The sequence below is a fragment of the Lepidochelys kempii genome, chromosome 8 (genome assembly GCF_965140285.1).
Source record: "Lepidochelys kempii isolate rLepKem1 chromosome 8, rLepKem1.hap1, whole genome shotgun sequence".
Taxonomy (NCBI): domain Eukaryota; kingdom Metazoa; phylum Chordata; order Testudines; family Cheloniidae; genus Lepidochelys; species Lepidochelys kempii.
In genome coordinates this window covers 12,165,381-12,287,276 of record NC_136387.1, presented here as the reverse complement: position 1 = coordinate 12,287,276, position 121,896 = coordinate 12,165,381, and the positions used below count along the sequence as shown (strand labels likewise).

General features: G+C 41.2%; 4 protein-coding genes across 11 annotated transcripts; all 4 read left to right on the top strand.

The window, feature by feature from the left end:
- The first annotated feature begins 210 nt into the window (after positions 1-210).
- C8H5orf24 (chromosome 8 C5orf24 homolog) lies at positions 211-19,492 on the top strand. Of its 3 annotated transcripts, XM_073355533.2 has the most exons (4): positions 214-384; positions 9,524-9,614; positions 14,675-15,105; positions 17,034-19,492. In XM_073355533.2, exons 3-4 carry the CDS (start codon positions 14,679-14,681, stop codon positions 17,072-17,074), a joined length of 468 nt encoding a protein of 155 aa, XP_073211634.1. In that variant the 5' UTR covers positions 214-384; positions 9,524-9,614; positions 14,675-14,678; the 3' UTR covers positions 17,075-19,492. The 3 variants fall into 3 exon arrangements, with proteins under 3 accessions (XP_073211630.1, XP_073211631.1, XP_073211634.1); XM_073355529.1 differs by having other exon boundaries at positions 211-384; positions 14,675-19,492; XM_073355530.2 differs by lacking the exon at positions 9,524-9,614 and having other exon boundaries at positions 212-384; positions 14,675-19,492.
- Positions 19,493-28,427: 8,935 nt separating this feature from the next.
- TXNDC15 (thioredoxin domain containing 15) lies at positions 28,428-33,968 on the top strand. Of its 2 annotated transcripts, none has more exons than XM_073355522.2 (5): positions 28,428-28,740; positions 29,327-29,802; positions 31,454-31,617; positions 32,298-32,428; positions 33,450-33,968. In XM_073355522.2, exons 1-5 carry the CDS (start codon positions 28,662-28,664, stop codon positions 33,644-33,646), a joined length of 1,047 nt encoding a protein of 348 aa, XP_073211623.1. In that variant the 5' UTR covers positions 28,428-28,661; the 3' UTR covers positions 33,647-33,968. The 2 variants fall into 2 exon arrangements, with proteins under 2 accessions (XP_073211623.1, XP_073211624.1); XM_073355523.1 differs by having other exon boundaries at positions 28,698-28,782.
- Positions 33,969-36,862: 2,894 nt separating this feature from the next.
- On the top strand, positions 36,863-71,668 carry PCBD2 (pterin-4 alpha-carbinolamine dehydratase 2). 5 transcript variants are annotated; one of them, XM_073355528.1, is made up of 5 exons: positions 36,863-37,008; positions 42,201-42,332; positions 43,687-43,764; positions 67,887-67,967; positions 69,757-71,668. In XM_073355528.1, the coding sequence occupies exons 1-5, from the start codon at positions 36,895-36,897 to the stop codon at positions 69,850-69,852; spliced, it is 501 nt and encodes a 166-aa protein (XP_073211629.1). In that variant the 5' UTR covers positions 36,863-36,894; the 3' UTR covers positions 69,853-71,668. The 5 variants fall into 5 exon arrangements, with proteins under 5 accessions (XP_073211629.1, XP_073211625.1, XP_073211628.1 ...); XM_073355524.1 differs by lacking the exon at positions 43,687-43,764; XM_073355526.1 differs by lacking the exons at positions 36,863-37,008; positions 42,201-42,332; positions 43,687-43,764 and adding exons at positions 45,504-45,591; positions 56,167-56,345.
- A 4,847-nt stretch (positions 71,669-76,515) lies between these two features.
- On the top strand, positions 76,516-99,597 carry CATSPER3 (cation channel sperm associated 3). The gene is made up of 8 exons (XM_073358084.1): positions 76,516-76,628; positions 77,317-77,470; positions 81,917-82,156; positions 93,095-93,277; positions 93,700-93,840; positions 94,645-94,764; positions 97,894-98,051; positions 99,495-99,597. The coding sequence occupies exons 1-8, from the start codon at positions 76,516-76,518 to the stop codon at positions 99,595-99,597; spliced, it is 1,212 nt and encodes a 403-aa protein (XP_073214185.1).
- Positions 99,598-121,896: the final 22,299 nt, after the last annotated feature.

Here is a 121,896-nt window from a genome sequence, read left to right as displayed (position 1 = left end):
GCCCTTTCCCTTCTGGGACCTCCCCCATCCCCACACTACTTCGCCCTCCATCTACTACCCCACTGTGTCTCTCTGCCCCGGCCCCAGGCTCTCCCCACGGCGCTTGTTCCCCTTCCCCCAGCCCGCTGCCTTCCGTTAACCGCCCCCTCGCGCGCCCACTTCCCCACTCCGCCGCCAGGCTCGCTCGCCCCCTCCCCTGTCGGGAGCGCGTCCCGCTCCCCGCACGCCCGCGCACGCCGCAGCGCCGCTCCCCGCTTGCAGCCGCGCGGCCGGGCCCGGTCGCTGTGTGCTGGGGGGAGGGGGCCGCACGGACTCGTCCCATCCGGGCTTCTCCGACACCGGGAGCCGAGGAGGGGAGGCGCCGCGATCTGGGCAGCCCCGCGGGTAGGTCCGGGCCGAGCCCCGGGAGGAAGTGGCGAGCGGGCGGGCAAGATGGAGCCTCAGTCAGCAGGCACCCACCCACCCGGGAGGGATGGGAGCCCCTTCCCCGGGCCCGGCGGGGGCCGCAGGCAGCTCCTCCCTGAGCGCCGGGGGGCAGGCGGAGCAGGGCCCCCCCCATGTCCTCCCTGAGCGCCGGGGGGGGGGCAGGCGGAGCAGGGTCGCCCCCCCATGTCCTCCCTGAGCGCCGGGGGGGGGGCAGGCGGAGCAGGGTCGCCCCCCCATGTCCTCCCTGAGCGCCGGGGGGGGCAGGCGGAGCAGGGTCGCCCCCCCATGTCCTCCCTGAGCGCCGGGGGGGGGCAGGCGGAGCAGGGTCGCCCCCCCATGTCCTCCCTGAGCGCCGGGGGGGGGCAGGCGGAGCAGGGTCGCCCCCCCATGTCCTCCCTGAGCGCCGGGGGGGGGGCAGGCGGAGCAGGGTCGCCCCCCCATGTCCTCCCTGAGCGCCGGGGGGGGGCAGGCGGAGCAGGGTCGCCCCCCCATGTCCTCCCTGAGCGCCGGGGGGGGGCAGGCGGAGCAGGGTCGCCCCCCCATGTCCTCCCTGAGCGCCGGGGGGGGGCAGGCGGAGCAGGGTCGCCCCCCCATGTCCTCCCTGAGCGCCGGGGGGGGGGGCAGGCGGAGCAGGGTCGCCCCCCCATGTCCTCCCTGAGCGCCGGGGGGGGGGGCAGGCGGAGCAGGGTCGCCCCCCCATGTCCTCCCTGAGCGCCGGGGGGGGGGGGCAGGCGGAGCAGGGTCGCCCCCCCATGTCCTCCCTGAGCGCCGGGGGGGGGGGGCAGGCGGAGCAGGGTCGCCCCCCCATGTCCTCCCTGAGCGCCGGGGGGGGGGGGGCAGGCGGAGCAGGGTCGCCCCCCCATGTCCTCCCTGAGCGCCGGGGGGGGGGGCAGGCGGAGCAGGGTCGCCCCCCCATGTCCTCCCTGAGCGCCGGGGGGGGCAGGCGGAGCAGGGTCGCCCCCCCATGTCCTCCCTGAGCGCCGGGGGGGGGCAGGCGGAGCAGGGTCGCCCCCCCATGTCCTCCCTGAGCGCCGGGGGGGGGCAGGCGGAGCAGGGCCTGGGGGAGGGAGCCGGCCTCCCCCCATCTCTTCCCTCAGTGATCGGGGGGGGGGAAGGGGGACAGGCGGAGCCGAGCCCCCCCATCTCTTCCCTCAGTGATCGGGGGGGGGAAGGGGGACAGGCGGAGCCGAGCCCCCCCATCTCTTCCCTCAGTGATCGGGGGGGGGAAGGGGGACAGGCGGAGCCGAGCCCCCCCAATTTCCTCCCTCAGTGCCGGGGGGCGGAGACAGGCGGAGCAGAGCCCCCCCTAATTTCCTCCCTCAGTGCTGCGGGGGCACGGACAGGTGGTGCAGGGTCCCCCCAATCTCCTCCCTCAGTGCCGGGGGGGTGGGGACAGGCAGAACAGGACCCCCCATCTCCCTTATTGCCCTGGGGCAACATGGTTAACACCACTCTCCCAGGTCTCCTTTCTCTGTGGGGTGTGGGGAAGTGACAGACTTGAGTAAAGTTGCCCCTCCTCTACTTCCTTAATTCTCCAGGGACAAGGTGATAGAGCTGGGAACTCCTCTAAACACATATCTATCTCCGTGCCCATGAGGGGGAGGTGATAGAGCTGGGCCACTCCCCATCTCCTTCTATCAGTGCCCCATAGAGGTGGCAGCTGGGCACCCCTCAGCTCCCCTGGAGGTTGGGGTAGCAGTTGGACAACCTCCCCTGCAAATACTGCAAGGAGGAACACCCCAACTCAGATGCCCACAGGGTGGGGGCAGCTGTGCAACCTGTTCCCCCTCTTGTTTGTTGCCCACTTCTCTGGCCTCTAAGCAGCAAGGAGAGCTGAACATCATGTTGTCTTAGTACAGAGTCTTTGTAGTGCCTTGAAATCATCTGTTTGTTCTCTTTAGTTCATATTCTTTTTAATTCACATTTTTTGAACTTTCCATTTAGTGCATAGTTCAATTAGTGCATGGAATTTTAATGCATATAAACAGTGCATATTTATTAGGGCATATTGTTTAATGTACATGAATAGTGCATATTTTCATTATCACATCATTTGAGTGCATCTGCATTGTCTCTGATCATTTTCTTTTGTGCATGTTTATTAGTATATACTGTACTATTGTAATGCATGTAAATAATGCACGTTTCCATTAGTGCATATAAATAGTACCTATTTATTTCCTTTAGTGTGTACTTAATAGTATATAACACTTTCAGTGCAGTTAGCTAGTGGATATTTGTCTTGATTGTTTATTTTATTGTTTATCACTGGGCATATATGTAAAGGGGAATAATACTATGATTTTGTTCTCTCTAACTCTCCACAAAATACAGAAGTAGCAAGAAGTTGCTTTTGGAGTGTGACCCTAGATTAGTTTAAGATGATTAGAAAAATAAATGAATATGTTACAACTGGTTCCTCAGTATACAAGGGTCAAAGGGTCTCTTACTCCAGTTTATTATTTTTTATTGTTCTTCAGATAGATGTGTATGTTTGTGTTTCTGTGTAAGGATCCAAGTGGCAATTGTTAAATATGCCTAGCAAGTGGACTTTAAACCTAACACATGCTATCCTAGGTAAATTATGACTTGGCTTGGTAATGCAGGGCCGCTGCAACCTCTAATCCTAATGCATGGTGCTTGAGCAAGTAGCTCCATTGAAGTCAGTGAGGCTACTTGTGTAAGTGCCATTCACTATGAGGAAGGGTTGCAGTAGCTGGCTCTGTGTCATCAAGCCAAGGATCACAATTCTAATTTATCTGTGGTACCTTGTTTTGGTTCAGGAACCTCTGAACAATTTCATAGAGCACTTCTTAGTGCAAAGAGAGTTAAATAGACTGCTTTATTCCAAGTCAGGCATCCACACTAACTCTCCTGTCATTCACAGTGTCTTGACATCCTTGTGGCATCTATAACAATTGTCTATATAGAAGGGAAATACTAGGAATTATTTAATATTTGTTTAGATTTTAAAAATATAATTTAGCAAGTGCAAAATGAAAAGTCATACTATGTGACCAGTCTACTTTCTATGGGTCACCAGGAAATGCTTCATGGCTGCAGTTTGGGAAACTCTTATCTAGCTTCAGAAGTAGACTGTACTTGGCATGTCTGTTTAGGTGTCTTGGTGGTGTTGTAGAAATGCTGATAGGACTTCGAAAAACTACATGCAAAGTTTGCTGGTGTTGGAGATTAGGATTTACAGGTAGCTTGTGCATATTTAATTTATTTAGGAAGTTTCAACAAATATACAAATCCTTGTTATGTAAATGTCAGAAACAAAAAAAAAACAGAGAATTGTTACAACAGTTAGCTTTTGTGTAAAGAGACATTATATGGTAATATAGTCATCAGAACACCTATAATATGTTGCTTTAATAAAATCTCAGAGTGAAAGCTCTCTCTACCCATTTAACAGACTAGGCGTGTTTCTCAAATTTAATATTAAAAAACTGGACAATTGTGCTGGGTTTTTTTGTTTTTTTTTGTTTTTTTTTGCAGGTGAATGTACTTTAATGGAGTATTGAATAAAAGATAGATACATAGATATTTGGTTATTTATGCTCTGTCTATTTTGCTGGGTACATAATTGAGATAAACCTATTTAATTCACTGGAACATTCAAGATAGGTGAACGTTTCTTTTTATAAACTTTATTTTTAAAGCTTTATTTACATGTTGCAAAAGTAAGCACTTAGTGTTTTAAAAAACAAACAAGGTCTTAATTTCACAAGAGTTGATAAATATTAACTTTTTTTAGGTATTTGTACTGTTCCTTTTATTTGTGGATATAGTTCATTTTATAGATGTTGTACTGCCCGTGTATCTCTCATTGTCTGTATCCTTGGGTGAAGCAGTAAAAACAATATAGTATGTGTGTTGCTTCTTTTGGCAGTTCAAAGGTAAAATGTGCTCCTCCAGTAGTAATTTGGGGCACATTTGGGAACCTGCACTCCATAACATTGTAGCTTCACACTTCGCACCATCCCAGTACTGTCCATGGTATGGCCTTGTATACACTAGACTTTACAAACATTCTACCTTGCTCTTCCACTGTTGCAGCTTCACCAGTCGTAGCGACAGCTGGGAATACTAGTGCAGATAGAACACTGGTGACTTCTGGCATTTTTATTATCACATCGTGCAGACTTGTTCTAATCAAGCTTAGATGACGAGATGATATAATGCTGGTGCCAAGTCTGCACTAGCTCTATCACAGTGATAGCCACCAATGGAGCTGGTAATTCAGTAGCAGGAGATTTCAGAAAATACGATTAGTTATGTTTAAACATTATTTCTAGCACAATTATAGCAAGGATACTAGGACCATTTTTTAAAATGTCTCATTTTTCTCAACACAACTTCAACCCTAATGGTGCTCAGAGTGTTGAGAGCCATAGTGTAGATGCGCTACCAGTTATTGTCATAATTTTTAACTCTGCGTCAGGTAAACCTCTTCAGAATGGGTCTTATCAATAGTGTTAAAAACACCATCTGTGAGTCAACACTACAACTTCCTTTTTATATTGTTACCACTGGTGGAGCTGAACTGGTGTTAACATTAGGGGGAAATCTCCCTACTGTGGACAGGACTCCACTTTCTGTGTTGGAAATAGTTGTCCCATTAATGTAGATAAGTTGAGCCACGTTCAATACACATTGAAAGAAATTATGATCAACTGATTATTAGTGGTTATTCATGCTTTCCACCTCTGGTGTTGAACATCTTTTGGCCCTGTCCACAAAAGCAGCCTAACCCATGGTTAAGGAGGGAGTAGAGGGCATGGTGTTTGACAACTGTCATCAAACACAGCACGAGTGCAGACATAACCTAAGTGGTTTGTCTGTAACATGGCTTGGCTAGCATTATTCTTTAAAAATACCCTCTCTGTCTCTTTGAACTGAGAAGCTGATCTAAACATAGGGTTAGCACAGTTTCCATCATCTTGTCGGGTGGACCATAGGGGTGAAAGAGAGGTCCCAGTTGCTCTAAGCTTAAAGCATAAGGTTATATTAACACAAACAAAAACTGTGATAGTTCAGGTTTCATCAGAATGTACCCTGTCCATCCACCTCTGGGCATCTACTTAGTGTCTCTAGCCCCTGTTCCACTGGACACTCTCAGTATACCCCAGCTTACCAGTTATTCCTCAGGTCACCACTCCGCTTAACACACAGTACTTAGGTACATTTATTGTGAAAACAAGTAACATAGAGATTTAAGTAATAGAAAGTGGAACTATTGAAAATGGTTACATATAAATGAAATCATAATATGCCTTCTATGACCTAGACTGACTTAACTAGATACTTTCATGTCTTATAGAGCAGTGCTCAAGTCCTTCCAACATTTTATAGCCAGACTTGGCTGCCTGTCACCCTCCATTCATAAGACAGACACTATTAGCTTGCCTCCTCAGTGAAGGATCCACCTCTAAATATACCCCAACAATCCATTGTCTTTATTTGTAAACAAGATCCCCTCTTGCTGTTTTTCTCCCTGTAAATTTCGTCTCTTGAAAATTATGCAATCTCTTGATTAACATTTGGCTCAATATGCAAACAAGCATCCATTGAGAGATGTATAATGCCTAACACACAGCCAGACACACAGATAAGTGTCTGTTACCATCTGCTTAAAAGGAACCTGTCTGAGACGTGTCACTTCTGAGTTACCTGCCTTCAAAACATAATTTTCAGTACTGACACAACTCTTTAAATGTTATGCATACATATGTTTTGCAGTGATTAGTATGTTCAGTGGGCTACTGGCTCTCAGGGACCTCACATGCCATGCTTTTATGAATTATTATGCATAAACCTGCCCTCAGAGATCCCTGTAAAACACTCTGCATCCCCTGTGCCTGTCAGTACTAAGAGATTCCTGGGTCACAGTTGGTAACACTCCATAAGGCTTTCACTTCCTTCTCCAGGAGATCCCAAAAAGCAATATGTACCCAACTTTATCAAACTTGCATTCTAATGCAAAACCTTAGTGGCAACCTCAAATTATTAAACCATCAATTTGTAAGCACGTGGAGGATGATAGGGTGATAAGGAATAGCCAGCATTGATTTGTCAAGAACAAATCATGCCAAGTCAATCTAATTTCCTTTGTTGACAGGGTTGCTGGTCTAGTGGATAAGGGGAAGCAGAAGATGTGATATATCTTGATTTTAATAAGGCTTTTGACACAGTCCCACATGATGTTCACATGTCCATAGAAAACTAGGAAAATATGGTGTAGATGAAATTATTAAATGGTGGGTGCCTGACTGATTGAAAGACCATACTCAAAGAGTAGTTATCAGTGGTTTGCTGTCATGCGTGGAGGGTGTATCTAGTGGGTTCCCTCAAGGGTTGGTCCTGGGTGTGGACCATTTTCATTAATGACTTGGATAATGGAGCTGAGAGTATGCTTATAAAAATTTGCAGAAGACAACGAGTTGGAAGGGGTTGCAAGTACTTTGGAGGACAGGATTAGAATTCAAAATGACCTTGACAAATTGAATTGGTCTGAATTCAACAAGATGAAATTCAATAAAGATTAATAAAAGTGCTTCATTTAAGAAGGAAAAACCAAATGCACAACTACAAAATGGGGAATAATTGACTAAGTGGCAGTACTGCTGACAAGGATGTGGGGTTATAGTGGATTACAAATTGATTATTAGTCAACAATCTGATGCAGTTGCAAAAAATTAATATTCTGGGATGTATTAACAGGAGTGTTGTATGTAAGATACTAGAGGTAATTGTCCCCCTCTGCTTGGCATTGGTGACGCATCAGCTGGAGTACTGTGTCCAATTCTAGGAAAGATGTGGATAAATGGGAGAGAGTCCAGAGGAGAGCAACAAAAATGATACAAAATTTAGAAAACCTGACCTATTAAAAAAGGTTAAAATAATTGAACATGTGTAGTCTTGAGAAAAGAAGAATGAGAGGAGAGATGATAGTATTCAAATATGTTAATGGCTGTTATAAAGAGAAGAGTGATCAATTGTTCTCCATGTCCTCTGAAGGTAGGATAAGAAGTATGGAAGAGTTAGGTTAGCTATTAGGAAAAATCTTTCCAACTATAAGGATATTTAAGCTTGGGAATAGACTTCCGAGGGAGGTTGTGGAATCCCCATCACTGGAAGTTTTTAAAAACAGGTTGGACAAACATCTGTTAGGGATGGTCTTGGAGTTTTTGTTGGTCCTGCCTCAGTGCAGGTGGCTGGACGGGATCACTTTTTGAGAGCCCTTCCAGCCCTACATTTCTATGATTTTATGCTTTGTAATAACAGATCAGCACATTTTACTGTTAAACATTCAGAGTATTTGGGAAGTTAATCTGCTTTAACATTATTGAGGTTGCCATTAAGGGTTTATCTTGTCCTGCTTGGACCTGCTACTGTCCCCAAGATTCATAGGCATCCCCATCAGAAATGCCTTGCAAGTTCCAGGGAAGACGATCTTATTCCTTGACTCCTATGTTGCACTTAGAGCTCCCATGCTCTGCTATAGGGGAGTTCCCTAGGCCACCCATTCCTCTTTTTCCAAATCCTTTGGCCTGTTGTTCTCTTCCTTCTGCCGCAGCAACACCTATTAAAAAAAAGAAATTACCATAAAACCCCATTTGTTTACAACCAGTTATAATTTTTAACACCCCCTCGCCACTGACTAAAATCAAGAAAACCTTTCTGGTCTCATGACATAGCCCTCCTTATGGAAGATAAGGATGTTCGCAGAAGATGGTCTAAAGCCTGGGTGGCTGCTGATGTACCAAACAAAAATCTAATCGATGACCCAGCTGTGCAAGTGCCAAGCTTCTCTTCCCCACATGCATATGGACAGCTCTAAACCGTATCCGCATCTAACATGGAAGATACACATACTCCATAGATTGAAAGCAAGGGAATTACCAAACTGTGACTGTGGTGAGATGCAAACTGTCAGACACATCATGGACTATTGCCCAATCCATGCTCTTCTTGGAAGTGTCTCAGCCATTTACATGGCTACCCCCTCTTCTTTAGACTGGATAAAAGACTTCTTAAGATCCAGCTGTAGTCATGCCGTTGCTTTCATTGTTTGACTATCACCGTATGAAAGAAGAAGTTTTTTAAGTGACACCAACACAAACCTCTAAAAGCAGGGAAATGAGTAGCTAAAGTAATATTTTTCACTACCATAATACCCATCTCTCATATTAACTGTTCTTGTGGCTTGTTTATACACAGAAGCTGCACTGGTTTAAGTTAGATTGGTTTAAAAGCCAATTTAATTGAATTGGTTCAAACTTTTGTGAGGATGCACTTATATTGGTTTACAACTGTTTATATTGGTTTACCTTGCTCATCTAAGTTTACAGGTGTAAGATAAACCAATAGCAGCCAGGTTTACATTGATTTAAGACAGGTTTCAGAGTAGCAGCCGTGTTAGTCCGTATTCGCAAAAAGAAAAGGAGTACTTGTGGCACCTTAAAGACCAACAAATTTATTTGAGCATAAGCTTTCGTGAGCTACAGCTCACTTCATCGGATGCATTCAGTGGATGCATCCGATGAAGTGAGCTGTAGCTCACGAAAGCTTGTGCTCAAATAAATTTTAGTCTCTAAGGTGCCACAAGTACTCCTTTTCTTATTGATTTAAGAGTGTCGACACACACAATTCCATGGGTTTAACTGAATGGGTTTTAAATCACACCTTTTGCTAAACCAGTACAAATTTGTGTATAGACCAGTACTCGCTCATACTCTACATCCTTCTGCCAACAAAGTCACGTCCACTCTGTGGACAGACATGCAACACACAGAAAACATTCTTGTAATTCCCACTGTAAGGTGAACTTCTGACTCAGACCTCAGTAGAGTTATGCTAGGGATGGTCGTGACAACATAATTAAGATTTCATTAAAGCTTTCAGCTGAACATTTTTATTTTGTAAAAATCTCATTGAAAATGGTACAAATAAAAACAAGGAATGTAAACTTAACTATTACTTGAATTTTTCATAGCATGATGAAAAAATTGATCGATACAGAGAGAATAATAAGCATTCCAAAAACATCCCTGTCGTCTGTTTTTAACTGGATTGTCTCACCTTTTTTCAGACTCCCCCCTTTTGCAAGAACTCTGAAACATTCTCTGTGATCTGCGCTTTGCTCCTCATGTGTCAATTCTGACATCATCAAGTATAGACAGGTAACATCTCTCTCTAGAGAATTTTATCACTTGTCAGAAGTAAGTGCAAGTATGTACACAAAGATGAAGTTGCAGCATTTTACATGTTAGTGGTATATATTTGGGGGTGAGAACTCCCTGCTGTAGTGTTGGAGTGGCTGGGGAGGTGGATGTTGGAAGCCATGGCAAGACTCCTTGTTGTTCCCTGTGTGGAGAGGGGATGCAGCTGGCAGGGGATGGTAGACCCTGAATAGGAGGAAAATGGTGCTAGTAATTTGGGGTGGTGGTTATTTGCCTGGCAGTGCTCTCTCTGACTGCCTCCCTTGTGCATCGTTGTGTCTGTTCTGTCATTCTGTCCGATTCCTTGTGTGACATTGCTCTTGCTCAGCTGAAGCCAATTTTCTCTGTGACTGGGCCTCTAATGCAGACTGGAGAGCCATGAGCTCCTCCTGAAAGCTAGAGTCTGTGTGCCAATGTTTAAATGAGACATTGAAGGAAAAATGTTGATTATTACTCTGATAATGTTCTCAGCTATTATATCAACATTTACAAATCTAGCATCGTATGCATGTTGTGCTTGCTTGCTATTTGTTATATCTTTCCATTACACTAATACAACTTGGTGACACAAAAGGAGAATTTGCAGAACCCTCATGCATGCATTAAATGTCATGAGAAGTCTCAGGAAATTCTGTAATGTAAACTATAATGAAGAGTCGAAAGAGAGGTGAGACTGTGTTAAAATCAGAAGATTTTTGACTGCTTTTTACAGACACTTAACTACTTACCTGTTATTACCACACCAAAAATTCGTGCCCTTCCCAAATTGTATCTTACATTTTTTGTCCTTTTCTAAACAACACAGGATTACTAGGTATTCTTACTTTGAAAGTGAAATTGTAATGCAACCTTAACTATGGTTTCATGACTGCTCCACCATATGTTGCTCAACAAATCTGTATTATAGTGCACAGAGAATCTGTGTTATAACAACCATTTAAAACATGGATGTGCTGAACTACATTATTACTGCATCTATATTTAAGTATTGCACATGTAAAATCATGTTCACATATTTACACATGCACTGTGATAAGGTTTATATACCCATGCACCTTAGAAGTTAGAAAGGGGTTAATGCAAGCATTAGGAAGCAGGAAATGCCCAACTGGAGCTGATTACAACTGCTATGAATGCTATGCCCTCTGAAGGAGAGAGGTGGCTGGGGAGAGATGTCAGACCTGAGAAAAGAGACTCAACTTTTGTATTGTTGTGAACTCTTTCTGCCAGTAAATAGACCCTGCAAGCAATTGTGTGATACTATTTAAGTTTGGCTACACTAAGCCATTTGTTATATTTCTTTTTTCCCTATATTTAACATAAAGGCCTATTGACCTAGTGTACACTGGAGAAATTTGCCATGCTGAAAACTGTGGTCTCCTTGTCATGCTTGTAAGGAAGGCACTTCATGACCATGTACATGTACTCCAAATAATTTGTGTATTCCAGATAGTGTTTGGATTAGATTTGCTTCCAGCACGGTTACATACTGTCTTAGTCTGAATGGTTTCAGCCTGTATAAATTTAGCTTCCGTGTAGACAGTGCTAAAATGGTTCAAATTGTCCTTCCACTGCTGTCCAAGAGTGCACTGGTGGCCTTTTCAAATCTCCCAGGATCCATTGCTCTTGAGATTTGTGCTGGGATCTGCATGATAGGAATCTAGAAGACATTACAACAGAAAAGGGGTAAAATGGTGCTAGTGTGGAAGTGAGGCAAAACTACAGTGATTCAAAATATAAATAAGCTTGGCTAATATGAATATACTGAACAGTTCGTGCTTAACTCAATTAGAAATAGATCAATTCTCAGTTGTAGACATGGCCTTAAAGGGGTGCTACCAGCTGGGCAACAGACAACCCATTTTGGAACATCGTAGACAGGTGCTTACCTTTTTGTACCTGAATTAGGATTAGAGTGCACTGAAGTGATGTGCAGACAAAGAGTGCTGATACGGTTTTTGGTGATTTTTACCCTATGAAGCTATTCTGAAGATCTGGCTGTGATATTACTTTCTTCTGCTGGTTTGATTTAAAAAAAAATCTAAAGCAAATCTCTGGAACATAAGGGTCACTCCTTTTAATGTGTGAATTCTTAACGTGATATGTAAGAAGTTGTTACAGTACATCATAAAGGTACAGGATGCTATAAACCCTTAATTTGCAGATTATTGACATAACAGGCCACAATTGCTTTGCAGTATTGATGGGGATTTGTGCAAATATGTATGAATCTGTAAGACATATTTTTCTTTGGTTTCCTTGTACCTTTAAAAGCCAGTAAAATAAATTGTTAAAAATGATCAATTGTCACTCTTTGGCTGAGGCCTTGCATTCCATATTTCTGCTTGGATCAAATGTTTATGGCTGTTTTATAAACTGCTGAAAAATGGGTTTTATAATGGAAAAAAGATTCATTTATTTAACACATACTTTTTTTCAGCTGGCTACATAGCTGATTAGAGACTACTCAGAATTTTTATTAATATGGGTATTGGGCATGTGTTTAGTAGTGTTGGGGAGATAACCTGTGTCTGTAATCCGTTCCAGTCACAGGTTAAGTCTGAGTTGGGGCACAGTGCATTCATTTTGGGATATCAAGTTTTAATAAAAGATGAGTTAAACTGAAGAAAGGTCAGAGGAAAGAAGCACACATAATAAAAGCTTTGGAAAAATAAGACTGAAGCATGTTCAGTTTAGAGAAAGAGACCTGCTTGCTGCCTACATATAACTAAAGGGATGTACTAAAAATGATAGGAATCAATTATTTTCCATCGCCAAGGACAGAACAAGAAGTGATGGGCTACACCAGAGAATATTTTAGGAAAAATTGGCATCACTAGATGCACTCTTCAGAAATGGGAGAAGCTGCCAAAGAAGGTTATGGAATTGGCAGTACTGGAGATGGTGAGAGCTAGATTTGGCATTCATCTAAAGATATCACTAGCTACTCATCTAAAACCTTGTTTATATGAGGGAAATAAATAAAAAAATTCCCACCGTTGAAGACCTTGCTACTCTGCAATATTACAGGGGTCTGTGCTGATGGAGTCCTATGCAGGATCTGTACTTCTGCTAGTACTATAATTTCAAAGTGACCCACTGGGATCTCATAAACAAAAGATTCTGTGCCAGATGATCAGCTATGGCTTAGGAACTACACAGCATAGGCTGTGTGCTAATGTGACCATTGCACTCCCTCTATCCTGTGACTGCTATGTGCTGGTCTGGTTCCCAGGCCTAAGTTAAACCAGCTTAAAGGGTACATTGGCTGCCAACAGCCCCAAGCTGAAGCTGCAACTGATTATCAGTGAAGTCTAAGGGTGTCCTAGCCATGCCCCTTATGTCAGCAGCTAGGGCACAGAAGGATAATGGTGTAGGAGCTGTTACTTCTGTAGTGACTTGATCCTCTCGTGACTGATTATGGCAGCTCTATCCCATCAGATTTTGCTAGTGGTTTGATGCAAAGCAGATCTGGTCCTATGTCTTTTGGTAAGAAAATGTTATTTCACATGAATGTTATAAAGCATTTGGAAAGATGGCAGGTAAAATAAGGTATATTTGCAGACTTGATCAACTAGAATATTCAAGAGTTTTCCATGAGCCATGAACAGCTCTTTAATGGTTATGGGGAATATTTTCCCTTTGCAGCACACAAGGAACTCTCATTAATGTCAGTGCAAGTTCCATGCACCTTACAATAATGTATCTGAGGTATAGTAACAAAATTACTAATTTTAAAATTCAAGTCACTGTTTAAAGATGTTAAAATGAATGTATCTATCTATACATTACTCTTTCGGAAAGACGTGGTTGGCTGGGTGACTTCTGTATAACAGTTCTCTCTGGAAGTTTTGTGAACCTTACATATTGTGTGCTTTATTTGTTTCAATTCTTAATTTGTGTGAGTGAATTTGATGCTTTTAGATGTAATAGCTATGCCAAGTATAGTGAGGAATTGTGCTGTGCAAGTTTTATTTCTCAAGTGCCAATATTTTTCTTGATGCTGTGAAAGGTAGCTTAAAGTGTACTTGGATGGAATAGTTCGTGGCAGGTTTTGGCCTGATTTTCAGAGGTGCTGAGCACCTACTGCTTACAGTTACTTCTGGTTGTGAAAAAAAAAACTTTGAAGTGTCATCCAACTCTGTTTGAAAGGGAACCAATTTAAACCATGACTCAGAGAGATGTGAGCTGACCACATTCATTTTAGTAGGGTGTTAGCTCAAGCTAGTAGGTGTTGGATAAATTTAAGCTCCAACATCCTTCAAGCCCCCTGAATGAATTGAGAGAGTGATCTTTTTCTCTGTTGGTTTCCCCTTGCTGTTCCAGAGTCTGCTGCCTGCTTTGATAGTGGTAATGGAGTGGCAGAAGGGAGAGAGTGTCTCTGCTAATCTACTTGCTGACATCGTTTGTTTTAGGGTAGTTCTTGCCTGTGACTAGTTTAAGTACTTACCTCAGCTGATGTTTGTAGCTTTCTTAGCTTGCAGCAGAATTAAATTGACTGGATTCTTATCAATTTTTTGTTTTTCACAAAGTTCTGGATAGCAGTAGTGAAATTGATTGTTAATTTCACACTGCAGCAGTTATGGAAAACTTAGCAGCAGCAGCAGAAGCACTGGGAGCCATCTGCTGAATCAGGAAGATGACACTATATTGCTTTTCATTTGATAGGTTATTGATGCAACTAAGTGGCTAGAATTGTTTTCCCCAAATGAAAGCTTAGATTCACCCTGGAAAGCTTCCACTGTGGGTGAGAGGCTATTTCAAGCCCAGATCATTTAAATTTTATTGTTGATGCACTTCTTACATCATTTTATGTGTTCGAAAGTTGTTTTTTTTTAAATGTCATGCTACCTTTGATTTTTTGAATCTGTTGATAGACATCTTGTTTGCCTAAGTGGTTTGCATTCCAGCCAGTTCAGGGTAATTTTAGGGAACCTTCATAGCTGTTGGAAAAGAGAATGTTTTTGGTTAAATGATGTCATGTTATATATTTATACATATTTGTCTTTTATTTTTGGTAGAAAAATGATGCATCCTGTTGCCAGCAGTAATACAGCTTTCTGTGGGACTGGCAAGAGTTCTTGCCTTAACGAAGACAATGTGAGATCCACTGATCAGTTTGACTTATATTCTACACAGCAAAGCAAATACAGCCACACAGTCAGCCACAAACCAATTGCATGCCAGAGACAAGACACGTTAAATGAAACACACTTGCAGGCCACCAGTGTCAGGAATATAGAGACAAAAGATGAACTAAAGAAAAAGAAAAACCTCAACCGTTCTGGTAAACGTGGAAGGCCATCGGGGACCACAAAATCAGCGGGGTACCGAACCAGCACAGGTCGACCTCTTGGGACCACCAAAGCAGCTGGATTTAAAACAAGTCCAGGCAGACCCTTGGGTACAACTAAAGCTGCAGGATACAAAGTCAGCCCAGGCAGACCTCCAGGTAGCATTAAAGCTCTATCACGGCTTGCAAATCTAAGTTATACTTGTGGCAGTGCAGCTTTTCCCTATCCTATGGTGCATAACAGAGGAGTACATGCTGCTGGTGAAACTAGTAGCAAAGTCAAACAATCCAATGAGTGAAATAAAGGAATTAGATAGTTTAAAAAGGATTAATGAGGAAATGCTGAGTCTTGGCATGTTTCTCACATTTTTATGTAATATTTCTATAACTTTGGCTTTCCAAATTTTATTTTTTGTTCATATGTCCAACGTGCAATCCACTAATTTTTAATGTAACATGAAAGGGCATAGGTATGGCTCTGTTTTTGTTTTTTACATAGGTTTATAAGTAAACTCTTAAATTATGCCCTTCTGTGTTTCCTTAAAGTAATACTCATATCCTGAGCTTCACAGTTACTTCTGGAAAATTTAATTGTGTGATTATGCACCAAGAAATTGAAATAAGCAGGAAAACATTATTTGGCTGTTGGCTATGAAGTGAGCCTAAGCCATAATAAAGATCTTGTCCAGAAGAATTTATAATTGATGAAACAAAACAAACAATTCTGGACTATTTTACAAGTAAGAATTCTGTTACAGTTTTGAAATGCCTGTGGGTTTTTTGTATAGGTGGGAATAGAGAGCAAACTAAATTTTCCGCTTTTGCTAGAGCTGAAACAGACCTCAATTGTTCATAAATATTTTGAAACTTTAAAAACTATTTTTTTTAAAGTGCTAATTTCAGGCAGTTTTTATTTGCTCTACTGTAGCATTGTCAGGTCTCACTGATGTTCCAAAAATATTTTTTTGAAAATGTGTAATAATAATAATAAACATTTATGCAGCGCTTTACATCTTCAAAAGCGCCTTACAAACATGAGCTAATTTGCCTTTAGGTGGTGGCAGATCTTGTAGTTCTGCTACTTACAGGATTCTGCTGTATAATTTTAAAAATGCCTGAGAGTACATATACCAAACTGCAAATAATTAATTAAAAATCTGATATATTTTATAAATAACTACAAAATAAGTACTGTTAATTCTAGTAACAAACTGAATAGACAGTAATATTAAACAGAATGTTCTTAAATTTGTAAATAGCTATATAAGCTGTTTTTTGCCTTCACAGTATGTGCTTTGATGGCAGCAGTTAATAAGTTTTAAAGTACTAGTTTAGTGTGTTTATAGATTAAACGTTTTTACACTGTTGCCAGTTTTTCAGATTTAGTTTTTCCAGGAATAAAGTTATCCCATTGTTTAACATTTATACTATATTTAAGTTATGGAAGTTTATATATCTACCAAAGGATAACATTTTCATGATTCATAATAGCAAACTGTATAGCTGGTTCAAACAGGATACAGTTTACCAAATTGCTAGACCCCAGATAGAAAGCATTTCATAGGAATTAATCTATGCATGCAAGTTGAAAAACTATGTTGGTTAACTATAAATATCTTTTTCTGACTCAAACTGAGTCCTTTCCTGCATCTAACCAGTTCCATTTTCAACTGTGTGTGTTTGGTTTAAAAAAGTGCGCGTGTGCATATGTGTGTAATATGCACACACCCACCTATACTTAGAAAATAACATTCCTCAATATTGCATATTGTTATATTTATTCTAAATATCTCTTGCTTGAGTTAAAGCTTTTAATTCTGGAAGAAAGTTTACATAAAAATTGTTTAAAATATAGTTTAAAATTATACTGAATTTGTAGCTTCAAATACCAGTGGGAGTTGTATAATGTTTGCAGATTTTTGGGAACAGAAATCTTTCAGGTTAATTATAGCTTTTGCTGAAAATGAACAGTACCAATACTTTTTGTTGTAAGATAAAGTCTGGCTTGCTGTAATTTTGATGAGAACTCTGATTTCAATAATGACAACTTAAGAAACAGATGTCATGTTTCATACCTTTTTTATCAGGAAAAAAGCAGCAAGCCTTCAGGTGTTCCAGTGATGCCTAACACATAATGAGCTGGACTTTATGCTGTACTTTACAATAGGTGTGTTGAATTGTGATTGGGGGACTATGTATGCACTGGCAACTAAGACAATGAACCTCAACAATACTGGATGGCTCCTTAGTCAATGTGTAAACTAATGGCAGCTAAACTGCTACTAAAATATAGTTTCTCCATGCTGAAGCTATAAAGTCAAGTTACACTTTCTGTTCCTCAACAAACTGAAAAATATGACACTCTTAGTAATTTTTCTGAATGGTGTAACTTCTGATACACACAAAAAGCTAACATGAGCTAATTCACCCTCAGGATATGTGTTATATTGGCTGTTTTATCAGATGATTTTTCAACAAAAGGCTGCTTTAAGCCCTTTCCTGAACTCTTCCTGGAAAGCAGTCTTCTTCAGCTGAATGTAATAACTACAGGAGTTTCACACCTCGCTGGCAAGGAACACGTTGCATGTCACCAATGTACCTTTGCATAACGCCACTTCTTACCTCCTTCTGTTTATCCTGTTCACCCGTTTCATTGCTCACTTGTGCATCTACTCAATGGTGCTGTGCCGTGTGTCAGGAGATAATGCAGATGTATTACTGTTCTGCTAGAATAATGAATTTTGTATTCAAGTATGTGGATGAAATAATGAAATCATCTAAACAATTTATATTCATTATAGTGTTTATTAATATCAGATTAAATATAATCCCAGTAAAAAGAATGAACACTGTCAATTGTGAAAGGATGAACTAAAGTAGAAAAATGTGTTCATGGCATCTGTAAAGGGCCACTTGGCACCTTGGATTTGGCAATGAGACCAGAAAGTGCAATGCTGGGCACTTCCTCATTCTGGTTTATTTTATCCATAACTGCAGTTTACTGGTGTCATGCTGTAAGAGAAAGAGAGAGAAGTCAAGAAGTCAAAGTGAAATACGAATGGAATCTTCAAATGTTTTTGCTTTTTCTATTATATATAACCTACAAAATATATTGTGCTTTTTTTGTAACACTGTCTGTTGTCATGACAAACACTGAAACAGCATGTTGATGCCTATACTTTGATATTATCAGTGGGAAAACTGGCCTTTTCCACTATAGTATGAAAACATTATTTGTAAGGTAAATCGCTAATTTTATATTATGTACAACAATTCTGCTCTTCATAAGATAGGGTTACTGTTATGTATTAACACTGTTGAGAAAAATGATCTATATGTCAAGTTTGTGTTTTTAATGCTTTTTTTTTAAATATCACATTTCTAATGTCTTATTTATACATAAGTGAAACCTAAGTAATAGGGAGACAACTCAAAGGCCACTGTTTAAAATACATCCCGTAACTGCTATTCAATTTCTAATTAAAATTACATAAACTTTAGAATTCAATAATTTTGCTACTATTTTTGAAGTTTTGCACTGTACATTTTCAGAATGCTAGCAGCACATATTGGCAGGAAAAAGATCTATCAGAAGGTGGCTAACTTTTAATACTAAAGTGGAATTTTTAAATATCAACTGTTAGCTCTGTCATTAAAACACATTCTTTATACATCGTATTTGCTTTTAATTAATCACACACAACTTCATATATCAAGAACCATTAAATATCTTTGTTCTGAAATAATACAGTTTCATTTTGTCTGGAAGTTTTCTTTGGATTCAGTCAGGACAAAACCAAACCTAGTCAATGGAGTCATATGTTTGGGGAAAGAATTACCTTTATCTGCAACATATTAAGTAATTGATATCAGAACTTCACTTTTTTTTTTTTTTCCATTTTGAAGAGCTTTAAAAGGCAGAGCAATTCAAGGTTATTTGTCTGAAGGTTACATTAGCTGTGATTCTGCTGTTCTTTGTATTACATGTACAATAAAGTTTAATGCTATTCCAACAGAAAATTAAAAATACAAAGCAGTTGATCATAAGCATAAAAACTTGGAACTGCAAACTTCATTTCTGATCACAAAAGTTTGTTCCCTTTATTATTATAATACATATATTTTAAAATTGCTTAAATGTGTTTTTGAACTCTAGTAGACACACTAGAGCCTTTTTCTAGCAATTATTTTCCCCATGTAGGTAAATCTATGTTTTAAAATTTTTGCAAAGTATAATGATATGTTAAATTGTTAGGAAGTTTTTGCGTATCATGTAGTAATTTGGACCACTTTGATTCCTTAATCTTTCACAGTTTGCTTTTCCCACAGGTTATTTTGGAGGAGTCAATTACCCAATAAATAACTAATATCCGCACCCTGTTCTCTGCTGTAAAAAGCCTGTTTAGATGCTGTTTGTTTTTATGTCCATGAACTTGAGCTACTCATGTGCAATTATGTGTATGGGAATGGAGTAATCTTCATGATCTGTATTTACATCACCATATGGATGTATATTTATTAATAAAGTCAATACATTAAAACCAAATATTTTATTCTTGTTTTACACCATTCTGAAACTTGGTTGTTCTCTTTCTAAAGAAGATGGAGTGGCAGTATTGTGAGCTACTTTTCAATAAGGCCTTAGATTAACTCATCTCTTGTGAATGTAGGGATGCTGCTTTTCCTTCTACTTTACTTCATTCATGTTTTCAAGTGACCTAAATTTGATACTGCAAATGTTATGCCATTTATTATATGGATTATATTTTAAATCCATTCTTATTTTCCTTTTGCCCCCTACATTATATATTTTCAGCTCTTTTTAAAGAGAGAGAGAGAAAGGGGAAAGACCTCTAACTACATCAGATTTCTCCCTCCACCTCCTCACCCCCGCAGGGATGTCACCATATGACTTAATTTTTTTCTTCGGTACAGGATTTGCTAAACTGATGCTTGTATTTGTTAGTGATAAATGGCCAAGTGTTCTTTATAAGCAAGGGCCAGCAGATTTGTAGCCTAACAAAAAATCCCACTTTTATTGCGAGTTATCAGAAAATAGAGAAGCGGCAACTCTTTTATTATTGAATGGAAAATGTAGCCAAGGTAGTTTTCATAACTTTGAAATTATCCTTATGTTGATGCTTAAATATGACAGTCATGAGGAGGGGTGTCATATAAGTACATAAATAGATTAAAAGCTTTGTTTATACTATTGTTTATAACAACACTATGCAAACTTCCGTTGTACTTCCTTTTTGATTTTCCCTTCACTGCATGTGAATGACAATTTGTTATTTTAGAGTTGCTCATGAGTTGTGCTGCATGTACCAGTTTATTTTTGTGTAGTTTTGGGCTTCTGAGATTAGATTTAAAACTCTCACAAAAAACCAAAACCATAGCACTGAAATATTTGCCTGTTTTAAACAAACAATACATTATGTGGTCTTTACAGATACAAAGGAAGGGGAAGGAATAGTAAGTGGTGGGTATACCAACGTTCATAGTCTGTATATTACACTGAAAAAGTCATTTGAAAGTCAAATGTAAAGAAGAAGACTATTAAATATTTGTAGGCAGGTGAAATCTGTTAGTCTCATGAATGGTTATAAAGTTAGAGAAGCAAAGCCATCCTCTTTGAGTGTAAGATGGAGTATTCCAACCTTCTGTCCCAGTCATTAAATATGGTAGTTTTTGTAGGAGTGGTGTGTTCATTCCTGTGTCCTGGCTATATTCCAGTGTGGGTAATTACATTGTTAGGGAAACCCTTTAGAAAAATACCAAAAACCTGTGTTGCTCCTATGGTGTCAGTAATAATGGAGTAAGAGGGACTATACTTATCCAAGCAGCTGCACTTTGGGGACAGAGTGGATGTAGACAGTCTAAATACTTTACTCTGTCATAAGTACTCTAAGAACACTAAATGTGGATAGGGATGGATCATTTTAGAAACTATAGCTTGTGACTATGCAAAGGAGTATAGTGGCTCTTACTCAGAAAAGCTATCCAATGCCAGTTTTGATTGACTTAAACTGGTCTGGTTGTTCTAAGTGACCTGGCTTTCAAGGCGATTGGATATATTTAGAACAGAGTGAGTCAGACTCCAGGCAGTCTACCACATCTTACTGTATAGATCAGTTCTCAGATGCAATTCTTAGGGGAAAATGAGTGTAACTGTTAATTTTCCATAAGACCGTAAGTATACAATACAAAGTCATTCATAAATTATATCACACAACAATACTGACTTTTTAGCTGTGCTGGGAGCTACTTTACCACTCACATGGCTATTGTGTTCTCTCTGCCACATAATGAATTGAATTGCAAAGCAATCTGCTCCCTCAATATGCAGGCAGTGTATAATGCCAGGTGCAGAGTCGCTGACGACAGAACCGCATTATGATTTATTCATGCTGAGAGACTCCAGGATTATCAGTTTTTTGACACTGCTCAAAGCAATGTTTGGATGGCTGTTAAACAAGTAGGGCATCTTGGGAGAGTTTTCTAAGTGGTGACTGTCCTTTTGTTTTAAGAAAGACATTATTTACTTGGTGAGATACCAAGCTTTTCTGTGAGGCAGGGCTGTTTTTTATGCTTTTGTGCAGTATGAAGCCTAATGGAGCCCTGATGCCTGACCTGGGCCACTAGGTAGTACTGCAATACAAATAATTTCAAGTGAGTTTATGGAAATAATAAATGTTAAACATGGTGAGATGGTGGCTAGGCAGAGCCGCCTTTCACATTGAGACCAAAATTAAGAATGTTCCAAAAGCTAGCATTAAAGCTATATTGTGAGAAATAAAGGCTAGGCTTGGCTGGCTTGCTTCGTTGCTTTGCTTGTTGTTTTTACTAGGATCTCTGCCTATGGTTGAATATTGTTTTATATTTGAGAGACTGGCATAGTCTAAGCACATAGGACTGGCAGCCAGGAAGCTCCTAAATTCTAAATGTGGCTTTGGCCCAGATTCTCTCTCTGGCCTTGGAATAAGTCCGCCTCATTTACCCATCTATAAACGTGAAGTAAAATTACTTACCTACCTTGCAGGGGTGCTGGAGGGACTAATTAATTATTTTAAAGCACTTTGACGATGAAAAGCCTTGTAGAACTGCTAAGTGTTATGTCAAAACAGTTAAAAAGATTTGACTCAGATCCTTATGGTATATTATATTTACCTTGCATACCACGAAAGCCTGTTCTAATTATTGAATAAAACTTTCTGTAATGGTGAAAATGAGTTTTATTATTTAGTCCTTTGTGATGTGCATAGTAAACAATGTATAGGTTGGTGCTCTCTGTTTCAAGTATTTTCTATATTAATATTATGTTTAGATAATTAAACACACAACTACATTAAAAGAACAGTATTATAATTGTAAAATCAAGCACTCAAAAATTAGGAAGTTGCCTTTGTAATTAGACTGTCATAATGCATAAGCACAAGGGGGCTGAATTTAAAGTTGCACAAGCAATCTTAAGTGTGGCATTTCCTTACTTTTGAGTGCTTGACTTTGCAACCTTAATACAGTATTGTTCTTTTAATGTAGGTTTGTATGTGTGTAATTTTCTAAGTTTTTAAAAGAGCAAACAGAAAAAAATCAACAAATTCCATTAGGTGGTATCATATTGACATGGGTCATTAGCAGGATTGGAACTAGAGTTGTCGAAAAAACGAAATTTCCTTCCCATAGAAATAGAGATTTCTAAATTTTGTTTCATTCTGATTCAGGACTAAAAATTGAAATCTGAAAGTAGATTTTTTTTCCAAATTAAATATTCTGAAATATTTAATTTTGACCTTATTGTTTTAACTATTACATTACAATAAATTAAGTTATAATAAATCCAATCCCAGTTCTTCCCCTACACCTCATTTCTTTATCAGATCTGTCTCCTTGCCCCCCTCTGCCCAACTTAATCTCTGTCCCAGTCTCCCCCATTCCTGCTTCTCATCCAATCTCTCCTCCCTCCCTGCTCTCAGTTTCCATGTCCAGGCCCCCCACATTTCCTCCCCAATCCCAGCCCCATTTCTCTCCTCTCCCCCCCCCCCCCGCACCAACCTGCAGTCCCAGTCTTTCTACCATTTTTTGTCCCAATCTAGTCTTCTCCCCACTCCTCCTCCCATGGCTTTGTTCTCTCTGCATTCAAATCAGTCAGCTTCCTCTTTGCTGCTGCCCAGGCCCAGCAAAGATGGTGGTGGAGGGTGTCCTTGAGAGAATAGAAGAGAGTGTCTCCCTACTCAGGTGCCCAGACCTGGCATAACCCACAGCAGCCCAGAACTGCAATTGCAGGGAAAGCAGCCCCTACATAAGAATGGCTATACTGGGTCAGACCAAAGATCCATCTAGCCCAGTATCCTGTCTTCCAACAGTCACCAATGCCAGGTGCTTCGGAGGGAATGAACAGAACAGGTAATCATCAAGTGATCCATTTCCAGCTTCTGGAGATGCCCCGTATGGAATCTTTGGAGAATTTGGCTCTAAAATCAAAGTCTCTATAGAGCATATATAACGGGTGGGCAAACTATGGCCCGTGGGCTGGATCTGGCCCGTGAGCCGTTTTAAGTTGGTCCACGAACTCTCGCTGGGGAACAGGGTCTGGGACTTGCCCTGCTCTGGCGCTGCAGCTGGGGAGCAGGGTCGGGGGCTGCACCTCCCTGCTCCGTCTCCTGCGCACTCTAATGGCCCCCTCCGGCACTCCAGTGGGAGCTGCTGGGGCGGTGCCTGCGGATGGGGCAGTGTGCAGAGCCCCCTGGCTGCGCCTCTGTGTAGGAGCTGGAGAGGGGACATGCACTGCTTCCGGGAGCCACTTGAGGTAAGAGCCACTGGGAGCCTGAGCCCCTCCTGTGCCCCAACCCCCTGCCCCATCCCTGATCCCCCTCCTGCCCTCCAAACCCCTTGATTTCAGCCCAGAGCACCCTCCTGCACCCCAAATCTCTTATCCCCAGCCCCACCCCAGAGCCCCCACCCCCATCTGGCACCTGCACCCCTTCCCACACTCCTGCCATAGCCCTGATCCTCCTCCCTCCCTTCCTCCGAACCTCTTGGTGCCAGCCCAGAGCACCTGCCTACACCCCAAACTCCTCATCTCCAGCCCCACCCCAGAGCCCCCGACCCCTGCCCCAGAGCCCCCTCCCGCACCCTAAACTCCTCATTTCTGGCCCTATCCTGGATCCCGCACCCCCAACCAGAGCCCTCACTCCCTCCTGCACCTCAATCCCAATTTTGTGAGCATTCATGGCCCGCCATGCAATTTCTATTCCCAGATGTGGCCCTTGGGCCAAAAAGTTTGCCCACCCATGGTATATAAACTGATTTGTTAAAGCTTGTAACTTGGATGGATTTCAGCAGATTTTCACAGGGAATGACAAAAAGCTTATCCTTGACACTAAGGCTACCCCGTTGACGAATTTCAAGTCCCTGCTCCAAGGCGTGAGGGTGCCAAAGTTTTTCAAAGAAAAGGTTGCCAGAATTCTTTAATGTGAGCAAACCAATGTAATTTTTCCTAGCCTCATTCAGGGAAATGGCTGGACTAGTTTGGCTGAAATTTAATACTAGTAATCAGCTTGAGGCTGACACCCTGCATGCAAACTTTCAGCTCAAATGGTTTAAGCTTGGCAAAGTTATAAGCAATTGAAAACAGGGTCTTATAATTGGAATTGTTAGGCAACTTTAATAATAGCCTTGCCAAAAACATATGCATAGACTGGGGCAATATATTTATCCTGACTTGTGTAGGATATGTGCTGAGTACCAACTCCTCTCAGGGGAATATTTTGTTTGGTTCACAATACAGATTACTATCCCATTCTCTTGTTTAATGTGTGTGTAAATTCACATATACACACAGCTCCTGTCCCTTCTGTTGTGAAGGAAGAGAATTCCACTGGGATGAAATTCATACCATTTCAGCAACACATCTAAATTGTTACTTTGAGGGGTTGCAATATAAATAACTGGGGACAGACCTGATGCCAAGCAGAGCAGCAGTTATTTGAAGAAGCTGGTATCTGATGGGTGAGAGGTCAGGGCTGGAACCCACATTCAACCAGATCTGGGAAAGAAATAGCTGTCAGGCTGGAAATCACACTTTCCTTATCCAAAATTCACCAAGGTGATGATAAGGAAGAAATATGGTTTCCTGGATAATCTACTCCAGGCTGGATTCTTTACATGCTTCTCTCTTTCAGGAAGGATTACAGGATGGGAAGTGGAAAAATTCCCAAACTCAGACTGCCTACGTGAAACAAAATTAGGTAAGAGATGGTTGGTAAAATGTCTGAAAGCTATAGGAGTTGATAAAGACAAGGTCTCTTTCTATTTAATACGTTTTTTGACATCTGCATTCATTTATATGCGCACACAATCTTTTGCCTGCTTTGATATGGTGGACATAGTTCATTATTGTAATCCATATTCCTTGTCCTTATTTGTGCCTGTATTCTTGTTAACATTAATAAACAAGTTTCTTTTTTCCCACCTTGTGTATGCTGCTGATAATTTTAAGGAACAATGGAAATAGGAGTGAAGGAAAGTGTCCAAATGCTACTCTGTCACTGAAGGACTCAGGTAGCAGCTAATCCTTAGATTTCATCTTTACACTCAACCCAAATGGGGGTGACTCTCTGGCAAGAATACCACCCCTTTTCCCCCTCTCTTCCACCCCCCCTAAAAAGGAAAATTACCGAATTTCTCTTTACTGCTGGTTTGATGCTCTGCTAAAAGAGGAGTGACATGCTCAATTTGCAGCATGTGCTTGTCTGTTCCTCCTTTATAGAATTTTAAAAAGCAGGTTGTAGCTGGTGGCTCACTGTCCTTATAAACCTACCTTTGGCTGGCTTCGTGTGCTTGAATCATCCACCGTGTCTGATGAGGATGGCAAATAAATTTGTGCTAGTGCTCCACTGAAGCCAGCATTTCAGCTTTGGAAGGCCAAAGGCAACTAGGGCTTGAGTTCCCATAGCTCAAGGGGGAGGCCTGATATCTACCATGCTGGGAAGTTTGTAAACAATATTCCCTGCTACTTTCACTCATCACCGCTGGAGTCTAGCACTGTGATATTGTGCTACAATGAAGCACACTTTTGAAATAAACTGCATGTTATGTGCTCATGTACTGTATAAGCTTCCATACAATCAAAACATCTTGTCATAGCCACAGGGCCACCTCTCTCTCATTGCAGAAATTTGGACCTGATCCAATTTAAGTCCATAGTAAAATGCTTGTTGATCTCTATGGCAGCATCAGCTGACACACTCTTGGCAAGTTTTTAAGCCTCCTCATTAGCATAGCATTTGCTCTGAAACACACTAATAAACAACAGTTGAATTTTCCCTAATTATGTGTAAAAAGACTGCACAAATAAACTAATGGAACTTCCCTATTTGCATGCTAACATAGAAGTTAGAGGAGAACTTCTAGCATGGATCAAAAAGTATGCAACAGATAAGGTTTGAGTAAGAAATTGATTTAACAGTTATTTTTTGTCCATGTTGCTATGAGGATTGAATGGTCTAGTGCAGTGTTATTCAACCTTTTTGATATCCGGGACCAGCTTGCTGCCTTCATAAACTGTGTCAGGGAGATCTCGTGGACCGGCTGTCGAGAAACAGTGTTCTAGTGCTCAGAACAGATGTAGGAACTGAATTTTAGTTCTTTTTTGCCACTGCTGTAGCCTTGGGCAAATTGTTTACTCTCTAGTAGCTTTCCTATCTATAAAATGGGGATGAGAAGATTATCTACTTTAGGGATTTAGTGAGGAGTAGTTTAATGTTTGAAGAATAAAATTGTTATGGATGATAACTCATAACTCTGTTCAGAGTGGTAGCCATATTAGTCTGTGTCAGCAAAAACAAGGAGTACTTGTGGCACCTTAGAGACTAACACATTTATTTGGGCATAAGCTTTCGTGGGCTAAAACCCATTTCATCAGATGCATGGAGTGGAAAATATGGTATATATACACAGTACATGAAAAGATGGGAGTTGCCTTACCAAGTGGGGGGTCAGTGCTAATGAGACAATTAAGTTAAAGTGGAACTGGGCTATTCTCAACAGTAGAACTTTAATTGAATTTTCTCCTTAGCACTGACCCCCCACTTGGTAAGGCAACTCCCATCTTTTTATGTACTGTGTATATATATACCTGCCTACTGTATTTTCCACTCCATGCATCTGATGAAGTGGGTTTTAGCCCACGAAAGCTTATGCCCAAATAAATGTGTTAGTCTCTAAGGTGCCACAAGTACTCCTCGTTGTCCTAACTCTTGTGTTAATCAGGTTGTCTCATCTGTAAGACAGTACTGCCTCCTTTTGCTTCTGCTGTGAAGGCATAGTCCTGTATTTATATTACCAGCCTCTTGCAATGGAAATGCATTTTACAAAAAGTATGTATGTGTAGTCAATGTCTTTTTAAAAATGCAGATAGCTGTGCTTATATGCAAATAAAAGGAATTAGGCCCTCTTTAGACAACAATTACCAAAAAGCCAACACTGAATTATTTACTGAAGTTATGAAATAGACTAAACCATCCCTGAGAGGATCCCCCCACCACCACCCCTGCAAACCTAGGTTGGGTGAAAAAAGTTCACACTAAACACTAACGTTTGTTTTTTAAACTAACTGGTCACCTAATCCGGCTCATAAGATAAGAGAAGGATGCTTAAACTAATGCAAAATTAATGGACCTAAGTAGCAGACTTCCTGAGTTCTGTACCCTGACAATGCCTCTTGCTCTGGGTTTGAGCAAATCATCTAACCCAGTAGCTCTCAACCTGTCCAGACTACTGTACCTTTTTCAGGCGTCTGATCTGTATTGTGTACCCCCAAGTTTTACCTCACTTCAAAATTACTTGCTTACAAAAAATACACACCCAGCGCTCACTGTTACAGAAAAATTATCATTCTCATTTTTACCCTATAATTATAAAATAAATTGGAATATAAATATTGTACAGTCATGTCAGTGTATAGTCTATAGAGCCCTATAAACGAGTCATTGTATGAAATTTTAGTTTGCACTGACTTTGCTAGTGCTTTTTATGTAGCCGGTTGTAAAAGGAGGCCAAGGGCTGGGTGAGTTGATGTAGCGGTCTTCTAGGCTAGGGGATACATGTTCCCCCTGGTTGAGAACCACTGATCCAGCCGTTCTGCCTCCCTTTCTCCATCTGCAATATCGGAGTAACCCGCCCGCTTTACTGGTCGGGCGGTGAGGATGCGTCAAGCCACGTTTGCAAAGTGGGGGTGATGAAAAGCTGAACGGTCAACGCAACCACTACAGCCCGGCCTAGCGCCAGCCCACCTCCCCCCCCGGCCTCTGCTGGAGCACTCGGGCCGGGAGTGGCTGGCAATGGCGGGGACAGTCTGCCACCTGCTGGCGGGGATCCTGCTGAGGTCAGAGGCGCTGGGGGGGGCTGCAGGCAGGGGGGCCTGTGCGGTGGGAGACGCTGGGGCCAGAGTACCGCGGGCGCGCTGGGGAGGGATGCGGCAGGGCCCCGGGAGCGCACGCCCAGCGGCCGTTGACGGGGCCTGACTGCCTCGGATCCTTTGCCCGAACCCAAGATGGCGGCCGAGGCCACGCCGCCCAGGCCCAAGATGGCGGTTTCAGATCCGGGGCTACCGCTTTTACCCTGGTAGCGGAAGCGATTGAGGAGCCCAGCGGAAGCGGCGGTTGTCAGTGGAGACGCGGGCCGGCAGGGCTCGTTCTTTCTCCCGCCTGAGGATGCGGGCTCTCCCCTCTCCCGGCTGGAGACTCCGGCAGCTGCTCTGGGTGACCTGGCTGAGCGGGAGCCTCCTGGCAGGTGAGGGCACCGGGGAGAGGCCACCTAGCGGGCCGGCCTGAGGTAACCAGGGTGATCCGCCAGCCCGGCTCGCTCTTGCTCCCCTTCGCCACCGCCCGGGGTGTGTGTCCGAGTCCGTGCCCACCATTCCTGGGGTTGACCCAGGTTTTCGGGCCACGGTGCTGGTACCAGCTCTCTCCCGCCGCTCTGTGCCGGGGAGGAGGGTCGCACAGCGCTTCTGCCGGCCCCAGGCTGGCTCCCTTCTTGCCTGCTCCTGTACGCTGCACCGTGGCCCCCTGGGGTAAAGGGGCAGGAGGAGGGGACGGGACACGTTCGTTTTCCAGTTGCCCTCTGCTTGGATGTAGGAGCTCGTCTGTGTGGGGCTCTTCCCTGATGTCAGGTAGGGCTCCCTAAGTGTCAAAAGCGATAGACCTCTAAGAGCAGGACATATTGGCCGTGGTGGTTATCGCTCTGTTCTCCTTCCTCTGACCCTCACTTCCATGAAAACTGCTGATCCCTTCTAAAAAACAAAACAAAACAAAAACATAGCCTGAAAGAAACCAAAGCTACAGCTGAACGCAAGTGCTAAATATTGTTACTTTTATAGGAGCAGTAGCAGAGGAAAATGCTGACCCACTGTCTGAAACTGCCCTACCTCTTAGCACAGAAGGTGGTTCTGCCATTACTGGAGAGCCCCAGGAGCCAGTGCAGTACAAGACGGCAGAAATTGCTGATGCCATGCTGGGTAGTGGGATTCCTGCTGATCGGTCTGTGGTGCTGTCAGTTATTCCAGGAGAAGCAAGGGACAGACGCATGTCTGAATTTGGTATTGGCACCTGCGATGCAGGGGCAGAAGATGCTGAATGTAGTGTGGGGACTAGTCTTGCTTCTCACTTATCACAGCCTGGTTCACATGTTCACGAACAAACAGGGGACTCTAATGTAGTGCTAGAGGCTGTACCTACTTCACCAGCTGAGGAATCTAATAGCACAGACAACGTAAAAACTCCCAAAGTGAACTGTGAGGAAAGGAATATTACCGGGATCAGAAACTTCACGCTACAAATCCTGAATGTTTCGCAAGTAAGTAGGAAATCATTCTGTTTGCTACGTTCTATGTTTATTTTGATAGCTGGGTAGGTGTTACACAAATAGAGTTTTTACGCAAATGCTACATATATAATCCTTCCTGTACTTGCCCTTGTGAGTTTTGTGGCACAAAAAGGATAACTTAAAACAAATGGTCCTCTCAAGGATTGAACTCACAATCCTGGGTTTAACAGGCCAGTGCTCAAACCACTGTTTAGTGTGCTGGTCGGGGGGAGCTAGCATATAGGACAGTGCACTTTCCATATTGTTTTGAAATACAGAAATAGCAGGATATTCAATTCCACTATGTACCATGCCTATGTTCCCCAAGTCTAAAGGGCTACCTGTACCCATCGTGACTTGTGCCAGCTTCCCTGCAGCTCTTTTTTCTTTAAACCAATTTCCTTCCCTTAGGAATGCTTTGTAGCACTTGTTTCCACTAAATTCTAATTTAGGTGGCTTTACTTAAAAACAGGTTTCTTAAAGAGAGGTTAGAAAATAAAACAAAAACAGATTTCAGAGAAATACTACTATGAATTACAGCTGGTAGGAAAATGGAAACTTTTCACAAATTTTGGTTGAAATTTCATTTTTGACATTTCTGACCAGCTCTACTAAGTATGGAAAATAACGGAGACACCTTTAAAAGTCCTTCAACTGACCCATAGTGTAAAAAGCAACTTGTCTTGTTAGAATCTCATCAAGGCATTCTTGTTCCCAGGAGGCTACAGCAAGTCTCTTTCCCCTTGTTAGCTCCCAGCTTTGTCTTAAAGACTGGTTTAAGTATTTGAGATATTACATCACTCCAGACCAAACTATAGGGTAGCAGAACCAGTTTGAGTCTGGTTCATACAACAGAAGTTTCTCTCTGTTCCCCCAAATGCTGGGGAGATAAAGGGAATCAGAAGGGAGAATGGGCCTGGGCACAGTTTATTTGAATAAGTTTAGTTTACCAGGTCCTTGCTTGTTTCCTTCCTACCCTTCCACAAGCCATCCTTGTCTGTGATTCCCCAGCCTGATCAGCTCTCTGTCCTGTGATCAAATAATTTCCTTTTATACCCTTGTTCATCTCCCACTTTCTCTTCTGGCCCTTCACTTGTCTTGTTTCAGGAACAGCTCCACTACCTTTTTATCCCACAAATTGGCTTCTTGGCCTTGTTAAGGCTTGGAATTCCCCTATTAGAGAAGAAATGAAGTGGTGGATCTCCTAACTTTCCCTTCAGAGCTGTCAGTCCCACTTCCTGACAAACAGGATTCAGCTCGTACATCACACATCTGCAGCCAGGGAGTAGGGCCTCTTAGGTAAGAGAGGAAAGAAAGTAAAAAGGACATTTTTTCATAGTAATTATGTACTATACTACCAAAGTATTATTTGTCTACCAAGGAGATTTTTACATTTGAAAAATGTAGTTAGGATTAAAATCAGTCTGACTACATTTTGTTCGTTGAATGTTCATGTACTGTTGAAATACTGCTAAAAACAGACTTCTGGCTGAAATGCCAACTCAAATTTGCTTATGATGGGTACTACAGTGTTCTCCTGAAATTAATCTGTTACCAGAGTATTATGCAATGATATGTAATAGAACCCTTTAAAATATTTAATTGGTTTCTCCTTTTTAAATCAGCATGTTTTCTTTCACAGGACCTGATGGAGTTTTTAAACCCAAACAGCAGTGATTGTACATTAGTCTTGTTTTATACACCCTGGTGTCGCTTCTCTGCCAATCTGGCCCCTCATTTTAATTCTTTGCCCCGAGCATTTCCAACTCTAAACTTCCTGGCATTGGATGCATCTCAGCATAGCAGGTAACTTGCAATAAATACATTTCACCTTATAAAGCTTCACATGCTACAGTGTTAGCACTTTGTTTTTGATTCTGACAAACCTTATGCTTTTAAAATGTATTGATGAAGTAATACGTACTCCCTGAGTAAATTAGAGTTCTCTGCCCCTCTGAGTCTGCCTTTACTTCCTTTTGCTTTTCTTCAGTCAATTTTCTCCCTCACTCATCTTTTAACAATGAAGTTAATATTTTCTTAAATGTTCAAATGAACATCTTTCTCTTCAAGATGAGGGATTAATAGCACTGGCTAAAATTTGACCTAGTGTAGATTGATGCCGGGCTCTGCTAATTCACCTACATTTTGACATGCAAATTCACTTCTGGGTTTCTTTTGAGCAGAGACTGTAAAATATGCTACATCCTTTTCTCTGACCACCTCACAGTGCATCCTCAAAGGACAAGAATAAGACCCTTGTGCCCTAAAACAGGATTGAAACATGGGCCTCCAGAATGAGAGTTAATGCACTAACCTGCTGCAGAATTTTGTATTGCCTAAATTCACTAGTGAAACATTCCCTAATGCCATAAGAAAATAGTTGTGCCCTTGTTCTTGTTATTGAGTTAAATTTAATGTTAACTTAGTAAAGCAGACTTTTCCTTCTTCTATTGCGACCTCATTTCTTACCTACTTATTTCCTTCAGTTTATCAACCAGATTTGGAACTGTGGCTGTTCCTAATATCCTTCTTTTCCAAGGAGCCAAACCCATGGCCAGATTTAACCATACAGACCGAACCCTGGAAATGCTGAAAGCATTCATTTTTAATCAGACAGGTATGTAGGCTAAACTTGATGCAGAGCTATGAAGGTCAGGTATAGCCTCAAGTTGACTTCTCCCCTTTTTTTTAAGAGGCTATATTAGGGCCCCCTAGAGCCTTCCTGCTGCCAGGAACAGAGCCTTAGGAAGTTACTATTCAGTCACCATTGCACTGAGTGGAATTTCAACACAAGGTAGACGCAAACAGCCCAGCTATCTAGAGCTGGTTTGGTGGGGGGAGACTTGGAGGTCAGGTAGAGAGTGTAAGTAGGAAGATCCAGCACTTCCCCACTCCTGAAGTCCTGGATTAATTTGGAATATTGCTGGACAGTTATTAGCACTACCCTTATCCCCACATTCCAGGATGGGAAGGGATCAGACTCCTATGTCCCATTGCTGTAGGGCAGGCAACAGGTAGGGGACATGGCAGCCTCAGCTCTTATGTTGGTGGGGAGATAGGAGCACAGAGAGCCCTGAATAGTTTTCCTGTTGCTGGGAATCAGCTGTCCAGGCTCTGAACTCCATGGGCTGAGTTTACCCAGCTCCCTTCTCTTGTCCCACAGTATAATTAGCCTTCTGAGAGTAGAAGAAAGAACATGCACTAGTATTGTGACAGATTAATGGAAGGGACTGTTACATCGTTATTAACGCAGGATTATCTTTACTGTTGTTGTAGATTCCCTGACTGGTACTTTTACCAAAGATTACATTGGGAATGGGGAGAATAAAACTCTCCTAATGACACAGTACTAAGGAAATACGTATTAGGATACTTTGACAGTTTGAAAATGGAAAACTGACTTTTAGCATAGGTCACTGAAAACAGGTCTGTGCTGCTCTAATGTCTAAAACTCATGAGCAGATGCCCCGAGATATATAGTAAAATCCATGGGACTATATGAACCAGAGTTATATTAAGTCCTGTAGCACAAGCTGCTTAATTTGGAGATGAGAATACAGTTCCTACAATGAACTAATCACCATAGATTTAAAAAATGGCTATTGCTAGCAGCTTTTATCACTGGTTTCTTCTTTCAGGAATAGAAGCTAAGAATGATGTGGTGGTGACTGAGGAAGACCGAGCAGGCCCTCTACCTAGTGTCCTGACAAAAGGAATAGATTGGTTACTTTTATTCTCTTTATTGTTTCTGGTTAGTTTTATTATGTATGCTACCATTCGGACTGAGAGCATTCGCTGGCTAATACCGGGACAAGAGCAGGAGCATCAGGAATAAGTCGAGATAATGACATGAGAACATACTTCATGCCTACAGATAAAGCAGGAATTTATATGAACTGAAATTGCATAAACTTGTACAGTGAATTAGATGGCTGTAATTTATGATCTTATTAGTTAAAAATCTGTTTTGTTCATTAACTACTGTATGTGTAAAGTCAAACTGCTGGTAATTAAGTAAACCAATACAGAAAGGTTCAGCAGAAGAGTTTTTATTTATTTAGGAAGTAGTAACAGGTTTACAAATCCTTGCTATGTAAATATCAGAAAACTAATTATTATGAAGATTGTTTTTTAATAAACTGGTGTGAATCACTTTTTTTAGGAATAATGTTAATTTGTTGCAAAATTTTACTTTGAACTTGTAGTAATCAGTAGAATCATACAGTGGTACCCTGAAATATTGCAGATGATCTTTAGAGGGAAAGTAAGAGTTCTACAGCCAGCAGTACTGCTTTGGCAGCAGTAATATACAACCACTTTCATTATTTTGGAATTGAGAGATCTCAGCCCTTTTTAATGTGTTTTTCCTTTTCAAGACTTATGGCTGTGCAAATTAAAACTACACATACATAGATAGATGCTGTGTATTGTAGAAAACTACAGAAATTACTAGTAATAGGTGTAGACCTACATGGAAGATGTCCATGTTTTGGCTTCTCCCTTCCTGCAATAATAAATAATAAGGTTAAAGGATATATGTCCTTAAGTAAAGGCATCCAGCATTTTAAACAAAGGTCACTAAACCAATTGAAGTTGGTATTTTTCACTAAGACAAGACACAGTAACACAAAGGGAAAAGATTACAGTAGAGCCTCAGCGTTACGAACACCAGAGTTACGAACTGACCAGTCAACCACACGCTTCAATTGGAACCAGAAGTACGCAATCAGGCAGCCCAGACCAAAAAAAAAAAGAGGCAAAATAAAAAGGCAAATACTGTATAGTCCTGTGTTAAATGTAAACGACTAAAAAAAAAAAAAAATAAAGGGAAAGTTAAAAAAAAAATTAGACAAGGTAAGGAAACTGTTTCTGTGCTTTTCATTTAAATTAAAATAGTTAAAAGCAGCATTTTTCTTCTGTAAAGTTTCAAAGCTGTATTATGTCAACGTTCATTTGTAAAATTTTGAAAGAACAACCATAATGTTTTGTTCAGAGTTATGAACTTCCTTTCCTGAGGTGTTTATAACTCTGAGGTTCTGCTGTATTTTTAATAGGGTTTTTAAATTGTTTAGTAATATATTTCACTAATATATTAAGAGTAGTTATTTCTCCCATCTGATATTTTAATGGTTCCTACTAGAGGAAAGACCACTTCCAAAGGAATTTAGTACTGATGTTTGGGGTTTGAGAGAAGTGTGTTTTGCACTTGCTGGTTAAGTTTAGCAACAATAAAAATCTTGTTTTGCAGCTCTAGAGAGGGTGACCATCAATGTTCCTTCTAATTTCTGACAGGCCGTGTGCACAAAAAATTTCTTCTGTACAAATTGTTGTGCGCATGGTGTTTCGCCATGTGCGCGGGGTTTAGGATCTGTGTGTGCGTGCACACGTGCACAGCTTAGAGGGAATAGTGGTGACCATGTATTACATTTGGACCTGAGGCTGGATGGTGTTTGATATCCTTTACTGTGCACTGTGTGGGATCTGCCTTTCCTTTCTAAGGATTATGTAGAAAACGCATTTTATTGTGTATTAATTCTTCCTTGCTGCCCTATGCAGTTAAACTTCACTTACTACTTGTTTTTCTACAGCAGGATTTTAATGTAAGTTTTGAGGTCAGAACTGACTTCCTTTCGTCTAGATACTGATTTCTCGCAGGACTAAAAATAGCCATTCAGAATTCCATGCAACTTCAAGTACTGATCTCCCATCTAAATAAGCAGGACCAGTCAACTCATGAGGCTTGTTTGTATTTACATAAATCTTTGTTAATTGTTAGTTTGAAAGCCTCAGCTGCTGAGTGTGTAAATAATTGATAAGCTTACCCTAATTATGACTTTTAGTACTAATAATCTGATTTTATTAATGTTGAGGCTCTAGAATAAGATACAGTTTAGCTTTAGACATACAGGGCCAGATTCTCAGCTGGTGTAAACATGTGTACCTCCATTGCCTTCAATAGAGCAATGCTGATTTACATCAGCTGAGAATCTGACTCACTTTTCATTTCCCTTTTGGCTTGCTTTATTCCTTGCATGGTTAATAGAGATCTGTAGAATACTCTTGAAATTGTTCCATTTCTGCAAAAGACTAAAGATAGATTTTCCTTAAGAACCTACACAATTTTATACTACATTGGGCTGTATTTACCCTCCTGGATGTTGGCACATGGCTTTGTATTTAAAACAGCCTATGAAGTTTTGTTTACGAATATGCACTTAGCTGAAAAATATAAAAGTTCAGAATGTGGACTTGACATTGTAGCTACCCTTCCCTTTTCCCTAAGCAACGTTTCCACCCAGAAAAGTGATTTGTAAAAAAGACAGGTCCATATTTTGTTTCAATCATTCCACAGCAAAGGCAATCAAATTTTTTTTTTGCATTGTCATTGTTTTAGAATAGAACCATATTTTCCAAGGCCCCAATTTATACCAAAATTAAAACTTTTATAATCAATCCTTTACAATTTTTTATGGGGCTTATGTTCTGTAAAGTCCTTCTTTTTTTATTTTTTTTTTAAACCATCCCTTGCTCAGTTGGAAAGGCTGCCTTTGCAGCTCTAAGGACCTGAACCTGAAACCAACTTCACTGGCCAAACCGAACTGAATGGAAATAGAAACAACCCGCGTGAAGGCTGAAGAATAAACTCCTGGCACTCCCTTGTTTTGATGATCGAAGCCACTAGCAGCCGGTGAGGAGTTCTGCCTGCAGCCCCACGCTGCAGCGGGTGGGTCCCTGCTCCTTCTAGTGCAGCTGCCTTGCAACTGACAAAGGTGAAGGGTCGGGGTCCCGGGGGGGGGCTGGGGTTTTGCAGCAGAGGTGCATGGACCACAGCTGGGGGGCGGGGGGTGGTAAGTACCATTCGCCCAGCGCAGGGGAGCTCCGTGCAGATGAGGGGGTAAGTCCCATTCTTGTCGGGGTTTGGGGGAACCCCCTGACGGGGGCGCCGGGCGCGGACGAGCCCGCGTCCCTCCCTGGGCTGCGTGAAGGGAGGGGCCGCGCTGGGACGGCCGCAGGCACTTGCGTCGGTCCCTGCACTGGGCCCTTCGCGCCGTGAGGGGGCGGGGCCGCGGCCGCGCTGAGGCGATGGGAGGCGGCGGGGTCGGGCTGCGGCTGGCGCGGGTCGGAGCGCGCCTGGCAGCGACGGCGGGCGCGAGGCAGGGCGGCTCGGGACCCGGCAGCAGGAGCCTCTCCGCCATGGTGAGAGGCCAGGCAGGGCCCGCCCCGGGGGTGCGGGAGGGCAGCGGACCTGGGGAGCTCCCCAGAGATCCTGGGGCAAGCGAGCAGCCATCCAGGCGCGGGGCAGGCGGCATGGGCAGAGGGAGCTCTCCAGGGCTGGGCAGGCGGGAGTCCCCCGGGTGGCAGGGGCTGAGGACAGAGGAAAGCCCCCTGGGAGCGGGAGTCCCGGTCTTCTCTCCTCAGCTCAGCCCTAAGCCAAGTTCCGCACTCTGGGGACCCCACTCCAGATGTTACTTGTGCTGGATGCGTCATAATAGGATCGTCCCTCATTTTCCCTCTGCGCTGTGAAAGAGCTAACTGCCTGGACTCTTGCATCACCATCATTAGGGTTCAGAGCCAACTGTCTGCTGAGGTAAAGATGGCACTTCACATCTGCCTGAGCTTTTGTTTCATGCTGTCTGCAGAGTTGGGTGCATACCTCTACGTTTGTGATTTCCTTTGCTATGATAAGGATTTGATGCTTAATTTGTTTTTGTGTTTTTTAAATGAAGATTTTAATTGTGGAACACAAAATGCAGCTATCATGAAAAAATACTTTCCACTCACAGCATTGCAAATTGGCTCGATTTGTTTCCTGATAAGGGGCCAGGTTAGGTGGGTAAGGAGGAGACTTTCTGGGGATCAGGTGGGTATGAGCCCCTGAGGGCAGGCAAGAATGACTTCCCCAGAGAAATGGGGTGATGGGTGAACAACAGCCTTGCAAAATGTTGCGTAATCCGTTTTGAGCAGTTCTAATATTTACTGTTTGTCTGTCACCAATAATGTGCCAGGTGCGATTCACACTGAAACAAATAACAATTGGTTTAAAAAGTTCTCCCAACTCTTGGCGCTTAGTTTAACTAAATATTCAGGGGAAAGTGGTGGGAGGTGAGGGACTCAAATGCACTTTTAAACCCCCCCCCCCCCCAAACTAGGGACACTAAGAAATTATTATTCTAATCCTTACGTGCTTGATTACCCATCAAAAAACTTTTCCTGCTCGACTGACCTGGATGTTCCATTTACCAGCTGAAAGCTCATGATCTGTCGATGTGAGAAGCAGCTTTGGTTCTTCATATCTGTCAACATGTGAATGGGTGGGTTATGTGGATATGATACTGGGAAGCACAGGATTCATAATCAGGAGACGGGTTTTATCTCTAGCTCTGACACAAATTCACAATTTGACCTTGAGCAAGTCACTTGACTTGTCTGAACTTCAGGTTACCCATCTTTAAAGTGGGAGTAATAATACCTAACTCCTAGGGTTGCACAGAAGTGTAATTCACTCATATTTGCAGCACTGCACTGAAAGGCTCTAAAGAAGTGAAAATTATCTTGTGCAGGTTGTCTGAATGTGATTTTCCCTGGGCAAACCAGCTGATGGAGCTTTCAGGCTGTGCCCAGTTCATCCATCCTTGATTGCCCCAGATGCTCTTCACAACCAGCCCTGCCATCTCATCTCCTAATTCCTCTGAACGCAGTGTCCTTTAAAAGCCACTGCGTGAAAAAAATGTATTAAGTATGTATTAGGCAGAGTAGTAAATCTGCTGAGCCAAAGGAATACCAAAGTTGGGTTGCTGCATGGGCTTGGGAGCCAGGATCCTGACCAGGAGTATGGTAATTCTTTGGGAATTATCCTGGGGGTAGTTGAATTTGTTCTTTATCTAGTATTGCTAATAACTAAACTGTATCTTTAAATCAGGGCTAGGGAACCTATGGCACGCGTGCCAAAGGCAGCAGGTGAGCTGATTTTCGGTGGCACTCACACTGCCCGGGTCCTGGCCACCAGTCCAGGGGGCTCTGCATTTTAATTTAATTTTAAATGAAGCTTCTTAAACATTTAAAAAATCTTATTTACTTTACATACAACCATAGTTTAGTTATATATTACAGACTTATAGAAAGGGACCTTCTAAAAACGTTAAAATGTATTACTGGCACGTAAAACCTTAAATTAGAGTGAATAAATGAAGACTCGGCACACCACTTCTGAAAGGTTGCTGACTCCTGCTTTAAATGTTCATCTAAATGTAGGTTATTGCTGATTATGTACTATATGTACTGTTTGACTTTTAAACCAGCCTTTGTACTTTCACATAATTTAAGCATTATACCCAGATGTACAGACACTCTTTTCTTAACCTATATATTATAATTTTAACATTAGCTTTAATAAAATTTAAGTCTGTTTCAGTCTTGGATCTACCCCCTCTTCTCTCAGAAGATATGATTATTTGCATCCCCTGCATTTCAGTCTGTATAGAGCATAGGCAGTCTGATTTTGACATCAAGTAATAGATAATCATATATGCAAAATTAGGTAATAGCTCCCCCATTTCCCCCAGAACATATTTTATTACGCAAATCTTTGATACAGGATAATGGATGCTTCAGCATCAGACTCCTCTCTTTCTTTCATGGACTGCTTTCAAATAAAGCTGTTATTTTTTAACTAGCTTAGGGCCCATCATATGACAAGATATAATCAGTAAATAATGGGTTGGTTTTGTATGCTAAGTCTTATGTTTACTTTTCAGTGTCCATATTCTGTTTGTTTTTGTTGTATCTTTCCACCTCTTCAGTGGGTTTACACTGTTCTTCATTGTTTGTCACCACAGATACACACATGTGAACATGTTTCTGGAGCCTTGCACCTCCTTAACGTTGTCTTAAAATAAATCAGCATGTGCTCCATATACTGCTTTTTACTAAACTTTTTAAGTCAGTGGCAGGTGCACCTGTGTATATGCAGCCAGAATGCAGAACTTGACTTTTACGACCATTATTTCTAAGCAAAATTTCTTCAGTGTCAAAAGAGCTGGTGTGCACTGAGGACCAGGCCTGTGGCAAACAAAATAAATCTATTTATTAAAATCTGATGTTCAAATCTGAAATGGATGGATTCTCCGTTACTCCAGTGGGGTTTGGATAAAGCCTCAAGAAACGACTGAAATGTCTTAACTGGTTCTAAAAAATAAGAACAGAAAAATCTCCAACGAAACAAAACAATTTTACCTCCTGGCTGACTATAAACATGACAAATTTCAGCCCAGAGACTATTTGTACATGCTTTAAAACAGGCTTAAAGGGAAATTCTAATCAATAAATGTTCCTGTAGCAACACTTATATATATGTTGGTGAAATAATAATTTTATATTAAAGCAAGGCAACTGTTTTATACGGAAGGCTAGATAGACTAGATTGAAATGTTAGTTTTTGGATATTTAAAACTTGTTTGTTAGAATGGGTGAATCCAGTTGAAAACAATTGTTTAAATCAGTTGCATTAACTGCATTTGTACAGAGTGCTCTTTTATCCTCCTGGTTAGTGAATGTGTTATATTTTGCTTCGTGGAGTTAATTACTAGGTTATAGTAATATGTATATTTAATCTTTAAATGATGCATGTGTATTTATCATTACTTTCTGTGCCAATATCATTCAGTAATAAGGAACAATCTTAAAACCTTTCTGCTGCTTAATTACAAGTAATTGAATTAACTTCTGATTTGACATGTAGCACCATCTAGTGGTGAAGTGGTAACTTTTTATATTAAAGATGTGTACAAAGATGCAGTACTTGTATACACATACACAGCAGACTATATTTTCAAAAAAAGTTCACATCAACATTGCCAAATGAGTGTATAATTAAGTTTGAGAACATAGCCTGTGGATTATACATGGTCTGGCACTTCTAGAATGAAGTAACCACACACTTTAAAACGGTCAAAATAAAAACTATTTACAAAGGCAGATCTAGTGGGTGGAACTCCCATCTTAGATTCTGTTTTGCAGTTTTTGGTAGATAATTGTTCAGCTAATTGTCTGTAAGTTTTCACAAAATGAGGATGGTTGATTATTAATATATGCAAAGACAAAAGGCAACTGAGAATTTCTGTTCTACCTATTGATGAAGTGGGTCTTAGCCCATGAAAGCTTAAGCCCAAATACATTTGTTAGTCTCTAAGGTGACACAAGGGCTCCTGGTCTACCTATTGTGTTCTTAGAATGAGTTTGGGATGGGTCTGTGACCAGGGACAGACAATTGGATAATCGACCTTTGGATGAAATACTTGGATTTTAGCTAAGATCAAGTATAGTATCAGTTTAATATCTCATACATTCTGTCAGAGGGAGGGAGTGTGTTCTGTATTTTCAGGGAGCAATTTAGTAAACTTTTAGGATCTTATTCTACTCTCAAGGTCTCATTCTGACCTCATACCTGTTTTAGGTCCTGATTCAGCAAGGTACTTAAGCATGTGCTTAAATATTAAATGTGTGGAGGAGTACTCATTTGCTTAAAGTTAGACAAATGCTTAAGTACCTTGCTGAGTCTGGGCCTTTTAGTGGGAATTCTATTTAATTGAGTTACTTCTGATTTGTAATGGTATGAGAGGGGACCATTCTTCATATCCTTATACAGAACTCCTCAGTGCTGTCTGTGGAATGCCTTGTGTGCAAATTTGGGGTAGCACATATCCTTTGTGCCAGATTGTTTGTTTTTCCTTTCAATGCCATAGAGAAACATTTATAAATAGTTACTGAACTCAAATAGTAACAATCTTGCTTTTTGTTTTTTAAACTTTCTTCTTAGGAAATACAGGGTACAATAATTATACATAGTACACAGTGATTTCTGGTATAATCTATGCTTTTCTAATTTAAAATTGGTTATGCTTAGTATTTCAGGTGATATGCCCCTTTTAACTTCGACTAATTACTGTACATTATGTTTAACTTTAATATTTAAATGAGGGGAAAATGGCAAAATTGGATTGTCATCATATATTTCAAGCTTCACAGTATATGGATAATTCCGATAGGCCTTATATAAATGAAAGTAAGAATACTACTGGACAAAGGTATTCCTGAGTCCATATTTCATTCCAGCAAAAGAGTAAAAAACTCTTGTATGCAAGCACGTAACCAAAGTTAATTCACCAAAATAGTTGTGTTTCATGGCTCAGTTAACTGGCAAGTGATGGTGTTCTGTTAAATTATAAAGTGGAACAAAACCGCATAGTAAATTTTCCACTTCTGTTGTCCTGAAGGATTATATTTTTGAAATACATAAATCATAATTTCAGCACATATTTTTCTTATTGTTGTGTAAGGAAATGAGAGGACATTAACCCCAGTTCTGGAATGTATTTTTTTTTCCTTTACAGTCTTCACAGTCTCACTGGTTGACAACAGAGGAAAGGACCCAAGTTTTACTTGACCTCAAAGCTTCAGGATGGTCTGAGCTGGGTGAAAGAGATGCCATCTACAAAGAGTTCAATTTCAAAACTTTTAATCAGGTAACTATTGCTATATATTATTCTTAATATAAAAGGAAATGTAATTATCCTAGTTTGTATTGTGTTCCTAGTGAAGAGATGTTCACATCCACAAACCTAGGAGTATTTGGGACCAAATCGTGTTTGCTTTCCTCATGTCAGTAGTGTCACTGAAACTATCAGGCCAGATTCTAATCTCAGTTACCCAAGTGTAATTCATTGACTTTATTGGCATTGTTCCATGGTAAGGCAAGCTGAATTTTACTGTTGATATCTTTGTTATTACTAGCACTCCTAACTTAATCATAAAAATATTTGCTATCAAGAACTTTACAAAGGTGAGTAAGAATGAAAGCACAGTTATTTACCAAACTCGGGGAAAAAATGTGAGAAGTGTCATAAAACTCACCTTTTATACAGAAAAGGACAGTTATGGTACTGTCTTGAATGAATTGCAATAGACGCTCTGTAAGGCTACCTTTGATACAGCAGATTGTAAACCCTGTTGGGCTTGAATTTTAAGTCAAAACCCTGGGCCATGCTGTGTCATCAATTTTTAAGAATTTTAAAATTTGAAATCAGAGATGAAATCTGCTTTGAAAATCGGTGGCACCATATGGCCAACTATGATTTAATATATTTTCTTAAGATAAGATTGTCAACTAGATTCTTGTTACTATATCTCGTTTCGGAAAGAAAATTTGATTTCTGATTAATCAAGTGAGATGCATACAAAAAAAGACAAGTTAGAAGAGCAATAATTAGCTGTATTATGGCCCTGCTAAATAAGACAAGAATTAATCCTAACATATCCTTCCCATTTCAGTGCCCTTAAACTTGGGTTTATTTGGAGAAAATATATTCGTTTCAGTTATGTCTGATTTAATTTTCTCATTGCTCTTTTTTTAAAATCTGGCCTTACTAATATTTGCTACACCTTTTATATCAGTGACCTATTTTTATTCTAGCTTGGATCGTCTTATGCAGATTTAGGGTCACATTATCAAAAGGTTAAAGCTTTGCCTTGTAGCATATGACTCTGCAGTTGTGCACATGTTTGTGTGTAGGTATCCACCCAACGTTTTTGAAAAATTGCCCCTAAATGTGTTTGTTTAGGTCTCCTACTGCTCTTCCCCTCATTTCTATTGCTTGGGTACAGTCAATTTAATAATCCTCTGTTCTGGTCAAAATGTAGTAGATTGTTATATACTAAAGATTAGCTGTGAAAGATCATCTATTCTTACAGTTTTAGGCAGATGATAATCTACGTGTGGAATGGGAACAGATGAAGATAATTCCCAGTTCCTACTTTATTTTTGAAAGGGCTATGCTGTCCCAGGGGTGAAGGGTAAGGTTACATTTTTTTTTTTAAAAGATGCCATATTCCTCTGAAGATACCTCTTCTCCTCCTTCCCCTTCACCTCTGTCCCATCCACACCACACTGTATTTGCAGTGTAATATCTATCTAGATTTGTAGACTGAAGCATGTTAGTGCTGCATAATGTGCTGTTTATTCTCATGGCCATAGTATAATCCAGACCAATGTCTTTAGGAGACCCTGTGAAGTGAAATGTGTAAATGACAATTTGCAATGCCCATCCTTTTTAATATTTCAAATACTTAATTGTCATAGTGAGGAAATTGCAGCCATTAGAGAGAACTTAGATTAAAATGTTCTGTGAGGTAGGGAGAAAAGAGCAGCATCGCTACAATACAGAGCAGGAGCAGGTATAGAATGTCACATGTGGAGCCCTGAATACATTTTTCCTGGATTGCACTTTAAACCTGGGAGTTAATAATAGTACAAAACAAACAACTTCAAACGAAACAAATTATGAGGCAATGAAGGAGGGGAAAACCATGAGGGGGCCTTTACATGAGAACTGGATGGGAGAACTGGAAAGCCAAGGACAGAGGGATAGCTAATTCTCTGCATCAAATGTAGTCGTACTCTAGGTGCTGAGCTTACAGCTTTCACGCTGGTGGCACTCTTTAAAGTGTCCATGCGACGGTGTAATTGGAGAGCTTGTTGGCTCAGCATAGCTGGAAATGCTTTTTTAAAAAATTAGCATAAAGTAGCCTTTGCATATTGCAAATAAGTGAAATAAATAATTTCTGCTGATCGTCTTTAGGCAATGGACTATATACCAAAGAGATGAGAACAAACACAGTCCTGTAATAGAAATCCGGAAAACCCAGCTACTTAGAGCAGTGAAGACGTCAGAAGGAGAATTAAATAGTTGATTTTTTTTAAGGCTTTATCCTTGAAATGTTACAGGGTAGAAATTAGTCAGCTATTCATAAAGTTGCAAGTCCAAGAGAGAGACATGAAGAGGATGCTAAAGTGGAAAGTCAAAATATATTTAAATGTACACTGTACGGTATACTAAGCCTAAAGTTAATAGTCTGTTGTTTTTTTTTTCTGGGTTCAGAATTGGCTAGGTCTCACCCCACCAAATATATCATCTTAAAATGGTACTTTTTTGAAATGTCTGTTCCAGTTGGGTGGAAGATATTGGTGGATGCTCAGTGTGCCCCCATTCCTGCTTGACCCTTAAAAGTGTGAGATGGAAAGGGCTACGTAAGAGCTATCATTACTATGAATGATTGGAAATTGGCTTAAGAATTCAAAACTTCTGGCACTTTCAGCTCTGTGTATCACTGGGTAAACTAACGGGCCAAACTGTCTACACTGCTTTCGTTGTGGTCAAGGGGGTTACATGCATCTATATAAGGCAGAATTTTGGCTTTAAGCATTTAGAAAATTGGGGCAGCTGAGGTGATGTAACATCGCCATTTGAAATTTCAGGCTGTAGAACAAGTTGGTGATCTCTTAGCCTTGGGGAATGACTTAAGGTGGAATCTGGCTAGAGAATGCATGCATGTTTGCAGCTGGAGTTAGAGAGCTAATGTTTGTCTCCTGGGAAGGTGGCACTGAAGATAAACTGAACTGGTATAGTTTAATTCATCTACCAATGCTTATATTTACTAATGTCCCCACACAACATTTACTTATTTATTGGTACGTTTCAAAAGCATATTACAGATCAGAGAAACAAAAGTGCCAAAAATGGAGCTAGCTAGCTACCTGTTTTGTAGAGTTTTGCAGTCAATATGCTGTCCTTTAATAAACATGGACTTTTAGGTGTAACTTCTTTTATTTAATAAATCTTCTGTTTGCAGAACTTAGTGTGAATATTTAGTAAAAGTCAGACAGCCAAGAAATACAGTTTCCTCTATGATCTTCATCCTGCCCTTTTACAGATGGCATAAAATCAGGTGTGTAAAAAAAACAAACCCAAAAACCTGAGCAGTTAAGCTGACACGAAAGGTATTTCAGATTTATGTTTTGCAGATGATATGAGTATGATTAATGTATTCATTGTTTCTTTATTGCTTCCCACAGATAATGGGCATGATGCATGGAAAATTCTGTGGCTTTAAAATCTATGCCAGGTTTACAAAGACTCTGTATGTCAACAGATGTTAAGAATATAAACAGAGTTTTTATTATAAAGTCACTCAAATGCGTAGACTTGAACTTGGTTTATGTATATTATTTTCAGTATCAGGGAGAATGAAATGAAACTTCTGTGAAATGAGAGAGTTATTTAGATTCCTGAAGCTTTCAGGCTGAGATTAACTTGATTAAAAGCTATCAGAAATTATGCTTCTGGCTTGGGAAATTATTTTATTACAGGACTTCACTTGGAACTGCTGATGGTGTTTGTTTTTTTGAAGATAAATTTTATAAAAATGGGCTTTTGAGAGTGATTTTCAGAAAATGAGTTGGAACATTTCAAACTGTTTTCCTAAAATAAGTCCGTGAATGTACTTCCTGTTGTCAGTCCTTTTCTCTGCTGTAATTGCCATTGCATGCTAGTCGTGATGTCTTGGTTTGAAAAAATATTGATGTACATAGTGTCCTCCATCCAACCCTGCCCAGAAAGAAAAGCATCTGGTGTCCATTGCAGCTTGTTCCCCATCCCTCATTTAGGCAGTTTCTATGTCTGAAATGTTATTTTCCACTTTCTCCTCATAGCCATATTATAATCATTGCTGTTCACTCCATTCCCTACCCAGATTACCAGACCCCAGCCAAATACAGACAAGCAAGTTTCTCCTTTAGCCTTCTAAACATGATGTATTTTTTCTTTCAGTTACAGAGCTATGAATAGGTGCTCTAAGTTGTATAATACTTAAAATACAATAATTATGAATAAGGATGAAAACAAACTGCCCAGCCAGGATTGTACACTTCAGAATAGCTGCTCTAAGGTGATGGTCCAACCACCACCATCCCTCAAGTAATCTTTGGTTGTAGTAGTTGCCAAACACTCTGGCCCCCAGTCATCTGCAGGTGTGTAGCATTGGTACTTGTGACCTTTGGCTTCAGAAACAGGTCTGGGGCAGCTGGGGGGGACTGAGGCATGAGAAAATCATGGTGCCTGATCACTTCAAACTTGTCTACAGTGAATTGCAGAATCCTGTAATGGCTCAGCAAGAAGACTAGCCATCATATATGGTCCCAGCTTCACTGGAGACAGCCATCAGTCCAACCTGATACTGATCCTGCCATGTTCACAGATGTTTTTTTTTACAATTACAGCTTCTCTTTTGATTGGCAAAACATCTAAAACAGGTAGGGTGACCATATGTCCCGTTTTGGCTAGGATAGTCCCCTTTTTAAGCCCTGTCCTGGATTTCCCAACTTTCTTGGCAAAACTGGGCATTTGTCCCATTTGCTTTTGCCAGCTTATCCTCAATTGGCAAGAGCAAATGGGACCGCTAAACTGAGGATGGAGTGGAGGTTAAGGATAATCTAGGCATGGCCCAATATCTAAACAAATACTTTGCCTCAGTCTTTAATGAGGCTAATGAGTTTAGGGATAATAGTAGGATGACAAATGGGAAGGAGGATATGGAGGTAGATATTACCGCATCCGAGGTAGAAGCCAAACTTGAACAGCTTAATGGGACTAAATCAGGGGGCCCAGATAATCTTCATCCAAGAATATTAAAGGAACTGGCACGTGAAATTGCAAGCCCATTAGCAAACATTTTTAATGAATCTGTAAACTCAGGGGTACCGTATTGGAGAATTACTGGAGAATTGCTAAAGTAGTTCCTATTTTTAAGAAAGGGAAAAAAAGGTGATCTGGGTAACTACAGGCCTGTTCGTTTGACATCTGTAGTATGCAAGGTCTTGGAAAAAATTTTGAAGGAGAAAGTAGTTAAGGACATTGAGGTCAATGGTTATGGGGACAAAATACGACATGGTTTTACAAAAGGTAGATTGTATCAAACCAACCTGATCTCCTTCTTTGAGAAGGTAACAGATTTTTTTAGACAAAGGAAACACAGTGGATCTAATTTACCTCAATTTCAGTAAGGCATTTGGTACAGTTCCACATGGGGAATTATTAGCTAAATTGAAAAAGATGGGGATCAATATGAAAATTGAAAGGTGGATAAGGAACTGGTTAAAGGGGAGACTACAATGGGTCACACTGAAAGATGACCTGTCAGGTTGGAAGGAGGTTACTAGTGGAGTTTCTCAGGGATTGGTTTTGGGACCAATCTTATTTAATCTTTTTATTACTGACCTTGGCACAAAAAGTGGGAATGTGCTAATAAAGTTTGCGGATGACACAAAGCTGGGAGGTATTGCCAATACAGAGAAGGACCGGGATATTATATAGGAAGATCCGGATGACCTTGTAAACTGGAGTAATAGTAATAGGATGAAATTTAATAGTAAAAAGTGCAAGATCATGCATTTAGGGATTAATAACAAGAATTTTTGTTATAAACTGGGGACGCATCACTTGGAAGTAACGGAGGAGGACGAGAAGGACCTCGGAGTATTGGTTGATCACAGGATGACTATGAGCCGCCAATGTGATATGGCCGTGAAAAAAGCTAATGTGGTCTTGGGATGCATCAGACGAGGTATTTCCAGTAGAGATAAGGAGGTGTTAGTACCATTATACAAGGCACTGGTGAGACCTCATCTGGAATATTGTGTGCAGTTCTGGTCTCCCATGTTTAAGAAAGATGAATTCAAACTGGAGCAGGTACAGAGAAGGGATCCGAGGAATGGGAAACCTGTCGTATGAAAGGAGACTCAAAGAGCTTGGCTTGTTTAGCCTAACCAAAAGCAGGCTGAGAGGAGATATGATTGCTCTCTATAAATATATCAGAGGGATAAGTACCAGGGAGGGAGAGGAATTATTTAAGCTCAGTGCCAGTGTGGACACAAGAACAAATGGATATAAACTGGTCATTGAGAAGTTTAGACTTGAGATTAGACGAAGGTTTCTAACCATCAGAGGAGTGAAGTTCTGGAACAGCCTTCCAAGGGAAGAGGTAGGGGCAAAAGACATATCTTGCTTTAAGACTAAGTTTGATAAGTTTATGGAAGGGATGATATGGTGGGATAGCCTAATTTTGGCAATTAATTGATCTTTGACTATTAGCGGTAGATATGCCCAATAGCCTGTGATGGGATGTTAGATGGGGTGGGATCTGAGTTACTACAGAGAATTCTTTCCTGAGTGTCTGGCTGGTGAGTCTTGCCCACATGCTCAGGGTTTAGCTGATTGCCATATTTGGGGTCTAGAAGGAATTTTCCTCCAGGGCTGATTGGCAGAGGCCCTGGGGGTTTTTCGCCTTCCTCTGCAGCGTGGGGCACGGGTCACTTGCTGGAGGATTCTCTGCCCCTCAAAGTCTTTAAACCACAATTTGGGGACTTCAATAGCTCAGACATAGGTTAGAGGTTTGTTACAGGAATGCGTGGGTGAGATTCTGTGGCCTGCGTTGTGCAGGTCAGACTAGACAATCATAATGGTCCCTTCCGGCCTTAAAGTCTGTTTCTATGAAATGCCCAGTTTGCCAAAAAAGTGGGGCGTTCCCTCCCCTGCCCGCCCCCAGGGGAGTGTGGAGGAACTTGGGGGGAGGTGAATGATGACACCAGACACTGGTCCTTGGGCTGTCAGCCCAGCGCCATAGGGCTGGCCCGAGGCCCCCCCTCTCCCTGTGCAGTGTCCCATTTTCCCATGGGGAAATATGGTCACCCTAAACACTGTTGTCATTGTCTGTTTTCCCATTGCATCATTCCTCCGTTCTACTGCCCTCTGTTTGTGTGAACTGTCAGGCTACAGATGTTTGAGACTATTGCCCTTTAAAATGGGGCTGTGGAGAGAGATAGCAGAAGAAAAAGAAAAAAGTTATCTGTGCTTTCAAGCCACTTTGTATTACATAAAAGAAACATGTTTTAAAGGCTCTTAATTTCTATTCCCAAGTGACAGATACTGAAACAAAATGCCTATTACTCACTGATAGAGCAGCCAATCCATTTCAATTTGTCAAAGCAAAAGTCTGAGTTAATGAGTTACAAAAATACTGTCACTACTTCAGGAGCCTGAGTAGCAATGTTTACTAATACATTTTTTTTCTTCATTTACTGAAATCTCTGGCAAAAAGAAAAAGTTGAAAAGTTTGTTGTCTAAAGTAGAGGACGGGGGGCATGAAGGAACATTTGGGGAGATGGTGCAGGGCCTGGGCCAGCCCCCAGGGGGGGCGGGAAGGGAGTGTTACCTAGCTCTGCTCCGGCCCAGGCTTCCACCCTTAGCCCTGCCCCCAGCCTTGGCCCTTGACCGCGACCCAACTGGAGCTTCCGCTCCTGGCCCTGGCCCTGGCCCCACCCCCAGCTTTGGTCCCCCGGCTGCGTCTCCAGTCTTGGCCCCTGACCATGGCTCTGTTCCCGGCCCCAGACCTGCCCTCAGCTGCAGCCCCAGCTTCGGCCTCCTTACCCCATCCGTGCCTCCCCCAACCACAACCCTTCTCCTGGCCCCAGCTCCTGCGGAAACAAGGAACAGAGGGGTAAGGGAGAGGCATGACTGAAAAGTTTGGGGACCTCTGGTCTAGAGAAGATAGAATTGTCCCCAAACTGTTCAAAACCTCAAGGTTCCTGGCCTGTATCTGATCTGTTATAATTTGGCCTACAAAGTTACTCTTATTGTGAGCTCAACTGTAAAAAGTATATGAAAGTTAATAAGAGGTCACAATCACCTATTATAACAAAGGTTGATAGGAAATGACGCACAAAGGAGAGACTGAATTAGTCCAAACAAAAAAACCATACTGTTATAACACAAGGACTGTGTTAAGATCATGCTTAGTAAGTAAGAAGAGTTTGGAACTGGAAATCAGTGAACCAAAATTAGTGTTTGGGGAAACTAGACCTAATTGATTGACAAAATAATGGGAACATGGACTATTCCGTCCACCATTCCTTTTGTGGGTCCTTAAAGAAACAGACGTAGGGATAAAAATTGGCTACTAGAGTGAGGTTCACCAGCATGGCTGCCACTTCCACCATCTCCTGGGACTTCGGGCCTTTGTCATTCTGATCCTGAGAGATGTCCTGACCAAACCAGGCCAGAGAGAGGGACCCTTTACAATCTTCCGCTGAATCTCAAACCCCATCTGGGATGAAACAGGATCAGACTTCAACAACAGCTTCAGCCAATCTTAGCTAACGTCTTTTCTTTTCCCTGACAGGACGGTTTTTACCATCTTTGGTACCATCTAAGAGACTGTCAAACAACTTGGGTATTTTTCCTTCTAAAAACTCTCTCCAGCTAAAAGGAAAGGGAAAAGAGGTTGTTCCTATTAAAATGAAAGCCTTATTTAATACTTAATATTTTAAATGCTTTAACTGTTTTTCCTTTTTCTCTTTAATAAAAAGATAATGATTTTTAATGGTGTTTGCACCATGGTACTAAGTGGACTGAGGTCTCTGTATACCAAACCCCAAGCTTTGTTTAACACCATCTTGGGCAATGACTGGTTTTATACAGGGGTATTCCATCTAAATTAATAAAACATGTTCTGCATTACTCTAAATTCTTGAATCCCTGTCCACTAAAGTGCAGAAGGACGAGTCACTTCCATCTGAAAATGTTTTGCCTACTGCTTTTTAGATGGAACACCTAAAATTACTGCTATTGAAAGAAAAATAGAAAAAGCTGTTTCTGGTTTGTTTGCATAGGGTATGTCTATACAGCAACTAGACACCCGCAACTTGGACTCCTTGGGCTCAGGCTGCGGGGCTGTTTACTGCTGTGTAGACTTCCAGGCTCGGGCTGGAGCCTGAGCTCTAGGACCCTGTGTGGTTGGAAGGTCCCAGAGCTTGGGCTGTAGCCTGAGTCCATAAGTTTACACTGCATTGAAATAGCCCTGCGAGGCCCTGCGAGCCTGAGTCGGCTGGCATGGGTCAGCCACAGGTGTCCAGTTGCTGTGTAGACATACGCTTTGGGTTCAGCCATTTTAATTAATAAATTTAATCTTTTATCCATAAAACTCTTGACTGGAGAAAAGAGCAGGGAGACTGCCTGCTGTGTAGGGCTCACGGATCCTGAGAATCATAGCAAATCTTGTCTCTTCGATTAGTTGTTTAATGGAGACTTGCACAGCTTCTGAACAGTTATTTCAGAAGAAATTAAATCATTGTAGATCTTCCATTAAATTGTTATACTTCCCAACTCTCCTTCTCCAGACCAGTAATAACACCCAAAACTCAGAAAGCATCCACTGCAAGCAGAGTTTCTGTTTTGTATGTGCTCTCTATTTCCAGTTACTTTGCTTTAACTGTGCTAGGGCGTATTTATTTTTGTCCTCTCTAATGGATGGTCCCTGTTATCAGTATATCAAAACTAACTTGCTGGCTATGCGATTTATGATCTTTATATAGTTTAATCTTCTTACTTGGTGACAATCCCTTGGTGCTAGTCCTTTCTATATGTACTTTCACCTTGATTAATGACCATGAAGAACTTCACAAATTTACCAAATCCCATGGAATTGGGATACAGGGAACACATTCTCAATGAATTAGTGCTCTTTTAGTTGCTGTAATCACTTAATTTAGTTTAACTCATTTCGTAATAATACTGAATACTCCTGAACTTAATCTATATTGATACTTCCTTTTTTCAGTTTCTCAGCACATCACTTTGTCTTCCCTGTTGATCACAGGTTGGAAAATTTGTTTTTATGTGCATAGCCAGAGTATTTCATAGCTGTTTTACGAATTTAATATTTTGGCTGTTTGACTGAAATATGTCTGCGCCATTTATGTATTGAAAATATAAACCTACAATCTGTGGAGGTAACTTGAATTTTATGTAAAATATTCAGTTGTGGACCATATCTCCAGCTTTTTGTATGCTACAGTGGTCTTATCCCCCCTCCCCATTGACTGTTAGTGAGGTCATTTTCAGTCCTCTGAGAAATTTTATTCCCAGCCAGATGTAGCCCATATATTAAAAGTAGCACCTGTGACTAATATCACAGCAGCTTACCATAAATTTACATGGTAACTAGGATTATATCTGTCAAGACTGTTAAAAAATGTCTAGATTTAATTTGATTTCCAGTATTGAAGGAGCTCTCTAACATTTTGCTTCATAACTATATTTTAAAAGTTAAAATCACTCCATTGTTAAGTTTTATAGCACTCCCATTGCCCATTAAGTTGATTTGTTAAATGGAGGTCAGAGTAAAGCAACTTGGCTACATTAGGATCGGAAACCAACCCATTTGTGACAAATTTAGTCCTCGCGTGTGAATCTTCTCAAAGCCTCAGCCCTGATTGGTTTCAGGTGTAGCTTATGTCAATTGTGTTTAACCTCAAAGAATGAGCAACATTAGTCCATTATTGTCAGTTTTGCTTATCAAAAGACAAACCAATTTTCATTTATTTGGTGGGTTAACTATTTTTAATGTGATTGTTGACTACTTGCCCCTCTGTTAGACTTAGATTGCATTAGATTACCTCTTGGATGAAAAGAATTGGTTTTATATCCACCTAGGTAGGTGCTGTTTTTCATATAGTGTTTCCTCGACTGCTTCATTTCCCAGTATTCTTTGAGTCCTCTCCCATATGCTATGATTTGTACACCTGCAAAATTATGAAAGTATTTCTTTTGGTAGGTATGTTGTTTGCTAATGTCCTTGCATTTATGAATACAATAACTGATTTGCTGTAAATCACAATTATTTGACTGGGTTTACAGAGTAGAGAAAATCTTTGTATTTGAAAATAAGGTTTGAATATTGAATTTTTGGCCTATCTGCCTGTTTGTTGTTTTTCCTTATTAGAAACTGACAGTAAAATTTTCAGGCCTCATGAAGATTAATTCAGGCCAAAATTGTGAGAGTGAGCTGGGTCAAAACATAGTTTAATAAAAATATACTTTTATACAATCACACCTGCCTTATGGTTATTCTTGTGAATGGCTTAGTAAATAACCCTCTTGCCTTTGAGTCAGAAGGTTTTAGGGTCAAGTTCCAGCTGTGGGACTGGACACATTCCACCTACCCATATCCTAGTGTGGCACTGGGTCTGAAAAGCTGGCGTGCTTGACTTTTTTGGATGAAAAATAAATAGAGGGTCTCTGGAGATCATTCATCTGAAAATTTAAGACTCTCCTGCCCTGGCTTTAAAAAGACAAAGAGACAACAATGGTGTACTAGTCAGTGCAGCCTCTTTCCAATAATACTACCAGTTAACTAGCAGAACTAGTTTTCTTATTGATGAGAAATGCTGCCTAATTATACAGAGTCTGGTGGGATGTCAGTGGTCAGTCAGGAGCTACCGGATACAAATTAACTCCTTGTTGCTGGGAGTTGGGAAATATTTTGTATTTATTTACTTACTTATTTGTCATGGCCACTGGGCAAAACACAGAGTGAAGGATGTCTCCTGCCTCAGTGTTCAGTCTAAATTTTTTTTAATTACCAACATTTTTTCCTACTTGTAAATAATTGAATCATCATATTACATTGGCAACTTTTGTCTTTACTTTCACCCCCTCACACACACACCCAAGTTTAGTCTTACTGTACCTATTTGAGCTATTTCCTTATCGCAAAGTCTGTGCCCACTTTCAATGGGCGCTAGCAGTGCCAGCCTCAACCAGCCGCTTCTCCGACAAATACTTCCAAGTTTTCTGTTGTGCTGCCCTGTGTGAGTGGAGAAAGCTTAGTAAGAATCTATCAAGCCACCTCTTTATCCTCCATGTCCCTCTTCAAAACTCACCTCTGCTGTAAAGCATATAGAAAACTGCAGACCAAGCAGGTGGCGAGTTGTGATCACTGCTAGTAAATGGCTAAGAACTATGCACATCCCACTTAACTGCCTACCCTCCCATTACGTTTTGTCTTTTAGATTGCAAGCTCTTTGGGGCATAGACTATTTGTACAATGGAGACCAACCTGTTTGTGGTTGTAGGCACTATTGCAATATTATTGTTAATGCCACAGTATTAAAATTAACAATACTATTATATTAATTGATATTTAAATGAATCATGATGACAGTAAAAATTCAGTACATACCTTTGTGTTTCGCTTTCTTGAGGTAGGAAGAAGTTTTTGTTTGTAAATTCTATTTCTGAGGTAAACTTAGTTTAACATTTTGTTTTGTAAATGCACAGTATCTATCAGGAGCAGCAGGCCTGACAGCCACAGCTAACAGGTGATATGTAGAAGTTCAAGACTCTTATTCTCCAGGTGCTCTAGAAACAGAAGTTGACATCAATTGTTATTAGTTAAAACTTAACTGTGACTTAGAATATCAAGGAAATATGAGTTCTAGGCTCTTTCCTTCCCTCCATTCTATGGTAAAAAATAAAATACAAATAAAGAAAGAATAGCGTATTTCCAAGGGGAAGAGGTTCTTCTACAATTAACTGTGCATGCGCTGCACACTCTTGGAGCAGTTAGACCTGTGTTAGCTATTCTAAAGAGGACCAGGAAGTTGTCCTCCTGACCTTTGGTCCACTTTGCAGGTGGCTCTTCTACCACTGCTTCTCTTAAAAGATTAGTGTAGATTTATGATCACTTAAGTGAAAATTATTATAGCATTTAATTTTCATCCATTAATCTGCAAATATTGTCTCTGGGGGTTGAATTTGAACTGGCTAAAGATTTTTGTAAATATACTTTTCACTTCTCACAAGTATTCATTTAGGTTGAAAAAGAAAATGGAAGTGTCACACTGTTGCCTGCTCTACATAATCCATAACTGCTCTTTTAATGCTTGCCCATTGCATTTGAAATAAGGGAAGAAAATGGTTATGCCCACTGTGGAGGCAAGACTTTCCTTCACTCCTGTAAGATACCAAATGCCGGCGTGTTGACTTTGATTTTAACTAAAATTTGGAATTCTCCTAGATTTGTTAACACAGTGGTGGCAAGTACTGTAACAGTACTGTTTCAGTTGGGGAAATCAGTAAGATTTACATTCTTTGTATTCTCAAGAATATCTTCATTCAGGATCACTTTTACTTTTTCAGTTAAGGAACCCTGCTCTCTTGTAACTGTGTAATGTCCTGGGATAGCTATTATGAATGTAGGGGAACTGATAAGATACTAATTTCAGTACAGATGGCAAGTTCTGTCTCCAGTTTGATAGTGTTTAATCTCTTGCATCCCCTTGCTTTTGAAATGGTGAGCATGACCTTATTAATAACTGTAAACTGCTTTCTACAATAGTGGCTTTCCCCCCCAAAGAGTAAAGAAAAGGCATGTTTTGGAATATTATACTCTGCAATTGTAATTAAAAATGGATTCTGGCTGGTAAAAGGTAAAAAGTAAAATAAAAAAAATTACAATGAACCTATTTCAAAATTAACCATTACTTGCCAAAAGCACATCAGACCTACTAAGCGGACATCCGTTAATCCAGCGGTTAGCTGTTTCAGGCTTTAATGCACACTGTTTTACACGTTAACGGTTTTGAAGTTCCAGGCCAAGGTTGACCTTTCACATCTGCTCCTTTCACAGTAGGAATCTCCACTTACTGCTTCCTGTCAGAATGGATTAGAGTGACAAAGTACAGAGCTTGCGCTGGCTGCAATTTAGTTTTTGATCAGAATTATTTCTTTCACAAACAATCGCATTTTGCTAAAATGTTACATCTGCTCTGAAAAACCACTGGCAGACCCACAGTTGATGAGTGCGATGTGAGTATAATTTTTCATTTGTCTTTCATAAAGCTGTAAACCAGCTCTAAATGTATTTTGGGGACTGCCTCCTCCCCTCCTTCATTTGCCATTTTCTTCCTTTAATTTTTGTTTGACTGAGATTAAAACTTGCTTACGTCTTGAACTAACATGGAGCTGGCTGAATCCTTTGAGGGATTTGTGTGAAATTGTTTTGGTAAAGCACAGGTTGTTCCGTTAGGAGCCAGGGTTCTAATTTTGGGCCCTGTCATGTGAGGTACTGAGTATGCTCAGGTTGTGGGGGTTGTTACTCAGCACCTTTTTTTCCCGCCTCCCCCCCCCCCCCCCCGGAATTGTTCGTGGTGGTGCTTCACAAGGAAACATTCTGTCACTGGGATTCTGAGTGGAAAATAGTTAATTTCGTGGACTGGATGATTTAATCTTGATTGGGATGGTAACAGCAATAGCTATGTTAATATGTGTTTTGTATTGTTAGAGGAATCTCTATCACCTGGTAGAAGTGGGCATTTGGAGGCAAAACTTTATTAGCTTTACAATCTTAGGTTGGTTTCAGTTACATACCGATTGTAAAATGTCTAGTCTAATAAAAGTGTACAGATGTTAATCTTTCTTACAAAGGACCATATTTTATCTCGCGTTGGATGCATCTTTTTTTTTTTAATGTTGTTTAAAAAAAATCCCTTGCATGGCTACAGTCAGTTTTCACCATTCATGGACTGCATCTATTTCAAGCATGTACTGATTTGCAAAAGGGGTGTGTGTGTGTGTGTGTGGTGGTGGGTTCTACAAAAGGGAAAGAACATTTGTAGGTTAAAAAAAGAAAACCTTGGCGTTTCCCCAATATATTGTATTACACATACTATCTGGCACTTAGTCATAAATTTGGAGTATACCAAAAGTTTTTCAAGACAGCTTAAAATACTGACTGTAGGTCATGTAGCCTTATGCAAAATATTGCTGATAAAATTAATCCACTTTTGTTTTTAATAATCTGATTTTAAATTTGTCACTTTTTTTGTTCATTTCTGTATTTCTAGCCCCATTTCACCAGTTGTTCAAATATCAAGAATAGCAAGTGAAATACAATTAAATGTAATTTGTACTGATTACATAACTTTTTGCATAAGGAAAATTGGAAATATTATGTAAGAAATGGTAACTTTCTAAACAAATCCGTGTTTTTTTAAGTCTTCTTTTTCTGCCTTCTCGTATTGTCTAGGAAGATGGTCTTTCTCTCCATACTCTTCTTTGAAAGAATGAATCATCACTAGATTTGAAATAAATACATGAAAAACATTTTATACAAATTATTAAAATATTACAATTGGATAAAAATTATGAGCTTAACAACCCTGACTCAGGCAAAACTCCCAGTGGAGTCATTGGGTTACTATACAATCTCCTTTCCTGAAGTTTTATAGAAACTTGCTGAAGGCTTGAGAGAAAACTTGTCTCAGTATGGCTGTATACCATGGCCAGAGTGCTTTCAGCCACACACAGTGGGACCAAATGATCTACCTGATTGGACCTGCAGTTCTCATTTCTCATCTCTGATCAATTTATAATTTCAGACCCTTTTTCTGCTTTAACATATCTGAATTATTGATATTGAGATATGCCTGTGCTGCCCCCCCCCAAAAAAAATCCCTGATGATGATGTGGTTATAGGGCCAACTGCTTCCTCTCTTCATCCATCCTAACAATAGTAATACCTAGCTCTTACATAGCTCAACTGCATGTCTGAATGTGGACTGTCTTTTCATGTTCAGAGTGAAATCTGTGTTCTTTGGGAAGTGAAAGAAATAGTTGGAAAACCAGCAGAATTTTGTTCTTCATTCCTGATTTTTTTTTCTGATGTGACGTAATTAGATAATTAGTGAATTTCCTTTGCATTCCTCTATTTGTTTTGGCCTGGCCTACACCAAAAATTATGTTGACTTCTGTTGACATAGCTAACTTCATCTGGGTACGTGATGTTTGTACACTGATAGAAAGACCCTTTCTGTCTGTGTATGCTGTGTCTATAACTACCAGTGTAATATCTATAGTATGGACATACCATTGGGCACCAATTCAGGAAAGCATTCCTATTTAAGAAAGCTCTTACGCATGTGTTGTAAGTCCAACTGAAAATTGAAGTCAGTGGGATTTGAGCACATGCTTAAAGTTAAGTATTTAAAGTTAGGTCTTTTCTTAAACTGGGCTTTTACAAAGTGCTTATATATCCATATGTTTTGATATAGCAATATATGCTCAAACATTTTTAACATCTGAGTGGCAGAACGTTGTAAAGTATAAAAGATCAAGGTGAGTGAATTGAGGTAATGGAACATTCAGGTATATACATTCAAAAGGTCGGAACAGGGCCCAAAGTGTATTTTATTACTAGTTTGTATAGTATTTTGTTTGAGGGTTTTATTACAGTACATCAAGTTGCTAGACCAAGCATTTATTTTAACAAGTCAAATTATCATTGTCCTTTCAGTTGCACAGCAAAGAGAGTTTATTATTTTAAATAACTGATTGCTTTAACAGGTGTTCAGTTCCTGAGGGCTTTGCTGTATTATTTAATTATTTTGGTTAGGTGCACATTGCCTGTTTAGTAAACAAAAAAGAAGTCCAGTTCCTTTAAATAGGCATTTCATTTAGTGTAAACCTCTTATTGACTACTTTGTTTTTCATTTTTGAGCATAACACACATTAAACAAATATGCTTGGGAAGAGGAAGGTGGAAGTTAGCTGCCTATTCTGGTTGGTAAGTGAGATTTTAACTCAGACATGGTGGTTCTTGATGATTTTTTTTCTCTACTGAGTAACTGATATAAAATATCAGTAACAAAGAAAAATGCAGCTTGATACAAATTTTCTATGAATCTGGGTAATATTTTAAAATCTGACATGGCTTCGTTTTTGAAGAAATAATATTATAGTTACAAGGTAGCTCTTGCCCTGAGCATTAAATGCAACCTGTAGAAATCCTACCCATTCCAAATGTTTCTGAGTGAAATTATACATAACAAATAATGCCTTTTGGAGTGCTTTGTAAGCTTACATGCTTTTAGCATGCTGAACTTTGTTTCTCATACTGGTAGTATGGAATTTAATTAACAATAAGTCAGTAAAGTATTATTAAGTCACAATTCTTTCCTTCATTTGCCTTTCCCTCCTTTGGACACAGTGCAAAGTGCACAGTGAAATGCAATATACAGTATTACCTAGACACCAGATTTGTGGTACAAAGCTGAAATTAATTTTCAGGAATTTTGTCTCGGGTCACGAGTAAAAACCAGCAAGGGTGAGATTGTAAGGTTTGCCATTACATTTGCCTATTCAGAAAGAATCGTATTAATTAGTATGAGATTGTTACAACAGACTTCAAAGTAGATGGCACAATAAAGGAGATTTTCATTGCTGCAAGCTAGTGCGAGTTAATCGCTCCATGTCAAGCTGTGATTTTGTAACTCCAGTCTTCTCAGTTTAGGAATCGTACTTACTTTGCACTAGTCTTTATGGGCAAAGATAGTTATATATTTGCCTGCGTAAGCAAACTGATACGCTTTATTACAAAGCTTTATTACAAAGTGTATCAGACCACTTAGTTGTCAGGCCAACATGGCTTGTGAAGCAGAGCACTTTCCAATGGAGCATGAAAAGCTTTGAAATTTCTCAGCAACAGCAGAAAGTAGTTTTTGATGCCGATTGTTTGTCTTCAGTCGTTTATAAAAATTTGGTTGTAAAATCTTTTAATTGAATCACAGTGAATAGTGCCTGCACATGATTTCCAGTTGCCTTCTGTCACCTTTGCAGTGTAAAATGGGAAGAGGGAAAGATGATCTCCAAATAACATTGTGGTGGTTTTGGGAGGCTAAGGGTGAGAAAAAGGGTGATAGACCTGATACCCTGCTTCCCTTTAAGAGACTATCTGTAACATCAGTTACAAGAAAAAAATATTTATTCATAGGGCCAAATTCAGCAGTGATGCAAATCGGAGGGTAAGTTGTTCAGAAAAGCCGAATGTGTGGCTTGCAATAAGTAGTGCAAATTGCACATATTTGAATTTCAGGGAGTGTGCAAAAATGAGTGTAACATACACCCCGAGGAAATAGCAGGAAAGGAGTGTAAGAAGCAAAACAACTAAGAGAGGGGCTTAAGGGAGAGAGTCTATTTTATCTGCACCCTTCTTTTAATGCTTTTTCTTCGACAATCCCCTTTGCCTCCTTGGCAAAAAATGGTACCCATTTGCACACCAACTGAATGCCAAATAGAGGCAAATTACAGTTGCACCTGTTTTCTGACAAACGTATACCACAGTTTAAAGCACTGCTGAACTTGGAACATAATATCTTTGACTCCGATTTATTTTGTAGAATTGTATCTTTCCTAACATCAAAAATATGTAGCTTCTAACACTGCACCTGGACCACATTGTACAGAATGAACCTAATCTTTTCTTCGCGGTGATTTTTTTTTCTTTCTTTTTTTTTTTTCCCTGAGAACAGAATTCTTGGAATTGCCTTCGGTCTCCTACAGTTCTTGACATTATACTGGTACCTGTGTGTGAAAAGTTCCCAGTGTAAGAAAGGCCATGCCTCCTAGCTGCAGTTCTGTTTCACGCATTTTTTCTTCATGTTTTTAAAATGAGTAAATCATATGACAATAAACAGAAATGCCCTCAGTGAAGAGAGAAGGGGAAACTGTTGTTTATCTGGTCAGGTGGTTTAGATTAGCAGTGATGCTGGTCTGTATTATGTTACTTTAAATCATAGTGTCCCAACAGGATATAAATTATGAAGATTGTTACAGTATGTTTCATCCAATGTAAGATCAACAAATTGGAATAATTTTTTTATAGGAAAATCTCAGTGCTTTGGCAGGGTTATTGTTGAAGAATTTAATTTAACTTCAGATTTGCTCACATTATTTCTTAATATATAAAACACTATTTGCATGATGTATGAAGTATAAACATTTGTAGAATCAAAGGCAAGAATGCCTTTTCCAAGATTACACAGAGTGGCAAACTACTTAGAATAGATCAGTGTTTGTGCTTTTGCTGTCAAAATGTTTGATATAGAGCTGGCTAGCTAGTTTCTCCACCGACATAATTGTAAACAAGTGTTGCAAGCCAGAGACAGCCTCCTTTGTGGAAAAAAGTGTAAAGTTTTTCAGATATTTTGAAAGCTTTAACATATAACTTGAGTATAGAATTTACAGCTCTAATATTGATATATAATTTTATTTTAGGGAGCAAAGCAAACAGGCTTCAGTTTTGTATAAATGGGGTGTGATGGTCAATGATGGAAAACTTCAGCAGGCAGTCCTCATTTGATTTCTAATATGATATTCTAAATTAGGAAGAGTATAGACCTGTAATTGAAGTTAATATTGTGTTGATATTTCTTACAAAGTCCATATTTCTTTAGGTGTTCCAATAAAAATTCCATGTCCATGCATGCCTACATGTCATTAGCACTGTACCCCTACTGTTTCCCTCCATTAGTATTTTTCATAGTTAAGGGCACAATCCTCTAAAGTGCTGAGCAGCACCTGTGAGACGAGAAGAATTTAGGGTGCTCAATATATGGCTTTCACTAAACCTAAATGATCAGGTAGTGTTGGCAGTAGAAAAACATAAATTCACCTTGTTTGCTAGGAAGAGCCGATGTTCTGGCCCAGTGGTCTATGCATTAGGCACCTCCGGTATGTATTAGTATAACTCCCTGGGCCTGAACCTGAAAGCAATGCAGAGGCTCCAGCTTGTGTTGAACGTGGTAGCTTGCCTCCAGGATGGGCTAGTTGCTGTGCATCCCTCACCCCTGCACTATGGTCCTTCCACTGGCTCCAGTCTGTTTCTGTTGCCAGTTCAAAGACAGTCCTGATTGTCAAATAGGTCAGGATATCAGCAACTGCTTCTCTATCGAGGATGCCTCAAGGCAGTTGCACTTTTCTGGAGCATTGCAGCCCACATAGTGCAGGAGAAGGTGTTTGAGAGATGGAGATGAAGTTCTCTTGGTCAAGGAAGTTCAGTTGTGGAACTTGTTCCCAGAAGGAGTCAGACTATGCCAGAGTGTGATTATATTTAGGGCATGCTTTAGCTACCTCCTTTTCTGAGAGAGCTTTCCCACCATTCTTGCAATGGTATTAAAAAACATTTTTTGTATGATGATTAATATAAAACCCATACAGAGACAAGGAAAGGCAGTTCCATGAAGATAGCTGCTTAGTGCCTCGTGCTCTAATTTACCTAGATATTATGGTGATGGACACAATAATCTTAAGATGGATAAATAGATAAAGATTTGATAACAAACACCTCACCAAATGTCTCTTCTTTCCCTTTTTTAACATTGGTTGAATTTTTAGGTTTTTAAAAACTGAATTAACTTTTTTTAAAAATACTATAACCATGTAACAAGATGTCTCTGTTGTAACAAGGAAAAATCTTCCCTAAATGTAGTCAGTAGAATTTTTTAAAACTCAGATTTCACTTGGAGCACAACAGAAAATGTAATGAAACTAACTAAAACAAAACCAAGTGACTGACTATAAACAAAGGTATTGTACAGCATACCTTTAATTTAGCTCAACATTAAGCAACTTCTTTTCTCTGCCTGCTGACCCATAAATGAAAGCTAGTTACAGGAATTAGTGAAGTAGGTTGCATGCATGGAAGTTTTACAATTTGGAGCTGAGGCCTAATGATGTGTAATTGTCTGTATTGTTATGTAACACAGGAAGTTAAACTGCATGAAGAACAAAGAGGACAAATGCAAAATAGAGTATTCAGTGATAATATGTAATGGTATGAAGTGAAAGCAAACATGCTAAGCACTGTATATTCTAAAGTATAAATGCAGTATTATGACTTATTATCCATTACGTACGTGTATTCCATTAATAAAGGATACAAAATGTTTTTGTTATTAAATAGTAATGCTGCAAAGACAGGTAGCCCTTACACCACATAGGGTCAAGGTTAATACTGCCCCCAGCATTATAATGACAGATTGGAAATAAAAACCTTAATGTATTTGTGATTAGCATATGTTTCCCTTGGGTGAAAGATTTAGGAGGTCCAGGGACCCTTCAGTTCATAACCTTTGCATTTAAAAACAAATAAATAAAATGCTTGTTAAATTGCTAGATCTCAGAGCTATTTTTCTTGAGGAGCTCCATCTTTTGAGTAAAGAATTGTCTGAATGCTGTGTTCCGGTGATACATTATGGTACTCTGTCACTGGGAACTCACCAGGCGGTGATATATTAGCACAACACATCAGCCCGCATGGCTTTGATGTATTAATCATCAGGATAATGTTGGCAAGCATTGTGTAAAAGCTGTATGTTTAAAAAGTGTTAAGATTAATTGAGTCCTTACTTAAAACATGTGAAAAGAAGAAGAATAGCAGAGGGACTCTGCAAGCCTCCCAAAGCTGTTAAATACTCTATAGTGCAAAGAGGTAGATGGAATTTCATCTTTCCATTCACTCCTGATAGCAAAGCATATAGCAGAGTTTTTACCTTTCTCAGGAAAAGCAAGTTGCATTAAGCCATATTTTGTGATAGCATGTTCTGTCATTTTAAAAGTACAGTTGGGCCGTCCCAGGGCACAGCTTGAGCAAGTACCAGCTGAGCTTGCTTAAAACACTTTCTCAATATGATTTCTTCTTTCAGGAGTGATTTAGTAAGGAAATATTTTCCCAAAACAGGCTTGTCAAAGCTGGGAGCATCTAGAAAATGAATCTGTCTTAGAAATTGCAGCTGAGTTACTGTTGCAACATCAGTAGTTTTTTAGTTATTCCTTTCATGACTCGTAGAGGATAGAAATGGAAAAGACCTGTTGGATCATTCAGTCCATCTCCTTGCCAGAGGAGGACTGTTCCATTCAGTAAAATTTCTAGTGTTGTTTCCACTCAAAGCGTTGCTTCCAATATTTCCCTGGGAAAAAATTTTCACAGGTTAAGAAATATGTAGAAATCTATATTTCTAAACTTTATTTTAGTAAAAAATTATCTAAATATAAACTAAAATTACACAGTAAAAATCTATATAAGGTATTCCTGTGGCTCCTATTACTGTAGTACCAGAGTACCTTGCAATTTTTAATGTATTTATCTTCAAAACACCCCTTGTGAGGTAGGGAAGTACTATTTTATCTCCATCTTATGGATGGAGAACCAAGGCATAGAAAGACTGTTGATCTCATCTGGTATGGTATTTCCTTCACTGGAAATTGCTGCTTTTAAAACTTGATGCATAGATTTTAGAAGATGCTGCTGAGGTTCTGTGTTGCGGATGATATATATATATTTATTTTCAAATTAAGATCTTAAAATGATGTCATCAGTGGTTATAACTGCCACAAACAATCTGCTAAGGTCAAGGCCATGTAGGGACTTGTCAGTATAAATAAAACAGTTATCCACCTAGCAACAAGAAATGTTTTGGTTGTCTGGTAAAGTGTACCCACCAATGCCAAGTGACAATACTGTCATGTGACTCATGCTTGACAATGATCTTGCACTGCAGACTGCTTAATAATTTTCATTATTTTTAATTAAAGTTGAAGAAGTACAGACTCCAGCTCAAAATAAGGTTGGTTATGTTGCCGGAATAAGGTAATTACTTTAATTGATCACAAGATAGTTTCCTTGATCACCAATTAGACCAAATTACCGATCATGTTTCAAGACGTGAAGAAATGTCCAAACTGATTGTGTAATAGTGTTTTCATATCTAATCAAACCTAAATATCTTTTCCTCCAGAGCCAATTGTATTTTGTAAAAGGAAGGTTATGGGCCTACAAACATAAAGGTGATCCATAAACAATAGAGTTCTAATTTATGTAATTAGAAAAGGATGTATTTAGGGGCTTAATGGAGATTGCACTGGTGAAATTACTCAGCAGAGCTGCTGCTCATTTTCTTAGTGGGAGATATGTGCTCTTTTGTGCATAATTAAAATAGACTATAATCAAAATAGAAGAAGTAGTTTATTTTAGTAACATGAAGCAGAGAAGATTGCTTTGGGTAAAGCAGGGTTATATGTGTATGTATGTACATACTCCTAAGTATATATAATTGCACACACACGACATATGTATAAAATCATGGTTATGGGATCCTTTTAGCTCTGAAACATCCAAAACCCTCTGCTGTGATAGTTATGTCCTACTAGAACGCTCTTACTACCTGTTCCCAGGATTGAGCTCATAGGAAAGGACAACAGGACATTCTCCATGGAGGGCCCAGTGCTTAGGAATTCATTCCCTCTTGTAGTTGATGAAAACCTGAGTTTGGCTACCTTCAGGATAAAGTGCAACTTTAAGATGACTTTCCATTTTTAGCGGTGGTGGTGGTTGGGGACATCAAGGTCTGCTAACTAGTGATTTCTGGTCAAGTCAGTGATGGTGGGGGGCAGGGCACAGGGAATGGTCTGGTAAAGTTTAATGGTCATGATATTTGGTCACCGATGAATTAGTTCTTTAATGTTTTTTCCATTTGAACCTAGAGTGAGCAGTGATGGTTATGCAATAAAATAAAAATATCCATGGAAAAATTATATGTATGTACACGTGTGCACACACCCACCTGTGTGTGTGTATCCGTACATAGATATAGATACTGGTAGTGCATAAATGGATTTGGTCAGATTTTTCATGAATTTCCTCCAGTTTTCCCTGCGCTGCCTGATGATATAAAGGCAATGTAGTTTCAGATGCCTTTCTGACTGCAGCAGTGGCTTTTAAACTACCCTTTGGGGGCAATTCTATATATAATTTGGTATGGTCTTGTAAATAAAGATGCTAAGACAATGGGTATTTTAAAAAATAAAATGTAAATCTTAGAATTTTTAATGAAGCTGTGTATTCCAATTTATCCCTGATGTCTAGTGCTGAGTTTACTGCTTTATGCTTTGAAGCATCTTGTTGCGATGCTTGAAATTTTTGAAACGTAATTGTTCACTCCAAGTAAAATTAAACCAAACTAGAGCTTCAAGGGAAGTTAGTGTTCCCAATTTTTTTGAATGTTCTTGGGTCAAAGAAAAAAGCTTTTTAATTGCTGACAGTTTGGTGGTTTCCAAATGACAAACCTCATTGGAATAATTTGCTCTGATTGTAACGTTTGCATTCATCTGACTGGCAAAGTGACTTACAAAGTCATACTTCATCCAGGCACTGATTCTTTTTCTTAAAAGGTTTGTAATTTGTGAGAGAAAAAAAGACTGAAACTATTATCAACCATTATGTTATTTATTGACCATATGTTTGTTTGAAATGGCCATTGCTTGATGGACCATATACAGGCTAGTCTATAAATTAGTGCTAAAAATGACCTAAACAGGTAGGTCTATGTCAGGATACTAACTTATGGCAAGTATTTTAATATGAACCAGACTACATACGTGGATAGGGGCTTTTTGCTTTGCAGTTTTAATTTAGGCCCTGATCCCCATGGATGGACTCCTACATCTGTGCTGAGATCTGGGCAGACATAGGGGCCTATCTACGTGGGTCCTATCATAGAGTGAGTCCTTGATGTGCATCGAGATTTTTTTTTTTTTTTTTTATATATAATGCAGAGATTTTCTGCAAATATTTTTGGCAAGGGTCTCCCACAACTTTTACTCTTTGAACCTGTGATTAAATCCTGTATTGCAGGGGAGTGTGCAGAGAAGAGAGTGGGGGACTGGAAAGTCTGTATCCTCTCATTTAAACCAAAACATTTTCTCATAAAGAAGAGAAGAGACCTCACATGGCCAACCTCCCTCCACTCCATTCCCGTCCAAAACAAAACAAAAATGCTTACATTCAGAGAGAGTCACTGGAAATTAACTCTGTTCCTGAAAAATACACTGTGTATATTGATAGTAGCAGAGTGTTTAAGTTGTGTAATTTCAAATGGCTGGTGGAGGAAAGGTAGGGTGAAGATCTAGGGGCATAGAGGTATCTGACTTGGGTGAATATTTAAAAATATCTGATACCTGTTGCACACCATAGGCAAAATAATTGTTCTTCATCAGTATCTTTGGACAAGTCATTTTGGACAGAATGATCGACCAGTATCCAAAGAGGGAGAGAATTCTATCAGCAACAGGAAAATGACCACAAACCCTTTAGGTTGGTAGTAAATTTTTAACAAGGGATTCCCAGCAGCCTAGAGGGAACCATGACTTGAAGCAGTATCCCACTGAGCAGAGGGGGCTGTAACCCATTGCAGGAAGAAGCCAGCTAATCAGAAAGTCATGAACTCTAGGAGTTCATCCCTGGAGCATGTGCTGCAGAATGCTGCTTTAGTAAGGGAATGGTGAAGATAGAATAGGGAGCAATCCAGGGAAGGTGGAATGCTGCAAAAGGTGATGTACTCAGAGTACTCAAAGGGATAGGGTACAAAAAATTATCTTTAGGTCCCAGTACACAAGGGTCATCTCTGTCATTACACATCACTGGGCTTTTGGAATATATCCCTGTAGATCCATAGCACTAACCTTAACACACGTTCCTAACAGATGTAATATTTCTCTGTATTCTTTTTATCTTAGGCTTTTGGATTTATGACACGAGTTGCTCTGCAAGCAGAAAAGATGAATCATCATCCCGAATGGTTTAATGTGTACAACAAGGTAATACATTGAATAACTTTTTAGGTACCTATACGAACAGTTTACTAGACCAGATCAGCATACAGAACATCCATTTCTGTCACTCCTTTTCACATGAGGAAGCTTCTATACATCAAAAGAGGCAGTGACTTTACCTATCTCCTTTGTGGATTTTAAAAGAATATTTGCAAAGAAGATCCAGTTCTCCTTATGGGCAGAATAAATTAGCATTTTGTCCTTTTTGTGTGTGTGTGTGTGTGTGTGTGTGTTTTATCTTGGACTAGGCTGATTTTCTTCCTGTTGTCATCATGGTAATGTGCTTACCATTTGACACACTGTGAAAGTGTTTAAACCTCAAATTGTTCCTACCTTTTAAACTTGTATATTAAATAGTAAAGAGATTCTCTAACCACTGATTAGACAGCCAGAACTACATAGTTCTTCTCTTAGATTTCTCACCACAGGCTGTGTGGCTTGGACAGATCACGTAGCCTCTTTGGCCAAGATTTCCTAAAATCGAAGTCTAAAGTTAGGCCCCTAAATTCATGTTTAGGCCATCTAAATAAATGCTCTGATTTTTTCAAAGCTACTGAACACTCATCAGCTCCTTTTGATGCCTGTGAAAGTTAGTGGGAGTTCAGAATTTTGCAAGATCAAGCCATTTGTTCCCGTGCCGAAAGCTAACTTAGACTCACATTTTGAATATCTTGACTCCTGTGTCTCAGTGTAGCTGCCTGTAAAGACAGTTATAAAACTTAATTCATAGTGGTTTCATAAGAGCAAATATAAGTCAGGTGCATTGAGACCCTCAGATAAAAGGCACTGTTGCAAGAGCCAAATTATTACTATCATTTTATTTTCTAGTAGTTCTCATTTTGTTCTATTAACTATTTTTTCTTTAGTCACTGGTAAATGTATACCATGCCTGTCTAAAACAAAACCAGGGATAAGCAGAATGATGATGCATACACATAAAGCACTGTTTTTTTCTGACTGGCACAAAGTGCCATGTGTATTTTTTTTAAAGAGGGATTAATTGGCACTGAAATGGTCTAATTCTTTTTTAAACAATAAGGCAAAATTAAATACATTCTAATGATCTCATTAAGATCCATTAATGGGTCAAGAGACCCATTAAGTGATGTTGGACAAAGTGCTTGTATCACACTCTGGAAGATGGTCTTGACTTCCCAGGGTGCTTAGATTTTCTTTTTTGCAAATCGCTGCTAAACAGGAACAGCTAACGATGGAGCACATGACTTTACATCTGGGTAAGTCTAAACAAACTCATGCAGGCAGCCTGTATCATAGCGACATGTACACCAGTCTGTTTATTTTTTCCTTTCAAAACTAATGTGCAAAGAGCTCACCAGTTTCTTCACCTTTAAGATACTGATTTTTATGCTCCAGTCACTTAATTTGGTGTTTGCAAGTTGGTCAATGATCTGAATTCTTCATGAAACCGATATGTGGAATTTAACATTAAAGAATGAGGAATTTAATCGGATGCCGCCTTTTGGATGGAACCCAAGAACATGAAGCCTAAATTACTTTTTTACTCTGTGAAGTGCCTCTTTGGTTAGTCTCTAGATTCTGCTGAGCCTGCTGACCTTGCAGCTGACTCATATGAGGTCTTACAGTTCGGAAAAATAGTAAGATTCTAACTCTTAGTCTGCAGGCAGGATTTTTTTTAGAACCAGTTCATTAAAGATCACCCTCCCCACACAAAATTTCAAATTGAATTCTGATCAATCTTCATTGAAAGCTTGGAATGTAAATTGTAATCTGCTTCCTTTCTTTTTGCCTACAGGTTCAGATAACTCTTATTTCCCATGATTGTGGAGGACTGACCAAAAGAGATGTGAAGCTGGCTCAGTTTATTGACAAGGCTGCTGCTTCTGTGTAATAACTGAATGTTGAAAATAGCATTGCCTTCACACTGGTTTATAGTTGAACTTTATCATTCATTCAGTGAAGGGTTCTACATCCTAAATTGCTGCTGCCCCTTGTATTGTAAAATGATTTGTAATAAGACTAGTTTAGCAGCAGCATTTAAGAAAAACAAAACTCATCCACCTTAGTTTGAGAAAACTGCCAAATGCTTATACTTATCGTTCCTGCTCACGCATACAATACATCAGACAAAGCAACAAAGGTAATTTTGAACAATCCTTCCTTAGACATTAAAATAGAATTTTCACATTAAAAACCCAAACCAGAAATGTGATTCACCATTATTTCACAATGGATAAAAGCCAGAATGACTGCTGGAATCCTTCCAGAGTGATAAGGATTCTCCAAGCCCATAGCCTAGTAACCCTGCAGGGAGTAATAGGACTGGGGTACTGCCAAGTGGGCATGCCTTGTTCTTGATCCCAGTCAGCAGGACATTTGGTAGCTTTCTTTTTCTCTATACTTTTATATGCAGACACCAATAGTGGTGAGGTGCTTTTCAGACCTGTCACCTTCCCAATAGCAGGATATTGAGGGCTTGATCCTGCACGCTGCTGAGTACCCTGGCCTTTGTCCGTCAAAGCACTTAAGGACATGTTGAACTTTAAGTGCATGAATAGTCCTGCTGAAGTTACTGGAAATACTCATGTACTTAGGTGAAGTGCTTCAATATTTTGATGGATTTGGGCCAGAGAACTCAGTATTGAGTCCTTATTTTGCAATAGCATTCTCATGTTTTATTAAAGCTCATCTGTAGGAAAGGGGAGTGTGGACTAAGCCAGGTTTCCGTCATACCAATAAGTGCTGCCAGCAGTAAAGGAAGCAACGTTAGCAGGGTTCTCTTGATAAGGTGGGCAGGGCTAATCTAAAGTTATGGTGACCCATTTCTTATAGTTAAAATAATTTGTTTGTAAATCTTGTTCTAAGAGCTACAGATCCTACCAGCTAGGTTTAAAATCCATTTCTCACAACATCCCAAGGTTATAAAGTCTATGGCCTTTATTCTTACTCAGACAAAATTCCCACTGGGAACTCCCAGTGGGAGTTCTGCTCATGTAAGTATGTCAAGAACAGGCCCCTCTCTGCAGTACTAAGTGTACTCAACATGCACAATCAAGCTTTTCTAATAATTATGTTGCTGCTTAACTACCGGGTTGATTGGCACCTTATAAATGCCTAGATACATAGATAGAATGACACCAGAGGCACAATTACTAACTACTAAGAAACTAGATCTGTATTGATTCATGTCATTGCCAAACTTTTTGTACATATTAGATTTAAGCTCTCCCAATACTTTCTGGCTGCAGTGCAGTAGCTGCCATCCAAATATTCCCATCAATAAATTTGTAAAATATGAAGCACAAAATAATTAACATATGCCGTAACATGTACTTATAGACAACAATTGTTGATTGGTAAGATTTTTGAACCAAGAAGTTTTTTAACTTAGCATCCATAGGCTACCAAGTTAAAAGTAAAGAGAACAGTCTAGGTTTTATCCTCTCAAATGCCCATCCCTTAAAATCTGTTTGTATTTGTATGAAACTAAGGATTTCTTTGACATGATTTTAAAGTGATCACTGCAGCAGGGAATTACTTGAAAAAATAACTGGTGTCTTGTGTTACCCACGGATAAATAAATCTGGTCCTGAAGGTTTGACAATGCCTCTCTAATAAGTTCTGAAAACTTTTTTTGTTTTTTTGGAAATGAGATATTATGGGAAAGCTTTGGATAAGAGCAATAAAATCTAATTCCTCCTCTATAATTTTGTTCCGGTATAATTATTATATACATGCACATATGTGACAAAGCTGTTTGGCATTAGCATAACTTATATCTAGTTACTGGGAGGTCTTGGGTTTAAAATATTAATATTTATTTACATTCTCTTAGAAAAAAATCCACACAAATTCATTTAGCGCTCAGAGCAGTATTCCCTAGTGATGCCAGGCTGTACAGTGTTGTTATTTTTTAGGTCTGCTGCTGGATAGAGACTGAGCGAAATAAATAGTCAGAAAAGGTGAGCAGCGCATTGGAAATACTCTTACTTTTGGGATAACATTTGTTTAGTTTCTTCCTCCTGCTCCTCTCCTGGTTATTGCAAAGAGCTGTGAGGTACCCTCCCTGAGTATTGCTGTGTAAACTTTGTTATCTTGTAATGAAAATAGTAGTGAAAAACTGCTCATGTCTGTTCAAAGACTGTTGACTTCAGAGACAGAATGTAAGGGAAAAATCCTGGCTCCTTTGAAATCCATGGGAGCTTTGCCATTGGCTTCAGTGTGTCCAGGATTTCACCTTAGCCTCGGAGACAATTTCCTTTCCTCCAGTTCCTCTTCAATTTTTTTTTGCTAAACTGCTATTGGCTGCTTCTCTTTCTTGTACTCCATGATAGCTGCAGCTCCTCAGCACAAAAAGCAATGATGTTCTCCTGGGCTTTGGTTTGCTTTGCAGACACCAGATCCTTCTTTCATTACCAAAGTCCAGTTTTTAGGTTTTGACAGAATTCTTAGCATTTTTGAATTGCATCCAAACTGTGTTGATCCTTCATCACACCTCCCTCCCCTCGTCCCCCAATCCTTAGCCTTTGTAATAAACTAGCTGCTTTCTGTGAAGCAAGTGGCAATGGAATCTTGGCTCTCTACTAACTATGCTGAAAAACCTCTGGCTTCCCTTTTTGTATCTGGGAAAGATTAAGGAAGCATAAATCAGCCATCTAGTTCGAGTTTGCAGTTTGTGCATTTATCTGTCTCCCTCAAAATACGTTCCCGTATATGAGTATATACGCTCTTATACGTTGAGAGAATGTATAGAGATATTGAGAAGTTGGGAGAATAATCGCTTCACTCAATATTGACCCCTCGGTTGGAGCTTAGCGACTGTAACAGTGTATAGCAACTCTAACCAAGGAAGTGAACGGTGCCATGTCCAGTTGAAACCATATGGGAAATTTATATAGGAAGAATTTAATTACAGATATTGCATTTTAGTCAGGACATATGGGCTAATGCTCCTCTTGTGAAAAGTGCCAGTGGGTCTTGGATGACCAAAAATGGCCAGAACTTGAGTTTTCAGTCTTGTCTGAAAAACAGAACCTCTATAGTCATAATGCTCTATTACATCAGGCTGGTACAGTAGGTCAAAATGCCCTATTGAATCACAAATACCACTTCTGCAGTGCCCTAATATTTTTCTAGTAACATTCACTTTCTAGTACTGACCGGTGCCTGCTCTGCTTAGCCTTCAGAATCACAGCCCACTGCAGCATGGTGCCCCTTTCTCTTATACTGGCAATGTTTCCCTGCTCATTGCAACCACTAGGTCAGCAACCACTAGGTTATATTTCATTGGAATGTTTTTGTTTCCAGGTTGATTGTGGTGCTGATGAGTGTTTGGATAATCTGTCATTAAAGAACTGTTTCCTTGAAGGTGACTTCCCTGCATCTGGATTAATCTAGACCTGTTCCCAGTTGTCAGTGGGATCTCCAGTTTCACAGGGCAGTCTGAAACAAGTTCAGTAAATTCCCCAAAAAGCAGGAATCCTCAGTGGGACTGTTCAGCAAACCATGCAAACCCCACATTGAATACTGGGTCTTGGTGAGGTAATTAAAGTAGTGATTATAATCACTAGCAGGAGTGCTGGTTTCTGCTATCACAGTGCTATCCTGATGCTATCCTGTACAGTGCTAATATCACCAGGGCCACCAAATGTTCCCCATTCCCACTGGCTTGTGTGTTTGCTCCCACTTTGAGCAGTCATATGATTATACTCAAAGAGAACTGACAGAGATAAGGACATTCTCTTCATCACAGAATATGTATGAAAAGAAAAGTAACCTTTTCCTAAAAAGTTTCTGTGGAATGCCAGAGGCAAAATAGAAAAAAAAATTAAAGAAAGCCTTACAAATGTAAGTAGATGTAAGTGAAAGGATGCAATCATTGGACTTTGCCAGATGAATCAGGAAGATTGGAAGTAAACCCATTCACCGTTGAAACATGTCCATCTGTCTATTAAAAACCAAACTTTTTATAATCCTTCTTATTACTCAATTGTAATGATGGAAAGACTTTGGGGTGGTTGCTAAAGAGAAAGGTGGCTTTTTCTTTTGGTATTTCTTTTAATTATATTTCAGTTTTTGCAGGAATAGCACAGAAGTCTGATAGGCTAATAACAGAATATCCATACCCATTCCCAAGAGCAGACTCCTCCAATTCTGAATTGGGAGAATAAAAGTCTTTTAATTAAACATTGTTGTATTATCATTTCATTCTCCAAACTTGATCTCTGAAACATTTTCTGTTGTGCTGTGATGCCCAGATCTCTATATCTGTTCCGGAGATAGAGATCAGAAGTGGAGGATTAGACAGTATTCAGAATATCTTCAGAGTATAGATTCAGAGGTTTTAAGGCCGGAAGGGACCACTATGATCAACTAGTTTGACCTCCTGTATTACACAGGCAGAGGAATTTTCCTCAAGTGCTTCTTCTATCAAGCCCATAACTTCTGGTGGAACTAGACTATATCTCTTAGAAAGTCCACTCAGTCTTGATTTTGAGAACTTTCAAGTGACAGAATCCATTACATCCATAGATAAATGGTTGCAGTGCTTATTAACCCTCACTGTAATGTGCATCTTATTTCTAGTCTGCATTTGTTTAGCTTCAGCTTCTAGCCATTGGAACTTGTTATCCCTTTGCCTGCTAAATTTAAAGCCCTCTGTTGTGTGAAGTGGGGTTCAATGTGTCCAGGGAAGTGAGTAATGGTAGAAGACATCACTCATACCACTACCTTCTGTGCTGCAGAAATTTGAGATTAGTGTCCCTCTCCTTGCCCTTCTGCCTTATTTTTTAGAAAATATAATTAGACTGAGAGCAGGGGAAAGAGATGGCCCTCTTAAAACTTAAGCATATAAAAATGAGTTATAATTTCCCAACATACTTCTAATGCTTTCAGATTGAGGCTGCTTCTTTTCTTTGAGATAAAGCAATGAAAAATTGAGGAAACGGAGCCATTTGATTGGTGGAATGCTCTTGGGCACCATTCGATTATATTGGTCCTCATTCAGCAAGGTGCTCAAGCACGGGTCTAATTTTAAACTTCAGTTGAATTACTCCTGCTGCAAGTTAGGTCTGCTCTTAACAGTCTTGCTGAATTGCGGCCTTCAGCATATACAAAGAAATCTTTATTTACTATTTGCCTCATTCTTGAATAATAAAAATCCTTCAACAAATTGTTAATGTAAGGCTTGTAAGAGAACCTGGCTGGCATCCAGCAGTAAAAAATGTCTTTCTTCCACTGCTTTAGCTCATCACAAAGCATAAATATTAAAAATGAATGTAATTTCACCTCATTGTGCAAATGTCTGCAGTTTTTAAGAGGATTTTGCCAGGCTGAAATATAAATTAAAATAGAACGAACAGCAAAATTGCTTGCCTGACGTGCTCACATTGTTTTAGAATATTAAAGCATAAAGAATTTTTAAAAACCGCATTTTCTTTCCCCTATTTATGCTAGCTGTTTGCTTTTCTCCCCAGTGAGACAGTGAAACAGGATTAGTTAATTTCACTTTTGTTGCAAATCAGTTTTATGCCCTGGTCCTCCTGCACCAGTGTGGGGATGTGATGATTAAATTGGAAACATGATAGGGAAATGCAGGGCTGGATTAAGGCAATCCAGGGCCATAGACACACTGTGACTTGTAACTCCACCCTTATGGTCATGCCCCTGTGCCATGGTGTGGCAGGTGGGCTTCCTCCTCTGCAGGCTGGGCCAGCAGCATGAGGCCCCTTCTTTCCCCTTGGGACAGCATCAACATTCCCTCATTCAGAGAGGAAGAGGTGGCAGCAGTCCCCCCTCCATGTATCTGGTTGGATGGGTGACTGGATTCACTGCACTCTTCTCCTCCTGCCTACACACAGTCCTCTGCTGGGGTGGTGTTGGCTGGGTCTCGCTGAGTGGCATGTCTTGGAGATAACATTCCATTGAGATGCGTGGGAAAGTTCACACCTTTCAGGCCATCTGCAGACTCAGGCACTCAGTTGGTTACACTTGGGCCACACTTTTCAAACTTTTCTTTATAACTCTGAGGACTAGAAACTTACTAATGAAAGCTGTGGTTTTGATGTAATAATCATCTGGCTCCAGGATCCAGATCCCTAAGCATAGGGCTATAGTGCCTATGGCTTAATCTGGCCCTAAAGAAATATCTTTAAAATCAAACAAAAACTTACACTGAATTAAAAACATTTCTATTAATATTAAATCTGTATGTTCTTTTAAACAATCCCTCTCCCATTTTGTGCCTAAGATGCTGGGCAATGTTAACCCAATGCTGTGTTATATTTTCACAGCAGTGATCGTTTATTGCCTTCTTGCCTTACTGACTCCTCATGAGAGTTTTCATTGGTCCAGCACTTTGTTTCAAGTGCTGACATGTATAATTTTTATGCCTGGAAGTGACCTCATAAAGTGATGATGTCAAATAGAAAATTCCATTCTTTTCTATATAGAGTATTTCCGTTCTCTGTGCGTGGCCTTGTGCACTCTGAGTTACTTAAGGGAATACATAATGCCCACCTACATCTCTTAAACTAAATAATCCGAAAGTGTGAGTATGGAGCCAACAGAATCTTTTCATCAGAGACGACTTGTGTCGAACTTGGTTGTTGAACATTTTAAACCCTCGTCTGATGCTGACATGAAACACACTCTGTTCTGGCGATTCAGGTAAGTACTTGATCAAGTCCTTTTAAAAATGTATTTAATTTTTGATCTACAAAGAAGCTACGAAGAGTCAAATTCATCCTCCATATTACTCTACTGTCACTGGCTGGCACTACCAAGTGATGAATTTGACCATTCTTTCTTTTTGTATTACATTGAAGGCAGAGGATTTTTGCTTTCTGCTTGACTAAATCTTGGTGATTATTTCAGTAAGAGTTTAATGAGGGAGACTGTTCTTAAACATGCATTTAAATTAAATACCAAACAATTTTTGCCCTAGTGCCTTTAAATTGATTGCTAATAAAACTGGGCATCGGCTCATCTGAGTATCCTGGGGAAAAGAATGGGAATTCCTTTGTTGTCTTGGAAGTTTCTGAAAAATACGGAGAGCTTCTCCGTGATTCTGGATTAAAATAAAAATAAAATTTACCACCGAACATGCAAATCTATTTTTAACTCAGAGTAGATTTCACAATGATTAACTACCCCTGAAGGCAAAGGGCTGTATTCTTTGCTAATTCCATTTGTAATCGGTATTAGGGAATGTCTAAAGGGGAGGGGGAGAAATCCACCTTGTGCCTGACCTTGTTCTCTTTGAAGTCATTGGGAAGGAGAATCAGCCTGTCGTTTGCCAGACTCCGAATGGTCCTAGAATTTACCGTATTTTTTTGTCCCTTCAATTGTTTGATAGGAGGTGGGACACTGAATTTTGTGCATATATACGCAGATTACTGCAGAATCCCATGCTCAACTCAGTCATGATAAGCATCATCTCACTCAATGCACTGTTCTTGGCTATGGAGACTAATTATGATATTCAGCTTAATTCTTATGCATATCTGGAGGTAAGGAGCTGGGCAATAAAATGGGTGGTAAGTTCTCCTTTCATTTCACTAGCATCTGCTGAAGATGTAGAAAGTTTTTAAAGTGTGTTTTTTTTCTATCCGTGAATAATTGAGTAGTAAAGTGAAACAAAAATGGGAACCTGCAATACAGAAACCAATATGTGTCCACTTTTCCATGTGCAAACCACACCAGTATCGGCAGATGTTGGGCCAGATCCTCAGCTGATGTAAACTGATGTAGCTCCATTGACACCAGTTTGCATCAGCTGTGGATCTGGTCCAAGGTGCACTGTAAGAAGCGACCTGGGAACTTTGTGAACAGGGACCGCTACCAGGGAGTTTGGGGAGGGAGTTCTCCAGGTGAAGGAGGAGCAAATACGGGACCATTGGGGTAAGTGGCTGTCTGTAGTGTGTGTTTGTGTTTGGGGGTTACTTGCTGTGTGCTGAGCTTGTGTTTGTTTGTTTGTTTTGTTTGAAGGACCTTGTGCTCTGGCCAGCAGTTGGAAGCTGTGAGTTTCTAAACAAGATTTGATATCTAGAAGCCTCTGTTCATTGGCTGAGCCTTAGTCAGGGGGTGGGCTATCAAGAAGGCCAGGGCTTTATAAAGCAGGGAGCTTTACGAACAGGGGCCGCTAACAGGGAGTTTCGAGAGGGAGTTTGGAAGGGGAGTGGGAAGAGGGCAAGGTACACTTGCCATTCTTTAAAACCTTTAAACTATAATCAAAACTTCTTGATTTAAACAAAAACCCTATCTTTAACTTAGGTAGCTGTAGGAGAAAATGCAGGCAGAAGCCCAGCAGCAGGGTGGGGGCTATCCTGTTTATTGCACTCGGTGTAGCATGTATGATTACCTGCCCTGTGGGGGGGTGGTGTATGTGTGCATTCGGTGCAAGGAGCTCCTGGCCCTCAGAGACGTGTACGGGGTTTGGAGGCCAGGGTGGCGGAACTGGAGGAGCTAAGGGAGGCAGAGAGGTATGTTGATGAGGCCTTCCGGGACACTGTAGATTTGTCCCACCGGTCAGACAGCCCCTGCACTGTTAAGGAGGATGAAAGGCCCAGAGAAGGAGAGCAGTCAATGGGAACAGAGGGAAACCTTCCCATAGTTGTGACCCTCCTTCCAGATGATGATGTGGTATCCTCTCACACTGAGGTTACCTCTCCGGGGCGGGGAGGGGGAAGGACTCCAGTCATTAGGAAAAGGCAGGTGTTAGTAATGGGAGATTCGATTACTAGAAACATAGCTGAGTTTGTGATGACTGGGAGAACCGTATGGTGACTTGCCTGCCTGGTGCGAAGGTTGAGGATCTCTCGAGGCATCTAGATAGACTTATGTGTAGTGCTGGGGAAGATCTGGTGGTCGTGGTACATGTAGGTACCAATAACATAGGGAAGGGTAGGAGACACATCCTGGAGGCCAAATTTAGGCTACTAGGAAAGAGACTGAAATCCAGGACCTCTATGGTGGCATTCTCCGAAATGCTTCCAGTTCCACGTGCAGGGCCAGGTAGGCAGGCAGAGCTTCAGAGTCTCAATGCATGGATGAGACGATGGGGTAGAGAGGAGGGGTTTAGATTTATTAGGAACTGGGGAAACTTTTGGGATGGGGGAGCCTGTACAGGAAGGATGGGCTCCACTTAAACCAGAGTGGATCCAGACTGCTGGCACTTAGCATTAAAAAGGTTGCAGAGCAGTTTTTAAACTAAGAGATGGGGGAAAGCCGATTGCTGCAGAGGCGCATGTGGATCGGACAGAGACTTCTCTTAGAGGAGAGTCTATTGTAGAGATTCTCTAGGTTTTAGTCAGGAGGAGAAGATGGAAGAGGATAAAGTATGGGCCAGATCAAACGAGAAACATTCACATAAAGAATCTGACCCATCAGAAAAGGGCAGACAAATAAACAGTGACAAGTTTTTAAAGTGCTTGTACACAAATGCTAGAAGTCTAAATAATAAGATGGGTGAACGAGAATGCCTCATTTAAAGGAGAATATTAATATAATAGGCATCACAGAAACCTGGTGGAGTGAGGACAATCAATGGGACACAATCATTCTGGGGTACAAAATATATCGGAAGGACAGAACAGGTCATGCGGGGGGGGGGAGGTGGAGTGGCACTATATGTGAAAGAAAATGTAGAATCAAATGAAATAAAAATTTTAATGAATCCACATGTTCCATAGAATCTGTATGGATAGTAATTCCATGCTCTAATAAGAATATAACAGTTGGGATCTGTTATCGACCACCTGACCAGGACAGTGATAGTGACCATGAAATGCTAAAGGAGATTAGAAAGGCTATCAAAATAAAGAACTCAATAATACTGGGGGATTTCAATTATCCCCATATTGACTGGGTACATGTCACCTCAGGATGAAATGCAGAGACAAAATTTCTCAATACTTTAAATGACTGCTTCTTGGAGCAGCTGATTCAGGAACCCACAAGGGGAGAGGCAACTCTCGATCTAGTCCTGAGTGGAGCGCAGGATCTGGTCCAAGAGGTAACTATAACAGGACCGCTTGGAAATAGTGACCATAATATAACAACATTTAACATTCCTGTGGTGGGAATAACACCTCAACAGCCCAACACTGTGGCATTTAATTTCAGAAAGGGGAACTATGCAAAAATGAAGAGGTTAGTTAAAGAAATTAAACGGTACAGTGACTAGAGTGAAATCCCTGCAAGCTGCATGGACACTTTTCAAAGACACCCAGATGTGAAAGTAAGCCGGTATGGTACGCCATGCCGGACCTGAGGGTGATTTAAAGGGCCGGGGTTCCAGCCACTGCATTACTCAGGGCTGAGGCTCTGCCCCCAAAGGTTTAAATAAAAAAATCAATCTTATTTTGTTTTCTAAAATTAAATAAATGAATAAACACAGTGGTTGAAGCCCAGTCCCAGTGACTAACCCTACAATAACACTTTGGTGGGTGTGGCTCTGCCCTGGTGAGTAACCCTAGTGTGGCTCTATACTGGGGATGGGGCCAGAGCAAGAAAACCCAGGACAGTGTCAAGCTTCTCAACCATTTATTATTACTGAATTATTTTTTAAAATGTCACGACGGGGTCCTTATAGTTGTTGCCAGTGGTTTTTTTTTAAACCTTAAAACGTTAACACCACTAACTTGAGCTCATATTCAATATTTAGTTTTCATACGGAAAAATACTTATCTCCCACGCACACCTTGATTTTCTTGTCTTACACAAGTCAGCTTCTGTACACAAATCTCTGAGTCTTTATAATGTATCCCAGTAATGTGGAAACCAAAAGACAGGCCTGGCTAACGTCAAGAAGTCCATTCACATCTTGGAAAGTTTTAGAAAACTCTACTTCCAGAAAAAGACCCTGCTCAGGGAAAGGGAGGATGCATCATCTAGAGGTTGGAACATGTGATGAGGTATCAGGAGACTTCAGGTTCTGTCCTTGGCTCTGCCACTGACCTGGGCCAAAACACAACTGCCCCATGCCTCAGTTTCCCCATTTGTACAATATCCTGTGAAGGGATAATACAACTCTCAATAGCAGATAAAAATGGTTTTATGATTAATGACATATTTGGCATTTGTCTGACTCCATTAAATAAACATCTTCATCTCTCTTCAAGATCAGTTTGCACTCTTGATGGCACTCCTACAGTGTGAGGTGGAGTTATGTTATCAAGTTTGACTGGCTCACCCGGGCCCACTGCATGAGGCAGTAGGTGCAGTAGATAAGACAATTTCCCTGGGTGAAACCTATTTTGTTCTGTCAGTTTTAATAGTGTATTAGCAATTGTTCTCATTTCAAGTGAGTATTGTTCTGGGTCCTGTTAGCCAACCCAATTGTTTAGACAAGCGAGAACTATCCTAAGAATTGACTCAGAAGAGGAGGGTGCATAATGGTCCACAAATACATTGGGTGCCATTATAAAAGTGGTATTTACTGCCCTGTGGTATTTATGGTATTCCCTACACTTGGAATGGTAAATTTAACTATGGTAAATGTCCAGTTTCTAGTGTGCTCAGCGTATTTGAAGAGTGAAAACACCAAGGAGGGAGAGGAATTCTGCAGAGTGGTATACGGCAATACAATTAAGAATTATTTTGAGTGGAACATGGCAGTGTAACTAGGAATATTGGGGTGAAATTTAAATTGTTAGGGAAAACTCCCTAACAGTGAGAAGCCTCCAGGTTTCCCAAGAATGTGGATCCATGTTATTTTAGGACATTTAAGTGAGACTGAATGAAACACAAGCAGATGCCCTTTAAGGAGCAGCCTTGTGATGGCAGGAAGAACTAAACGCCTGATTATTTGCATCCCTGTGTATCTCAGAGTAGGGTAGAGCTGGTCGTGAATATAATTCAGGGTATAACAGGAACAACTGAAGGCTCTTTTCTTCTGTAATCAAAGCCCTCTCCTCTCAACGACATGCTCTAGACTCATATTGTTTTCTTTTCAGCTGGCCGATCTGATTATTATATCCATCTACACCACCGAGATTTTGCTGAAGTTTTATGTGGATCCCTTGAATTACTGGAGGAGTGGCTATAACCTGTTTGATGTTATCATACTTCTCATTGCTTACCTCCCATATATCATTGACAAATATGACGTCAAACAGTACAGGACATGGAATATAATTAATGGTTTCCAGGCACTCAAGATTCTGAAGATTATCTCCTACAGCAAAGGCATGAGGGTAAATTGATTATCTATAGTTACAGTGGAAACACACTTCTGATTTTTATATCCAGGCCATTACAATGACACTTGTAAGCAGTCATGGGATAAGAGGGAAGGTTCTCTCATGAATTGGTAACTGGTTAAAAGATAGGAAACAAAAGGTAGGAATAAATGGTCAGTTTTCAGAATGGAGAGAGGTAAATAGTGGTGTGTCCTAGGGGTCTGTACTGGGACCAGTCCTATTCAATATATTCATAAATGATCTGGAAAAAGGGGTCAACAGTGAGGTGGCAAAATTTGCAGATGATACAAACCTACTCAAGATAGTTAAGTCCCAGGCAGACTGCAAAAAGCTACAAAAGGATCTCTCAAAATTGGGTGACTGGGCAACAAAATGGCAGATGAAATTCCATGTTGATAAATTCAAAGTGATGCATTTCCCAAAGTGGTGCATAATCCCAACTGTACGTATAAAATGATGGGGTCTAAATTAGCTGTTACCACTCGAGAGAGATGGTGGAGTCATCTCTGAAAAAAATAGTTCTCTGAAAAAATCCACTCAATGTGCAGCGGTAGTCAAAAAAGCAAACAGAATGTTGGGAATCATTAAGAAAGGGATAAATAATAATACAGAAAATATCATATTGCCTCTATATAAATCCATGGCATGCCCACATCTTGAATACTGCGTGCAGATGTGGTCTCCCCTTCTCAAAAAAGATATACTGGACTTGGAAAAGGTTCAGAAAAGGGCAACAAAAATTATTAGAGGCATGGAATGGCTGCCGCATGAGGAGAGATTAATAAGCCTGGGACTTTTCAGCTTGGAAAAGAGATGACTAAGGGGGGATATGATGGAGGTCTATAAAATCATGACTGGTGTGGAGAAAGTAAATAAAGAAGTGTTATTTACTCATAACACAAGAACTAGGGGCCACCAAATGAAATTAATAGGCAGCAGTTTTAAAACAAACAAAATGAAGTATTTTTTCACACAACGCAGAGTCAACCTGTGGAACTCCTTGCCAGAGGATGTGGTGAAGGCCAAGACACTAACAGGGTTAAAAAAAAGAACTAGATAAGTTCATGAAGGATAGGTCCATCACTGGCTATTAGCCGGGATTGGCAGGGATTGTGTCCCTAGCCTCTGTTTGCGAGATGCTGGGAATGGGCAACAAGGATGGATCACTTGATGATTACCTGTTCTGTTCATTCCCTCTGGGGAACCTGGCATTGGCCACTGTTGGAGGACAGGATATTGGGCGAGATGGACCTTTGGTCTGACCCACTATGTCTGTTCTTATGTTCACTTTCCTTTCTTTTGACTTAAGGTTTTTGTTTAACAACTTTTTTGTTTCTCTTTGGATCACATTCACCCTAAATAACTGATGAGGGCACAGCATAGGAAGAGCAGTCCATCATTCCCTTCTGTTACCTACCCTAGTTGCTTTTCAATCCTAATTTCTGAAATGGCGCTGAACATGAATTATCCTGGGCAACTCTTGCAACTAAACTGTGTTCTGTACCAGTTGAGCTGCAGCCATTGCTGGTACCTGTTGTCAAAACCAGGTAATTTTCTTAGCGTAGACAAGCCTTCATTGCCTGGAGTGGCGGGCAATGCTTAGGGCAGCATGCTCAGGGAGTGGGTGATGTTGCTCCATAAGGAGTCCAATCCACTATTATGGGTCATTGTGATTTGTAATTATTCCCCCTCTTAAATTTAGTGGAGTTTTCAGCAGAGGCTCTGCAGCATTCTGACAGCATTCCATAGGATGCTAAAAGGGTCACTGCACTCATTATTGAACAAAGGCAGGATAAACCGATGAGAGAGCGTCCGCACACAAAGTCGCACTAGTTTAAGTAAATCGATGCAACTTTAGGTGTCGAGTAGGGCTTGGTCTCTAGTTAAAATGTATACCGGCATAGCTGTGTCAGTCAGGGGTGTGAAAAAACCATACCCCCTGACCAACAAACACAGCTATGGCGACAGAAGTGTGCATGTGTAAACATAACTAACATCATTTGGGGATGGAGACCTTCTTACACTCACAGGAAAATTCCTTCTGTTGGTGCATGCTGCATCTACATTAGGGGACTCTGCTGGCCTGGGCTCTGCAGTGTAGAGCTAGCCTAGGTCTCAGTGACATGCTAATCCAATGCCTGTAACATTGTAGTGGAAGTAAAGGCAGGATTGTAGCCCCACCAAATGAATCAGGCTGGAGTCTGAAGCGATTGTGGCTGCTTACAAAGGAGACAGCCTGTGTTTGTATAAACTTCCCAGCTTAAGATGTGCTTCGCTGCTGAGGGAGAGGGATAGAAAAATGAATCAGGACTGTCAGGAGAACTTCAGTGAAGCCTGAATAGACCACCTTATTTGGGAGCCACCTGTCTAAAGAACCCACTCCAAAGTAGCTTGATGAGAACTGAGTACAATTCAGCCCTAACTTAATTAGAAAAATCAATCAATTTTTGTTAGGCCCTAGAGTTTCACTGAATTTTGTTGTCATAGAACTAACCCCTTTAGCGGCTATCGTTGGTGCTGTAACATAGAGGTAGCTGTAACATTTTCAGTGTTCTCTGTATGTTAACTGTGTGTGCTGAACCTTCTCTAATGATATTGGTTGTTACTTGAGTATGTCGGGGGGAGCGGAAGCAATTTAATATTTTTTAGTTTTATAAAGTCCACAGTATGAACATTATTTGCTTTCTGCTTCTCCCGTGTTCAGGAGAGATTTTCCTTGACTTTGTTTCATTTCATCACAGTGCTATGAATGGGAAAAAATAGCTATTAAACAATGTCACACATGCTATCTTAATCCATTTAATCCAGTTTTCTCTCAAGCACCCCATTTCTTACTGAGTTTTCTCTGGACAACCCTGGAGGTTTATTTTTAGTAGGGCGTTAACGTGGGTAGTGACTGCTTAGCTTGCATTTCTGCATGTAATTAATTGATTGGGTAACCCACCAGAAGTGGAACATTTATGGGAATAAGACTCTTATAATGTTCACTTCTGAGCCTTCTTTCCTCTAGTTTGGATAGTAAACTTCAGTGATTGCCAGACTTTTATATGTTAATTATTCAGTGTAGCTGGAAGAGGGGACAAAATTGAGGTATGTGAAATAATGAATGTGTCAGGTGCTGCTATTTATCCTTTCTGATAATACTAGCAAAATGAACAGCAATTTACCTTTTCTAAAAGCTTTTTTTTAAACAATGGTCGATGATTAACTTGCGGAACTCATTGCCACTGGATAAGAGTGACACCAAGGTCTTACCAAGGTTTTAAACAAATAAAATACGGTAACTCCTCACTTAATGTCCTCCTGCTTAATGTTGTTGCAAAGTTACATCACTGCTGAGTTAGGGAACATGCTCGTTTAAAGTTGTGCAATGCTCCCTTATAACGTCGTTTGGCTGCCTGCTCTGTCCACTGCTTGTAAGAGTCTGTGGAAGAGCAGCGACTTTACAAGGGAGCATTGTGCAAGTTCCTCTTCTTCACCTCCTTCTCCCCCTCCCTCCCAGCGCTTCCGCCACCGCCAAACAGCTGTTTGGTGGCGCTTAGGACTTTCTGGGAGGGAGGGGGAGGAGCAGGGAAGCGCTGCGTCTCCACTCCTTCCCCTCCCTCCCAGAAAGTCCTAAGCCTGAAGTGCAGGGGGAGGGGTAGGAGTGGGGAAGCACAGTATCTCTGCTCCTCCCCCTCCCTCCCAGAAAGTCCTAAGCACTGCCAAACAGGTGGATTGGGGGTGGAAAGAGGTGGGCCTGGAGTGGAGCAGGGAAGGGAAGATGCGGGCCTGGAGCATCCCCCGGCAAAGTCAGTGCCTGTTCTTCTCTGGGTAAGCTGCCACTGCTGCTGCGAAGGTACTTCGTAGCATCCTTGCCTACAGTGGGTTGTGCAGGGGCACTTCCCAACCACAGCATAGTACAGTACAGTATCTAATGCCTTTTGTCTGCCCTCCAAAAATGTCCTTGGAACCTAACCCCCCACATTTACATTCAATCTTCTGGGAAAATTGGATTAGGTTCACATCATTTCACTTAAAGTTGCATTTTTCAGGAACATAACTACAGTGTTACGTGAGGAGTTACAGTAAAATAATTTAAGGTAAAACTGGGCACCTAACTCGCATTAGGCACCAAATCTGATTAGGCCCTTTTGAAACTCCCATTAGACACCTATTTGCAACTTTGGGAGCTTAAACAGCTTTGTAAATCTTTCCCTTAGGAGCCTAAGATTTAATGAAAGTCAATGGGACTTAGGTTCCCAAGTCTCTTAAGTACTTTTGAAAATTGTACTCTTGGGCATTTCTATGGATAAGAACATCCAGGTTATAGGATAAAAATGGATAAGGGGTATAAATCCTCATGCTTCAGGGCATAAGCCTGCCACTTCCTATTCCAAGGCAATCAGAAAGATCCTTTATGAGCAGGTTATCCTGTAATTGTCCATCATGGTGTTTCTTGCATCTTCCTCTGAAGTATTTGGTACTGGCTGTTACTGGAGACAGGTTACTCAATGGACAATTGCTCTGATCCCATCTGGCATTTCTTGTGCTTTTAGGGACCGAAACTCTCTGCTAAAAGACATTCTTTGTCAAATATGCAACAATTTGCCCCAGTGGGCTTTGCTGAAGGGGTGCGAGGTTGCTTGTACCTATATGTGTATTATTATGAATTAATTGAAGTCTATATTAGCCTTTAACGGAGGAAACGGTATTTAATACTGAAAACTCAAACATATAACACATTCTTGGCACACATAACTTTATTAATTAAAAGACTCTTTAAAACACACTGCCTTACACCTTGGGGCAATAAATTTCCACCTCGAGGAAATAATTTCCTTGCTGTATTCCGTACAGAGCAGTTCTGTTAGCTGTGATCCCAGTCGTCGTGTAGGCTCCATTTATCCTTATTTCAATTTGAAAATAAACTTTTTAAATGCCAGGTTGTTCCAAAAATCAACTTTCCTGCTTTTTTTTTAAAAATGTATTTGGGATTAATTTCAACATATTTACAGTTTAGGAAGACCACGAGCCACAAGGCTGCGTCTTAATAGCAGAAGGAAAGAGGAATTATTATGGATTTCTGGAAGTATACAGGAACCTCAAGATGTGCCATAGAAACTGAAAATTATTTGATGCTTCTATACAAGGGGCACTTGCTAGACTGCAGTCACCAATGGCATTTTATGGCTCTCTTGTTACCTTCAGCTATGGGTGATTGTCGTTGTTTAGGATCATGTGCACAACCCAAATTTGCTGAACACCATGACATACCTTGGTAAAAATGTCATATTATTTTTGTGTAAATGGCTTTTGTTCCTACTTCCAGACACAGATACAAGAATAAAATTAGGCACTGAGTGCTTGGGACAAACAGGGTTCAGGTGGTGGCTACGTTTCCGTGGACAAAAGATGAAGGTGACCAGTGTGGGTTACCTTGGAAACAATGTCTGTACCCAGTTCTCTGAAATGTGTCATGCTTTATGTCTTTTTGCAGCACTCTACAAGGTGTCCCTTCCTGTAAGAAAGGGCATACAGCTTCTATGTTGAGATGTTGACATGATTTCACACACCTAAGCAGCTGTGACATTCCAGCCAGTAGAGGGCAGTGGTGTTTATGTGAAGGAGGGAAGAATCCTAGAGAGTTGCAATAAATTATAGATGGGACTGGTAGCACTGCCTATTATTCAGGTTGCCCGATACTTCCCATTATGACAGGTTTCAGAGTAGCAGCCGTGTTAGTCTGTATTCGCAAAAAGAAAAGGAGGGCTTGTGGCACCTTAAAGATTAACAAATTTATTTGAGCATAAGCTTTCGTGAGCTACAGCTCACTTCATCGGATGCATCGCCACTGTATTTTCCACTGAATGCATCTGATGAAGTGAGCTGTAGCTCACGAAAGCTTATGCTCAAATAAATTTGTTAGTCTCTAAGGTGCCACAAGTCCTCCTTTTCTTTTTGCCCATTATAACAGTGGTTCTCAACCTTTCCAGACTGCTGTACCCCTTTCAGGAGTCTGATTTGTCTTATGTACCCCCAAGTTACACCTCGCTTAAAAACTACTTGCTTACAATATCAGACAAAAAACTACAAAAGTGTCACGACATACTATTACTGAAAAATTACTTACTTTCTCATTTTTACTATATAATTATAAAATAAATAATTTGGAATATAAATATTGTACTTATATTAAAGTGTATAGTCTATAGAGCAGTATTAACAAGTCATTGTATGAAATTTTAGTTTGTACTGTCTTTGCTAGTGCTTTTTATGTAGCCTTTTGTGAAACCAGGCAAATATCTAAATGAGTTGATGTACCCCCTGGAAGACCTCTGCTTATCCCATGGGTACGCGTACCCCTGGTTGAGAACCACTGCATTATAAGACCCCATTTTCAGTAGATTACTGTATAACTTTGCCAAACTTTAGCCATGCAGGCTGAAATTTTGCATGCTGGGAGTCTGCCTCAGGCTAAATATTTTTGAAAACTTCAGCCAAAATATGTCTGCCATTTCCAAGAACAAGGCTAGGGAAAATACATTGTTTTGCTCATGCTAAAAAAATTCTGGCAACCTGTTCTTTGAAAAGCCCTAGGGCGCCTATGCTTTTGAGCAAGGGCTGTATAGTTAGTGTGGTGGTGGTCTTTATGACAGAGATGAGCCTTTTGCCGTGCCCATGAAATTCTGCCCAAATTATTAGACTTTCTTTGCACATGCTCAGTAGAGATTTCCTAGATTTTTAGCAGCTAAAAACTCCGAATCTTCCCTGAGCAAGCTCCATCCCTTCACAGGTCCTATGTGTGACCGGACTGTGCATGCCCTACCCGACAGAGTGACTGAACGTGCTCCAGCCCAAGGGCTATAGGGGGTCAGCAGGACTTTCCCTGTAATGGTTGCTCCCAGCTGCTCCAGACCAGGGTGGGTCTGGGCATTGGAATTGAGATCAGGGAGCTTGTCTTGCCTGTGTTCTCAGTGACCCCTCCTCCCTCTCCCCTGCTGGCACATTGGCAGCGAGGAAGAGGGGACAAAACAGGACTTGGGGAGGGAAGGAGTAGATGAGACCAAGGAGTCTGGTGAGACGGGGACTGTGGGGAAGAGAAACTGGAACGGGGAATGGCTGGGCAAGAGCCTGGATGGGGAACTGGTATGAGGGAGGGAGCTTGAGGGGGAGGGTAGGCTGGAACGGGATGCTTGTGTGGGAGGGGAGGCTGGGACAGGTTGGGTAAGAAGACAGGAACTGGGAGCCAGTGAAGGAAATGCTGGGAGGGACTGGGAGTCCTTTGGCTGAGGGGGGAACACTGAGATTGATGAGGCAGGGTGGGAGACTGGGACTGGCTGGTCAAGGAGACTAGGAACCATTGGAGCTGTAGTCTTTAATTATAACATCACGTCCTATTTTTTCCCCCAGGACCTCTGCCTCATTCAGGGTGCGTGGCCGCAAGCCTTATTTACTGCAGGCTGTTCAAACCCTGCTCTGAAGACGGGATTGTTGATTTTGCCATGGGCTTTTCTGTGGTGCGCATCACTACAGTATCTTGAGTGCGTCACAAACAACCAACCCCCTGTGAGATGACGGGGTGGTGTTATCCCCATTGCGCAGATAGGGAACCGAGGTACAGACTGATTAGGTAAAAAGTATCCACTAATTTTGTCGGCCCAAACTGAGACACCTAGGACCTGAAATTCCATGGTGTTTAAGATTATCTAGCACTTCATATGTTCAAAGCACAACATCCCATTGACCAGTTGCAACGGTGAGCGCTCAGCACTTCTGCAAATCAGATCCCAGGTATCCTGTTTGACATAGAAAATGCGGGACGCAATATAAGTGACTGTCTGTGAAAAGTTTGGTTTAAGTGACTTGCTCAGCATCCCACAGAAAGTCTGTGGCAGAGGCAGGGATAGAATCCAGTTTTCCAGGGCAGAATTCAACTGCCTTAACTATGAGATCGTCCTTTTTCTTCCTGCAATCCTTTGTCTCATTCACTTCACACCTTCCAACTTGTGCAACAGATAAAGCAGGGGTCTTACAGACAACAGCCTGTTTTACTACACAGCCCTGATTCATCGCCAGAGCAGGTCCATCCTGTGCACTGCATGAGGCAGGGGTCCTATGGAAAAAATTCTATGTGGTCATGTAATTAAGACTGTGTCATAAGCATACACACAATGGTGCCTAATTAAGGTTATGCAAGCAATCTTAACTTTGGCTTTTCCTAACTTCTGAGGGCTTGCTTTTGCAATCTTAATAAAGCTCTTTCTTTTAATATACATTGTTTTGTTTATAATACAGATATATCTTCAAGCATTTTTATGTTGCAGATTGCTTGAAAGTATCTTATAGCTAAATATTGTGTTACTTTTCTCAGATAAAAAAAACAAGGTTGTTTTAACCTTATTGGGCTTTAAATAAGTTATTCTCTTCCTCTGATTCATACTCAGGAAAAAGTAAAACTGAATCCTTTTTAGCTTTATGCAGTATATGGTGTATGAGCAACGTTTAGGACTTCATAGATAATGACCAGCACTTCAGTTTGCAATCAGGAGTAATTAGCAACTAGTGCAGAGCCAGCAATGCAGAATATTGTTTGCTCTTCTTTACTTAAAAGGTGAGTAGCAGCATTCTGCACTAGCTGAGGCTTTTCAGTGGCTGCAGCAGGATGGCAGGGCTCTGTCAGCAAATATTAGAGCCCTACATGAAACAGTTGATGTTCTGCTGACTCATTGTGGTAGGTGCATCCAGGCAGAACATCAGTGGGAGTGGCCATCTAGAAATTGGGAATTAGTGGAGATCCTGGAGGGAATCTTTAGCAAAAGCCAAGGTCAGGAAAGCTCAGACTGAGGTTTCTGGTGTGTTCTTCTCTTTGTTACCCATAAAGCCAAACTGCACAAAAGAAGCAAGTTTGGACCTTAACTCCAGGTCTGTGTAGTCTGTTGACACAGCATTTAAAACACCAGTAGCTGGTTTATGCTATCTCTCTCACTATTGCTATCATTGTTGGAGCTGCCAGTCAAAAATTTTAGGGAAAAAGGCTAGTGTGGATGCTGCTCTCACCTTAAAAAGGGTCAGCATCTTATCACATCTGACCTGGATGGAAGCTAGCTGCATGAAACGCAATCCACATAAAATGGAGGTGATGCCTAGTGCCAGAAGGAAACATCTGGAGGAGGGTGCGACTGCTTCCTAAATTATTGACATGAGTATATATTTCTTCGTGCAGACAAGGCTTAGGAAAACCTGGAACTATCCACCAGGGGAAATCCTTAATCCATCATAACAAGATTAACTATTTGGCAATCATAAGGGATTGGAAAACACATTTTACATTAGCTTTGCACAAACCTCTTAACAGGAAGTGCCACCTCAACGGATCAACTGGGTAAATTATGGAATTTTAACTTGAGATGCTTGAGACATTGTCTAAAAAAGGAACTGATAAATGGATAGTCCCTGAACCAGTGTACTGCATGAGACCCTCTGGCATTAGCACATTTTTCATAATCAGGGGAAATCATCAAATCCATTCATTAGCCGGTGTCTGGAGTAATATAACATTGGTGCAAGAGGCTGTGTGTAGTTTTCTGCAACCTAGAGTTAATAGAAATGTTTGCAATTTGGCAGAGATCCATTACCAATGGTCTGACTTAAGCTGTATTCCCAAATCAGTACACATTAGTTCCTAAGAGCGCCTTGTGTACATATTGATGTCATTCATAGGATTTGTTTTGTCTCTCAGGCTGTTCCTGCCTAGTGAACCCCTGGTTTTCAGTGATTTCTTAACTTGTGCAATACACGGGGGTTACAATAGTGGAAAAGACCAGTGGCCCATCTGACACCCTGACTCTGATCAAGCAGTATTGGACGCATCTAGTCAACTATACAATGGTGATGGGGGTGGGAATTTCTTCCTGACCCCAGTTCATGAGCAGACTCTAAACTGAAGCATGAGGATTGATAGCTCTTGTAATTTTTATCCAACTAATTTAATACAGAGGTTGTTCTTACAAAGTGTCTAATCTTTTATGAACATAGTCTATTACTCTGTTAATATTGTGCGGCAGTGTACCCAACAATGTAATTAAAAGAGGTACGAAAAATTGTTTTTTTTAAAATGTGCTCCTTTTGAATTGATTGAGTGTTCTTGGTTGTTTTAAAGGACACCACAAAGCTCCTTAATTTTTCATCTTTCCACTTATTTATACATTTGTCTTGCTTAATAGTAGAATAAACAAAATGAATGGTAAAAGGATTGTGGACTGCATGGCTGTTAGCTAGAAAACATGAAAGGTTGCAGTTCAGAAGGAGGGATGATGAGACCTTGACCTTCCAGCAGCTGGACTCTTGAGATGATAATGAATAATACTCAGCACTTCTATAGTGCCTTTTGTTCCAAGACACCAAAGCATTTAAACATGAATGAATGAAGATTTACAACACCCCGTCCTAAGGTGTAATGGGGAGTCAGTGACTGAACTGGGAATAGAACCCCTAATTCCATAGTCCCAGTCCCAGGCTCTCACCTGTAGGCAATACTTCCTTACTGCTGACAAGTAGAAAGGACTCTCCTGTAGTTCAAGAGGAAGAACTGTGCCGGTAATGGCCACACATGATCAGGACCTCGATTTTTCAATGGCTCACTTTACAGAGACAGGTTTCAGAGTAACAGCCGTGTTAGTCTGTATTCGCAAAAAGAAAAGGAGTACTTGTGGCACCTTAGAGACTAACCAATTTATTTGAGCATGAGCTTTCGTGAGCTACAGCTCACCACCTCCCCCAGCACAGCACCCTGGGGGATTGGCTCAGAACAGGCTCAAAGGGAAGAGTGCCACCTACCGAATCACCGACACCACTTTCTGTGCCGTTATGTGAATCAAACGAGCATTTTCTGTCCTATAGAGCTGCTTGTCTCCACTCTAAACTGCACACATTTGGTTTTCTCTATTGCAGAGTTTGATAGCAGCTCTAGGCCAGACTGTGAAGACTGTGATCTATGTCCTTATCTTGCTGTTCCTGTTAATGTTTATCTTTGCCATTTTGGGTTACGGATTGTACGGAGACCCTGAAACCGGAGACAGTAAAAACTGGGGCAACCTAGCATCTGCCCTTTTCACTCTCTTCAGTTTAGTAACGGTAATTTCTGCTGTCCTTTCCATTTTATGTCTGCCTGTTATAGAAACTATTGTAAGTAATCATTACCTTTGATTTTGGTCAGGATGTTGGGGAAGTCATTTAATTAAACCGTGATTGTTCTCAGCATTAAAGGTGGTGGGAGTTGTTCCCTGGGTTTTATTTAATGTCAGGTGGTTGTGAAAATTCAGTTTGATGGATAGATTCATTTTTCTGGTATTAAAGTTTCAGAGGGGAAAGCTTGTTGAGCTGACAACAATGCGATATTTTGTAGCTTTCATATGGCATCTGAGTCTGGAACTCGAAGCAACTGGGGGAAAACTGAGTTCAGTTTAAAAAAGAGAGAAAGAGAGAGGGATTTAATCTGGTCTGTGAGACAAGCTGTGGTTTGGAACTAACTGATCAGAGATTCAATACATTTTCAGGTTGATGGCTGGACGGACTTACAGGATGAATTAGACAAACGTGGTTTTAGTGCCAGCCGAGCCTTCACAATAGTGTTCATCTTGCTGGGGTTCTTTTTGTTTTTCAATATGTCTATTGGAGTTGTGATTATGAATATCCAGGTAAGCTGGGTTTCCCTTATTCTTTGTGTGTCTCTAACTACAGGGCCATTTATCTGAAAACTAGCGTGTGCACCTTTTGAAAGCTGGCTTTTTCACACTGCTGGAGACCGAAGTCCTCTGTCCACTGCATGGGAGCAAAATACCTTCCCCACATAACCCTGCTAGTTTGCCTCAAACCGGAAGGGAGCATCTTCAAGGGAGAATGGTAGTGAATTCACTGTTCCCATTTAGGGTCAGTCCTAGGCCTAAGTACAACAGGCAGCTGTACAGTGCCCTAGCCCTTGTCCGTGTCATGCAGAGACAAATGGAGCCAGCCAGAAACTCTCCATCCTCACTCCGCTGCTAAATCTCTCCTGTCCTTCCAGTCCTATCAGCTGCCAACACCTCCCATATATGAGCATAAGGGAAGTTTGCCTGAAGCGCCACACACTGCAACAGAATGAAGGGCAAATTTGTGTCCATTTAAATTCATGGCCTCCTGTAGGATTTCTTGCAGCTTCCCCTGAAGCATCTGGTACAGGCCACTGCTGGAAACAGGATACTGACGTAGACGGACCGCTGCTCCAATTTGTTATGGCCATTCCTATGTTCCTGGGTCATCCTGGGAGAAACCATTAGCAAGGGTGCCAACTGTGAGGTTGAAATCTGCTAGACTGACCCTACTAAACTCAGCAGGTGGTAACAGCTTTGTTGCTACCAGTTTGGGCTGGATTTAGATCAGTGACTTAAAGGCGAAAGTGTCTCTGATTAATTGCGAGTCATCCAGTTAAGACCATTTAACATACACTGTTTTGGTATTTATAGGACTCCACTCAGAATTATGAACGAGAGTTTAAAGCAGAAAAACAAGCTGCTCTTCAGGCTAAAAAACAGGCCATGTTACAAAGACAACAGGAAGAAGTAAACATGCTAATGCACCAGCAGGTAGATGCACTGAATTGTTTTTACTTGAAGTTTATTGAACAGCGTAAGTATTACAAACAAATGTAAGATACAGTTTAGTGATGCAAGACAACATAGAGTTATCTTCAATATAGGACTTTATAGTCATTTATCTCACAGAAGCAATTTTCTAAACTTTTTCACCGTTTGAAATAAGCCAGGCCCTAGACCTTCATCTGTATCCTTTGATAAGTTCATGTGTGTGTATATATATATGTGTGTGTGTGTGTATATACATATTTCATTTTGAATCTTCTATTTAAGAAAAAAAATTCAGAGTGGAAAACTCCCCATAATATTTAAAATAATAATAATTTCCAAAATGGATTCCCACTGCTGTTTTTTTCTGAAATATTTCTGCATTGTTCCAATGTTATTAACTGTAGGTCAGTTTGTATTATAATGGTATCTCCATGCTGTGGATTTATTCCTCAGTAACCATATATTTCTTTTGATTTGTTAAGGTCTATGGGCACCATTTAGAAACCCACTAGAATCGGGTCACAGGCACCTTTGAAAGATGACTTAGGTTATGTCTACACTCTCCCACAGATTGGACTACAGGGGATGTGAATAGCAGTGCAAACCAAAGTGCTGCATTGTAAACCTCCCCCCCGCCCATGTGAGAGATACAGATGCGAACTTGAAGGTTCCTAGTTTGCGTTAGTGTAGTCCTGTTTGAAGAGAACTACTTTTCCGCAAACTAGGAACCTGTTAGTTTGTGGTGTGTCCCCCGGGAGAGGTACAGTGCAGCACTCTGGTGTGCACTGCTATTCACATTCCCGTAATCCAAACTGTGAGACAGTGTAGACAAGTCCTTACTCAAAATCAGCTTTCTTCCAGTTCTTTAAGCAGAAATATCATTTTCCATGTCTAACACTCAGTCCAGGTTTTGACAGGTTTCAGAGTAACAGCCGTGTTAGTCTGTATTCACAAAAAGAAAAGGAGTACTTGTGGCACCTTAGAGACTAACCAATTTATTTGAGCATAAGCTTTCGTGAGCTACAGCTCACTTCATCAGATGCATACTGTGGAAATCCAGGTTTTCTCACAACAGAACCACTAACCCAGGAAACTATCCTTGCAACAAAGCCCGTTCCCAACTGTGCCCACATATCTATTTAGGGGACACCATCACAGGGCCTAATAACATCAGCCACACTATCAGAGGCTCGTTCACCTGCACATCCACCAATGTGATATATGCCATCATGTGCCAGCAATGCCCCTCTGCCATGTACATTGGTCAAACTGGACAGTCTCTATGTAAAAGAATAAATGGACACAAATCAGATGTCAAGAATTATAACATTCATAAACCAGTTGGAGAACCCTTCAATCTCTCTGGTCACGCAATCACAGACATGAAAGTTGCGATATTACAACAAAAAAACTTCAAATCCAGACTCCAGTGAGAGACTGTTGAATTGGAATTCATTTGCAAATTGGATACAATTAACTTAGGCTTGAATAGAGACTGGGAGTGACTAAGTCATTATGCAAGGTAACCTATTTCCCCTTGTTTTTTCCTACCCCCCCTCCTCAGACGTTCTTGTTAAACCTGGATTTGTGCTGGAAATGGCCCACCTTGATTATCATACGCATTGTAAGGAGAATGGTCACTTTAGATAAGCTATTACCAGCAGGAGAGTGGGTTTGTGTGTGTGTGTGGGCGGGGGAGAAAACCTGGATTTGTGCTGGAAATGGCTCAACTTGATTATCATACACATTGTAAGGAAAGTGATCACTTTAGATAAGCTATTACCAGCAGGAGAGTGGGGTGGGGGAGGTATTTTTTCATGCTTTGTGTGTATAAAAAGATCTTCTACACTTTCCACAGCATGCATCCGATGAAGTGAGCTGTAGCTCATGAAAGCTTATGCTCAAATAAATTGGTTAGTCTCTAAGGTGCCACAAGTACTCAGTCCATTACGTTTTTCTAAAGTCTGGTTTTGTGAACTTGAAATTCATGTAATGTATAATGTTGATTTTTTTACTCTGACAATTTTTGAAAATGAAGCTGATTTGATATAATTGTAAACTCTGCTACTTCAGTGTAGATGATTGGAATAATCTGACTGCCTGTCCCCTGCCATCCCTTCTGCTCATTCTCATTATTATCAGATATAATTTAAATGTAATGCCGACAGACCCTGGTCATCGGCAGGTGGGATCAAACCTGGGACCTCATTTTTCTCTCTCTCTCGTGGTCTCGGTGCTACTAGATGGGACAGAACACCACCCCCAGGAGGTGTGTGGGTTACATAAACCGCTCAGTTGCTGGTGCTCTAACCTTTCGGTATAAAGTAATTGATTCAAGTTCTCTAGTGGGTGACTGATTTAAGGTTAATGATTTCGGTTCCATCCAGTATCCACTGCGGATGTGAACTATTATAGGACCAATCTCTTTGGATGAGACCCTGAACTGCTGTCCCCTCTGCCAGATCTGGTAGTTGTTGATGTGCAAGACAAAGCTCCTATGACACTTCTGAAAAGAAGTAACTTTGGCATCCTGGCCGAGGTTCTCTCTGGGTATGTCTACACTGCAGCTGGGAGCTCCGCTTGAGCTAGCATACTACAAATAGCTGTGTGCTTGTTGCTACACTGGCAGAGGCTCGGGCGAGCAACCTGGGCTCAGACTCAGGGGGTCAGGTCAGTCTGAGCTTGGGGGGGCAACATTCACCCTGCAGTTTTTAGTGCACTGGCTCAAGCCGAGTGAATGCTGCCCTGTCTGCTTGGACTGTGAGGCTTGCTCCAAGCTGCAATGTAGACATACCCCCATGCATTTTAAAAACAAAAGTTATAGGCCAAATTTCCAGCCCCTCTACCAGTTTTGCATATCCCCTTTTAATACTCATGAAACCAGGCACTCCTCATGCATGTTGCCAGAGCAATTGGCTGTGTGTGCAAAGCTGGGTGAGCAAAACTGGAGGTCAGGGTTGAAAGCCCTGGGTAAGTTATTGCTGGCCTAAGGCTCCATCTGTCTCCATGGTCCCTGCACTGCTATCATCTTTCATAAAGCTCCTTAAGATACCTGGAGAATGAAAATCCCTGTATAAAAACCCATTCTATTTTGATAATGTGTTTTCCTGGGATATTTTTTCACATTAGAAAACCAGTGAATATAAAACCTTCAGTGAATTGGTGGAGGACTTTAAAAAGACATTACATCATTCTGATCCTATGGTCTTAGAAGATTTTTGTGCCAGTGTCCCATTTATTGATCTTTATTTGACATCCCTCGATCTTCAGGATAACACAGTGTATAGGTAGGTAACGTAGGTGTAAAGAAACAGAGACCAAGATGCTAGAAATCTTAAAAATGTGCATTTGAGTTCTTGTTTTCTTTCTTTGGATTAAATACAGGCCATCCTTTTGGCATGGTTACTGGAGAGTCTGCGACCGATTAGTCTCGTTGGGTGAAAGAGCTGCAGATCTCTGAATGTGAGGGCACAATTAAAGACATTTGACCTAACTGAAGCTAATTGTCAGTGTTTACAGGCCAAAGCTTACAGAAGCTTTGATAGGCTGTTGCTAAAGTCCAACAGTCTTGGATATTCCATGGATGGTTAAAGCTGTGTTATGCAATGGCACTGTGGTAACACTGACCTTCCCCTCACCTTTGCAGATCTCTTGCTCTAGGTTCTGAGGTCTGCTGCAGATGATGGTGCTTCTCTGTTCTATGCAAATAGTCTGTAGAGTGCTGATACTTATTTCTGGTACTAAGTTATTGCAACAGAATGCCTTCCGATGCAGGCACAATGCTTTGCCGTGCTGGGGATCTGAGTTTGGTTCCTAACCTTGGTCCTTCATATTTGAGTCTGAGAGCTCTGCAAAGGCACTTTGGTAACAAAGCCATGGTATTATGGCATCAGGTATTATGGTCTTTGGCGACACACATACAGAGCATAGGGCCTGGAATTCAGGGGCTTGTGCTCCAAAACAACTTGAGCTAAAGGAGAAGCTATGAGATGAGAGTATCATTAAGTAGCTCTCTTTATGAGACAGCCACAAAGCGATCTCAAACCCTTGAGCAGATTTGACATTCCATTCAGTAGAGGGCAGCGGTACGTATACACACTGGCCAATACATTTGCAGGCTCCCCCACCAGTTCCCTGCCCTCCACCCCAGGAAAGAGCGTAAGGAAGGAGAGGAGTACCCCAGATGTCACTGTAACCTCCCAGGGTGAAGGCATGCAGTGTTAATGAGGAGATCTTGGAGGGATGTCCAGCCCTACTCTTTCATTGATGGGAAAGCTATCATGATGTGGTCCTGTGTGGGATGGAGCGAGTAGGAAATGGAAATACTCAGTACCTGGCAAGTGAAGAGGCCTCTACTGGGGAGGATGAAAAGAGAATGCACACACGAAATAATGCTAAAACCCAGAAAAAGCCTGCAGAAAATTTGACTGTATAATGGGACCTGATTTGTCATCTGTTACTACAGCAAGATTTGGATTTCTTTGGAGATGGAGTAAGAAATCTTTCTTCATTGTTTTGCACATAACCACCCTCAAAGAGCTGATTATCCAATTATTGTTCATCATTCTTTTTATCTTCTTAAATGAACAGTGAAAGCTCAGATTAGTTGAAGAGACAATAGTTCCACGTATACGTTTTTCACTCTGCGCTTCACATTTTCCATTACATTTGAATGCTCTGAAATCATAATCTGCTATTATTTCAGCCATGCTCTTATCTTCTCCCTGTAGGTTACAAGAACTCTATTATGAACTTGTTGGCACGTTGAACACCATCTTGGAAGACGTAAGAGAAAAATCCAGGCTGCCCCCTGAGAATGATACGAAGAGTTAAATGTTCTAGCATAGAAAATATGATGCTTTGCCATTGTAAAAAGCATTGTTTAAAAACAGAGCATAAATATACATAAATAAAAATAACTCCGAATAGATTTACTTCCCCCTTCGATAACTTACTATAGAGTGTCTCCTTATAATAATACTGCACACTAACGCAGTACCTTTGATTAGAGGCAGTGTGGACTAATGGATAGAATGCTTGCCTGGAATTCAGAAGACCTGGGTTTTATTCTCAGCTCTGTGACTCACCTGCTGCGTGACCAAAGGCAAGTCACGTCACTGCTCTGTGCCTCAGTTTCCCCATCTGTAAAATGGAGATACTAACCTCCTTTGTAAAGCACTTTGAGATCTACTGAAGAAAAGCACCAGATAAGAGCTGGGTAATATTATTATTATTTATTTATTTATGGACCTCAACATGCCCTATAAATATTGATTTAGATATTATTATTGTGCATTTCCATTTTAGGGATGGGGAAGCTGACAGGCAGAGAGATTTAAGGGTCTGAGGCTTTCTGGAAAGTTTGTGGCAAACCTGAAATTAGATCCCCTTCTCTTGATTCCCAGTCTAGTGCTTTAGCTGCCAGATCATCCTTCTTATCCTTATAATTCAAAGTATCCGTGAGCTAACGTAGGGACAATGCTAAACGAAGCATTTGAAACATACTAAAGAAATCGTCCATAATCTCTCTAAGTGTAGCAGTTCATTTTAGTGATAGAACTCCAGTTAGAATCTTGGCTGAACCTGTATGGATTTGGCCCTTTGGAGATTTTTAGGCAAACACACTCACTGTGCTCTGCATTAACTCTTGAATAACTGAAGAGAGATATGTAGCTGTTTCTCAGTGCAGTGTACGTTGTACTTATATAGGTAACTGTATTGTGATTGACTGAAAAGTTGGCCTTTGGCAGTGATAACATTTTTCTTAAGATCTCACGCTTTTGCAAAGCCACTGGTGCAATTCCACCTGCAGCCATGATTGTGGGAACATGTGTGTTGATCAGCCGGTGGCATTTTAGCACCATCTCACATAGACAGGGTTAGATGACGGGGTAGTAAAAATGCCTGCTAGCAGTTGATCTACACTAGCTACTGCAGACACAGCCATTGCAACTTGCTCAAGGCTGCACAGTGGCTGAGCTAGGAACAGATCTCAGAGATTCTAGCTTCTACTATTTGTGTTCTAGTTGCCAGATGCACTTCCACTATGAAGGATTGTTAGCCTGGAGCCAGTTACATTATCCTTGATCTGCACACTCTCAGATGCCCACGGTGAAGGCAGTTCATGGCCTAAGAGTACAGTTTAATTTTCCCAATTTCTTTTGGGAAGAAGGCAGCGCCAGGTTGTACAGGAGAAACCCGATTAGCCAAATGGCTTTAGTGACACCACATAAGTTTGGATAAACAAAAATTCAGATGATCAGAAACCAGTAACTTCAGAAATCAGTGTCAGAGGGAGACGAGTTGGGAGTTCATTAGAGACAGAAATGGTATTTGGGGGTGCTGCCTAATTAGAATTCTACTCTACTTGTATTTTATTATACTCAAATCCTGTCTGAACACAGCTTAATACCTCAGAATAGGAAATTTACAAGGAGGGATTTAAAAGATCGTAAGCTTTCTTAGGTGTGTCTGTCCATCCTAGAAAAGAACCTTGAGACTGTCAGAAAAATTAACAGAACATCCATCACATGACATAATGCATGTGCTGGAGCCTATCCCACATTCAACCAGGTACTTGCTGCATCCATAAAAGAAAATGACTCAAACAGGTAAGTGCAAAAGAGAGAGCTGGAGGAGATGACGAAGTGTTGTAATGTGGTTTCTCAGCACTTCAGAGGCAATGCTACACTTGAAAGAGATTCAAGAGAAACTCATAGCTGCAATGCTACATTTGGCTGATTAGTAGCTTGGAGATGGAGAAGCCTGTCCTTCCCAGATCTTGTCTGTTTCCGTGTAGAAGCGGTATCCAATGTTAAGCCAACATCACGCTTGATCTTTGCCAGACTGCTGAGAAGCAGCAAGAAAACACATCCAACACTGTTGACTGGAAAAGTCTTCAGCTGTTGAAGTATTTTGAGAACTAGAGTTAACGGGGATTGAATCTACTACCCCCCCAAAAAAATCATTTGGTGCTGAGTTTTCTGAATCATGTATAATTTTTATATTGCAGCTGTGAAGCACTTTATGATTCTATGTAGTCAATAGATGTATAATATTACTAGAAGAACCACTTGAAAAATGGCCTCTTTAATAGCAAGTGGCTATTTTGGATCACTCAATGGCTTTTGGTACTAAAATAAATTGGAAACAGACGCATCCAGTATCTAATTCTAGGGTTTAGAGCTTGTGAAAAAACTGGGCCCATAAAGCAAAATTATTGACACTTTCTCACAGAGAGGGGTGGAATGCTTTTTTTTTTTTATAGCGATCTCTCTCCGGCTGCATGCTGCACATTTATTTCTTGAGTGCAATGTACCAGACTTGTTATTCTGTGTCTCCCAAGAATCTCCACTGTCAGGGTCTAGATGTTCACCTGCCTAACTATCACCAAAGCTGGCGTACTACTCTTTATATGTGTGTGTGTGTAACCCTTGCACCTCCTGGGTGTGGTGTTCTGTCCCCTCTAGAGGTCCTGAGACCACTGAGAGATTAATGAGTCTGCTACAGCCTTAGCTAAGGGCCACGTGGCTTTTAGTTCATGCAGTAGAGGCTCATGCATTTAGCTCCAGAGGTCCCAGGTTCGATCCCACCCGCCAACGACCAGGGTCTGTCAGTGTTACATATGCACATATTGACAGGTTTCAGAGTAGCAGCCGTGTTAGTCTGTATTCGCAAAAAGAAAAGGAGGACTTGTGGCACCTTAGAGACTAACCAATTTATCTGAGCATAAGCTTTCGTGAGCTACAGCTCACTTCATCGGATGCATACTCATGCATGCTTATGCTCAAATAAATTGGTTAGTCTCTAAGGTGCCACTAGTCCTCCTTTTCTTTATATGCACATATTGTCTTTCGTACATCAGCTTGCTAAATGCCCTTTGTGTCAGTAATTAAGCCACAAAACCAGTCTCCCTCATGACCCTTAGAATGATATCGATTTACTCATGATATTATTTAGACCAGATTTGACATTCACGTTCAAAGTGAGCCCTGCATCTTTGTTTCTACTTCCCTAGTTTAGTTCTTCAGAATCATCCAACTTCAGAGGCCCAAAAATGCCCTGATACACTTTAATTGCCATCGCTACTATTTTCCTTCCTGAAGATGTTTCTGGCTGCTACCAGAAGCCCCTTGTAAAAGGACTAGAAAGCAGACAATGACACAGGCTCCTGCTACATTTGTTTTCATGTTCTCATTTGTAATAATTTCACATTTTATGAGGAACACTTCCTAAAACTTCCGCAACATGATGGAAACATATGTGGCTCTATAAGATGTTATGTGACCACTTTCATGGAGAGACTAGATCAAAACCTCCTTTTCTCTGACAGTTATATGGGCTACATTTCAGTAAGCTGGATAAATGGGAAAGAACATTGTCAAGAATTCTTTTAAGCATACTTACACTTTCATAAATATCATGGCCATTTTTCACACCCGGTCTTCAGCTGGATTTCTTGTGGTTTGAAATATAATTATTTAAACTTTTTATTAAAAACCCAATTTCCATCCAGGGGCTGGTAATCTTGTCACCGCACGTATACCATAGTAAGTGTGTAAAATAAAATAGCGAATGTGATTTGGTGGTGATAGAGGGAGAGAGAGAACTACTCGAATAGCATTAACTAACTTGGGCCTGATCCAGCAATGCGTTGTGCATGAGTGGATTCCCACTGACTTCAATGGGGCTCTGTGGGCACAGGGATCTTTCTGTGTGCACTGAGCTGCACGTTAGGGTCTACGGTGGAATTCGTCCCGGTGCACCAATGAAGTCTGTGTACAGTGCAAAGCAAAGCTGAGCTGAATTTCCAATGAAATTGACAATTTCAGGTGTAAATTTGGAGGGGGTGGTGGTGGAGAAATGCACTCATCTAGCTGTGTCAGTTATATTAGGCCCTGCAATTATTAGATCCATGCAAGTGGACCCATGTTCTTGTGCCTGGAGCTTTACATGGACATACGGGTCCGTCCCCCTGGGTCAGTTGCAGGCTTAGGTTGTGAAGGTGTCTCTTGAAGACACACAGTTCAGTTGTGCCCAGGCAGATAAGAGAAAATTGGGTAAGGCAAAAATGTCATCCTGCCTTGAGATTGGATTCCAAGTGTACTTCTGCCCTTGTGCTCACTGCTCAGATGCAGTCAAATGGAAGGAGGCAAATATGGATTCTAGAAATTGTCTTAAAAATTAATATTGATTATGACCTGGAGTTAAATGAGGTTTGCTTATTTGAATTTATCTACATAGCCCCCCTGCAGCTCCCAGTGGCCGCAGTTCACCATTCCCGGCCAATGGGAGCTGTGGGAAGTGGCGCGGGCTGCAGCGATGTGCTGGTCATCACTTCCTGCAGCTCCCATTGGCTGGGCAAACCGCGGCCACTGGGAGCTGCGGGGGGCCGGGCATGCGGATGGTCAATGTAAACAAAATGTCTCGCGGCCCGCCAGCAGATTACCCTGATACATTGTTGCAAATATTTCTGCAGTCACATTTAAAACAACAACCCCAAATTAGGGAAGGGCAAAATGCTTAATTTAGGAATTACAAATCTGTCAAACCGTGTCACAAACAACTAAGAATTGGATGGGCCTGTGGGGAAATCGCCTCGTGCTGCTGATAGAATGGATTTTATTTGGATGGCGATAAACTCCCGTAACATGCAGCATTTTCACATTTCTAAAGGTACATGTGGTATTGTTTGTACACCGAAGATAATGCAGCTTTGAAAGGTCTCTATGGTTATGTTTACATTGCAGTTAAACACCCACACCTCGCCAGGGGGAGAGTCGGGTCGGGTCCCAGAGCCCAGGCTCTAGCCTGAGCCCAAATGTTTCCACAGCAGTTTTACAGCCCTGCACCCCACGAGCTCAAATCAGCTGACACAGGACAGCCGTGGGCATTTAATTGCAATGTAGACATACCGCATCTCTCTAGCTCTCTCAGTACCTTAATGTCTGAGCACCTGTAATATCTGACTTTGCGACACAGGTGCTCACATGCTATGGGAATGAGGGATGGTTGTGTACTCTAGGGAGGAAGGATGATCCAATGAGTAGGCTGCTATTCTGGGACTTTGGAGACCTGGATGCAATTCCCTGTTCTATCGTGGGCTTCCTGTGTGACATTGGGTAAGTCATTGTAGCTCTCAGTTCCCCTCTGTAAAATGGGGTAATGGTACTTCGCAGAGGTGGTGTGTGTTAAAGATTGCGATGCTCTCAGCTATGCTACAGGCCTGTTGGCCTTATATAAGTATGATAGATAGATGAGCACCATAAAAAATGTACAAACTATAAAATACTCTGCTGGCACCACCTGTGACTTGATCATGAAAACAGATCCCTCAGATAGGAGCTGTTTATTGGCAAATCATCAGTGGTTGTCACTTATTAGCTGCCCTCCAAAGTAGGTGCAGTGAGACAAGTATTTACCTTGGCAACCAGATAGACATCTGTTAAAGGCAGGGCTGCCCAAGGGGGGGAGGGGGCAAGTTCGGTGGCACTTTGGCGGCGGGTCCTTCAGTGCTGCCAAACGCACCCGAAGTGGAAGGACCCTCACCGCTGAAGACCCCAGGCCTCCTGAATCCTCTGGGCAACCCTGGTTAAAGGAGGCTGGCCTGCTGTTTTCCACCAGTTATGCGCTCGTGTGCAGGAATCTGCCTCTTTATGTGTCGGGGTATGTTGTGCGTCTGGTTTCGAGTGTGTATATGGGCTTGTGCACCCCACACCGAGGGAAACAGGTTATAACCTCCTGGGATCGACTCTTTATGGAACCAATGTGGAGCTGGCCTCAACCCAGCCTGAAAGTAGAAAGGTGTTTTTGTGCATGGCAATGCTACAGTGGCAGATGGGGGAGAAGGAAGCTAGAGGGGAGTTTGTGAAGGGGCTGATGAGGGTGATGGTTTCAGGCTGCCTGATGAATTACAGGGAGGTAGTTGTTGGCAGGGCACTCTGTGAGCCATCTGTGTGACACCCCTGCCTCCTAGAGCAGGGTGCTGGATGCCCCCTGTGTAAGCTGCTGGCTAGGGGAGAAGTCTTGCCTGAACTGCGTCTGAATTTCTTTGGGGAGGACCCAGCCTTGGGGTCCTCTTGGTGCCTCCCTGCCTGATTTGCACGTGCACAGCCCCCCTCACGCTTGCAAGTGAAGTCATTCCATGCACGGTTTTGCATGTGCACAGGGGTTTTAGAAGTTGGGGGTTGAAGACCAGGGTCTATATTTTCAAGCTGCTGGTGCTGGGTGACTTTGAGTCAGCTAAAAATGACACCAGCCCAGACCTTCGCCTGAGCCTTGACCCACGCCTGCAGTGAGCTGCCGATAATTGGTTTTTCTCTCATGTTATTTTCTATTTTCACATACCTTTGCCCTTTCTAGATATGGCTGCAAGTGAAGCCAGAGATGCCGAAGCACAGTGAGAGAGGGTCAAATATATATATTGGACCAAATCCTGCCCTTGCTGTGGCTGCTTTGGGCTGCTCTGATGATGGAAAGCAGCCAGGAGGCCAGTGCATCTGGATCCTTGAGATTCCTTTGGGGAAATCCTTGATGAGGTAAAGACAGCACAGCTGCTCCCTAAACTGCTCCACTCCTGATCCTGAGTGTAGGGCATGAGGCTGGGAGAAAGGACACATGGGTGGGGGCACCTTCACACAGTTGATCTCTGGCTGCTAAAATGGCCCTTAGGGGCAACCAGCCGATGCTGCAAAGTAAAGCCATCTTTGCCTCCTACATCTCCCTGAGCTGTGCTGTGTGAAGCTCTCAGACACAGCCCAGGTTCAGAGGCCTGGTCCTTCTCTGGTCAGGAACAGTTGTCAGTCAACTTTCTGAATAGTTCTGCTTTTTTTTTGGGGGGGGGGGAGTAAAAGCATGAGGAAAACGTTCCAAAGAGGTATGACTGGGGGAGGGAGGAAATCGGTGACAAAGAGTAGCTGGATTGTGTCTGGTTTTTCCTCTTTGTGCTGTTTGGAATTTATTTTTACAGGACAGCTGCTCAGAAATTCCAGCTGTGAACATATGATCAGTCCTTCTACGGGTGAAAAGAAAGGGGTGTTTTGTCACAGAAGGAGTAACCAGACTCACAGTTGTGCTTTTGGTTCTTTCCAAAGCTCTGCACATGTTATTAGGCAACTCCACAATATGCAGCTATTTATGGGGCTTTTTTAAGTAGTCTTCAGTACATACCCTCCTTAACCACTTCTTGAGCATATAACAAGCCAGAACACCCACACTGTAATGATGTGTGTGTCTTAATACATCTGATTCTGTTTCCCAAGCCATGTGAATGAGGATTATAGGACTGAGACTAGGTATATAATAAATCATATTCTTTAAAAATAATCCATGTGTTGTATATATTGGAGGAGGGTAAAGTCACACTCTCTCTACTCTCTCATTTGATTGTTATGCTGGAAAGTGTTAATGACTGCCATCAAACATGTCTTTGGTCTATAGCCCAGTAACAGACATGATTAAAGTTGATGGGTGTACTAATTACCCTTCACGGAAGTGAAATGGAAGGAGCAATTAAATGCCACGTTGAGTAGTGAGAGCTGAAACAAGAGAAGCCAATGCCCAGGGTATTGGCCCGCATGGCAAGGCCTGAGCAGAAGCTAAACCATATGGGCTGAAGGGTTTTCCTGGGTATTGATTGGTTGCTGCTATATTTGTGTGTGGCAAAAAGTGAGGAGAAAGCCTTCAGAGAGCAAGAGAAGTAGTGGTGGGAGGAAGCCAACGGACAGAGCTTTTTTTAGGAACACGGCTGGCTAGAAAGGCAATAGATTTTTTGGATTTCTCAACAAGGGAACTGCCTGTTTGTTTCTACTGAGTTCAGAGAAAGAGGATTTTGTGTAAATTCTCTGTAAATAAACAGGATTGCACTAAAGAAATACCTGACTCATACAGTCAACTTAATCTCTTAACAGTAACAACCTGGCAAGGCCCCAAATATTGGTTTGCTGCTCTGGTTGAAAGGGGCTATGTTATCAGCCTCTTTTAAAACTGCTTTGGAACCCATAATTCATGGAGTGTCAACTAATGGCATCTGTCCATGGTCTGATCTCATATTTCTGCAATGCAGACAAAACGCTGGTGACTTCACTGGAAGTTGACAGTTTTGCTCTTCTTCTGGAACCATGTCTTGAAGGGCAAAAGGGAAAGAATTTTGAAATTTTAAACAAAATTATTTCTCTCAGAAGATGGACCCCAAATGAAACCTTGATGCAAGTGTTCAAAATTGGGATCCAAATGTGGGCCTGTCTCTCGCCCTAACACAGCATGATTTGTCACTCAGCTTTGAGCTAAAGAAACTTAGGTAGCGATATTAAGTATACAGAGAACAAATGGAATATGCTCACTGGAGAGGTCTTCAAACATTATCTAAATGTTAGTGATGTAAATTATTAAAAATTGTGATTGTTTCCCCCTGCCTTAGATTGGTGTAAATTGGGAATTGCCCTATGGAAGTCAGTGGAATTACACCATTGTAAAATCAGTCTAAGGGGGAGGAGAGTGAGGCCCCTTGTACTCAGGAGCTGACACTTAGCATTTATGTAGTGTTTTTTGCATCTTCAAAGCACAGTACAGATATTAATTGATTCCAGCTTCACTCTGTGAAGCCCGCAAGCAAGTTCCATTTTGTAGATAAATGCCTTGCCAAAGGCTACGCAATAGGTCTGTGGTAAAGCATGGATAAAAATGAGTTCCTGCGCTCTACCCATTAAACCACGCTGCCTTGCTAAATATAAAACATTTCTGACAAATGTTAAAATCATCTGTGAACCTGTAAACCCAGTTACATTAAACTCAGTTTAAACGAAAGCTATTTATGTCTCAAACTCTCACTGAAGGTCAAAACAGAGTGTAACTAACTGATACTGTTTGTGTTCAAAGCCTCTTAAACCACACATCTGACCATCTTGAGAGTGAAATATAAAGTACTCACTTAGATATGGCCCTTTTCCAGGCAGTCATTTCAGGCTCTCACTCCCTCTCTGTACCTCGGATGTTTAGAAAAACATCATTGAATTTAAACAGTGATGGAAAAACCATTTTAATTCTTTTCTGTTTACATAGCATTGGGAGCTTGTATGGTTCAGCATGGCTATTATTAATACTTAAACTGGCATGTTACAATTATTGCCCTGTCCTGTGAACATAAGACTAATTAGGGAGCACCCAGGACTGTTTAACCAAGTGTTGCATTGAGAGATATGGACTAATACAGCAGGATGAGTGTTATATATACCTGACTTTTATATTAGGATAACACATCCTGCACCCTGCTTGCTTCATTAACACAAAAGTTATTAAAAATTAAGGACTAGATTTTCAAAACTGACTGGCGTTTTGAGGCCCTCATGTTTTGGGCACCTAACCTGACACCTGAGCTCCTGCCCTAAGAAGGATGCCTGAACATAAGAACGGCCATACTGAGTCAGAACCAAAGGTCCATCTAGCTCAGTATCCTGTCTGCCAACACTGACCAATGCCAGGTGCTCCAGAGGGAATATACAGAACAGGTATCATCAAGTGATCCATCCGCTGTCGCCCAGTCTCAGCTTCTGGCAAACACAGGCTAGGGACACCATCCCTGCCAATCCTGGCTAATAGCCATTGATGGACCTTTCCTCCATGAACTTACCTAGTTCTTTTTTTTAAACTCTGTTAGTGTCTTGGCCTTCACAACATCCTCTGGCAAGGAGTTCCACAGGTTGACCGTGCGTTGTGTGAAGAAATACTTCCTTTTTGTTTGTTTTAAACCTGCTGCCTATTAATTTCATTTTCTGACCCCTAGTTTTTGTCTTATGAGAAGGACTAAATAACACTTCCTTATTTACTTTCTCCACACCACTCATGATTTTATAGACCTCTATTATATCCCCCCTTAGTCATCTCTTTTCCAAGCTGAAAAGTTCCAGGCTTATTAATCTCTCCTCATATGGAAGCTGTTCCATACCTCTAATAATTTTTATTGCCTTTTCTATACCTTTTCCAATTCCAATATATCTTTTTTGAGATGGGGCGACCAGATCTACATGGAGTATTCAAGATGTGGGCGTACCATGGATTTATATAGAGGCAATCTGATATTTTCTGTCTTATTATCTATCCCTTTCTTGATGATTCCCGACATTCTGTTCACTTTTTTGACTGCCGCTGCACACTGAGTGGAGGTTTTCAGAGAGCTATCCACAGTGACTCCAAGCTCTATTTCTTGAGTGGCAGCAACTATTTTAGAAATCACTAGTCAGTTTTGCAACTCTTGGTCGAGGTGTTTAGGAGCCTGATGCTCCTTTTGCTTGCACTCATGTCAATCCAACTTTACTTGACCAAAGCCAATGGAGTTACACTGGTGTGCATGAGAGGAGAATTGGGCCCTAGGTAATAAACAATTATACCATGAAAACTTCTTGATTTTTTTTTTAACTAAAGGAGGAAGTGAAGATGAACGTATTCAAATGGCACATTCAGCAGGTATTAACATGCACCACCGTTGTCCGGCCACCTGCTACAAGCATCCTTGCACACCTCGATCAGAAGACTCAAACAGAGTTTTACTAGTCTATTGCCCAGCAGGATCTTGTACCTATAAAACTGCTCTTAATTACTGCCTAAGTTACTAAGCCAGGTGATGGTGATTTGTCATATAATCCAATAGAGTTTTCTTCTTTTCACACAACACCCTCCTCCCTCCAAACTTCTCTTTTATTTTATACATATACCTATACATTACATATACATATACATCCCACCTTCCTCACCTCCCCCCCCCCCCAAAAAAAAGAAAAAGCCCTCAGCATGGGACAGATTTTCAGAGATGCCTCAACCTGCCCTCCAAAACAGCATCTCTCCTTTGCAGATCCATGCTTTCGCATGTGCAGTTTTTCCCACCTAGGGTTCTGTAGGCACAGAAACTCAGCTTTGCTTCTGTGCACATAAATTGGATAGTGAATTGCCTGCAAAAAATAATAATAATTAATAATAAAATGACCCCTAAGGCACAGTGACCACTTGGGAGCCAAGTGTAAGGGGCCAGATTTTGAAAAGAATTCCACTCCCCTTTAGGCACCTAACTGAAGTGTCCAGTGTTTCAAGTGCTTAGCACCCAGCAGCCTCACCATGTCTCAATATTTCTGATCCTGTGTATCTCTGCTTGGGGAGGGGAATTTGAAGTCGTGGAGTGTGGCTGCAAGAGTTTATTAGACTATAGGTAAAATAAAATGACAGGTGATACCTGCTGAATCCCCAGTACCTGTTCTTGAAGCATCTTGGGTTTTCCTTGGAGGTCTCCAATCAAAACCCTAACCACATCTAGCCTTGCTGAGCAGCTGAGACCCACTGAAATCACAGTACAAGGTGGTACAAATCACAACACTAATACTGCAATGACCACAAACACTCATTGTACTTGTCTACTCTGCAAGTTCACCCTGACGCAGATTGCAATACAAAAAGGACTAAAATCATGTTGATGTTAGAGGATGGTCAACTTTATTAGTGCGATGGTTGGATCTAATTGCGGTATATTACTAATCTGACCTGATAAAAGAACACATTATATATGGACTGCAGTGATAGAAAGAGAGCATTGAAAGAAGAAAATTTGCTCATGAAAAGAAAGGCCAGGAGAACATTTTTCGAAAGAGACACCAGATCCATCACCAAAATTAGCCATGGCAAAGACCCGTCAGATCATCTAGTCCAGCCTCCCTTGCAGTACAGGCTGTAATCTTTAGGTCGAAGACCTTTCAAACTAAGACGTGCTACAGTCTTGTTAATAAAGTTCTTTATCATGTAAACAGTCTGAGACACTGAACTATTTTTGAAAGTGCTACTGATAGCATCAGCTGCAGGCAATATGAAAAGGGAAGTTGCAATGTCAGCAGGGAGCATCTCTGATTTACAAGACGCACCCTGCTGGAAGGAGATAAAAAGGGACAATAATGGTTACCAGCAGAACAAATGGAGTGTGTAAGCTAATAGGGTTGAACAGCCTGGTTAAAAGGCAAAGGGTCTGATTCACCTTTCACTTGCTCCCATGTAAATCAGGAATAAGGCCACTGGATGCCATGAAGTTGTTGTCTAAGCTGGTGGGAGAGACGAATCAGCCCCATAGTTCTGAAACCTGATCTAAAGGTTTGCAGATGTGAGTGGTTTGGTGAATGTGAAAGCTTTGCAGAGAATGGCCTTTTCCTTTGCTGCAGCAATGACGAGAACACAATTTCCCAGCACTGGGTGTGGCCTCCTCCTGGACACCCCCACACAGCCCAACGGGGTGAGAAGCTGGGGTTATGTACCTCTGGGTTGTCTCACCTGATGATGCTCTTATGAGCACAAGGGGAAGGTTTTAATCAGTCAAGCCAAGCCCAAATGGTTTCAAATCCCAAAACAGAATCTGGACCAAATTCAGCCCATAGAGGCAACCAGGGTTTTTAGCAGGAGTTTCATTTGCCTACCTTTGTGGGACAGAATTTGCCCCATAAGCCTAATTTTTAAAGCTAGTCTTATTATGCTCAGAATAGAGCAGTGGTATTCAGACCTGTCTCCATTAACAGCCACAGAAAGGATAGCTTATCACTGTCGAGATCAGAATGTGAAGACATGTGGACCCTATTTCTAGATACATTTGCATAAAAAAGCATGGGGCTGCTCAAAGAATGCCAGACCCCTATTCCAGCGAACTCCTGCCTCCTTTCCCCTCCCCTCCTTGGTCCCCACCTTCCCTCTTCTATTTATGCAGGTCTTTTCTTGTCTGATTACCCGTACCCATCCCTTGGTTTTGCATTGTCTGTTCTTGCAGCTTTGACAAGTTGTAAAATGGCATAATTCTGTTGGTGCTCCTGGGAAGTGTGCCATACTCAGAAACATATACAAGCGGTGAGTCATTCGCCTTCTTGTACTTTTCACTATTTCATTTGTTGTTCTAAAAGGCAATAAACATATTAATCGCGATGTCCGCATCCTGTCCCTCAAGCCTTCCATTTTACGCTCAATTTTGGCACCTGTAAATAACTGCAGGTACCATTTTGTGGGCATGATTAGCTGCCCATGCCAATGATGCAGGTCCTGGAGATATTTAACGAGCGCATTGCACCTGTAATCAGATATTTAGATTGAAGCATGCTTACTTGTGGGCGTAAAATGAGCAAGCCAAGCTGAAGCCCCATTAAAAATCAGGTCGCGCGCATCTATGCTTCGGCAGTACAAAGAAGTGACTGGTAAAACAGAATAGTGGGAAATCTGTTTCTTATTTACTCTGTTGCCAAGTGCTGACTTCAGGATTCTGTGTTTCTTCGAAGAAACTTGTTGGGCTCATAACCACAAAAAAAAAAAAAAAAAAAAAGTGGGGTGGGGAAAGCATTTGGCCTATCTTTAGGCATGTGCTAGCAATGTTATCAGCTGCTGTGGAAGAGAAAGCCAGCCTTTGACAGATGTGTGCAAGAGAAACTGATTTTCAGCTGTTTTAAGTGGTGCTGGGAAGGAAATCTATTTGCAAATGTCCCATATTTCTCTCCGTTCTCTTTGAGATGGAAGTTTATTAAGTGTTACAATAATACAACAACGTTCTGAGGACAAACCAGAATTCTTTTGAGAATGCAACTCTGAAAGAGGTCTTTGTGGTTCACCTTAAAGGCAAATACTTTCCTGGTTTTTCACTGGGTTCAGGGTTTGAGAGAAAAATCATCCTACTGGGAAAGAATTAGGGGGTGCTGGGAAGAAGCGGTGGACACAGAATCAAATTTTGGGGGGTAATAGGGAAGCCTCTCCAGTGGTGAGGCTCATGGGCTTTCTGCTGGAGCCCAGGTACCTTTCCGCTCTCTGGGAATTGTTATATCTCAGCAGGGTTCGCTCAAAGTTCTGCCCAACCTGCCTTCTCCAGGCACCCTGGAGACGCATCCCACCTCAGTGAGGGATTGAGTGAAATGCAAGTGTGACATTTATTGCTCCAGTAGCATGTGTTGTGGGGTAGGAGATATTCTGAGGTAACAAAGAACTCACTTCTGTACAGCAAGAATCTTCCATTTAGGGGTATGGAATGGCTTCCGTACAAGGAGAGATTAATAAGACTGGGACTTTTCAGCTTGGAAAAGAGATGGCTAAGGGGAGATATGATTGAGGTCTATAAAATCATGACCGGTGTGGAGAAAGTAGATAAGGAAGTGTTGTTTACTACTTCTCAGAACACTAGAACTAGGGGTCACCAAATGAAATTAATAGGCAGCAGGTTTGAAACAAATAAAAGGAAGTATTTCTTTACACAGGGAACAGAGGATGTTGTGAAGGCCAAGACCATAACTGGGTTCAAAAAAGAACTAGATAAATTCATGGAGGATAGGTCCATCAATGGCTATTAGCCAGGATGGGCAGGAATGGTGTCCCTAGCCTCTGTCTGCCAGAAGCTGGGAATGAGAGACAGGGGATGGATCACTTGGTGATTACCTGTTCTGTTCATTCCCTCTGGGGCACCTGGCATGGGCCACGGTTGGAAGACTGGGCTAGATGGACCTTTGGTTTGACCTAGTAGGGCCATTCTTATGTTCCATCCCCAATTTGCCTAGTTCCCTGTACAAATACATGTATCAGTTGTGGGAACATTGGGTATTTCCCACTGGCTACCTCTGGGACCGAAACTCCCAGCTGTCATGGCAGAGAAAGCTGGGGCAAGTTGGGCTGGAGAAAGTTTCCTGGAGAGTTTTGTTGCGTTGCCAGGGTGACTGGCTTTTCAGAAGGCGGTTTCAGAATCATTAGACCATGACCTTCAGGCCAGGAATCAGAGGGGAAGAGTCAGAGGGAATGTGCTGGCATCATTGATGACTCCTACAAATCAGTGCAAAGTTGAGAATTGCTTTAAATGATATTTATTTCTTTTGGGGCCAGTCTGAAAAATGAGAAGGAGAGAGAGATGATCCTGGAGTGAGTCTTCCTGGCTACAGCCTTCAGAGATGATGCCAACATTGCCAGATCTTGCCTAAGGGAGTCTGGGCAATAGCTGTTGACTTCTAAGTTTTACAGGTGAATCTATGAGTGCGTGTGAGTTAGGAGTCAGCAGCCTGGAGGGAAATAAGCAGAGGTGGTAGCAAAATGAACTAGCAACCTGCTGGGTAAAAACAAGAGGCTTGCCAGTGAGGAAGACAGTCTTACAGTTAATCTGTTCCAAGTAATGGTGATCCACAGACAGTAAAATCAGCAACACAATTAATGAGCAACAGTAGGTGAGACGGGTGAATCCCAGGCCGTAGTAACATGTACAGCGAATCATTAAACCCACCTGGGGCGTTGTTATAGGCAGAGCTGCAACTTGCAAAGAAGGTGTTTCACTGGCTGATCATCATCCCAATCACCCAGTCTGCAGGGAGGGGTGCAGATGGCTCTGGAAAGCAAGACTGGATGGGACTGGAGGACAGAGCATTCAGGTCAATGAGGGAATCATAGAAGCTTAGGGTTGGAAGAGACCTCAGGAGGTCATCTAGTCCAACCCCCGCTCAAAGCAGGACCAACCCCAACTAAATCAAATGTTACAGACCAAGAGCTGAGCTGAAGGGACTCAGGGTAACAGATTTGTTCAGGGACTTTGCATTCATGCCAAGCAGAGACCACTTATGCTTACATTGTGCTTTTCTTCTTCTGCAAGGGAATTTGCCTGTGTGAGATGATGATGATCACCATGTGTATTACAGTAGTCCTAGAGGCTGCAGCCCCATTGAGCGGGGGTGCTGTATGCCCATATTAAATCAAAGGACTGCCCCTTCTCCAAAGATCCTAGAGCTGAAATGTAAGACAAGAAACAATTGGAGGATACAGCAAGTTGGCAGTGAGATGATTATGATCAGCATGAAGAACAGTGGTCACTGCACACCAGGGTTGGGTTTGGTTGCAGGCATTATGGCAGAGATGGGTTTTAAGGAGGGATAGAGGAGGACAATGAAGTAGCTTTGCAGATTTTCATGGGAAGCTCTTCCCTTGCATAAGGGTGGCAGGGCAGAAAGCGCGATGGTGTTTCTGAAGGTCAGAATGTGGATCTTCATTCATAATACTAATGAATCATATTTAGCACTTTTCATCTGACCACCTCCGAAGGGGCTACAAAGCTGGGGAAGTATCATTATCCCCACAAGTGGGGAGACCGAGATATTGTATGGTTAAGTGACTTGCCCAAGAGCAAGTAAGTAACAGAACCAGGAACAGAACCTTGGTCCCTGTCTTCCAGTACCAGGCCAGAATCTCTGGCCCACACCTCTATAGCCTATGTGTGGTTACAGCAGCAAGCCACCACAAGGGTATTTGTTATGCTCCTTGTGGATATGTGGGGTAGGTTCTATCTAACATGCTTAACCTAAGAAACCTACCACTTTAGTATCTCAATGCTGGCTGGGATTACAGGAGCACAGGGAATTCCAGACTGGAGTCAGACACATAGTCTTCTAGCAAGCATCCTTTCTCTGATGGTGGCCAGCAGCAAGTGCTTCAGAGGAAGGTGTAAGAGCAGTAGTCTTTGGATGCCTTTGCAGTTACAGCCTATAATATACATTTTAAACAGCCATTCCTATTATGGTGAATGGGTGTTAAGTCATTGGAGTTTTGCTAAGGAATGATTTGGCCCATAGAAGGGTTGCTTGAAGGAAGGAGAGAAGGGGAGAGGGACTGGCTGGGAAGGGAAATGGTGTGGTATTGGGGTGAGAGATAGGAGTGATCTGGAGGAATTTGGAATATTTATTTGGTGGGGAGGTGTTGTCCAGAGGGAGGCAGCAGCAAGATTAGCTCTCTGGGACAGGGTCTGTCTTTTTGTTCTGTGTGCAGCGCCTAGCCCAGTGGGGTCCTGGTTCATGATGATGATGAAGGGTCCTAGGCAGGACAGTAATACAAATCAACAATAATAATACTAATTGGGGAGCCAGGTACACTGTTCCCGCTAAGCTGTGCGTATGTGCGCGCACACAGATCCTAAACCCTGAGCGCACGGCGAAACCCCGCACGCGCAAAAAATGAAATTCTACATTGGAGCCAGGCCGAAATATCATTTACGAACGACTTTTGACATTGTTCACCCGCCATCTATCAACACAGCCAGATTTTACTAGCTGGCAAGGGGGGGAAAAGGGATAATGTATAATGTATAAGCATTTTACTTGCTTGGGCGCATTTGCCTCATGGAGCACAAATTTGAGCTCTGCTTCAAAAATTTGCACAGAAGAAATTTTTTGCTCACACAGCCTGTCAAAAATTAGAGGGAACATTGGCCAGGTATATCCTGGGGCCTTCTGAAATGGCTATTTCTTGAACCTTGGCTTAAAGCACAAATGAGTTCAGCTCAAGAGGTGGAAAAGGGATGCATCTTATTTTCCATGCAATGTGTGAAGCGTGGCACAGAAACAGAACCTGGACAGACAAAGGTCACAGCATCATCTGCCTGGGTAAGGGAGATTGTTATTTTAAGTATATAGTCAGTGTCATTGGAGTGCGCGGTGCTATATAGACAAATAGCAAAATGGGACCCTGCCTGGAGGAACAGACAATTCAAACTGGACACAAAACTCAGCGACAGATGACAGTCACAATGGGTGGGAGTGGGGGTTGAAAACAGCTGCTGGGAGCTGTTGGCTTTGCAAGGCCAGGTATAGGCTGTCTTTGTTGGTCATGTGTTTTTGGTGACAGTGTTTTCTTTGAGAGGAATGTAGGCTTGGCTGGCAGAGCAGTGGCACGGAGTTCAAGCCCATCCAGCTGGTGCTTTAGCAGGTGAAAGCCGCTCAAAAGGAGTGAGTCTGGGAAAAGGTGAGTGAGGTTGCTTGGACTGCAGCAGTAGGGAGAGTGTTCCAGGGGGGTAGGGCAATAAAAGGTGAGGAGTTGCATACGTCCGAGGAGATGAAGGGAGTCTTCAGAAGAGAAGAGCTGGCCCTGGGGAGAGAGCACAAAGAGGAATGTACTGAGACATTGGCAGAGGCAAATTTGAGGAGAGCCTCGAAGGGGAGGGCAAGGAGTCTGGACCCCATTCCAAAAGAACCAGGAAACTGGGGAGTGGACTTGAGGAACTGGGTGGAATCTGTGCTGGACAATATGTCTAAGGTGATAGAAAACCATCTGGGAGCAGTAATGATATTCTGGGGTGGGGTGGGGAAGCTTGGGATCAGAAATCACCTCTCCTTCAGATTTTGCTGGGATACATTTGATATAGACATGGGACTATCCCAGACCCCCAAACCCAAGCATTGCCAAGCCTTGGGAAGATCCCATTGACTCCAGATTCCAAGTTCATGGCTCAGAGCCATCTCTTGTTTGGTCCCAGTGAATTGCAAAACCCCAGGAAGCCTACCTTTCTTAGTTTTTTATAGGAGTCCAGGGCTCAAATGGAGTGGGAGCTTGGAGAAACTGTTTCCCTTGTTAAACTAAATGTACTAGTTTAATATGTACCAGGAGAGGATAGGGAGTTCTCCTTGTTAAATATTTACCACTCAAACCATGCTGAGGACCTACTTGGAGAGCCTTTGCTCTTTCTTGCCATTCTAGACTAAATCTCCAGCAGGATCCTAGGCTGTAGAGAAACTGCCACGTCTGAGGAAGAGCATAAATCTAAGTGTCACCTGCCCAGCAGTAAATACCGTGTCAAAGCACATAATGCTATTTGAATAGAATAGGTGCCATGCTGGAGCCTAAAGAGACTGTACTAGGAATATCTGCATGTTGTAGAACTTTGGTCATGGAGGGTTAAAAACTCATGACTTCAAGGAGGACAGGGACAGGTATAACTGTAAACCAAAGGTAGCAGCCAACTTAATTGTTTCTATTGGAAAATAAAATACCATGTGCTTACATAAAGTGGCATAAAAAAGATGGTCCGTGACGCATGATGTTGTTCTTTATGTACTAGCCACCTTTTACAATGCACTGATAGCTTTTCAAGTGCATGTTTTTATCTAAGTTTAATCAGAAGACCCATATTCCACTGTTGTTTATTCCAGGTAGAATAAGTAGACACAGTATTTTATAAAATCTAAATCACAAGCTGTTTTCAGTTCAGCAAGACGTCTCTTCTACCATTTGATGGCTTATTCAGCTATGTAACAGTAAACTGCTGTAGCGTAACATGAGTAATATCTCCGTTTTTATCAAGAGGAATTCTGATGGCCTGTCTATTCAGTGAAACCCTTTTTGTTTTGTAACCTTTTTATTTCTTTTAAAGCCTTCATAGAATTACGTTTAGATAACACAGGTGGCAAAAAGGGGTGTGCATTTTACACAAGTACCACAGTGCACTGCAGCCATTTCATAAACCTTCTCTACGAGAAACAGCTGTATCAGGTTTATCCCCAATAATCTGGATACTGACTGTTAGAAACTATGGCCCTGATTCAACAAGGCACTGGAGCAGACACTTCATTTTAAGCATGTTTTTAACACTGACCTCAATGAGGAGCCCACACATGCTTTGCTGACTAAGAAGGAACTTAAGTATCTACTTACACTTAAGCATGTGCTTAAGAGCTTTGTTGAATTTCTGCCAACATTTCAACTCCCTCTTTAATCCCCTAATATATTTTTAATCCTCACTGCCATCTAGTAGATTAGGAAAGAATGAAAAGATAATTTATTTTAATGGTGTCCCCTTGCCCTTCAGTTAATGAACACAACTGCTTCTCCTGAATCTTCACACTTGTAACATTTTAAAAATGGACATTAATGTAAACATTACTCTTTTAACCTTGTTATGAGTTGATGGCTCTAATTAGTCTTTTTTGTTGCTGTATCATTTTTTGATTTGGGAGGAGAAAACATTACTACATATTTTATTGGTCCCTTAGAAACATTTTCTTTCATCATGTTTCTTCAGTTAACAGGTGCCTGTTTAGTAGAACTTCACTGTGTTTTGATTTAGCCTCCATGTTCTGCTTAATGCAAGGGAAATGTAACAGGAGTGTCATGTTTAAGACATGGGAGGTAATTTTCCTGCTCTACTCTGCATGGTGAGGCATCCATTTCTGGGTGCAATACTTCAGGAAAGATGTGGACAGATGGGAAATAGTCCAGAGAAGAGCAACAAAAAAGATAGAAGATTTGGGAAATTTTAAAACTGGGCATACTTAGTCTTGAGAAAAGAAGACTGAGGGGGGACTTGATAAGTGTCTTCACTCTTCAGATATATTAAGGGCTGTCATAAACAGAAGAGTGATCAATTGTTCTTCATGTCCACTGATGGTAGGACATGATGTAATGGGCTTATTCTGCAGTAAGGGGCATTTAGGTTAGATAGCAGGAAAAACTTTCTAACGATAAGAATGTCTAAGCACTGGAATAGGCTTCTACGGGAGGTAGTGGACTCTCAGTCATTGGAGGTTATTAAGAACAGGTCAGATAAACAGCTGTCAGGAATGGTCTAGGTATACTTGGTCCTGCTACAGCATGGTAGGGGGAGGATGAATTAGATGACCTCTTGAGGTCCCTTCCAGCCCTGCATTTCTATGATTCTGCAGAGGAAAAAAACAAGGGAACCTACTGGATTATTGGACACCTCTCGTTCTCTTCTATTAATCCACTCTGGATATACTCAAATGACACATGGTAACTCTGAGCCTGTTCTTCCAAGGTACTGACTACCCTCAACTCACACTGAAATCAAAGGGAATTAAAAGTGCTCTGTCCCTTGTATTACCAGGCCCATATACAATCAACACAGGTCCTGAAACTCCACACTTAATCATTCTTGTGGACTGGGTTCAAATACTCTTCTCTTATTTGTTTGGGCTTTTTGGAGGAGAACTAAAATATATATTATCAGTCTTGAATCAGAATCTAAAAGCAGAAACTAAAGCTAAGAAAGAGAGGCCAAAGCAGCAATGTTGGATCCAGGACCAAACGTATACAAAGTTAAATGCTTCTGATCTATTGGTGAAATCCTGGTCCCATGGAGTTGAATGGGGCCAGGATTTCTTTCACCCTGAGGTTTTAGTTTTGAACTATTTCTAAAACAGGGGCAGGACTGAGGCACTAATTGAACAGAAGCAGTCTAGTTTTACAACAAACCTGCTGTTCCATTCACAGTGTTGCAGTTAGGTTTTTGCATGCATCTCACCCACCCCTCCTCCTTGGGAGACAGACCAGATTGAGCTACTCATTGGAAATGCATGTATTCATAGAGCAGTTATTGATCTGGAGGCCAAAAAAATGCCCAGACTACCAAATCCTGAGGTCTTTACTGAGTCCTGACTCAGGGATGTCTGACCCCCCTGATGTCACTGGGAGTTTTGGTTGAATAAAAACTAAGTAAGGGCCTCAGAAACTGGCCCTTTGTGCTTGTTTTCTTTGCATATGGCAGGATCCAAGTTCAAGTTATTCTGTGTCTCAGAAAAAGAAAGCAAGTCTCCAGCAGAGCCGAGTACCTGGAGGACTCCAGGCGATGGTGTGCACTCCTGATTTATGGAGTACTTGTTAAAACCACTTGTTCTTGTCAAAACAAAACAGATCGAAGTGAGTTTGGTAGAAGGTCTCCTCCTAGTTGGCACTTCATCATGACTTCTTACTCTTTCTTAGGTACTGGGGGTTTACAGTTATATAAAACTTAATGAATCAGTATACTTTAGATTTCCTTCCTAATACATATGGGTTCAATTAACTGCACTGTTTGCTTATTCTGGCATTTTCATTAAATTGCTTTACTATATTTTCCCGCAGTTGAAAGAGAACATGGTGGAGCTTATGCCATCTGCCACCAGTGCTTTAGTAAGGCCTTTTTCTTTGTTCAAAACTGTTTCTTTTTTAGTATAAATGATCCTTTCCCTTATTATTTCACTGCATGCCATGCATTTGTTTCATTCTCTTCTATTAACAGCAGAGCTATAAATAAGAGGATTGTGGCGTGGACTCAGTTTGCAGGAATGGTTGCTTTTGTGTCATATTTTGTGAACAGCCTTTTACATGAGCAAATTGGGCTCTGCTCCCCCTCTGCCTCCATGCACAGAGTCCACCTTGCTGCGGCTTGCGAACAATGTTTTCTGTCTTACAGTACCTAGAAACTCCTGCCTCCTGACTCTGGAGGATTACAGCCTCCTTGGCAAAGCCCCAGTTCAGACTCAAATGGGGACAGCTTGAGTGAGGCAGAGTTAAAAAAAAAAAAAAAAAAATTTAAAATGAGCTGAGAGGGATTTTACTTGTCTTGTT

Bases quoted from the DNA above. Each gene is read 5' to 3' on its own strand.
- C8H5orf24 (XM_073355529.1), top strand. From the start codon at position 14,679: ATGATGCATCCTGTTGCCAGCAGTAATACAGCTTTCTGTGGGACTGGC.
- TXNDC15 (XM_073355522.2), top strand. From the start codon at position 28,662: ATGCGGGCTCTCCCCTCTCCCGGCTGGAGACTCCGGCAGCTGCTCTGG. The intron at 31,618-32,297 runs GTAACTTGCAAT...TATTTCCTTCAG, and splicing joins GATGCATCTCAGCATAGCAG to TTTATCAACCAGATTTGGAA. The intron at 32,429-33,449 runs GTATGTAGGCTA...TTCTTCTTTCAG, and splicing joins ATTCATTTTTAATCAGACAG to GAATAGAAGCTAAGAATGAT.
- PCBD2 (XM_073355528.1), top strand. From the start codon at position 36,895: ATGGGAGGCGGCGGGGTCGGGCTGCGGCTGGCGCGGGTCGGAGCGCGC. The intron at 43,765-67,886 runs GTGTAATATCTA...TTTTTATCTTAG, and splicing joins CACACCACACTGTATTTGCA to GCTTTTGGATTTATGACACG. The intron at 67,968-69,756 runs GTAATACATTGA...TTTTGCCTACAG, and splicing joins GGTTTAATGTGTACAACAAG to GTTCAGATAACTCTTATTTC.
- CATSPER3 (XM_073358084.1), top strand. From the start codon at position 76,516: ATGGAGCCAACAGAATCTTTTCATCAGAGACGACTTGTGTCGAACTTG. The intron at 82,157-93,094 runs GTAAATTGATTA...TCTCTATTGCAG, and splicing joins CCTACAGCAAAGGCATGAGG to AGTTTGATAGCAGCTCTAGG. The intron at 98,052-99,494 runs GTAGGTAACGTA...TTCTCCCTGTAG, and splicing joins CAGGATAACACAGTGTATAG to GTTACAAGAACTCTATTATG.